Source organism: Miniopterus schreibersii, assembly GCF_964146895.1.
Source record: "Miniopterus schreibersii genome assembly, chromosome: 7".
In the NCBI taxonomy this organism is placed as follows: Eukaryota; Metazoa; Chordata; class Mammalia; order Chiroptera; family Miniopteridae; genus Miniopterus; species Miniopterus schreibersii.
Genome location: NC_138108.1, coordinates 68,816,012 through 68,929,774, shown reverse-complemented (window position 1 = coordinate 68,929,774; position 113,763 = coordinate 68,816,012). Strand labels below are relative to the sequence as shown.

The window sequence follows — 113,763 nt, the reverse complement described above, 5'->3', positions numbered from 1 at the left end:
CCTATGGGTGCTCCCTTGTAGATAACTAATTGCTTTTCTCTTGCTGCTCTTAAGGTTCTCTCTTTGTCTTTAACCTTTGGCATTTTAATTATGATGTGTCTTGCTGTGGGCCTCTTTGGGTTCCTCTTGTTTGGGACCCTCTGTGCTTCCTGGACTTGTAAGTCTATTTCTTTCCCCAGGTAGGGGAAGTTTTCTGTAATTATTTTTTCAAATAGGTTTTCATTTCTTGGTCTCTTTTTCCCCCTCTGGCACCCCAATAATATGAATGTTGGGCCTCTTGAAGTTGTCCCAGAGGCTCCTTATACTATTTTCATATTTCTGGATTCTTTTTTCTTTTAGCTCTTCTGGTTGGGTGTTTTTTGTTTCTTCATGTTCCAAATTGCTGATTTGATTCTCAGCGTCCTCTGCTCTCCTGTTGATTCCCTGTAAATTATTCTTCATTTCAGTTCCTGTAGCCTTCATTTCAAATTGGTACTTTATTATGTTATTGATTTTCTCAGTTATTTCCCTAATAGTCTGCTTAAACATCCTTATAAACAAAATTCTGAACTCCATATCTGTTAGCTTGCTTGGATCTCTTTCATTTAGTTCCTTTTCTAGAGATTTCTTCTGTTCTTTCCTTTGTGAGATGTTTCTTTGCCTCCGCATTTTGGCTGCGTCCAGGTGTTTGTTTCTATGTATTAGGTAGAGCTTCTATGTCTCCTGGAATTTGTAGAGTGGCTTTGTATAGAAAGTGTCCTGTAGGGTCCAGTGGCTCAGCCTCCCCAGTCACCTGAGCTGGGCCTTCTAGGTGCTCCCCTTTGTGGGCTGTATGCACTGTCCTGTTGGAGTTGAGCCTTGGTTGCTGTTGGCGTCACTGGGAGGATCTGACCCCCAGGCCAATCAGCTGAGAGGATCAGCTGCAACTACAGCCAAAAAGCTGCTTTGCCGGAGACACCCCTATGGAGCAGGATTGACTTCAGTGGAGCTTTGGTGTTCACCAAGTGCCCCCCTTGAGTGTCACTTGTGGATGTGGTAGGGTTGTAATCCAGCGTGTCGAGTCTGACCACCAGGTGCACTGTCTCTGGGGCCTCCCGGGAGGTGCAAAGTCAGCCTGTGCCAGTGCCTTGCCCAGGGCCACCCAGCATGAGCTACTCAGCAAACTGTAGTTGGCTGCTACTTGGGCTGGGCTTGGCGGTGCCCAGGAGAGGCCAAGCTATGAGTCAATGCAGGCTGCCACTAGTGCCAGGCCTGGGGCCGCTTATCAAGCCATATGGGGCCCGCTGCTGCTTGTTTGAGAGATTTTAGGAAAAGTCCTAAGCATGAGGTTCAAGAGGCCACTTGCATAGAAAAGCCCCCGGAAATGGCCTGGATGAGCTGCAGGTGGGGAAGGGCGGGGCCTCCGGGAATCACGGGGCGGGGCCAAAGGTGTGAGTCAGGTGCTGGCGATTCAAACATGGCGCCTGCCTGCCGGCTATGTGCCGGGAGGGCTCACCAAAGGAGCAGTGGCTTCTGCCAGCCCTTCTGCCTGGGAGGAAGCTGCCCCTCCAGCTCTTGCCCGGATTCCAGGCAGGTCAGTTCCTCCCCGAGTGTCCCAGAATCTCCCTTTCAGGCTGCTGCCCGGCGCTGGGCTCAGAGGGAGCGTCCGAGTGAGTCCGTGTGCGGGCCCTTCATGAGGAGCTGCTGGGGCTCCCGCAGCCTCCGCGACCCTCAGGGACAGTCCCCGCTGGTTTCATAGCCAGGAGTTGTGGGGACGTCTCTTCCCAGCCCTGGAGCCCTGGGCTGGGGGCCTGCTGTGGGGCTGGGACCCCTCACTCCTCTGGGAAACCCCCACCGCCGAGACTCCCTCCCGGGTTATCCGCGGCACCGCCTGTGGGCCCGCAGCGAGTCTCCGATTCAGCACCGACCCGCCCGCGTCTCCGCCCCTCCTCCCGGTCTCGGTGCTTCTTCAGCTCCCTGGTTGTAGGGCTTCTGCTCAGCCAGATTTCAGGAGGCTCTGATGATGGTGGTTCTGTATTTTGGTTGTAATTTTGATGTGGTTGCGGGAGGCGAAGGGTGCAGCTGCTACCTAAGCCGCCATCTTGTTTCTCCTATACCATTTTTTAAGAAAAATTATAAAATATGTATTTATTGATTTCAGAGAGAGGAAGGGAGAGGAAGAGAGAGAGAGAAACATCAATGATGAGAGAGCCATCATTGATCGGCTGCCTCCTGCACCCCCCCCCCCCCCGCCACCAGGGATCGAACCCACAACCCGGGGGTGTGCCCTGACCGGGAATCCAACTTTGATCTCCTGGATCATAGTCGGATGCTCAACTGCTGAGCCACAGCCAGCTAGGCTATACCATTTTATATAAAGGACTTGAGCATCTGTGGATTGGGGTGTCCATGGGAGTCCTGGAACCAACCCCCATGCACACTGAGGAAGTGCAGTTAAGTTTTTGGAGAGTCAAAAGTTATATTCGAATTTTACTGCACAGGGAGGTGAGGGGTAGGTAGGTGGGAGGGGTTGGTGTACTGACTCTGCATTGTTTAAGGGTCAACTCTACTATGTACCAGGCACTTGCTAAGCACTTATAAAGGTCCCTATTTAATCATCACAATAATCCTAAAAGATAAGTTCTATTATTATCCCAATTTAGGAGTGCAGCAACTGAACTGTCAGAGAGGTGAGGAAATGTGCCCAAGGTCAACAGCTAGTTTAAGTGTTGGCTGCTTACAGGAATCAGGCTGACTGAGTTCTTGGGCTTAACTCTTAAACTACTTCCTGCCTTGCTAATGTAGTGATTGCCATTTCTGATCTGTCTTATGCACCTGGATCTATAGGAGAAGCCAGAGAGGAGTGCTATCCTGTCTTTATTTATGAAAATTCAATTGTTGTGAGTGAAGTTTACAACATATTCAAATGTTTCTTCTCTCCTTTTTAAATTTTATATACATCCATAAGCCTCATATAGAATCTAAACTGTTCTCTTACTGGTCAATAGGTAAGTGGTTATACTTTGTATAATCGATGTACTTTTTTACACTTTTCACTCCTTAACTCAAGAGAAAAAAGAGAACAGAGAATATTATTTTTCCTTCACAGGTTATATGTATATAAAATGGCTTTGCAATATGTAAGTCATACAGCCTCCTCTAGTGGTAAACAGGTGCAAATTTCTGTGGAACAAAAAAATGTGGGTTTTTTTCCTTTTCTTTTTTAAAGCACGGTGTACAACTGTATATTTCAAGGTGATATTACCAATCCAGCTTCAGTAAGAAATGCCTTTTTACTTCTTCTTTAAACAATGGTGAAGATTTGGTGAATCGTTCACCTTCTTAGGAACATTGCACTCTATTTGGATGACCAAAGTTAAGAATTCAGTTTGCCCAGCCGGGTGTGGCTCAGCGGTTGAGCATCAACCTAGGATCCAGGAGATCGCGGTTCGATTGCCAGTCAGGGCTCATGCCCAGGTTGCGGGCTCGATCCCCAGTTGGGGGCATGCAGGAGGCAGCTAATCAATGACGACTCTCTCATCATTGATGTTTCTATCTCTCTCTCCTTCTCCCTTCTTCTCTCTGAAATCAATAAAGATTTTTTTTTTTTTTTTTTAAAAGGATTCTGTTTGTGATAGGTTTTTACCTGTGCAAATCGAAATATTGTAGAACCTTAGCAGTGGGGAACCTTTGGCCTCAAGACACTAATAAGCCACTCTATTCACAGAGGAAGCAAGGCATTGTGGGGGATAGAGAGAAGATTAAGTAGAGTTACTGCCTTTCATCTTTTAGAGGAAAGAAGACAGAAACCCAGAAATTAATTAATTAATTAATTAATTAATTAATTAATTTTTTTTCTATTTTATTTCTATTTCTATTTTTTATTTTTTAAAATATATCTTTATGGATTTCAGAGAGTGGAAGGGAGAGGGAGAGAGAGAGAGATAGAAACATCAATGATGAGAGAGTCATTGATCAGCTGCCTCCTGCATGTCCCTCACCAGGGATTGAGCCCACAACCCCGGCATGTGCCCTGACCGGGAATCGAACCTCAATCTCCTGGATCTTAGGTCGATGCTCAAACTCTGAGCCACACCCAGCCGGGCTTCATTTATATTTTTAAATTTATCTTTACTGTTGAAAGTATTACAGATGTCCCATTTTTTCCCCCCATTGATCCCCTCCACCCCACATCCATCCCACCCCCAGTCCTTCCCCATACCAATGTCTGTGTCCATAGGTTATGCATATAAGCATATAAGTTATTTGATTAATCTCTCCCCACCCACTCCCCCACCCCCACCTTCCCTCTGAGATTCCTCAGTCTGTTCCATGCTTCTATGTTTCTGGATCTATTTTGTTCATCACTTTATTTTGTTTATTGTATTCCACGTATGAGTGAGATCATGTGATATTTGTCTTTTTCTGACTGACTTATTTCACTTAGCATAATACTCTCCAATTCCATCCATGCTGTCCCAAAGAGTAAAAGATCCTTCTTTTTTATAGCTGCATAGTATTCCATGGTGTAAATATACCACAGCTTTTTATCAGAAACTCAGAAATTTAATTAACTGTATAAAATAAAGAGTTCACAGGATAAAATAACCATGAGAAAGTGCACTTCCTCCAGTGGTGCCACACTACCTGACCAACTGTCGTTCAGGTTCTTATGTGGATGGTGCTACTGAGTACATTGGTGAAACACCAGCCAATATTGTTTGTGCACTTATGTTTTTCTCATGCCAACTAAATGTGTACAAGGCTGGCAAACTCAATTACTTGATACTGCCCAAGAGTAAATAAAGTGAAGGTTAGAAGTGGGAGGGGCTGTGACAAACTGGAGTGTAGGCATGATTTTTCTAAAACATCGTCCAGGCCCAAAAAGAAGAGCAGGAGACCAGCCAGAGTCCATGGGCTCTAGCACAAATACGGGACTGAGATATCCGAGGGTCCCATATTGCCAAAGCCCAAAGAGAGCTAGAGGTCCTGTCCTGGGTAAAAAACTGCAGGATCTCTGTTGATTAAACCTGAAGCAGCACGTAGTGATAGTCACAGAAGAGAACTGATAGAGTTTGTGAAGGGGAGACAAGAGGATACATGGTCAATCAAATGGGATGGTTCCTCTTCTCAGCCCAGAACCACTGCGAATAACTTGTGTATGTGTGTGTTTTAATTGAATTTATGGGGCTGACATTGGTTAATAAAATTATATAGGTTTCAGGTATATAATTCTACAATACATCATCTGTATATTGTGTGTTCACCACCCCAAGTTAAGTCTCCTTTCGTTAGAGAAATGAGTGAGTTGTCTTTTCCCATTGCGAGAGGGAGTGGGATTCTTGGGATGCCATTGAATAAGTATTTCTGGAGACCCCCACAGAGTCTCTATTTCATGTTGCAGCCAGGTCTAGTTCAGCATCAGGCTAGTTGCAGTCCATTAGTCCACTGTGTGTGGGGAGAGCCCCGCAAGCCGGGAGTCAACCAAGAGAGCGAGCTTCTTTTTTTTTTTTAAATATATCTTTATTGATTTCAGAGAGAGGAAAGGAGAGGGAGAGAGAGAGATAGAAACATCAATGATGAGAGAGTCATTGATCAAGCCCCCAACCAGGCATGTGCCCTGACCGGGAATCGAACCCTGATCGCCTGGATCCTAGGTCGATGCTCAACCGCTGAGCCACGCCCTGCCAGGCAGAGAGAGCAAGCTTCTTTGTCCAGGGAATTTAGTATCCCGAATCTTCCGGCGCTTGCAGTGGCCACGTCCATTCTGGCCATGGACCTGTTCCCAGGTGTGACTGACAGGTAAGTACCTTCCCAATGTCACCCCAACTTTACTGGGCAGGCACCTATCCTCCTTCTGGTCCGGTCCCTTCCCCAGCGATCTTCAGAGAATAGAATGGTGGCTCCCTGGGGAGTGTGAAGCTGCCCACATGCCACGCCTGTAATGTTTGGCATCCCCCTTTGCTCCTTTTCTGTTATTAATAACTGGTTAATTACAACAGTATCACTTCCATCACCATTTCTCTCTCCTTCGCCACCTTCTACCAGCCCCCCACCCCTACCCTCTGGGAATCACCGTACTGTTGTCTGTGGCCATGATTCTTTTTTTCCTTTGATGACAAGAAGCCAAACTTACTGAAGTCACAGTAGGGTCAAGCAGGTGGGTTGAGCCATTGTGATGGGGATTCTTCCAATGGTCAGAGATAAACCAGCTGAAAACTGACCTTTTCACTGCCGCTAGATCTGGTAACAGGCCTAATCCTAAGATCCTTCAAAGAAGAGCTCGTTGCAATGCAGCCACTCTGTTGTATCAAAGAAGCCCATAGAGCCTTGGAGCCCAGCTCATGGGAAGTCTTTCATCTCTAGAACTGATGGGTGGTATCAAGAAAGAAAGGAACTGAGGTGGTATCAAGAAAGAGAGGAACAGGAAATAACTCATTTCATAGTGTGCCTGCAGCACCCCAATAAACAAACTTTAAGGATCTGATTGTAAAATGGAGTTCAACTTTTCATCAGTGATTCAGGTCCATTTGGAAAATAGGATTGATGCCCGGGCGGTGTGACGCAGTGGTTGAACCTGGAGGTCATGGTTCGATTCCCCGCCAGGGCCCAAGCTTGGGTTGCCAGCTCGATCCCCACTAGGGAGCTTGCAGGAGGCAGCTGATCGATGATTCCTTCTCATCACTGATGTTTCTATCTCTCTCTCCTTTTCCCCTCCCCTCTCTGAAACCAATAAAAACATATTAAAATAAAAAGTAAAAAAGAAATAAAATGATAGTATTTTTACCAGGGAGGCGACAAGACCTCGGTTCTTCTTGAGGGAAAGATTTCAATCAAGAAAAGCAAGAATTTATTTACAGAAGCAAAAATATATTTAGGACAGTGAAACAAGGAAGGGCACAGAAGTAACACGAGAGCCTACGCTGGGCTGCCTTGGCTCACTGGGAAGTCAGAGAAAAGGGGAAGAAGGGGGCCTTGGAGACAGGTCCAGGGCATTAGCCCAGGAGGAACTGCCACTTCCCGTTGCTCCTCTGGTTGCAAGTCTCATGGGGTCCCTCAGAGGTTAGGGGACACATGCCTGTGGGAGAAGGAGAGGAGGGAGGGGATGGCACAGGCGTGTTCCCTGGAGGGAGAGCACATTGGGATGTTCATTTTCAGGGGTCTTAAAGGCTGGGTGTTTAGGGGAAATCTTAGGGGAGAAGCAATAGAATATTCATCAACTTTATGCTAATATATTAAAATGAGATTTATTCTTAGTCTGTCCTTGGGTGTGGTTGGCAAATGGCGCTAATTGGATTTCTGTTATCTGTCTCCCTGGGTAGGGTGTTGTAAGCTATTTACCCTCGGATTGGGGAGAAGTGCAAACCATTTACTCTTAAGTGTCCTTGGTTTAGGGAAGATAGGATTTACTAGATGGCTGCAAACTGCTGTTTAACTATTAGTTTCCCTATTCCGCTTGTCCTGGGATTTCCTACTTTTACTATGTTACAACAGGATTAATGCCACTTCCTCCAGGAGGCCGTCCCTGTCCCTCCTTCCTCTCTGCCATTCCCTGTACATGGGGCTTTCATATTACCCAAGCCAATACTGTATATAATTGTCTCTCCCTCTGACAAGACTGTAAGCTTTTTGAGGACAAAAATAGTATCAATCAACTAACATAAAGGTTTTTCCCAGCTTCTGATCTACTAAATATTTACACTTGATCTTAGCCAAAAGGCAGAGAAGCGATGATCTACTAAATATTTATTGAAAGGAGAGAATGCCATGCAAGAGGCAAGGTGTGAACAAAAATAGAGATGATGAGGAATATGGTGTGGACAGTGAATAAATTAATCTGGTTTGCCTTGTGGACGAAAAGTGGCCACATGCTAACCTGACAAGCTCAGGGAAGGCCTTTGTGGCGGCCTTGGCCTTGCAAACTCAGAGACCTGAACTAACCACATAGGATGGTCTGAAATTAAAACTTTTTACCTAAAAGCCATTTATGGCAGGTAGTCACTGTTCTGGGGTGACCCGAGACAGACGACCACCAGAGTTTGTGTTTGAATTTTGGAGCCTTTATTAGCTGGCCAGCGGCTACAGTTGCAGCGTCTCACCCATGTAAGAGCCCTGACCCTCAGTTCTTCTCTTACTTTTTGCTCAGTAACCACAAAGGCATTGCAGTAAAGGGGTTTCCAATAATTTGTCAGGCTGTCAGCTTTTGGTACAGGAAACAAGGGGACCTTTAGCAACACAAAAGGAACGATTTAAACACAATGTCTTACAATGAGTAATGGGGTTATGCTGGGCTGGAGTGTGACTGGTTTCTTCTTTCTACGGGAACTTAAGGGGAGCGGCGATTATTGGGCTAGCTTGTCAGGCCTTGTCCTGTACAGTAGGGATCTTGCTCTACCTTTACTGTTAGTTCCTTAGGTATATTCTTCTGGCCATTGTGGCCAGAACAGTCACATCCTAGGCTAGACTTTTCCCTGACAAAAGTCAGTCTGTACCTTAACTGAGCCAGTCCATTGTCTTTTGCATGTGTGATAATATACCTTTGGAATGTCAGGGCAGCTTCTCCTTTTCCTGACCCTTCAGGGCACAATCAAGGTGTAGACCATAAACCCTTTCATTGTTATTTTTATTTTGTTGTTAACTATTAACTATCCTATACCCACCTATATAAAAGATATATTTTACTTTTTATCTAATCCCAAGAGGTTCCTCCCTTTTGCTTTTTCCAGGCTCCCTAATCTCTCACCAGTGAATTTCCTGTAACCCACTTTTGGCCCCTCTTTTGATTATAATGTTTAAAATAATGTGCAAAACTGCCACTCTCTGGAGCATTGTTTCAGTGTGTTGAGATTTGACTTCCTGGCAATTGTCAATTTGGTTCAAATAAACTCGCAAAAATTCTTTACAGATTGGAGTATTTCTTATGTTGACAGTCTGGAGATCTCAGGTGGAGAAGTAGAAGAAATGAATGTTGTCGAAAAGTAGCCCAATTGTAGAGGCTATTGAATGTTGGGCTACACAGTTTTTTTATTTTTTGGAGGCATTACAGAGCCAGTAAAGGTTTTTAAGAAGGAACTAACACGCTAAAAATAATTTGGGGGAAAGATGGATATGACATTTTGTGGGATGGGCTAAAAGAAGGCAGAAAGAGTAGTTAGGAAACTTGTATGAATCTTTCAAGTGATTAGGGTTCTGTCTCATTTGGGTTCACAGAACAGACTGAGAGAAAATCTGCTGCAGGAAGTTTATTAGGGAGTGAACGCTGTTGCTAACAACATTGGTAAAATGCAGTTGTAACAGAGGCCTAGGATGACCCCACAAGAGGGGCTGGAGATAGGCCCTTCTGAGGCCAAAATGAGGCAGGGGACCCAGGCCTTTGTGCCCTAGGCTGATTGCAATTCTCAGAGAAGCACACAGCTTTGCGCCTTTAGCCACTGACCCTGCAGCAGCTGGGGGAGTGAGTACCTCAGTTCTGAAGCAGGGCTCTGGGTGGGGCACCATGGTATCCACTACGTTGAAATTAAAAGGATTTAAGATAACACAAAAGAGCCCTAGTTGGGTAGCTCAGTTGGCTATATGACTGATACTCCATGGGTTGTGGGTTCTTTCCCAAATCGATGTCTCTCTCCCTTCATCTCTCTAAAATCAATCAATAAAAAATTTTTAAAAAGATAACATAGCCCTAGTCGGTTTGGCTCAGTGGTTAGAGTGTTGGCCCTCAGACTGAAGGGTCCCGGGTTCAATTCTGGCCAAGGGCACGTATCTTGGTTGCAGGCTCGATCCCCAGCCCCGGTCAGGGCACATGCAAGAGGCAACCAATCGATGTGTCTCTCTGACAGATATTTCTCTCTCTCCCTTTCATTCTCTCTGAAAAGCAATGAAAAATATCCTCGGTGAGAATTAAAAACACACACACACACACACACACACACACACACAAAAGAATCAAAAGGTTGCTGTGGCTGGTTGCACACAGAATAAAGAGAAGAGACTGGTTTTGTTGTAGGAGTGGGGGAGTGAGCACTGGGCGTTAGACCCATGGGGTCAGAACAGACCTGGGTTCAGCAACTGCAGTACTTGAGTTCTGGCTAGGAAATAATTCAGAGCCAAGACGCAAACTGTAAGAGAACATTTATTTGGAAAATAACAGAAGTAGAAGAAGTAATTTGTAGAAGAAATGGGCTTAGGAAACAAGTGATAGAGGTAAAGGAAGGGCCCTTGGGGCTTTTCCAGTGAGGAAGGAAATGGTAATACATTGAGGGGGGGAGGGAGAAGGGAAAGGGAAAGGCACTGGCAGGCATGCTCCCAGGAAGGAGAGCCAATGAGCTGGGTCCTCTATCCTAGGGATTTTAAGGTTGGAGATTTTAGCCTGGCCGGCATGGCTCAGCAGTTGAGCATCGACCTAGGATCCAAGAGATTGAGGTTCGATTCCCAGTCAGGGCACATGCCTGGGTTGCAGGCTCGGTCCCCAAAAGGGGGTGTGCAGGAGGCAGCCAATCAATGACTCTCATTATTGATGTTTCTCTCTCTCTCTGTCTTTCTGAAATCAATAAAGATATATTTTTTAAAAAAAAGGGGTGTGTGGAAATTTTAGGGGAGGTCGCAGGGGAAGATCTTAATAGTCAACAGCTTTTCAGGTGTGTCCTTTCAGGTCTAGGTCTCCACTGATTGATTGGTAGGCTCCAGGGCATCTCCAGGACTCCAATGCAGCTGGTCCTGGGGCCAGCTGTCGGGGTGCTGGTCTAGTTTTGCTGCTTTTCTGGGCCTGGAGCTGGAATACAACTGAGGCTTAGATGTTATCTCTAGGGAGAAAAGGTCGGGGGTCCAAACCACAGCACCATGGATATGCTAGGGGAGAGAAGTAACCCTGGAGGCAAAGATACACCCTACAATTGTCCTTTGCTAAGCACCCAGGACTTTTCGGCCTGGTGATCTTTTGTACCTGGCCCATCATCGTTGCTCTGCTCAACTGCTCACCACGGTTTCACTCTGAAGGAAGAAAGACAGGTGTGTTGATTCAGGAAGAATATGTTCTGACTACTGGATTTGTAGTTTTGGACTTTAAAACTCAAGAATCTCAAAGAAATCAGAAATTTCTGCCTGGCTGGTGTGGCTCAGTGGTTGAGCATTGACCTATGAACCTGGCGTGTTTCTGGGTTGTGGGCTCAAGGGGGTGTGCGGGAAGCAGCTGATTGATGATTCTATATCACTGATATTTGTCTCTCCCTCTGCCTTCCTCTTTCTGAAATCAATAAAAACTATCATAAAAAATTTCCATAATTCCTGATTCCTGCCCCCCACCCTCAGAAATTTAACTTTAAAAAAATATAGCCCGGTTGGGTGTGGCTCAGCGGTTGAGCGTTGACCTAGGATACAGGCGAGAGGGGTTCGATTCCTGGTCAGGGCACATGCCCGGGTTGTGCGCTGGACCCCCAGTCGGGGGCGTGCAAGAGGCGGCCGATCAATGACTCTCTCATCATTGATGTTTCTCTCTCCCTCCCTCTCCTTTCCTCTCTCTGAAATCAATAAAGATATATTAAAAAAAAATTATTAAAAAATATATATCTTTATTGATTTCAGAGAAAGGAAAGGAGAGGGAGAGAGAGAGAGAGAGAGAAACATCAATGATGAGAGAGTCATTGACTGGCTTCCTACTGGGGATCGAGCCTACAACTCGGGCATGTGCCCTGACTGGGAATCAAACTGTGATGTCCTGGATTCTAGGTCGATGCTCAACTGCTGAGCCATGCCTGGCAGGGCAACTTTTTTTATTTTTAATCCTCACCTGAGGGTATTTTTTTCCATTGCTTTTCAGAGAGAGTGGAAGGGGGAGAGAGAGAGAGGAAGACTGAGGGAGGGAGGGAGAGAGAAACCACCACCGATTGGTTGCCTTTCGCTTGCAGGGATCAGCCTGTAACCAAGGTACGTGCCCTTGGCCCGAATCCAACCTAGGACCCTTTAGTCCGAGGGTCCACGCTCTAACCACTGAGCAAAAACGGCTAAGGCTGAAATTTAACATTTTGAAATCCCATGCTGCTGACCAGTCTCCTGCCTGCTCCTGCCCTCCAGGCCATTGCCTCCCCTCTACTCTTTTTTCCCCCCTCCATTGTCCCACTTGTCTCCCATTCAGTTTAGTTCATGTCTCACCACATTGCTCACTTTTGCTCATCTCCTAAACTCCCTTGTTCCTTCATTCTTTCTCGCACTGTCTAGCAGCCACAGCCCTGGATAAATCCATGTCACCACTTTCTCAGTGCCTGTGCCCCAGGGATTGACTGACTACTGGAGAAATCACACTAGGCAAATACAGGACACCAATTTCACCTGGCCCTCAGCACTGCCTGGCACACTACATTCCCACTCACTCCCCTCTCCACCCTCCATCCTTTCCTTCCAACACTCACCTACATTATTTCAGACCTTGTCCCCTATCCTCAAGGTACCAATATCCTTACTTCCCTCCCCTGTCACCCTCAGCAAATGACCTCTCCTTCATAGGGAGAAGTTCAGCCTTTAGATGAAAACTTGTTTTCTTATTGTCAACCTAATGTCCTGAAACTTTTAAACTTCTGTCCAAAATTATTTTTCCTTTCTTGTTCCTGTTGAAATGGAAAGGGTGTCTCTTCTCTCTCCCTAAGCTCTGGATTGCATTCCAGCTTGTTTAGAATACTGGTGGTTACATGACACAATATCCAACTTACAGTAGCCTAGCCAATGAGGACAGTTATTATCTCACTAGACAAGACTTGTGTCATAGGCACAAGTGCCTTCCACATTCTGATCTACCGTTCTCAGAGTGTTGGCAATGTCGCTCCTCATGGCCACACAAGATAGCTGCAGCAGTACCGGGCATCATGTGCACAACCACATCCGGCAAAGGTGGTTTATACTTTCCTCCATGTGACTCTTTTTATTAGGAAATCTTATCCTAGAAGTGGCCACCCCTACTTCCCACAGGTCCTACTGGCTAAGAGGGGAGGCTAAAAAAAGCATCTAGCAGTTTCCCCTTTCTGCCAGTAAGGAATAATGCGGAGGTGCTTAAAAAAATATTGTTGAGTGGGCTGTTTGCACAATATGCCATCAATCTCATCTTCCCTCCCATCGTCACAGGGGCCTCCCTTTTTCTTGTGTGTTCAGTCTCTCCATGACTAGCTCCTTTCTATCAGCATTTAATTGTGCACAAGTTTCTTTTTTTTTTATATACTCTTTTTTTAAATATATCTTTATTGATTTCAGAGAGAGGAAGGGAGAGGGAGAGAGAGAAACATCAATGATGAGAGTGTCATTGATCAGCCACCTTCTGCACGCCCCCAACTTGGGATCGAGCCCGTAACCCGGGCATGTGCCCTGACCAGGAATTGAACCTTGATCTCCTGGATCCTAGGATGATGCTCAATTGCTGAACGACGACCAGCCGGGCTGTGCACATGTTTCTTCGCTCTTTATAAAAGGCCGTCTTTCCCAACCCAAATCCCTGTCCAGCTAGTATCCTTTCTTTCTCCTTCCCTTCACACTTACTGACACCTCTCCCTTATCTCCCCTCATTCAACCCATTGCCATCTGGATTCCACACAGAAGAAACCACTAAAACCCCTCTTGCTAAGCTGAAAATCACCTCTATGTTGCTAAAAACAATGGACATTTAAGATTTTTAAAAACTGGTTTTTAGAGAGAGGGGAAGGGAGAGGGAGAGAGAGACATCAATTGTCATGCCCCCTACTGGACAGTGAGCATGCAACCCGGGCGTGTGCCCTGACTGGGAATCGAACAGAACCAGCAACCTTTGGGTGCACAGGTCAACATCCAACCAACTGAGCCACACTGGCCAGGGCTAAAAGCAATGGACATTTAAAAATCTTATTTAAGTTGACCCTGCAGCAGCATTCAGCATAGCTGTTTCTCATCCATTCTTCTCAAACTTCTCTACCCTTGGCTACTTCTGTATCCCACTCTCCCATTTTCCTCCACATACACTTTCCCCCCCTCCCCACCCGCCCACTACCTTTCCTGAATTTCCTTTCCTGGTTTATACTTTTCTGTACAACCCTGTACATGTTGGAGGTTTTAAGACCTCAGTCATACACTCTTATCTCCTCACTTTGCACACTCTATGATAACATCCTCCAGAGCCTCAATTATCACCTGCATGGAGACAAATCTCAAATTCTTATCTCTAGGTAAGAAGTGTTTTCTGAGTCCAAGTCTCTTACCTATCTGCCTAGTAACTTAACACCTCCACTTTAATGTCTCTTCAGCACTGTAAACACGTGTCTAATACTGAGCTCACATCTTCACGCACTCCTCCCCACCAACCTGCTCTTCCTCTCCTGTTCCCTACCTCACTGCCATCTTCTACACTGTTTCCAAAGACAGAAACTCAAGATCTCTTCTTGACTACTCCTTCCTCAACTTCCATACCTAGTCAACAACAATGCCTGTTGGGTCTGCTTCCAAAATATTAAAAGGATCTACTTCTCCATCTCCCTTATACACGGACAACAGCCTCTTAACCAGGCTCATTCACCCATTCCACTTCCAATCCAATCCATTTAAATTACAGCGCAGCTGCATATTAAAAACACAAGTTTTATAGGTAACTCCTGTTTAAAATTCCATGGGTTTTTAGAAAAATGTCTGCAACCCTTAACATGACTTCCAAGGCCCGTCTGATCTAATCCTTGCTTACCTTTCCAGGATTATGTGCCCTTCACTCCCCCTTTCTATGTTCTAGCTGCACTGGATATTCTTCAGTTTTTCAAGGGTACTGTTCTCACTTCCTCCGCAGCCTTTACATTGTTGTTTCCTCCACCTGGAACAGTCTTCTCCTTTTCCTACCTAGATTTCTCCTGACATGTCATTTTCTCAGAAAGGCCTTTTCTGACCCCACTCTCCATGTTTGGTCACATCATCACACCTCTGGAGCGCTCACAATGACCCCTCTCACCATCACTTGTTCCCTGTCTGCCTTCCTCTTGAGAACAGCCCGAAGTCACAAAAGCAGGGCCTTTGTCTGACTGCCCCGCCTCCTCATTAATGCCAAGTACAATGCCTACCTCACAGTAGGAGAGCAATAAACATCTGATGAATGAATGAAAGGCTATGAATGACTCCTATAATATTTAATTCTAACACTAGGAATAATTAAAATCATGGCTCTACTGAAAGAATTTTTAGGTTGGTAGAATTTTAAGAAATCCACTTACAAAGTTGGTGTTGAGGACCAACTCCAATTCTTCTTGAGGAAAGGTGTCCTATATAAGCGGCAACTGTCTATAATCAGTGCTATGTTTCAGTTTATAATAATGCTATATGCAAGTCCTGATTGGAAAAAAGGAAATAAAAATTGGAATGCGATCCGTTAGCTATTTTTAGGTTATTCATTTGCAGGAAAAGGCGTATTTTCAGATGGAGCATCTCCTTAATCCTACAAAGATTATGGAATGGTTTGTACTGCTGGAGGAGAAATTTAATTGATGCAGACCGTATAATGTGACAGCATATGCAACTTTAAATAAACCAATCAAGTCTTTAGTAGTTTGGCCGCGCGATTTCATGAAAATATTAAATATGGATCAGGTTTCACTTTAAGGGCAACCAGTCACAGAGTGCCATGTCTTGATTATAAAACCTTCTTACATGAAACTGTCAACAAAATCATTCCCTAGTCTTCTCTTTCCTATTACCATGTACAGTAGCTGGAAAATAAATCATGATCTGTTCTCCGCATTTGAGCTGCTTTAGCGAGCAGCCGGAGCAGCACAGCCAGGCGTCGTTAGGTTTCCTAACGCTCTCTAGTCAATTACTAAAAAGCTGCTCAGGCCTACATGCTGCTACCTCCCCTCAGGTGCACGGGTTTACGGTGTTACACAGGTGCCTGTCGTGGCTTTTATCCTGTTTTTCTTCAAGGGTGGGCTGATAAAGTAAGTTCAATAGAAATCAAAGCCTTTCACTAAGTCCCTACAGAGCCTATTTAGCTCCGCGCTGAGAGACAGCCAGTCCAAACACACACCGGCCACTAATCCTAGCAGAGAATTACCTCGTGCCCTACCAAGCAGGGCTCCCCTCGGAGTGGGGGCGACTTCCTTCACATTCAAGGTCTCAAGGGGCTAGAGCCCGGCCCCTCCGGGTCACCGAGCGCCCCTTCCTCTCCTTCCCTTTATGGAGTGTGAAGCGGCTCTCATCGCACCCCCTTAGCGGTGCCCGGAAATCACAGTCACCTTTCCCCCCGGTACGAATAGTAGCCTATGAAGACTACAATTCCCGTCATGCCTCACGCAGGCTCCGCCGACGCGCCGTAACGGTTTAGTCACCCTTTCCACGGCTTCCTTCCACTTCCGGGGCTGCGGGACCTGAGGCCTAGCGGGCGCGCGCACGCACCAACTTGCCGACGGGACCGGGCTATGGGGCGCCGTGCGGACTGCGACGTGCAGCCTCACGTGACGCGGCGCGCTCCTTGCCCGCTGGTTTGTGCGCGTCCCTAGAGCCCGCTGATGAGTTTGCGCGTCCGTGCCGAGCCGGAGGCGGTGGGCGGGCCAGCTGGGGCTGCCCGGGCCGCGGGGTCCGACGAAGGGGAGGGCGGGGCCAGCTGCCGGACCGCGACGACAACACTTCGAGCGAGCACCTAGACCTGCGGGGAGCGATGCTGTGGTTCCAGGGCGCCATTCCCGCCGCCATCGCGTCGGCCAAGAGCAGCGGCGCGGTCTTCGTGGTATTCGTGGCAGGTGAAGAGGGCGGGGGCCCGAGACATGGCCGGACACCCTCTCCGGCCTACCTCCAACCCCAGGGCCCCACAGCCTTTGCTCCGGGCTGCCCGTCCCTGGCATTTCAGTGGCTCCCGCGTCCGTTAGGGTTACAGAGGGCCTGGCTCCTACCGCCCGAGCGGGAGGCGCTGTCACAGCCTCAGCCCCGGAGCCCTGAGCCCCGCCGGCCCCTCGCTGCCTGAGGCGCGGAGACGCGGCGAGCAGGCCGCCCGGCCCCACCGCCCAGCCTCTCACCCGCCTTCGGGGGAGTCGGCGCCACAGACCCCCTTGCCCCTCCCGGGCGCCCCCTTAGAGCTCTCTGCGCCCGAGGACCCACTTCGGATGCCTTAACGCCCGAGTGTAGTTCCTGGCGTGTAGGTGGGGGTAGGCCAGGCCATTAAGCAGGCAGTCGGGTTGGTAATTAGTTGTGGGCTGTCAGGAAGAAAGCTGTGTCATCGGTAAGCAACAAAGAGACACCTCCTGATGTTCACGGCTGCCGGCGTTCATCTGTTCCTGCAGCGCAAACTGTTGAGCTTTATATAGGTTGGATTTTTAAAATGATAGTGGGGAGGTTCTAATGTGAAATAATTGCTTTGTTGCAAGTTGATTTAAATTTTTGTTTTTCCATTTGTTTGTTCAGTCCTTGGTTCTTCTTATCGTCTTCCTGCTCTAATATCTACAATTTCTAGAGCGTGTATTAGCTCATTTACCCCGGGTTGCTCTGGGTTAATGTGCTCCGTGTTTTATTACTCCCCTATTTTATTACTGAAATCTTCTAGCCTTACAGTAAACCTATGCCTCTATGGAATTGCGCATTCTTGTTACATGAACCAAATCAGTGTTCGTGAGTAGTGTTAATTTGAGGTGTATTATTTCAACTATTTGTGTTTAATAACGGTTTACTCATTACTAACTCATGACTCTTGGGAGGCTGCATAATAGCTCTATCATTTTATGCACTGCAGTGAGAACAGGTTGCTGAAATAGGAGTTTTGGTTAACATTAAATTTGAAACTTATGATAGTTTTGTTGTGTTAAATTTATAGGTAAATTTCTAATGCTGTTAATTTAGAAGAGTTTAAGTAGTTCATATTCTCTTATGCTGTTTTACAGTTTATATTTCACATAAAATTGCTGTAATCCCGTAAGAGAAAAAAGTAGATTTAAAAGGAAAAATGAAATAATAGCCACTATGCTTATGAAGAGCACTATAATAGTTTTATGGCATTTTAAGTTGTGTTCTTCACATAAAATCTCTTGATTCTTGTGGTAGGTAGAACAGGTTTTATCATCTCCATTTTATAGATGAGGAAACTTATGTCCTCGGTGGCTAAGTGACACGCACCAGGGTCACAAAAAGGATTTACATATTGTCTTGACAATTTTTTTTAGCAGCTTTAAAAGAAGTGGGATTTTTTTTGTTTGTTTGGTTGTTTCTTAAGAAAAAACAATTGTAAACTTTATGTGATTATTGAAATTGGTATACAAATCAGAAAATCTAGGATTATGGTAGTCATGTTTTTTAAACAAAAAAACACAATTGATGGTGTCCAAATCTTCCTAGAAGGCACTTTTGGGTTAATCAGTTAATTTGAAAGACGAAATGCCCAATTTAATTAACAAACATTTGGAAATTTATTTGGAAACAGTAGTGTTAATGATTACAGTAGTAACATAAAGTTGTAGGTCTTTAGGGCTTTGTGTGTATATATATACCTTCTTCAGTTTTTACTGATGAGCATGTGTTCTGTTTTTAGAATATCAATGACTGTTGAATGTTTGCAGGAAGACCATTAGCAATGTCAGAGTCTGACCCTTGACCCTTTCAGAATACTGTTGGCTTTTCTAGCGTTTTGGGAAGTGAATATCCAAGACTAGCTAAGATTAGTGTCACTCTAGGAATTTATAGACAGTAGCATCATGAAACTGCAACACTTGCAGGTTGCCTACCTTTGTGCATAACTGAAGCATACAGCCAGAACTCATGAGTGTCTTAGTTCTGAGACCTCAACAATAATATGCTAACTCAGTAGGAAATTAAAAAGGTACCCTTATAGCTGGAAGAAGTGGTCTTAAGGGTAACTTTGATTCATATAACTACTCAAGTAGGGAACATTTTTAGGCAAGTTGTTTATATTTAGTGAACTTTTCATGGATGAATTAAAGAATATTATAGGATTGATGTTAGGAGACTGTAGAGATTACTACTAGTTCAGCCAACAAATTAACAAGGATTTTCAAAGTATGATAGCTGTGTAAGTTGAAAGAAAGAAAATGGCCCTGGCTGGGTAGCTCAGTTGGTTAGAGTCTCATTGTAATATGCCAAGGTTTCGGTTCAATCTCCTGTCAGGGCACATACAAGAATCAACCAGTGAATGCATAAATAAGTGGAACAACAAATCGATGTCTCTCTCCCCATCCTGCCTTTCTTCCTCCTCTCCTCCCTCCCTCCCTCTCTCTCTCTCTCAAATCAATAAAATTAAAAGTGAAAAAGATTTTTATTCTGTTCTTGGGAAGGTAGAATAATCTGACAAGGACCCTGAAGCTAAGGTGTCAGTTCATTGACTAGTGTTACCAGTGGGCTAAAATTTCCTTGACAGACACTGTTTTTTGGTTAAACTAGATGGAGGTTTTCTAAGTTGGAATTGCTGGCTCTACTAGGGTCTGCAGTTCTTACTTCTGAGTTTGTACTGTTCTCTTTAAGTACCTTTACTTTGAATACTGCTGATACTACCAAGGAGACAATGTTTTCTCCTAAAATCTTAGCCCACCCACTCCATGGCATAGTTCATAATGGGATTAAAACGAAGGAACTAAAGATACTGAAGTTGGCAATTAATAATTCCACTCAGTAGTGTTAAGATAGCTTTCACCCAGTTAAATAATTCTATTCAATGTTATACCTCTTGACCAAGCAGCTGCTGCTGCTACTAGGCTGAGTCATGGACAAACATTGTTCCTGGGGATGTGACATCTGGTACAACGTAGGAGAGGGAGTGCAAAGCATCAACCTCAGAAGTGGCAGATCCATGCTACCTACTTGACGTCCCCAGTTGGATGTCTCACAGCATTCTCAAGCCTAAAAGTATATTTACTGCCTGCACCTGTGTTTTTCCCCCCAGTGTGCTACATCTAAGTAAATGGCACCACCTGACGTCCATTTGGAGAAACCTTAAGTGTGGGAGTAATCTTTGACTCTTAACTCTTCAGTCTTACCTTGTCTTACGCTCCCTTACACTTAAATTCCTTCTGCTTAGTGAACTCCTCTGGCCCTTGGCATGGCTCAGCTCCTTCATCCTTTAAGTCTCTCTTGTTGTTAATCCTCACCTGAGGATATTTTTTCCATTGCTTTTCAGAGAGTGAGTATGGAATGGGGAGACTGGGCGGGGGAGAGAAAACATTGATGTGAGAGAGGCACATCAATTGGTTGCACCTGGACTGTAATCGAACCTGCAGCCCAAGTTATATGCCCTTGATCAGGAATCAAACTTGGAACCCTTCGGTGTTCAGGCCAATGTTCTAACCACTGAGCCATACTGGCTAGGGCAAGTCTTACCTTAAGTGTTACCACAGAGAGAGCTTCCCTGACCGACCTGAGGTGGTCTCATTATTTTCTCTCATCGTTGTGTTCTTTTTCCACAGCATTTATTACTATAGTTATTTATAGTTGTTTACTAAAGTACTTTTTTGTACCATTAGATTTTAATCTTCACTGAGGGCAGACAGTGTCTCGTTTGTTTATATTTAGTTTATAGCCCAATGCCTAGCACAAAGTAAATGTGGACTGAAATTGTGGGTGTATGAAAGGAAGAATGAATAAAAAGGATCCCTCATGCTTCACAGTCTTATATAAGAAGTGTTTGAAGTAAGAATGTCCCGTACAGCTATTTGACATGAAATTTTACATCTCTCTGCAGCCCATAGTGCTTGAGGTGTTCAGAATAATGTCATTGCAAATGAAAGTTTCCCCCATCTGCTGCTTTTTAAAAAAAAATTTATTTCTTAAATATGCCTGTTTATTTCAGAGAGAGGAAGGGAGAGGGGGAGAGAGAGATAGAAACGTCAATTATGGGAGAGTCAGTGATTGGCTGACTCCTGCACATCCCCAACTGGTGGTCGAGCCCGCAACTGGGGCATGTGCCCTGACCGGAAATCAAACCACGATCTCCCGGATCCTAGGTTGATGCTCAACTGCTGAGCCATGCCAGCCGGGTGCCATCTGCTTCTTCAACATCTAGGAGTCTGCTGATGGGCATTCATTTTAGTCTTGGTCTGTGGATACAGTAAAGTCTCTGTTTATTTTTCCGTGGCCAGATTTCTCAAGCCCCTATTCCTAGTATTCCTGGATCTCTTGTCACACAAAATATACTCATATGTGCAGCATTAGTCAAGTATTGTAATCATGCCAAGAGACTTACTATACCAAAAACTTAGCTATTTATTCCACAAAATAGTTAATAAGAGCTTGCTATATACCACCTACTTATCACATGCCAGGTTTTGTGTAGGCATTTGAGTTATTACCTATCAGCAAGTAAAAAGGAAACCAGTTCTTGCCCTTGTGGAGCCTGGATTCTAGTGGAAAATACAATTAACAGTAAACATAATAAGTAAAAAACATACTCTATTAAAAGTGATATTACCGGGGGGGGGGGAGCAGGAAATAAGGAAACTTTGGGAATATCTGAAGAGTGTATAATATCTGAAGAGGTGGTTAGGGAAGGCTTTATTGAGAAGATAATATTTGAGCAAGGACTTGTGGTAGTTGAGAGTTAACCATGTAGATACTGGGGGAAGAAAATTCAAGGCAGAGGAAACAACTAGTACAAAGACCTTAAAATAAGAGTGTCTTTCATAATTTGAGGAATAGAAAGGAAAGGAATAGTAAGGAAGAAAATGGAAATGAGGACAGAGAGGTACCTGGACTTCTCTGAGGACTTTAGCTTTTACTTTGAGGGAAAATGGGGAGCCTTTGTAGGATTTTGAACAGAGGGTTGATGTGATGTGAAAGTTTAAGAAAAGTTGATGTGTTAAGCATAGCCTGAGGAGAGAAATCAGTTGGGAAGCTATTGTAACCATCTAGGTGAGATGTGGTAGCATAAATCAGGGTGGTAGCAGTGAAAGTAGTAAGAGATAGTTACATTCTGGATATGTGGTTGACCCTTGAACAGCATGGATCCCTTCATAGGTGGATTTTTGATGGTATGGGGTGTGGGGAGTGGTGGTGCCCCTAACCCCTGTGTTGTTCAAGGGTCAACTGTATTTTGGAGAACTGAAGTCAAGGGTAACTAAAGTTTTTGGCCTGAGAACTGAAAGAATGGATGTACCATGAACAAGTAACTGATATGGGGAAGGCTAAGTATGGATTAAATTTGTGCTTGTGTGTGTGTGTGTGTGTGTATGTATGTGAAAGCAGTTTACAAAAGAGCAGGTATAGAATAATCTCATTTTTATAAAATGAAAAATATGACCTGAAAACATTTTTTATCCGTAAATTGGCAAAGATTGCTCACCTTTGAGAAAGTGCTTAGCTCTGCTAACCTCAAATATTTTTCAGTGATTTACTCAGGTTAAGTTTCCCTCTGTCCATCAGTAAGTGGTCATGCCAAAATATAGACATTATAGGTCTAAAATGGAAATAATCTCTTGCTAGGTATAACTTTGAAAAATGTTGTCATTGAAGTACGACATACTACGTGAACTATAATAAGTGAAACAACTCGATGAATTTTTACATGTGAATACAACTGTGTAACTGTCATCCAGATAAGATATAAACATTTCCAGCAGCCCGGGAGATTTTTTTCATGCTCTTTCCCAATTGTTAGCACCTCCACCAAGGTAGATACTATGCTGAATTCTGTCACCATAAATTAGTTTTGGGTCAGCATAACTTTTATGATTAGCATACCTATGAGAAAAAGCAAGTCCAAGTCTGCAAACAGAATTGCACCTGCCTCTGTCCACCTTGGAGGGATTCTGGAGGACATTGAACTCAACAGAAAGATGCTACATAAATGAGGAATATTATACATCATGTTGAAAAGCCAAAATAGTCACTGTACATTTCTATCCATGGCTTATAATTATTGTGGATACTATTTGGATGTCTTCTTTTAGAAAATGCTTTGTATAACTAAATGGCAATATTTTGTTTTTTATTTCTTTTTTTTAGCAATGCATATAGTCATACTTTTCATTTTATGGAAAAATTCAGTTTTCAGATTCGGTACAAAATAGTATTTGTTGGATTATTATTTATTTGCATTTCCAGATTTCTAGGGAAAAGAATCAGCAGATACTGGCCTTATGTAATAAAAATCCTTGAAATGTTTTATAGGTGATGATGAGCAGTCTACACAGATGGCTGCAAGTTGGGAAGATGAGAAAGTTACAGAAGCATCTTCAAACAATTTTGTTGCTATTAAAATCGATACCAAAAGGTTTGCTTAATGTTTTAATCCTTCATTTAAAAAAAACATTTTAACTTTAGTCTTTGTTGTGATTTATGGTGATACTTTTAGACTATAAGAATATTGATTTTTATCTAAGGCATATTGCGGTCTTAAATTCTGATTGCTGTTTTCCAAATTCTTAATTATATCTTGCTGAAAAACTTAAGTTCTCCTAGCCTATCAAGCAGGAATACAAAAGAATTGTGATCCTTAGCTTCTAAGAACTTGGAAGTAACTGTAAATCACATATTGACTATCTCTGAAAGGTTGACCACTCTTTTGGATCTTATTTTTGGGAATGGAATTGTTTAATAGGAATAAGGACATTTATAGGTCCCTCATAGTACCTGCTACCCACAAGTCTGTTTATTTATTTATTTAAAATATATCTTTATTGATTTCAGAGAGAGGAGGGGAGAGAGAGAGAGAAATATCAGTGATGAGAGAGTCGTCATTGATTGGCTGCCTCCTGCATGCCCCTGACTGAGGATCGAGCCCACAACCCAGGCATATGCTCTGACTGGGAATCGAACCCCATTCTGCTGGATCCTAAGTTGATGCTCAGCCGCTGAGCCACGCTCGGCCAGGCCAAGTCTGTTTTATTTAATTCATCCCTTCTCCCCCACCTCAAAAAATTTTTTATTATTGAAAATTTCAAATATATAAAAAGTAACTGAAGAGTATAATAAACCCCTTGTACTTGTCAACCACTCCAATAAATTATCAACTCATGGTCAGTCTTGTTTTATTTATACCCCTTCCCATTTCTACTCATCCCATATAATTTGAAACAAATCTGTTATATCATTTCATCTATAAATATTTTAGTATGTCTCTGAAAGATAAAGATTCTTAATTTTTTAACATAACTGGAATACTTCAAAATAATAATTCCTTGATATCAGACATCCACCCATCATTAAAATTTTCAATTATCTCATCAGTCATAGTTTTTTTTGGTCTTTTTTTAAGGCCTCACTCCTAGATACAGAAGATAATTGCCAGTTATAAAGAGAGTAAAAACATTTTTTAGTGTATAAAGTCAATATTTTTGTATCAGCAGACTTTGTTGAAATAAAATAGTAAGAGTAGTGATGATGTAATTCCAAAGGCAACAAAAAAAGGCATTTTCAGTATGAAGCCTAGATAAAAGTGATATAGGTACAGTAATAATTTGTCAATTTATCTTAAATGACATCAAAGGAAAAGATGCCCCATCAAATAGATTTAAGTATTCGTTGTGGGCCAGGGTCATAGTTTTATTATTAATTTAATTTGTTTCAGCTTGTTTGGTTCAGGATCTATCAAGTTTCGCACATTGTGATGTATTGATGTTTCTTAAGTCTCTTTTAGTCTACAGGCTTCCCGTCTATATTTCTTTCTGTCTTTTTCTTTGCAATTTATTCTTTGAAGATGCCTTAGTTTCCTGTAGTATGGATTTTGTTGATTGCAGCCCTGTTATGTCATTTAGTTTGTTCCTCTGCCCTCTATTCCTCTGACAGTTGGATTCAGATTGGATTTTTATTTTTCTCTTCAAGACTACTTCATAGATGGTGGTATGTCTTCCATTAGAAACAGCTTACAAAAAGAGCATAGTGCCTGGTTGTTTCTCTTTATGATGATAGCAGCAGCCATCAATGATCAATTCCTAGAAACATTAATTCATTACTAATTGCAAAGTGCTTTTGCAGTCCTTTTGATATTAATAATATCAGAATGAATAATGTTTGACAATTACTGTCAAGAAATTGACAGTAGTATTCAGAAATTTACCTGTAAGTTTAGAAACTTTATTTAAAAATTTCAATGTTAACAGAAACTGTGTAAAGCAAATTATTGTGCAGTCTGTTTCACAATAGTTACTGAACTATATATTGAGCTGTAATCGCTTTTTTAAAAGAATCTTATCACTTTATGTGTATTGTATCATTTATGTTGGCCATTACCTTTCAGAAGCACCTTTTAGTGTCAATAATGGCATGAGGAATGTAGGGCTTCATTGGAAATGTGGGAGAAGTAAGAGTTTTAGAATTCTTGAGCATATATACAGACTTTTTATCTAGCTTTTGTTTTGTTTTTTAAACATATCTTTATTGATTTCAGAGAGAGGAAAGGAGAGGAAGAGAGAGAGAAACATCAATGATGAGAGAGTCATTGATCGGCTGCCTAGCCCACAACCCGGGCATGTGCCCCGACCGGGAATCGAACCCCAATCTCCTGGATCCTAGGTCGATGCTCAGCCGCTGAGCCACACCCGGCCGGGCTATCTAGCATTTTAAAAAATAAGTTTCTATTAGTGGATGCAGGGATGGCTACGTGTAGTGATGGTTTATGTTTGTTTCACTCTGGATTGCCTGCTAATAGAATCTAGAGTATCTTTTAAATTATGAAAAGTAAATTCTATTTATTATATAATAAAATTACCTAATGTAGGAACATTTTAGTGTGTATTTATTTATGGAGATAGCCTCCATTGAAAATAAATTGGTAGGACATGCATCAGAAGTTTACAGTGGTTACTTCTGAGAAGATAGGATTCTTGGTATTTATTTATTTATTTAAAGATTTTTTATTGATTTTTAGAGGGAGGGAGGTTGAGAGAGAGAGAAGCATAGATTGGCTGCCTCCTACACGTTGCAGATCGGGGGTTGAGCCCTCTACCCTGGCATGTGCCCTGACCCAGAATTGAACTGGTGACTTTTCCGTGCATGGGACTATGCTCAACCAACTGTCACACTGGCCAGGGCTCCCATCCTTGTCTTTAACCACCCAGTTCCCTTCTTTGGAGGCAGCCAAATCAAGAAAATACATATTTCCTTCCCTTTTATACAAAAAGGCATTTTTTAATTTTTATTAAATTTATTGGGGTCACACTGGTTAACAAAATTATAAAAAGGTTTCAGGTGCGCAATTCTACAACATCACCTACCTGTACACTATTGTGTGTTCACCACCCCAAGTCAAGTCTTCGTCCATCACCATTTATTTCACCCTATACCCTTTGAAATACTTTTTTTGTACCTTTTTTTTTTTTTTATGATTGCATAATTAATCAGTTTTTTTGGGTGGATATTTAGGTTGTTTTCAGTCCTTTGTTATTATAGGTGTGGTATTATCTCTTGCATAAGTAAGTCATAGGCATCAATATCTTCTTATTACAAAGTATTGTATTCAGGTATACTTGCTGCTAAGGAAGCAACATGACAGATACTAACTTGAGTTTAGCAACCAGATTCAGCCACCAGTTTGTGGGTAGCAAGAGTAACTTCTTTAATCTGAAAATTATGAAACAGAAAAGATCTGTGAAATAAGAATTATATTTTCCTCCTTCAGCTAATGGCTATGAAATGAACTAGTAGTAGTTTCAGAAAAATGCTTTTAATTGGTATAGTAAATTTTTATAAAAACAACTCAGTATTTGGGAAACACTTGTATTCTCTTAATGATTTTCTGTTTAATTTTGTTTTTGTTTCCTTTTACAGTGAAGCCTGCCTACAATTTTCACAAATCTGTATCCTTTCACCGAAGAATCAGTTTTACATATATTTTGCTTGAGTATTTACCTTTCTTTTGGTTAATTCATGACATTTAGAAGTTACTTATTTTTATTTACAAACTGCCATAGTAAATTTAGGTTCTTATCTGTTAATTAATTCAATGTGTTTTCTCACTAGATGCACTCATTAAAAGGTGAAACATCAGTGGTAAATGGCAGCCAGTCGGAAAATTCAGTCTCTACTCCATCCACCTCATTTGAACCTAATATACTTGAGTGATTTCTTATTTCCCCTTCTCTTTTCTTCCCTCACCTAACCACATAATGTGCATCGCTCTTTGTTGCAAGAGAGTTCCTGTCACATTAAGATACCTAATGGAATACTGCTTGACATGTTTTAAGGACCTTACTCAATTTCTCATTTGCATCCATGCCTTCTTGTTTATGGGAACTTTATATTACTGTTCCTTTGAGACAGTCCATTGTAGCAAATGGAATCATAGGGAGTTTATTGTGAGCATCTAGATAGTAGTATGGAGCAATTTGGTTGGCATGTTAGAAGTAGCTGACAAGAGGCAATATAGATGTGAAAGTTATGATGGGGGGATGTAGGTGTTCTCCATTCAGATATGCAATACAAACCATAAATCCCCATGTCACATGCAGTAATTGAAGTTATTTGTAAACATGGTACCTGATTTTGTGAAATTCACAAAGATGATTTTGTTTTGCTTTGTTATCAGTAGTGTTTCATAAAATTATTCCCTTGATTCCCATGAATTGTTAGACTTAATTTAACTGTGCAGATCCTGTAGTGTGTGTTCCATCCAGTTTCTTTATTGGAGACAGTGGAATTCCCTTGGAAGTAATAGCAGGAAGTGTTTCCGCAGATGAACTTGTTACCAGAATTCACAAAGTCCGGCAGGTGAGAAGGAACAGAATTATTCTTTGTATAAACATGGGAAAATGATTAGCCAGGAACCTCGACATTGGAGTATTTTTGGAACTACTCTGTATATTCAGGAACCTGCCATGCCATTAAGTTGGAAAGGTAGTAAATACTGTCTTCCTGGACTGGTTTTAGAAATAGCATGAAGTTAGAGGTGCCTGTACCTAATACTTGAGTGATTTATTTCCCCTTCTCTTTTCTTCCCTCACCTAACCACATAATGTATATCACTCTTTGTTGCAAGAGAGTTCCTGTCACATTAAGATACCTAATGGAATATTGCTTGACATGTTTTAAGGACCTTACTCAATTTCTCATTTGCATCCACTTTGGGAAAATTACTGATATAGCTTGTAACTTTTCCCCTTGAATTATAATTTGAATGAAAAGCAACATCGTACTTTTAAAATCTTCTATGCTCTTGTAAGTTTACAGTAGAATTCCATAACATGATTATGTCATGTTTAGAATTATATATTTTAGATCTCTCTGCTTAGAAAGTATATGCTTTGATTTACTCATATTTTGGTCTCATCTGCCATGGTAAATTTAGGTTCTTATCTGTTAATTAATTCAATGTGTTTTCTCACTAGATGCACTCATTAAAAGGTGAAACATCAGTGGTAAATGGCAGCCAGTCAGAAAATTCAGTCTCTACTCCATCCACCTCATTTGAACCTAACAACACTTCTGAAAACTCTCAGCCCAGAAATGTAGAGCTTTGTGAGACAACACCCACTTCTGATACAAAATCAGATTCTGCAACAGGTAATATTCAGTGTACCCTTTGGGTACAATAGAAGTGCTCCTTCATTTTAAAGGTCATGGATTAACATCCTTAAAAAATAAAAATACTGTCTTTTTTCCCCTCACATTCATTTAACTTAAAACTTAAAGGTCGTCTTAAATACATATGTGTGTCCTTTAGTGGCAGAAGAGGATAGTGTCAGTGGATACTCCCTAAAACCCACGGGGCAACCGTCCAGAACAGCTGATTCGTAACTGCTGCTGCTGTGCTGCGGTTCAGGGACTGTCATCATGATACTCAGCTGTTTTATAAATTTCTTCCCAGCCAGAGGATTTTCAAAGTTCGAAATGAACTAATATATTTGGAATTGTTTTTATAACGGATAAAATAGCGTACACATTTAAGAGAATAATATTTGTATTTTTAAAATTAGAATTAAAAGATAACTAAAATAGAGCTTGCAGAAATAAGAGGTATGACTGAAGAGGGGTTGATAGAAAAGGCAAACGAAATCTTATACTATGTATTAGGGATCATGGTTAGAGTTGTTTGGTATAATTCAGCTTTGTATTAGTCAATGTAGGGTTAGATAAGCCAAGAAGTTAGAATATTAATATTGTAAAAGATGATCCCACTCCATCATCCTGGATAATCATCAGCCTCTATTTGAATACATTTAATGGCAGGAAGCTCATTACCTTGTCTAGGAAGCCTATTCTATTGTTGAAGCCCTAGTTTTTATTGATTTTATTTTTCAATTCTCACCTGAGGATATGTTTATTAATTTTAGAGAGAGGAAGGGAGCGAGAGAGAGAAGTATCAATGTGAGAGGGAAACATCGATCAGTTGCCTCCAGCACGTATCCCGAATAGGGATGGAACCTGAAACCTGGGTATGTGCCCTGACCAGAAATTGAACCTGTGACCTTTTGGTGTATGGGATGACGCTCCAACCAACAGAGTCATACCAGCCAGGGCGAAGCCCTAGTTTTTAGAGGAATTCTTCCTTATGTTGAGCTGAAATTTGATGCCATATAGTTTTTCATTAACTTTAGCGCTACTTATGGAGTTACACATAACAGATTTTTGAATAGTTGAACAACTATCAGGTCCCTTCTTAGGAGTCTCATTTTAAGGTTCTACATACATAGATCACTCAAATTCTGGATGCAGATAGGATTGGAGGATGCTATTATGAATGTAGTCCATTTACATGTACAGCAGAATAGTTATCTTTTACATTTACCTGGATATTTATCATTTCCAAAAGTTTTCATTCCCTTTTGAATACAAATGCTCATTGACTTACAATGGAGTTGTGTCCCAGTAAACCCAGAACTTGAAAATATAAGTTAAAAATATGCTTAATATGTAAAACCTACCAAACAACATAACATAGCATAGCCTACCTTGAATGTGCTCAGAACACAATATCAAAAAAACACTGGCAACAGTACATTATAGAGTATTGGTTGTTTACCTGTGTGGTTGCATGGCTAACTGGGAGCTGCAGCTAGCAGCTGCTGCCCAGAATGGTGAGAGAGTATCTTACCACACACAGCTAGCCCAGGAAAAATACCAAAATTCAAAATTCTAAGTGCTGTTTCTGCTGAATGTGTATCGCTTTTGCACCATCATAAAGTCTAAAAATTATAAGTTAAACCATTGTGTGTGTTTAGTAGGAAATTAATAACTTTTCTTTAGTAAGTAAAATGAATGTCAAAGATATTCATAACTTTATAACAGCAAATTAACGAAATTTTTTTTAAAACAATTTTTTAATATGATTTTATTGATTTCAGAAGGAGAGAGGGAGAGGGAGAGAAAGATAGAAACATCAATGATGAGAGAGAGTCATGATCGGCTGCCTACTGGGGATCTAGCCCCCAGCCTGGGCATGTGCCCTGACCAGGAATCAAACCGCAATCTCCTGGATAATAGCTTGATGCTCAACCACTGAGCCACACCAGCTGGGCAATTAAACAAAACTTTTAAAGATAACTTGTGGACAAGCTGAAAAAAGAGTGCTGTATAATAATGTAGTTAGGTGGATTTATGACCCAGAAAAATAAATAAGTGTCACATAGTGGAGACTTTCTAATGGTGTGCCACAGAGTTTTCTGTCTTTGGCATTTTATAAATGATTTGAAAATGTAGAATATACACATAACTTTATGGATGAAATAGCTTATTATCCAACAGTTGCATTCAGCAGGGTGCTGTTAAATTTTTAACAAAATGCCTTTGGGAAAAAAATGGCCTTTGGGAGAAAAAGTCCTTATTTGTAGTGTTTGCTAATTTCCAAGGTGCTAAATACACCTTCTGTGGCTGATTTCAGTTGCCTAGGTGAATGCAGAGGTAGGAAGAGATGTACACCATCGGCTCTACGTAGTAATTCTAGTATTTCCACTATGGTTGTTATAACTAAAACACTGTGTTCCAGTGTGAGTAAAAGTCTAAGCATATTACTGATTTTAACACATTGTCCCCATTTTACAGAGATGAGGCAAAGAGAGATTAGATAATTTACTGAAGTGACAGGATAGGACTTGAACCCAGACTTTGTTGCTCTATAGTCCTTGCTTTTGCAGAGATTAAAAATGAGAGAAGTTATCAAGTTGGTGAAAATGGCAGAGATTCTAAAAAGAAGTGCCAGACTCTAGGTATCCGAGAATAGGCCAGGACAGAATTTTGTCCTTCAGGAAATTCTTAAAAGAAAACTAGTGTAGAACCCTAACCTGTTTGGCTCAGTGGATAGAGCGTTGAAGGGTCCTGGGTTCAGTTCCAGTTAAGGGCATGTACTTCAGTTGCAGGCTCTATCCCCCTGCCTGTCCCGGTCGGGGGGTGTGCAGGAGACAACCAATCGATGTGTCTCTCACATTGATGTTTCTCTCCCTTTTTTCCTCTCTTTCTCTCTCTCCCCCTCTCCCTTCTACTCTCCCTGAAAAGCAATGGAAAAAATATCCTCGGGTGAGAATTAAAAAACAAAGACTACTACTGTAGAGACATGAAAAGCTTCTCTAAGGAATCATTTTGGTATACAGAAGCATCCATGGACCAGTGTAAATCTAGAGCAATACCCAGGATCAAACCCAGCCTTTAAAGTGTCACTGTTGAATACCGTAGGCACAGCCACATGTGGCTGTTTTAATTAAAATTAAATACAAGTAAAAATTTACACCCTCACTTGCATTAGCCTTATTTTACGTGCTCATTAACTAGTGGCTGCTATACTGGACACCATAGATACTTGGCAATATTGCTCTAGAGTAAAGCCTACTTACCTATGTCTAAGCATGCTTATTCTACTTTTATTATATCTCCTCCTGCCAGATTAATATTAATGTTTTACTTCTGACTCTTACCTCAACTGGGTAACTGCCTTATTTCCTATTTATGTACTATTGTATCCAGATCCAAACTTCAGAATTAGTAGTAGCTCATTTCTTATCTCCTCCATTCTTAGGGAAAATATGTAATGTTTAAGAAACAAGATTAACAAGTGTTGTAACCCAAAAGAGTTATACCTTTTAAAAAAGGACATTAAATGCAACAGTTTTCTTATTTCTTTATTTTTAACAAATAAGGAGGAGAGGGGTCAGATCATGCCACTTCGTCTCAGGAGCCTAGTGGATGTTCAGATCAGAGACCTGCGGAGGACCTCACTGTCAGAGTGGAAAGGTTTGCTCTTATTTTTGCAAATAGTATTTTAGTAAAAATACATTGGTTTTCAGTTATTTTATTAATTTGAGTAAAAGTAAAAATTGTACAAATGAAGTTTCAGAATTCTGGATTGAAATTTTTTTATTACCTAACCTACTTGTTTGTATTCATAAAGATTAATTCTAGAAGTAAAGTTCTTCTGTATCTCTGAAATCATCAATCAGCTTTAGGTCTCATCATTCTAAGAATCTTTTTTCACTGGCATTTTGTAACATAAGTGTTTCCATCTGTCACTTCTGCTTTTATTTTGCTATGCCATAGGATAATAAGTTCCAGATGGGCAAGAATTTCTGTTAATTTTATGACTATACTGAACCTGGGTTCTACATAACTGGGTGTCTATTAAATGTCATATGTTTTTAGTTGGTCTGATAATCATACAAATTTCTAATTTTTTGTGGTTTCTAGTTTAATACTTTAATGATTTAGTAAATAGTAAGTCATAGTCTTTTATACAATGATTCTTAAAAGTTATATGAATTAATGGTAAATGGATAAGTAGGAATTTTTTAAAATTCTAACTTAAAATCACTTAGTGTTTATATGAACTTTAAGAAAAATTCTTGCCCTGGACAGTTTTGCTAGTGGTTAGAGCATCGGCTTGGGTACTGGGTACTGAAGGATCCTGGGTTTGATTCTGGCCAAGGGCACGTACATTGGTTGCAGGCTCCACCCCAGCTATGATTGTGGTGAGTGCAAGAGGCAACCAATTGATGTCTTTCTCACATCGATGTTTCTCTTTCTCTCTCTGTCTCCCTTCCACTCTCTGAAAAGCAATGGAAAAAATATCCTTGGGTGAGGATTAAAAAAAAAAAAAAAAAAAAGAAAGAAAAATTCCTTAGAAAGACTTGACATTTTCTTGTTCACATAGTTGCTATGGTGAAACAAGGTTCAAAATGATTGCTGACATTGGCTATTTGGCTTTATTCATGATTGTAAAAATCAGCTTCATTTTAGCAAAACCTAGATTCTGATTGTTTTTTGAAGGAGTTGGGCATGGCCAGGATCTTGATGTGAAAAGCAGGATAGATTCTCTTGCAACGATGAGAAATGGGGTAAGGCTGGAGGAGCAGCAGGGAATCAAAGTTCCCAGGGCTCATCCTCTTTTGTTTCCTTCTGTTTTGCTAACACCAAACCCACCACTGGACACCCTTACTTGCACCACCTTGGGGTGAAGTGAAAATCAAAAATTAGAAAAGGATTTGGAGACTTGGTGGGAGTGAGAAGAAATATGACAGGTAGCCCTTTATTGTGGGACTGGGTCAGGAGCTATTTAATTCGGTGGGAAATGGGAGTGTTTTGTTTTTTTAAAATTTATTTTAAAATTATAGTTGACATACAATATTGTATTAGTTTTAGATGTGCAACATATACTTTATATCCTCATGACTATTTTTATAACTGGCAGTTTGTATTTCTTAATCCCTTTCACCGTTTTCATCCATCCCCTTAACTCCTGTTGTGTTTTTTTTAATCCTCACCCTAGGCTCAGAGAGAGAGGAAGGGGGGAGGAGAGAGAGAGAAACATCAATGTGAGAAAGACACATTGATTGGTTGCCTCCTGCATGTGCCCTGGGGCATGTGTCCTTGGCCAAAATTGAACCCGGGACTCTTCAGTCCTTGGGCCGATGTTCTAACCACTGAGCCAAACTGGCTAGGGCCCTATTGTTTAATATCTTCCATTCTCATGTAAGGGAATGTCTGCCTGTATAGTTCTACAAATACAATATAATATATTATTCTAATTTTAAAAAGTTACATGTACATGCACTGGTGTTTATATGATATATAGTATAGTGAATGAAAGATACTTTAAGATACATAACAAAATGTTTATATTAATATTTTTGAAGGAGGAATTAAGGGGGTTTTTTTCTTTGCTTCTGAGGTGGCTAAATTTTCTTCATGGAGCATTATTACTTTTCAAATTAGCATATCAGGCTAGAGTGGGCCTGCAGTTGTTTGAGATTCCTTAAATGAAAAAACATTTAAAGTGCTCTTGGAGATATACATATGCATTTTTTTAAAACACATATGCTGCCCTGGCTGGTGTGATTCAGATGGTTGGAGCATCATATCGTACACCAAAGTGTTGTGGGTTTGATTCCTGGGGCAAATACCTAGGTTGTGAGTTTGGTCCCCTGATGGGATACAACTGATCACGGGAAGCAACCTATCGATGTTTCTTCCCCCCCGCCCCCCTTCCCTTCTCTCTCTCAAAATCAGTGAAGAATCTCCTCGGGGTGTTAAAAAAGAAAAATGTCCTCAGGTGAGGATTTAAAAAAAGGATACTAATATTGAAATTGGATGAAATGTTAAGAAACTCTTCATAATGAAACAGTTTTCATTAAGAAGTAACTATTTGCTGCTTAGACAACTTTTGGTTGTATAATTAAAATCATGTAAGTACTTCAAATTGTTGCTCAGATTAATTGATCAGATTCAACCAATAAAACGTAGGTCCTGATACTAATTAATAATTCACAGACTGAGGTACTGCATTTTATTCATCTGAGTTACACCTAATTAGGAATTTTGTTCCTTTTGTAGAATCTGATTCATAGACAATGACAATAACTAAAAACACCAACCTATATAATATTCCTATCCCAAGTGTCCTTGTAGCTCATCATTTCTATACCCTTAAGGGTATACGTAATAAAAACATTGGCTGAGGTTCTTTTGGCTCTGAGCGGGGGCTCCAGCCTAGGTTGGAGCCTGGGATATATACCCCCCGACCCATGCCCTACCCTGCCCTGCCCTTCAGGCCAATAAAAAAAACCAATTGAGTAGTAGATGCCCAGATCTAAAAATGATGAAACAGTTGATTTGTCATTGAGCAAGATGCAGTGGGCTTTTCAACCAAATTAGAACAAAATTGCACCTGTTTTTCTTAGAAGAGAATTCTGCAGGTGATATATAATTAAAGAATAAAGACATTTTCAGATATTAGTACAGTACCATTATCACACTAAAGAAATTGTAAATTGTAAGATTATCTGATATTTGATCATATGCATATTTCTTCAGTTATCCTAATATCCTTTATAACTTTTTTTCTCTATTCAAGATCCGTTCAAGATCATTCTTTGAATTTTGTTTAGTCTCTTTTAATCCAAAACATTTCCGTTGTTTTGTTTTTTTGTTTGTTTTCATTTTTTATGACTTGGGCATTTTTTGAGTCTAGGGTAGTTCTAGAGTGTCATTTGTCACTGTTTTGTCCTCCCCTTTACATTAATAGGCAACTAATGTCAGATGTATGCATTATTTTTTTGTAATCCTCACCTGAGGATATTTTTTCCACTGCTTTTCAGAGAGAGTGGAGGGGGCGAGGGAGGAAGAGAGAGAGAGAAACATTGATGTGAAAGAGACACATCTATTTGTTGCTCCCCACATGCACCCTGACCAGGCCAGGGATCAAGTCTGCAACCGAGGTAAGTGCCCTTGGCAGGAATCCAACCCGGGACCCTTCAGTCTGCGGGCGACGCTCTAACCGTATAGCCAACCGGCCAGGGCAGATGTGTGCATTATTGGTGATGGTAAGTTTAGTCATTGGTTAAGATGGTGTCTGTTGGATTTTTCGATTATAAAAATACCCTGTTCCATTTAATAAGTTATCTCCGGGGTGATTTGTTGAAACAGTGAATATGCTATTCCTCAAAAACTTACATCCAGCCCGGCTGGGTGTGGCTCAGCGGTTGAGCGTCGACCTAGGATCCAGGCGATCGGGGTTCAATTCCTGGTCAGGGCATATGCCCAGGTTGTGGGCTCAATCAGTGACTCACTCATCACTGATGTTTCTCTCCCTCTCCTTTCCTCTCTCTGAAATCAATAAAGATATATTTAAAAAACAACAACAAAATTTCATCCAGTGCTTTTGGCATCCATTGATTTTTGTTTGGATCAGTTATTTCATTGGTAGTTAAAAATGGTGATTTCCCCCTCAGATTTTATTCCGTTTACGTTTTGTTTTTTAGAGAAGTGCTTTCCTTGATTCTCCTCTCCCTAATCCCCCCCTTTTTTCAGTCAACTTCTTATTGGGCAGTAGCACCCAGATGAAGAAATAGAAAATTACCAGTGCACTGTATGCACTGGAGGCCTAATGCCCTCTTCTTAACTCCTGCTTCCCTCCTAAAGATAACCACTATCCTGAATCTAATGGAACCAATGCCACATGTCCTCCTTGTGTCTGCTCTCCTTTGCTGAGCATTGTGTTTGTGAGGCTTTTCTGTGTTGTTGCTTGTGGCAATAGTTGGTGCGTTCGCATTGCTGTGTGGCATTCTATTACTTGACTATTGTACAATTTATCTATTCTGTTGATGGATGTTTGAATTCTTTGGGGCTGTTGTGAATAGGGCACTATGAACATTCTTGTACATGTCTTGGTGAATGTATCTTCTGGATGAATTTGTAGGAGTGGGAATTTCTGGGCCGTAGGTGTTGGCCAGTTTTCTAAAGTGGTTTTACTAATTTATAACTCCCCTCAGCAGTAAGATATTTCATGAATTCTTTTTTCTCTCTAATGTATTATAGTTCATTTCTCTTATTTTTGGTGCATAGATTGTCCCAGATTTGACTAGAGGATCCCCTTCATGCTGGGTCTTCTCTGCTTTGGACATAATGTCTCATCATTCTTTGATCACTCCCTTTGATTTCTGGAATAAGTTGTTCAGCTGAGTTTTAGCAACTACATATACCTGGGTAACCTAAATCCCTCTCAGAGAAAGTTCCATTTTTAAAATTAAGATATAATTCACATACTATAAAATTCAAAATACAGCTCAGTGAGTTTTAATATATTAACAAGGTTGTACAACCATTACCACTGTCTGCTTTCAGAATTATTAGTTGTTTTTGTTGTTGTTTTAAAATATATCTTTATTGATTTCAGAGAAACGAAGGGAGAGGGAGAGAGAGAAATAAAAACATCAGTGATAAGAGAGTCGTCATTGATCGGCTGCCTCCTGCATGCACCTGACTAGGGATCGAGCCTGCAACCTGGGCATGTGCCCTGACCGGGAATCGAACCACTATCTCCTGGATCCTAGGTCGATGCTCAGCTACTGAGCCATGCCCGGCTGGGCAGAATTACTAGTTTTTAATTGATGAATTTATTACAGTTGGAACTCAATTTTCTTATTAGTTTTTATAAATGCTAGCCTTTAGTTTTTTGCTTTTATTTTTAACAATTTTGTACCATATTGCTGTTTACTTCTAAGGGGCAAAACATTTGTAAGTTATTGATTTATATATTTGAAGATTATGTGTATATTTTTAAAATCAATATCAAATAAATCGGGCATAAAAAGGGAACTAATGTTAAGTAGATAAGGCACTTAGAGCTGGAACAAGGTTACCCACTGGGCTTCCAACTGACTCATCAAGGATTTCTCTAGTAGCTAGAAAATTTGTTGCTTTGTCTTCAGGAGCTTTTTTGTTTGTTTGTTTCTACATTTCCCCAGTTTTTAGCTAAATAAATCTCCTAAGTGTATTTTATATTAATATGATGTGTCTCAGTTAATGTAATTTTTAAAAACTTTTATAATACAGACTAACGAAAAAACTTGAAGAAAGGAGAGAAGAGAAGAGGAAAGAGGAAGAACAGGTAAAGTTTGTGCACTGAGCATTGTTTTACTCTTTAAGTGAGGGAACATTCGATTCCCTATTCAGTCGGCAGACCAAGGATGGCTTCCTGCTTATAGTTCAGTGTTGCAGAACAGTGAAGGGAATTACCTGTCTTCTGCAGTGGAATCATGGTGTACACTGTTTTTGTATTCTTTTTATAAATTGCTAGGAGTAAATTGGTTCGTCATTTCACCCTCTGCTGTGAGTCTTTTACACTAAGAATAAAGGGACTTGAACTAAAATATTTTGCTTTGATGCAGATCAAAATTTTCCTTTTTGTGAAAAAAAAAAAAAAAAAAAATTGTAGACATTTTGCTGAATTCTACCTGTGGTGTTGCTGCATTCTACTTTTCTCACCATGTGCACCTAATCATCATTTCTTTGGGGTTTTTATATAGGAAGGTTATTTCTTTAAGCCAAATAAATCACTACCTTATTGTCCTCAAAGTTTAACATATTCACCTTAGAAACCAAAGACCTGTAATTCTCTTTGTTTTCAAGTTTCCTTGACCACATCATAATCTTAATAGAACCATTGGCAAAGATATATAAATTGATAGACATTTGGCCATTATCCCTCCCATGCTGATAATAAATTCTACTGCCTCTTACATTTTATGAAGTTGTTTATTCCTTTAGCTGTACCTACAACCAGCTTTCCCTGCATACAGAATAATATCTAGGGCAGATTATTAAATTATGTTTTAGGCTCATAAAACTTTATCTTTAATTCAGAGAGAGATTAAGAAAGAAATTGAGAGGAGAAAAACTGGAAAAGAAATGTTGGATTATAAAAGAAAGCAAGAAGAGGAATTAACGAAAAGAATGTTAGAGGAAAGAAACAGAGAAAAGGCAGAAGATAAGGCAGCGCGAGAGCGTATTAAACAGCAGATTGCACTGGTGAGTATTAAGTTTATGTTTAATGCTTGCCTGTAGAACATTTGTGAAATTGTTTTTCCATGCACAATGGTTTTAGTTTATTACTAGATAATGTACACAGAAATAGTAGATTTTAGTGACTCAAAAAGTACCAATTTTTAGCTTCCTTTTACAGAAAGTGTACATTGAATTAAAATATAGTTAATATTAAAATTGAGATGATTATTTTTCAAACTAATTTTTCTTCATGTTACATTATGAATTTTATCAGTAGTCAAAAGGTAGTTTCCAAAGGTTCCCTAGAAAAGAAACTAAGACTTGGTTACCTAGCAGTTTCTCCTAGCCACAAGCATTCTTTTTTGGGACATTCAAAGGATTTAGAAAATCAAGTAGAAGCTTAGGATGGTTTTGCAACAGTGGCTTTTACTATTCAGCAGTTGTCATACATATGAAAACCATGCCTACCTTAATATTGTTTGTTCATTTATTCAACAAATACTTATCTACTGTGTGCCAGACCTTGTTCCAGGCTCTGTGATACAATCAGGTTCGTGTTTGTTTAATAACAGCTCCCTGACAGTTGATAAAACTAAAAAATACCAGATCCAGAGTGATAAAGTTAACGTGTATGGCTTTAAGGAATTTCATGCATGTGTGTGTTTATTCTTGTGTTTGGAAATCTGTTGAGTACAGAATCTGGCAGTGAAAGATACTTATCGTCTTAACTATTTTAAAGGATCGTGCAGAGAGAGCTGCTCGTTTTGCAAGGACAAAGGAAGAAGTAGAAGCTGCTAAAGCTGCTGCCTTGTTGGCTAAACAGGCAGAAATGGAAGTTAAGAAGGAGGCTTCTGCAAGACAAAGGAGGTACTTTATTTTCTACTTAAATGTCTTTGTTTATGTAGCAGCTGAGAAGAACCGTGGTTGTGAGCTGCTTTTTAACACTGATGTGTGCTGTGGCTATAATAAGTAGTTCCAGAAGGACATATTCACCAGTTTGGCAGCTGCCAGTGATATTTGTTATTGAATGTGAGTGTTCAATATAATAGTACTAAATACAGACAGTCCCTAACTTGGTTAGGGACTTGGGTTGGTTCAACTTAGGATTTTTCAGTTTTTACAATGGTGTGAAAGCTATAAGCATTCAGTAGAAACCGTACATCAGATTTTGAATTTTAATCTTTTTCTGGTCTAGTGGTGTGTGATATATTCTCTCCTAATGCTGGGAAGCATCTCAGTCAGGCACATTATCACAAGGTTAAACAACCATTACTCTACAATGTATTCATTGTATTAGGTGATTTTGCCCAACTGTAGGCTTATGTAAGTGTTCTGAGCATGTTTAAGGTAGTCTAGGCTAAGCTATACTATTTGGTAGGTAAATTTTCAATTTACAATGAACTTTATTGGGACATAACCCCATTGTAAGGTGAGGAACGTCAGTAAATGACTTTTAAAAAAAAATACATGTTTTTATTGATTTCAGAGAGAGGAAAGGAGAACGGGGGGAGAGAGAGAGAAACATCAGTGATGAGAGAGAGAGTCATTGACCAGCTGCCTTCTGCAGGCCATCTACTTGGGATCGACCCCACAACCCGGGCATGTGCCCTGACCGGAATCAAACCGTGACTTTTTGGTTCATAGGTTGATTGATGCTCAACCACTGAGTCATGCCAGCTGGGCAGTAAATGACTTTCAAAAGAGGGCTCAAGAGCTCTGGCTAGTGTGGCTCAGTTGGTTGGGCACCGTCCTGTGTACCAAAAGGTTGCCAGTTCAATTCCTGGTCAGGGCACATGCCCGGGTTGTGGGCTAGATCCCCAGTAGGGAGCTTGCAGAAAGCAGCTGATCGATGTTTGTTCTACTCTCACACTGATGTCTCTCTCTCTCCCTCTACCCCCCCCCCTCTAAAAATCAATGAAAACACTTCAAAAAAAAAGAGGGCTCAAGAAATCTTTATAAATGACAGGAAGCATATACATCCAAATGAGTATACTGATTATCTTGTGTATTAGGAGTCTTTAGTTGTCAGAATCTCAAGTCAAATAGGATAAAGCAAAAGAAGGGCATCCATTGTTCTGCATTTGTGAGTTCCAGTGACAGATTTGGTTAGGCACAGCTAGATCCAGGGATCTCAAGGATATCAGTAGAACTTTCTCTCTTTTTAATCTCTTGATTTCTTCTGTTTAGTTTCATTCTCAGAGAAACTTCTTAGGTGGTGTTAAGAGAGCCTCATAGCACCTTCAGGATCTTGAGTTCCTGAACCAGGAGAGGAGAGATGAACCCTCTCTCCCAAAGCCCATATCATTCATTCACTGAAGAGAATTCTGATTGACCCTGCTTGGATGATGTGGCCACCTCCATATCTATCACTATGTCTGCTTGTGTGGCTCTCTGTTTAGGGTAGTTGGTAAGCCCACCCCTGTGGTGAAATGTTATTGATAATCATACCAGAATGAGTGACGTATAGCAGGGATAAGGTAGTTCCCAAAACAAAAATATGTTGTGAAGACAAAAATTCAGATTTTCAGTACATCCTGTTAGTTGGATTATGGTCAATATTTATTTTCTTCTCTGTACTTTTTAATATTTTACATATTAGAAAATTAATAATAATAACTTTTGTAACCATAAAAATTGCTTTAAAAAACTATATATATTTTAAATTTTTTAAAATTTATCTTTATTGTTGAAAGTATTACAGGTGTCCTATTACCCCCCACCAATTGGCTCTTCCACCTCGCTCCCACCCCCTCCCCAGGCCTTCACCCTGTCATTGTCTGTGTCTAAGGGTTATGCATATATGCGTATAATTTCTTTTGTTAATCTCTTCCCACCCTCCACCCCCCTTTCCTCTTCTCTCTGAAATATGATTGTCTGTTACATGCTTCAATGTCTCTGGATCTATTTAGTTCATCAGATTCTTTTGTTCATTAGCTGCTTCTTAAAGAAGACCCTTCAACATTTCCTGTAGTGCTGGTTTGGTGGTGATGAACTCCTTTAGCTTTTCCTTGTCTGAGAAGCTCTTTATCTGACTTTCAATTCTAAATGATAGCTTTGCTGGGTAGAGTAATCTTGGTTGTAGTTCCATGTTTTTCATCACTTTGAATATTTCTTGCCACTCACTTCTGGCCTGCAAAGTTTCTGTTGAGAAATCAGCTGACAGTCGTATGGGTGCTCCCTTGTAGGTAACTAATTGCTTTTCTCTTGCTGCTTTTAAGATTCTCTCTTTGTTTTTAACCTTTGGCATTTTAATTATGATGTGTCTTCCTGTGGGCCGCTTTGGATTCCTCTTGTTTGGGACCCTCTGTGCTTCCTGGACTTGTAAGTCTATTTCTTTCCCCAGGTAGGGGACGTTTTCTGTAATTATTTCTTCAAATAGGTTTTCAATTTCTTGGTCTCTTTCTTCCCCTTCTGGCACCCCAATAATACGAATGTTGGGCCTCTTGAAGTTGTCCCAGAGGCTCCTTATGCTATCTTCATATTTCTGGATTCTTTTATCTTTTTCCTCTTCTGGTTGGGTGTTTTTTGTTTCTTCATGTTCCAAATTGCTGATTTGATTCTCAGCGTCCTCTGCTCTCCTGTTGATTCCCTGTAAATTATTCTTCATTTCAGTTCGTGTAGTCTTCATTTCAAATTGGTCCTTTATTATTTCATCGATTTTCTCAATTATTTTTGTCATACTCTTACTAATATCCTTGAGCATCCTTATAACCATTATTCTGAACTCTGTATCTGTTAGCTTGCTTGGATCTCTTTCATTTAGTTCCTTTTCTAGAGATTTCTTCTGTTCTTTCCTTTGTGACATGTTTCTTTGCCTCCACATTTGGCTGCTTCCAGGTGTTTGTTTCTATGTATTAGGTAGAGCTGCTATGTCTCCTGGAATTTGTAGAGCGGCTTTGTGTAGAAGGTGTCCTGTAGGGTCCAGTGGCTCAGCCTCCCCAGTCACCTGAGCTGGGCCTTCTAGGTGCTCCCCTGTGTGGGCTGTGTGCACTGTCCTGTTGTAGTTGAGCCTTGGTTGCTGTTGATGTCCCTGGGAGGATCTGACCCCCAGACTAATCAGCTGTGAGTACCAGCTGCAACTACGGCCAGAGAGCTGCTGTGCTGGAAACACCCCTATGGAGCAGGATTTACTTCAGTGGAACTTTGATGTTCATCAAGTGCGCCCGTTGAGTGTGTCACTCCTGGATGTGGCAGGGTTGTAATCCAGCGTGGTCGAGTCTGACCACCAGGTGCACTGTCTCTGAGGCCCCCTGGGAGGTACAAAGTCAGCCTGTGCCAGTGCCTTGCCCAGGGCCACCCAGCCTGAGCTACACAGCAAACCGTAGATGGCTGCTACTTGGGCTGGGCTTGGAGGTGTCCAGGAGAGGCCAAGCTGTGAGCCAATGCAGGCTGCCGCTAATGCCAGGCCTAGGGCCATGTATCAAGCTGTATGGGGCACACTGCTGCCTGTTTGAGAGATTTTAGGAAAGTCCTAAGCATAAGGCTTGAGAGGCCACTTGCAGAGAAAATTCCCTGGAAATGGCCTGGATGAGCTTGCAGGTAGGGAGGGGCGGGGCCAAAGGTGTGAGTCAGGTGCTGGCGATTCAAATATGGCGCCTGCCTGCCGGCTGTGTGTGGGGAGGACTCACCAAAGGGGCAGTGGCCTCTGCCAGCCCTTCTGCCTGGGAGAAAGCTTCCCCTTCAGCTCTTTCCGGGATTTCAGGCAGATTAGTTCCTCCCTGAGTGTCCCAGGTTCCTTTCAGGCTGCTGCCCGGCGCTGGGCTCAGAGGGAGCGCGTCCTAGTGAGTCGCTGCGCGTGCCCTTTAAGCAGAGCCTCTGGGACCCTCAGAGACAATCCCTACTCGTTTCACAGCCTGGAGTTGTGGGGATGTCTCTTCCTGGCCCTGGAGGCCTGGGCTGGGGGCCTGTTGTGGGGCTGGGACCCCTCTCTCCTCCGGGAAACCCCCACCGCCGAGGTTCCCTCCGGGGTTTCAACCGCGGCACCAGGTGTGGGCTCTCGGCTGCATCTCCGGGATCCAGCCCGAATCCGCCCGCGTCACCGCCCCTCCTGCCGGTCTCGATGCTCCTTTAGTTCCCTGGTTGTAGAGCTTCTGTTCAGCCAGATCTCAGTAGGCTCTGAGTGATGTAGTTCTGTATTTTAGTTGTCATTTTGATGTGGTTGTGGGAGACAGCGGGTGCAGCTGTTACCTATGCCACCATCTTGTTTCTCCCAAGAACTATTTCTAAAAGTAATAAAATACTTATGAATATACCTAACAGTATTTTTAGTTTTATAAGAGAAAGTTTATTTAGAAAGTCACAGAGGTAGAAGAAATGAATGGTAGAAGAAATGGGCTTAGGAAACAAGTTACAGAAGCAGAAGAAGGGCTGTTGGAGCTTAGGAGAAAGAGAGAGACTAGAAAATCTCCTCTGGGGGAAGAAAAGGGAGGGGAGGAGAAAGGTCCCATTGTGTTACCAAAGGGAGAGTGATACACTTAACAATTATATTTAGGTTTTAATTGTTTCAACAATGTTTCTAGTTTTCATTGTACAAGTCTTGGACTTTTGTTAAGATGGCAGTACTTCTTCCCATACTGATTTGCAGATTCTATACAGTCCCTATCAAAATCCCAGATTTTTTGGTCAAGATTTTTTCAGGAATCTGATCCTGAAATTCATATGGAAATGCAAGGGATTCAGAATTGTCAAAACAATCTGGAAAAAGAACAAAGTTGGAAGACTCAGTCTTTCTGGCTTTAGTAACCAAGACAATGTGGAATTGGCATAAGGATGGATCATGTAATAGAATTGAGTCTCTAGAAATAAACCTGTGCATTTATGATGAATGTATTTTTGAAAAAGGTACCATGACCGTTCAGTGGGGAAAGAATAGTCTTTTCAACCAATGGTACTTGGACAAGTGGATATCCACATGTAAAAGAATGAATTTGGACTCTTACCTCACACTAAAAAACAAAAACAAATACAAATTAACTCAGAATGGATCATCTACCTAAATGTAAAAGTTAAAAGTATATAAAATCTTAGTGGGGGAAAAAAGGTAATGTTGTGATCTTGGAATAGGCAGTGGATTCTTAGACAGGATATTAAAAACACAAGCAACAGCCCTGCTGGTGTGGCTCAGAAATTGAGCATCAACCTATGATCCAGGAGATCTCAGTTCGATTCCTAGTCAGGGCACATGCCCAGGTTGGGGCTCGATCCCCAGCAGCGGGACGTGCAGGAGACCACCAATCATTGACTCTCATCATTAATGTTTTTCTCTCTCTCCCTCTCCTTTCCTGTCTCTGAAATCTATAAAGATATATTTTTTAAAAACACACAAAAAAACAGAAAACAAAAACAACAGAAGAAAGCAATAGATAGGTTGCACTTAATCAAAATTTAAAAATTTTGTGCTTTGCCCGGCCAGGCATGGCTCAGCGGTTGAGCATCGACCTAGGATCCAGGAGATCATGGTTCGATTCCTGGTCAGGGCATATGTCTGAGTTGGGGGCTTGATCCCCATCAGGGGATGTGCAGGAGGCAGCCGATTGTGACTGTAATCACTGATGTTTCTCTCCCTCTCTCCCCCACTCTCTGAAATCAATAAAAAATATATTTTAAAAAAATGTCCAAAGTAGGCAAAACTTACAGATTCAGAAAATAGATTAGTGTTGCCAGAGTTAGGTGAGAGAGGAATACAATGCATTTGGGGTTTCTTTTTGGGGTGGTAAAAATGTGCTGGAACTAGAGATTGGTGATGATTGCACAACTCTGACTATATTAAAAATGTCTGCCTGGCTGGGTGTGGCTCAACGGTTGAGCGTCAACCTGGGATCTAGGAGATCTTGGTTCAGTTCCCGGTCAGGGCACATGCCTGGGTTGCAGGCTTGATCCCCATTCGGGGGCGTGTAGGAGGCAGCTGATCAATGATGACTCTCTTACAGTTGTTGTTTCAACTCACTCCCTCTCCCTTCTTCTCTCTGAAATCAGTAAAGATATATTTTTTAAAAAACTGAATTGTATGCTTTGAGAGGGTGAACTTTATGTGAATTATATCTCAGTAAAGCTGTTCTTAAAAAATATAAACAAAAAGATTAACATTGTGAAATAAAAACTATTTTCATTGCGTTTTCACTTCCATTTTCTCTAACTTTTGATGATGTTTGAGAATATGTAGTGGTAAAGATGCTGATTTAAATTTTTTTTTTTCACAGCACCGTTGCAAGAATTCAGTTTCGTCTTCCTGATGGTTCTTCCTTTACAAATCAGTTCCCTTCTGATGCACCTCTAGAAGAGGCAAGGCAGTTTGCTGCACAGGTAAATTTGTCTTGAGTTGTAGTAAAGGTAGATGAATAGGTTATTAAAATGTAAGAGGAGAACATTTTCAAGTAGGATTTGAAGAATGTGAATAAGTCATGACTTGTCCCCAGGAGGGAGGCACAGGACAACTCTGGGATGTTGTGGAGCTTCTATCATGTAATAGTGCCACATGGGAATAGCATATCTGCTTGTCGTACAAAAAATAGGAATTTGCTGATGTTGTACAATAAGCTCTGAAAACTTTTTTCACTGCTTAGTCCACTCAGCTGAAGGAGTGAAAATCAAATGATTTTCCAGAGATCTATTCTGAGGGAGTTGTCCCTGGTAGAGAGGATGCAGTATTTCTTGGTCCTCTCCACGTTTTCTGCAGGTTGTTTAGAATGCTTTTGAGCTGGCCATTTTCCCACCATCTGCCAGTTGTCCAAGCTTAAAGACCAATAATCTTTATTTGGCAGCAAGTATCTTTAGGAATTTACTTCCAGAACGTGGTTTTACTGTATAATCGACATGGGTGTGAAATTTGATAACTTAGAAAGTAAGATATGAGTAACTTCCAATTAGTTTTTATTTTCTGATTGATTTCTTACTCAATTGATTTTAGACATCAGGTGTCCTATAGGATCTGGGCTCATATGTACTAGTATTTGTCTCATGCATCATCAGTGTTAAAATTAGAGTTCAGATCTTTCCACTAGATCTCTTCTCTGCATTTAGCCTGCTATCTCACTTATGGGTCCCAAGAGGGGGATACCTGCTGTCTGCCTTCCTCCACTGGTGAGCTGGGCTGGACAATATAAAAATTATTTTAAGAACTCTTTTTCCCTAAGCTTTATAGTAGAACTAACCCAAATAGCCGCTTTCATTCTTCTTTTGCCTTGGAACCCCACCTGGGGCCTTCCAAGAAGGAGTGCCCCTGACCTGAGTCTTACTGCTTCTGCCACAGGTAAGTGAAGAAGGGGGAGCCACATGAGGGGGAAAAAAAAGATCTTTGATTGCATCCGTCCTATTGGAACTTCTCCCCAGTAGGATAACTTGATTTTGTGTTGGTGTATGTTCTTATATTAGAGTGAGAACAATGAGAGGTATGTATTTGACCTACAGTGGAAAATTACAAAAAAACAGAAGTGTTAGTCTTTTTCTTTGGAATCTTCTAGATAAACAGTTGTCTTAAGATTTAACAAGTATGAGCGGCTTAAAATGATGAGGGTGGCTCTGTGATGCTGCTGAATGTAATTTCCTGGGTCTAGGATTGTATGTATGGTGTGGGTTGATTATGGACCATTTATTCTTTGAGAGGAGGAGGCAAAAACTCCTAATGTTATATATATGAGGGAAATTCTTGTCTGTTCCAGATTTTTAATAGGGTATACCTATAATCCAGTGTATTCGTGAGGTACTAGTAAAAGTATAAGGAGAGTGAAAACTCTCATGGCAAACTGCAGCCATACTTAAAAAGAGACAGCTGATTGTTCATTTTTATTTGGTTTGTTAAAAAGAGATATCTAATTGTTCATTTTTATTCAGTTTTTTACAAAGAGATATCTAATTCATTTTTATTCATTTTTATTCAGTTTGTTCATATGGTTTTAGGAACTATATTCTTACTATTTTATGGTCATTTTTGAGTTATAAAAGCTTTTAAGTACTATTTGGATTTGACAACTTTCAGCTACACCCAGTTTTTAGAAATGTTTTTTGAGTTTACATTTACATGAACTTTTAAAATCAAGGCAATTTTATTTAAAGCAGTCGTTTTAGATGTATATGAGTGTATAATATCTTTTTAAAAGGCACCATTTTAATGTTTTTAAACTTATTGTTATGTTACAGACTGTTGGCAACACTTATGGTAATTTTTCATTAGCAACCATGTTTCCCAGGAGAGAATTTACCAAAGAAGATTATAAAAAGAAATTATTGGATTTGGAACTTGCCCCAAGTGCTTCAGTGGTTCTGTTGCCCGTATGTATATACATATATATTTATTCTATTCTTACAGTGCTGTTTGTTCTACTCTTGATTGTTTCTTATAATTAGAGGAAGGGAAGGTGAATGGTGTATTGTGGATAATTAAAATCCACATTATCCAAAAATGTTAGATCAGTTTATTGTTCCATTATCCTGTGCTTTATGTATTTTTATTGCTAGTGAGGCACTAGTTTAATTTTCAACTTTCCCCCCCGCCTATTTTCATGGACAAAAATGACCAATAGGAGAAGAAAATAAGAAATGCAGAATATCCAATCTACAGACTTAGTGTTTTTATTTGTGTACTACTTTTATTTTTACCAAGTTTTTAAAAAACATTTCAACATGAAAATAACATTAATCTTTAACATATTAATTCCATTTGATCCTTACAACAGTATTTTAATCTCTGATGAGGAAAAGAGACTCAGAAAGCTTAAATGACTTTGCTGAAGTGCCAGAGCTGGGATGAGAGCTGGGTCTTCTGTGTCTGGGTTAGTATAGTTTTCCCTGCTCTGAGCTAGAGGCCCACACCTGAAAAAGTTGGCCCGCCAGTAGCTAGGATTAATTGTATTCACTGAGGCTTGAAACGTTCTCCCTTTTTTTTTCATAATTAAGAAAGAACTTTGTTATCAAAGTTACTAATTTAAATACAAAAGTTTAGTTCTCTTAAAAATAATTGGTTCATTTTACCAAAAACTACTTTCTGGTTTCTGTGTTGTGATTACTCCGTTAAAAGTAGAGTTCCAGGGGTTCCCAGAAGTTTATATACACCTGGAAAACAGCAAAGTTGGTAATTTCCCTTCTTGCAGTAAACTAAAATTAGTAGGACTTTTTCAGATAAAAGATTCACCTAGAACTTCAAGTGTGATGTCATTGGGCTGATGTAGTCTTTATCTAGGTTTATTTCTTAATTTTTAGGCAGGAAGACCAACTACATCTATGGTACATTCTTCCAGTGGAGACTTTTGGACACTGTTGGGGACAGTACTTTACCCATTCCTTGCCATCTGGAGATTGATCAGCAACTTCTTATTTAGTAATCCTCCTCCTGCACAGACCTCAGTGAGAGCAGCATCTCCAGAATCCTCAAATATTGCATCATCTAGCAATTCAGAAAACAGGTATGTGTTTGTGTTTTGCTCATTTGCAAAATGTTAGTAATGCCAGTACCTTATTCAAAATGAAAAATTTTGTCAAAGGTCCTTTGTCTTCTTTCTGTATATGGGAAAACCCCCAAATGTTCTGAAGGTTTATTGTATCATCTCTCCAGGGAAGTTCATTTACCTGAGTTTCCTCAGCCGTCTTTCTAAAATCTAGTCCAGCCCGGCTGGCATGGCTCAGCGGTTGAGCACCAACCTATGATCCAGGAGATCACTATTCCATTCCCAGTCAGAGCACATGCCCGGGTTTCAGGCTCTATCCCCAGGAAGGGGCGTGCAGGAGGCAGTCCATCAATGACTTTCTCTCACCATTGATGTTTCTGTCTCTCCCTCTCCCTTCCTCTCTGAAATCAATTAAACAAACTATGAAAAAAGTTCCTAGATTTATTGAATTTCAAGTCTTGCCTGCTGTTGCTTTTGCAGGGCCACACCAAGTGAATTTGGCCCATGGGCTGGATGTTCCCCACCCCTGCTCTAGATGAAGATTTGTATAAATATTGTCATTGGGCTTATTTAGCTTTTATTTTATTTCTTCCTTAACTATTAGGCAGGAGGACCAATTATAGCCTTAGTACATTACTCAAATGGGACAGAGGAAAATTCTCTAGTCTTAGAACAGCATTTAAACTAGGCCCTGTAAATGCTGAACTTTAGAACTCTTACTGAGCAATGAGTGGAAGCATTTAATCCGGAGTTACTGTAGTATCAGATACCTTGCTGTGTGGGTTTTTAAAACATTTTTCAAATAAAGGAACAGGACTTGTGCTGGGGCAAAGGATGGGTTGAATGCATATATGAGAGGCAAAACTTTGTGTTCCACTATTGGTTTTCCTGTTTTCTTTTTGCTCTCTTCCCCTCTGGTGTTGGAGAATGAATTACCTTAAATTTCACCCATTTCCTTCCCATTTTTAGATGAAGAAGTCCTGTTCTTAATTGTATAAATTATTAAACATTATAAAAAAAGATAAAAAATTGCAAATTGACCATTTCTGTAAGTTAGGCTATGATTGGAGCCTTGGATACCTTCTAGGATACTGTGTAAGTTATAAATATTTTAGTAAATATATCATCTTGCATAAATTGTAAAGGAAAGATTAGTTGGCAGATAGTCCCTGCTCTTCTAAAGCTTAGTAACTCATCAAGAAATACATGGAACCAGGCCGGCTGTGGCTCAGTGGTTGAGCATTGACCCAGGATCCAGGAGGTCACGGTTTGATTCTTGGTCAGGGCACATACCTGGATTATGGGCTTGATCCCCAGTCGGGGCGTGCAGGAGGCAGCTGATCAGTGACGACTCTCTCATAGATGTTTCTCTCTCTCTCTCTACCCCCCCCCCCCCCGAAATCAATAAAGATATATTGAAAAAAAATACATGGAAATAGAAAATATGATTTAGCTGGTTTGTCTTGGAGAACAGATGAAGTTAAATTGCCAAAAACATTTAAAGCCTAGTATTGTAGTAGTAGATATCATTATCTCCCATGAGCTTTCCTTGAAATATCATTGCCTGTAGTAATGGAATTGTAAAGGAAACAGGTTTGTGTTACTGCTGTTTTCATTTTATGTCATCTTCTCTTTTCTCCCTCTTTTGTTATACCAGGGAACCTGTCAGAAAAAGAGTGCTGGAGAAACGGGGGGAAGACTTTAAAAAGGAGGGGAAGATCTATAGATTGAGGACTCAAGATGATGGTGAAGATGAAAACAACACTTGGAATGGAAATTCTACTCAACAGATGTAGTGTGACAAGTACATTATGTGCAATAATCATTGTGTCTCTTATGATTTAATTCAACTAAAATTCTCCTGGAGAGGTGGGACTATTTTATGTTTTCTAACTGATGTATAAAGTGTCTCTATTCCTGCTTAGTGGGTTAAAGTTGTTTAACTCAGACACGTCAAGAGATAAAATAACTCACTGCTAGGTCCTCGCATATGGTAACCAACTACTAGAAGCCTAAAAGAATCAAAAGGTCTGCCACAACCTCTGTTTATCAGCTTTCTTATTCAGCATTTCAGATGCCCTTTAGCCCTGTGCTCTCAGATGATACGTTTTTTTCAGAGCTATTCTGCTCTAGAACTCCTAAGCCCACACAAAGTAACTGTACAGTCACTGAGTAATTTGACTCTGAGTCAGAGCATTTTAACTAGCCAATCAGATGATAATTTATGTTTCTTTTTTCTTTTTCTGCTCATCAGCTGCAAGCAAAATCTTGTAGTTTTTAATCTTAAACACTGAATAAAAAATCTTTTCCAAAAATCAGAATGATCTTATTTTTAAGTTTTGTTATCCTAGCATCTTTTTGTTGCACAGGGCTCTTTTGAGGTCATGTGTCTGGATTTACCCCCAGTATTGCCCTGGAGGAAGAAATTTTCTGACACACATTGATGCTATGTCAGTGAGGCATCACTGCGTAATGGTAATGATTTTTGTTCTTATTAGATGTAAAACAATAACTAATCTACAACTAGTCCTCTCACCTTTATACTGAAGTTTTGTCGTCAGTAATCACACTTCAAAGACCTGAAGCACTTGTAGTGTAGGACAAGAAGAAAGGAATAAAGATATGCCTTTTGCTCATTTAGTTATTCTTAAGAACTTTAAAGAGATTCTTAGACTGACTTACATGCTACTTTATCCATGTTTTTGGTAGTGGAATCCACTAAACTAATAATGTTTGAAAAAGGGAGTAAACTTGACAGTTCATCTTTTAACCTGTCTTTAGGTTGGAAGATACCACTCTTGAGTGAACATTTAGAAGGACTTAATTTTGTAATGGGAGGGAGAAATTTTCTCAGCAAACTTTCTGTTTTTCACCTATGAAATGACATTTTAAAATGGTAATAGTAATTGTTGGCGAGGAAACTGAGACAGGCTATGCTGGTGGTAGAAGTAAAAGCTGGTATAACCTTTTTGAAAAACATTATCAGAAACAAATATTTCTTGTTCTTTGATCCCATATATTTTCCAAAGGAACGATCATAAATGCAGAAAAAGTTTAGGTATAAATATATTTGTTGTTATTTATTTTACCTAAGAACTAGGAACCAACTAATGCCTTGTGCAGAAAAAACTTTTGATGAGGAGAAATGGTACAATAGTAATTCAACAATTCAATTTTAATACATTTATTGAGTACCTGATATATATTGAGGGGTGGGGAGCAGGATACAGAGCTGTAGGTACAGTATGAACTTAGCTTTGTAAACACATTTTAAATATAAACACTACTATGCATTAACATAATGCAAAGAAAAAAGAAAACTCACCAAACGTTAACAGTGGTAAGAGGTTATATGTAATTTTAGTTCTGTTTTTTGCACCCTTATATTTTCTCTCGATTTTCTGCAATGATCATATTACTTCCATAATTTAAAAAGTGAGCTTGAAAAAGAAAAATCCAGCAAGCATTCCATTTAAGTAAACATTTGTCATCTTTAAAAATACAGCAATGTGTGATTTAAACATAAACAAAAAAACCTGTCAATTGGGTGTGACTCTACTATTAACTATTAGAAATATATTTGCAAAAACTTGGAGAACCTCAAGTCAGTTTGCCTTGAAAAAAATCAGGTACAGATCTTAGAGAAATGTACTTAAAAGAATGGTTCACAATCTCTAGGAGAATCCCTCCTCAACTTTATATTTTAAAAAGTATATGTGGTAAAAGAAAAACTCAGAACAGTATAGGAGGCTACAAAATGAAAATGAAATCTTCCTCTTTGCATCTCACCCCCCAGTTTTATTTCCCAGAAGTAACCTTAATCTATCAACAGTTTCTTTTGTAATCTTCAGAAAGTTTTTATGCATAAAAAGCAAATATGTAATCTTTATATTTTAAATAAATGGGATCGTATATATACTACTCTGCAACTTGCTTTTTACTTATAGTCTTGAAGATCTTTCCCTATCAGTACATAGTTATCTCATCCTATTAATGGTTGTATAGCATTTTACTTGATAAATGTACCCCAACTTATTATTCATGCTCTGGTGCCATTCATTGGTTATTACAATTTTTTTGCTTGTTTTTGTTTTTCTGTTGCAAGCATTGGTCCAGTGAAGGTATCTTCTTAGGTGTGAAAATATACCTATAGGTTTGTATAACTTACCGAGTCAAAGGGTGTTTGCAGTTTGGATTAAAAAATGCTGTCAGCTGGCTGGGCGTGGCTCAGCAGTTGTGCATCGACCAGGATCCAGGAGATTGTGGTTCAATTCCCGGTCAGGGCACATGCCTGGGTTGCGGGCTCAATCCCCATTTGAGGGCCTGCAGGAGGCAGCCGATCAATGACTCTCTCATCATTGATGTTTCTCTCTCTCCCCCTCTCCCTTTCTCTCTGAAATCAGTGAAGATATCTTTTTTTAAAAAAGAAAAATGCTGCCAAATTTCCTCCTTTTATCGCTCTTTGAATTTACACACCCCACCATATACTTGCCAACGTTATACCTTTTCGTCTTTTTAAACATGATAGATGAAAAATTGTCTGTATTTTTATGCATTGTGTTGATCATGAATGAAGCTGAGTATCTTTTAATATTATTAGTCATTTTGATTTATTTTCTGAGAACTACCTGTTTGTTCTTTGCCAGTTTTTATTTTGTGTTTTCCATCTTTTTCATACTGATTTTATAAGAATTCTATGTATATTAAGAAAATCAGCCCTTTGTCTTGCATATGATATAAATTATTTTCTCCCTGTTTATCTTTTGATAAATATATTGATGGTAATTTTTGCCACAATATTTATGATATTTATCATTGTTTTTCTTTATGGCCTCTGGGGCTTAAGTCTTGCTTATAAATACCTTTCCCACTTCAAACAATAATTTTTTAAAATATGTTTTTATTTTAGAGAGGGAGAGGAAGGGAGAGGGAGAGAGAGAAAATCAATGAGAAACATCTGTCAGCTGCTCCCTGCACACTCCCTATCGGGGATCAAGTTCCACAACCTGGACTTGGGCCCTGACCGGGAATTGAACAGAGGACCTCTTGGCTCACAGGATGATGCACAACCAATTGAGCCACACTGGCCAGGGTAAAAAATAATTTTTAAAAATTCATCCTTCTAGTATTCGCATGGTTTTGTTTTTTTACATTTAAATCTGATATCCCAGGAAGGGCTCTGGCTTCTGTCCCTATGCCTGTGTCTGACATCCTCAGTATCTAACCTGTTGATCTACCATGATTTGTGGAATAATCCATCTTTCCCACTGATTTGGCATGTCACCTTTCTATTCTCTCTCTGCTACCAAATTACTTTTTATAACTAGTTATATAATGTTTTAATATTCTCTTCCTCCCCTGATTTATCCTGGCTCTTCTTAGAAGTTTATTTAATGTGAGACTTTATATTTTGTCCATATTCCTCCCCCTAAAAAAGGATATTACATTTTGAGGTTAATTTAGGTATAACTTACAGCTTATAATACTGTCTTTCTACCCAAGAAATATCTTTAATATCAGTTTAGAATTCCCTTCACCCCCATCTAATAAATATTTCTTTTTTTCCCCCCTGAAAGATGTCAGCTTTATTTTTTTAATATGCTTTCATTGATTTCAGAGAGAGGAAGAGAGAGAGAGAAACATCAGTGAGGAGCGTGAGTCATTGATGGGCTGCCTCCTGCACGCCCCCTGCTGGGGATCGAGTGAAACCCAGGCATGTACCCTGACCGGGAATTGAATCACAATCTCCTAGATCCTAGGTCGATGCTCAACCGCTGAGCCACGTCCAGCTGGGCCTCTGCTCTTTTTTTTTTTTTTTTTTTAAATATATCTTTATTGATTTCAGAGAGAGGAAGGGAGAGGGAGAGACAGAGATAGAAACATCAATGATGAGAGAGTCATTGATCGAGCCCGCAACCCGGGCATGTGCCCTGACCGGGAATCGAACCACGATCTCCTAGATCCTAGGTCGATACTCAACCACTGAGCCACGTCCAGCTGGGCCTCTGCTCATTTCTTAATTGGATTGTTTATTTTATTGGTGTTGAGTTGTCTTGAGTTCTTTAAATATTATTTTGGATATTAACCCCTTATCAGATGTATTATCGGTAAATATTTTCTTCCTTTCAGTATGTTGTCTTGCTTTGTTGATGGTTTCCTTTGCTTTGCAAAAACTTTTTAGTTTGATGTAGTCCCATTTGTTTATTTTTTTCTTTTTTTCCCCTTGCCTGAGGAGACATATAAAACAATACTGCCAAGAATGATGTAAAAAAAATTGACTGCTGTATTTTCTTCTAGGAGTTTTATAGTTTCAGGTCCATTTAGAGTTTATTCTTAGATTTGGTCTTTAATCCGTTTAGAGTTTATTATTGGATTTGGTGTAAGAAAGTGGTCTAGTTTTTTTTGGCATGTATCTGTCTAGTGTTCACAACACTATTTATTGAAGAGATTATTTCCCCCCCTTGTATATTCTTGCCTTCTTTGTCATAGATTAATTGACCATATAGGCATGGGTTTATTTCTGGGCAATTCTGTTCTGTTGATCTGTATGTTTTGTTTTTATGTTGGTACCATGCTTTTTATTTATTTATTATGATAGCCTTGTATTATAGTATAGTTTGATATTGGGTAGTGTGATACCCCCAACTTTGTTCTTTCTCAAGATTGCCTTGCCTCTTTAGGGTTTTTTTTGGTGGTTCCATATAAATTTTAGGATTATTTTTTCTAGTTCTGTGAACGGTGCCATTAGTATTTTGATATAAATTGCATTGAATTTGTAGATTGCTTTGGGTCATATGGACATTTGGCTTTACCTGTGAGATTTTTTCCTTATAATTGGATTCTAGTTTCATACCATTGTGATCAAAGAAGATGCTTGATATGATTTCAGTCTTAAATTTATTGATCCTTTTTTGTGGCCTAATAGGTGGTCTATCTTGGAAAATATTCCCTGTACACTTGAAAAGAATGTATATTCTGTTGCTTTTGGGTGAAATGTTCTAAAAATATTAATTAAATCCAGCTGGTCTAATGTGTCATTTAAGGCTACTGTTTCCTTGTTGATTTTCTGTGTGAGTGGTCTATCCATTGATGTCAATGGGATGTTAAAGTCCCCTATTATGATTGTAATATATTTAGGTGCTCCTACATTGGGTGCATAAATGTTTACAAGTTATATCCTCTTGTTGAATTGATCCCTTTATCATTATAAAATGCCCTTCTTTGTCTTGTTACAGCCTTTAATTTAAAGTCTATTTTGTCTGATAAAAGTGTTGTTGCTCCACCCGTTTTTCTGCTTTCAATTGCATGAAATATTGTTTTTCTGCTTTCATTTGCATGAAATATTTTTTCCTCAGTCTGTGTGTGTCTTTTGATCTGAGGTGGGTCTCTTGTAGGCAGCGTATGTACAGGTTTTGCTTTTATATCCATTCAGTCACATTGTCTTTTTTTTTGTTGACATAGGACAATAAACACCTTTGTTGCATGAGCTAAGATAGGAGGGAGGAAGATTTATTATCATTTCTGGGCCTTGTCTTCAGCTACAACTCCAGCTCCTTGGCCATCTGCTTGGCCACACTGGTCTGATCTTGTAGCAGTGCATGCAAGAAGCTTGCCCTGCTGGAACTGCTCCTTGAAAAGACTGCTGATTTGGGCATTCTTTTTCCTTTCATCAGATTTCCTCTGAATTTTCTTTGATCATTTTTTTGTTTAAACAGTCTCTTCCTCCTCAGGAGTCACCTTGGCCTCCTTCTTGCAGTCCAGGGGCAGTGCATAGTGGGACTCATACTGCTGTAGGTAGGGTGTGCTGTCAATGAGCACCATACAGTTCTTTACTAGGACATTGGTGTGGACTAGCTCATAGTTGGATGCATTGTAGACAACGTCAATAATCCTTGTTTCATCCAAGCCCCAGGAGAAGTTGCCCACGTCCAGCCTCAAGGCATGGTATTTCTTGTTGCCTCTCTGCATGTGGACTGTATGTGGCACAGGCCAGTCTCAGTGTTGGCAGCAGCATGTCGTAGCTCATATTTTTGTTTCTTGCAGTAGGGCTTTCTCTTGCCCTGAATCTTGGGGCCCTTGTCCCAGTTGTCCCTCAAGATTCCCATGGCTCAGCGCAGCTGGAAAGAGCCACGTTATGTCTTTTTATTGAAGCATTTTGTTCATTTACATTTAAGGAAATTATTGATAGGTATGTAGTTGTTGCCATTTTATTGTTTTATGATTGTTTTTGTAGTTCTCTGTTCCTTATTTTCTCTCTTCTCGTATATTGATAACTTTCTATAATTTTGTGTTTGGATTCCTTTTCATTTTTCCTCTTGTAGACTATTGGTTTGTGGCTATCATGTGCTTCATATATATACCAAGCTATGTTTGTAACAATCTATTTTTTTAAAGGCTTTTTAAAAAACTTATTTTTAGAGAGAGAGGAAGGGAGAGGGAGAAAGAGTTTAGAGGAACATCGATGTAAGAGTGAAACATTGATCGACTGCCTCCTGTATGCCTCCTACTGGGGATCGAGCCTGCAACCTGGGCATGTGCCCTGACTGGGTTTCTAACCCACAACCTTCCTGTACACAGGATGATGCCCAACCAGCTGAGCCACTGGCGAGGGCAGTAACAGTCTATTTTATGTTGATGGTCACATAAGTCCCAACATACCCTAAAATCACTTACCCCTCCCCATTTATGTTTTTACCATTTTTTTTTTTTACTGTGTGTGTGTTTGTATCCCTTAATTTATTGTTGTAATTACACATTATCTTCCTACTTTTGTCGTTTAACCTTTGTACTAGCTTTATAGTTGGGTCTACTGTGTTTATCAAGTGTTTGCCTTTATTAGTGAGAAGTTTTTTCCTTCCTATATGTTTTTTTGTTTTTAATATATATCTTTATTGATTTTAGATAGAGGAAGGGAGAGGGGGAGAGAGAGAGAAACATCAATGATGAGAGTCACTGATAGGCTGCCTCCTGCACGTTCCCTAGTGGGTTTCGAACCTGCAACCTGGGCATGTGCCCTGACCGGGAATCGAACTTCAATCTCCTGGATCCTAGGTCGATGTTCAACCCGAGCCACGCCTGGCCAGGCTCCTATATTTTCTTCATGTTTTTTACCTTTTCTTAAATAAGCCTTTTTAACTTTTCTCATAATACTGGTTTAGTGTTGATGAACTACTTTAGCTTTTTGTTGTCTGGAAAGTTATTAATCTTTCCTTCAATTCTAAATGATAGATTTGCTGGGTAGAGTAATCTTGGTTGTAGGTCCTTGCTTTTCATTACTTTGACTATTTCATGCCAATCCCTTCTGGCCTGCAAAGTTTCTGTTGAGAAATCAGCTGACAATCTTATGGGAACTCCTTTGTAGGCAACTAACTGCTTTTCTTTTTCAGCTTTCAAGATTCTGTCTTTAAACTTTGGCATTTGAATTATGATGTGTCTTGGTGTAGGCCTCTGGGTTCATCTTGTTTTGGATTCTGCACTTCCTGAGTTTGTGTGTCTATTTCCTTTGCCAGGTTAGGGAAGTTTCAGTCATTATTTCTTCAAATAAGTTTTCAGTCCCTTGCTCTCTGTTCTCTTTATGGTATGCCTATAATGCAGATGTTAGAATGTTTGAAGTTGTCCCAGAGGTCTTTAACCTATCCTCATTTTTTAAAACTTTTTTGTTTTTTGTTGCTGTTTTGATTGGGTGTTTTTTGCTACCCTTCCAGGTAGCTGAGTTGATCCTCTTTTCATCCCATCTGCTGTTGATTCTATCTAATGTAGTCTTCATTCAAGTGCCTGTATTACTTACTCATTTCTGACTAGTTCTTTTTAATGTTTTCTGTGTCTTTGTTGAAATTCTTACTGAGCTTTCCTATTTCTCTCCCTAAACTCATTGAGCATCCTTATAACCAGTGTTTTTAACTGTTAGATTGCTTGCCTCCATTTCATATAGTTTTGTTTTTTCCCCCATGGAGTTTTGTCCTGTTCTTTCATTTGGAATGTGTTATCTCATTTTGGCTGCGTCCCTGTGTTTGTTTCTATGTATTAGGTAGAACTGCCATGTGTCCTGGTCTTGGAAGAGTGGCTTTATGTAGTAGGTGTGCTGTGGGGCCTAGTGGTGCAGTTTTCCATTTCACCTGAGCCAGTTGCTCCATGGGTGTCCCTTGTTTGGGTTGTGTGTGTCCATCTGTTGTTGTTGAGCCTTGATTGGTGTTGGCACATTAGTGGGTGGGGTTGACCGTCAGGCTGACTGGCTGCGACTACAACAGACGAGCTTTTGTGTGTGGGCTGACACCACAGAGCAGGAGTCACTTTAGCAGGACTCTGGTGCCAGCAAGTCTGCCCTTCGGGTGTGTTATTTGTGGAGCTTGTTGGGTGGTGCTCTGGTGTGGTCTGAAGCTGGCTACCACGTGTGTTGGTTCTGGAACCTCAAGGTAAGCTACCACTTGTCCAGGCTTGGGACCACTGAGTTGAAGCTTTGTTCTAGGCCAAGACTGGCTGCTGTATGTGCTCGGCTTGGGACCACCCAGTAGGAATTGCAGTGCAAGTTGAGACTGGCTGTTGCTTGTGCTGGGCTTGGGGCCACTTAGCAGGAGCTACAAGGCACACCGAGGCCAGCCACTTCTTGTTTGGGGTTTGTGGACCTTTGAGAGATTTGGGGAAAGTCTTCAGTGCGAACCAAGGGCACTGAAAAAAACCCCTCTGGAAGAGACTTGGTCAGGGTGCGTGAGTTGGGTGGGGCAGATCTTAGGGAATCACCTGGGTGGCATGAACAGCATTAGCCTGGTTAATGGAGAGCACAGATTTGGTGCCTGAGGGAACCTGTTTTGACCCTCTGTCCCTTCAGCCCTTTCTCTGAAGTTAGTCGATTTAGTTCCTCTCAGATGTACTTGGTACTTTTTGAGCTGCTGCCCCTGCACTGGGACCCAGATTGTTTGTGTGTGGGTAAGTCTGTACATCTCCCCCCACTCCCCCAAGAGGAGCACCTAAGTCTCCAGAAGCCCTCTGTCTCTCTCGGACGTGATCCCCACTGGTTTTTACAGCCAGGTGTTATAGGGATTCCTTTTCCTGGTACTGGTCCCCAGGCTGGGGAGACTTGTGTGCGGCTGGGACCCCTCACTCCTCAGGTGGGACCTCCACAGTCAAGATATCCCTCCCTGTTCTTAATCACCACACAGTCGGTATGGGACTTGCCTGTTCCATGTCTCTGTCCCTCCTACTAGTCTCCACGTGGCTGCTTTATATCCTCACTTATAGGACTTTTGTTCAGCTAATTTTCAGGTGGTTCTCAATGATGGTGGTTCAATAATTTAGTTGTAATTTTGATGTGGTTGTGCGCAGAGGCGAGCACAGCATTTACGCTGCCATGTTGACCAGAAGTCCTGAAAATCACTTTACTTCATTTTACTTTTTTTTTTTTAAAAAAAGTCTCACAGATATCTCGAAAAGATATAGAGACCCAGTAAGTGTCCTGACACTGTCTCATTAGCACATTCTAGGGGAATCGATAAGGCCACATCTTTTTGGCTCCCACCACTACTCTGGGTGTGTTCTGTAAATAAACACAAAGGAGCAGGTGTGCTTTCCATGCCCTGTCTCCACAATGTGCTTGCTAGAGACAGTGACACGTGGTCCTTTGACCCCCATAAGCTGCTAGCAGGGAAATTTGTAATTCCGGTAAAATGTGGTCGCAAGATGTTTACAAGCAAAGTAGAAGGAGTGTCTGCCTGGGGAATTGAGGGCAGCTATCCAGAGAGGAAAGTACATATTTGAGCTGAGACCTGAAGGCATTTTCAGAAGAAAGGGCATCCTAGGCAGAAGAATATTTGCAAGGAGAGGCAAGGACTTACATGCAGTTTAGGACTACCACCAGTTGAGAGAGGAAAAAGGGAAACGGGCCGAATGAACCAAGGTGAGATCCCATGGGCCTTGAAGGCCACACTTGGGGCCTTAAAAGTCTGCCTGTACATAGGGGAGGGGTAGGAAGGACATAAAAGGTGGCTGTGGTGGGAATAAAGGGTCATTCACAGGTCATCTCTTTTTGTATGTCGGTGTTTCTCTGCCCCAGGGAATATACTTGGTCTGGTAGGGAAGCTTAGACGTCCAAATTGCTTTATGACTTCATAAATTCTGTGGAACCTACTTTCTCAAGGAGAATCACTCATAGGGGATAGGACACAGGTCACAGTACCATTTTTATTTTCTGAGAACAAGGTATGAGGCTGGGAGGGAGCTTGAAGAGAGGGCAGGAGATGCTGCTGCGATCCGTCTACATAATGAAGTTGATTTCTTACAAAAAGGATTGCTATAATTTTACTTCTGTTTCTCTTTAAAATCTCTTAAACTTGGAACTGCCCAATTAAGTGGCTCACAGAACCACTGGATGAGTTCACTATCCGTGCACTTCTGTAAGAGCTAGTTGCAGGGTCTTCTAATCCCCAAATGAGTTCCTGACACTGGGGCAAGATGCAGATACTCCCATTTTAATCAGGGACTTGAAATCCTTGAAGATTAGTCTCTGACGGTGCAGAAGGCCTTATGAAGAAGTCTGGTATGGGCAGAATTAAGCTCCTAAGGAGTTTTATGGGCGGCAAAGGTGTACAAAGAAAGGCTTATTTTGCAGAATTGGAGGAGGTGGTCACATGTGCTCAGAATGAAGAAACAAGGCTCAATCCCTGTTGGCCAGGTTGTGCTGTCCCCTGCTTGGAGCGCTTACAGCACTTGTATGACAGGAATGCCACAGCACAGGCTCCAAGAAGCACGAGAGCAAAGAGCGTGTACAACGCTGTCTGGGCTTCCACTGCGCCCAGTGCTAGGCCCAGGAACTGAACTTCCTCTTCTCTCTTGGGACTGACAGTGGGTCCAGCATCTAGGAGGACAACAGAGGGCAGTTTACACACAGCACAGATGTAGTTATTGGACTGTGTTAACCTATATTAAGCCCAAGCTAGATCCTTGGCATAGAGAAGTTACACATAGGTACCCAGAGTGAGCGCACTGCTGAGGGCACATCCCTTCCACTCACTCAGGAGCTTCTGAATGAAGTTAAGTAGTTTTATTTTTTAAACATCTCTATCAGCAACTAGAGTTTAATCTAAACTGTTTCTTACATTTGTATAGTAATTTTTATTTTTTCAGTCTTTCAGCAAATACTGGCATCTTACGTCGTGTCAGGCACTGTTTTCCATCATTGTGTTTGATCCTCGCATCGGCCCAGAACATTTGCCTGTTTCCTGTCTAATGTCACACAGCAGGTTAGTGGTGGGGCTGGGATGAGATTCTAGACCTGCTACTCCCAGACCAGGGCCTAGCTTCTAGATGTAACATTAACCCTAAGCTAGTTGCTCTGTTCCATCCTAAGAACATTTCAATGAAAATACATATTGGTTGAATGAGTGAAGGGAATGGAGAGGCCGAGAGGAGGGAAATAAACTAGAAGAAAATAGGTTGAAAAAGGTCCCTCTCGCCCCTCACTCTTTGGCTTTAGTCTCTCCCAGAGCTGCATCTCACCTTCTGGCTGGAGACAAGGATGTGGGCCTGCCGCTGGGTCAGGGAAGCCATTGCACCGGGTTATGGAGGCATAGAGCTTGGCCGACGCTTTGGGAATCCTTGGCAGAGAAGGGTCAGTGTAGTTCACAAAGTGTAGACCAAACCTCTCTGCGAAGCCTGTGGCCCACTCAAAGTTGTCCATCACACTCCAAACAGTGTATCCTCGGAGGTCCACCTTATCCCGCACAGCTGTCCAAACAGAGGACCGGCGTGAGCTTCCCACATAAGGCACCTTCCCTCCGGGCCTGCCCAGGCCCTGCCTGCCCGCCCGCCTGCCTGCCCAGAGCGCTCCCTCAGTTCCCACCAGCAGGTGAAGGTGAGCTTTATTTTAGCTCTTTGAGGAAGCCCATCCATTGCATGCAGAATTGTTATCTGGTCCTCTGTGGATGGAGCTGCAGAGCCATCCACATTTTTCTAGAAAGGCTCAGCCCTTGAATAGGGGTCAGGAGCAAGGGTAGACAGTGCTCCTCTTTATAGGAAATAGGTGGCCCTTGGAAAAGATTTGAGCTGGAATAGGATTTTCTAGTCATTTGGTTTTGTTGCTGGTTGCTCATTCTCTTAACAGTATTACTGTTTCCTTGTCATAGTCTTATCCCAAGTTCTGCTGAGCTGAGCATCTCAAAGTTTTGCTTGGGGAATAAAAGACCCTACAGACACCCCCACCCCCCCCCAAGCCTGTTCCTCTTGGCCCTGCCCAGACCACCCTCAGGAGGGGACTGCTCTTCAGGGGCATCAGACATCAGTGAGGATCAGGAAAAGCAAGTGACTCAGGCCAGGAACTCGGGTCCACCTGCTGAGCTTAAATCTAGAAAGGGGTTCGTAGCTGCAATACCACCCTAAGTGCAGACGTGAGCAGGTGTTTCTACAGTGCAAGGTGCGCGTGGAGGAATGGGGGCCTATCATACCTTTGAGAGCCTCGTTGATGTAGCTGCGGAGGTAGTAGATCCTGGCAGTGTCGTTGAGGCTTATTTCTCCCCGTTGGGACACTCCGTTCTCTGTGACGTAAATCGGAGGGTTGTTGTACTCCTCCTTCAACCAGTTCAGGATCCTCCTGAAGCCAAACGGTGTCATCTTTAGCCAGAAGGAGCCAGAGTCTGGCCAAGAGCGATCTGTGATGGAGGCAACTCCCCTGCCAGTTCAAACACAAGATTAGGTCTTGTTCCATAAATCCCTAGAGGCCCTTTGCACAAAAGACAAAGCAGGATTTATACTAGGAAAAGCCTCAGGTTTCATCTAGTCATGAGAGTCCTAAGTAAACCCAGAATAAAGTCCTGGTTGCACCGCGTAGTGCTGGTGTAACTGGACAAGCCACCTTAGCGCTCTGTCCTAGCTCTCCGTGTGTGCAGGGGAATGGCCTCACTCACGGACCTAACCCTCCATGGGCTCTGCAGACACCTCACACTGGATGTGAAAGGGCTCTGGGTTTCCCTGGCCATGTCTGTAATGGGATGTGAATGCTGTGTCTTCAGAGAACCGGCTTCCCTGAGTCACCTTTGTATGGTCAGTGCCACAGGCACCAAACCCCTTTCTGTGAGGACAGGAAGCAGTGGCTGGGTCCTGCTTCAAGTGCCCAAGACCCTGCCTCTCTCTCCACTGAGAGACAAGAGGGCAATGGCTTGTGCCAAAGGAGCACCTGTTGGGGGAGGTGCAGAAGCTCAACTGTCTTGAGAGTCATACGTTTCAAATACAGCTATTTAGATACTTCTTACATCCATGTTCTTAAAAACCCCCAACCATTTAGTTTTACTAATAACTGGATTTATCTTGCTCAGCTGAACTGAATGTGGGCTGTTTCAAAAACTGAGCACAGGTCACCAGGGAGGCAGCGAGAATCTAGTGGGTGCCCAAATGAGGAACAGCAGGGGTCTTCTCAGCCTCCCTTGCCAAGCCTGACTCGGGTGGTTTAGGCATTTGTTTTAAAAGAAAAAGCCTTGAGAAGAGTCACACTAATGAGACGGAAAGATGCTTGATAGAAAAGGAAGAAAATAGCCCTGGCCAGTTAGAGCATCGTCTTGATATGCCAAGGTTGCGGGTTCGGTCCCCAGTCAGGGCACATACAAGAAGCAACCAAGGAATGCATAAATAAGTGGAACAACAAATCGATCTCTTTCCCGTCCTCGCTCTAAATTTAATAAAAGAAACAAAATAGTGTGTATACATGTAATCCGTTTTTTTGGTAATAACTGTATGTATAAAATGTACTATATAAACTATATATAGTCTGAATACACACACACTCTTCTGAAGTGACATACAGAAGCATTTTCTATCCTTGCTTTCTAACGTTTCCACTGTGAACATGTATTATTTGTGTAATACAAAAATAACAGTTTGACCTTTACCCTGAAAAGGAAAAAAAACCCCACCTTATTATTATTTTAACTGAATTTGACAAAGGGAAGGGAAGAGAGTGATTTTTCTCGAACGTTATTTGAAAACTCTAGGCCTGTCTATCTCGATGGAAAGCATCTTGGAAATCCCAGCTGTATTACTGCTGCACTGAGTGGGTTTGATTAGGAGTCTCGGGACAGGGATCACCTCAGAAACCCCCAGGACGTGCGGTGTCAGGAGGCGGTTCTCTGAGGCCGTGCAGGCCTCGGAGTAAGAGGTGGGCAAAGGGGCAACTTGCCTGCCTTTGGCCCTCTGGCCGTCTTACCTGTCCGCATCAAAGGAAGAGATCCGAGAGTCATAGTTGAGGTTGTAGGCCAGGACCGTGGTGTAGTGATTGAACCCAAAATAGTCGTAGGTGCCACTGATCCTCCTCTTCTCACTCTCTGTGAACTCTGGGAGCCTGGGTGGAAGGAGCCAGTAAGAGGGTGGGGCTGCAGGAACTGTCATGCTCTGGGAGGAGAGTGTCCTGGGGCAGGGTCGGGGGAGTGCTGTTAACTACAGGTGACCACGGTGGTGACGGATGCAGCTGACAAGGAGCAAGGAGAGGCCCTTCCACTGCTGCTGAAAGTACCCGAGGTGCCCCTACCAGACCATAACCTCACTGCCCTCCACTGTTACCAGATCCCCTCTCTTCCTGTTGCCAAAATGAAACAACAAGCTACTCTTGTATAAACCTCCCCTTCAGAGACACACATGCAGATACATGTATTTTTTATTTCCTTCAAAAATTAACATGCAGCCCGGCCAGGCGTGGCTCAGTGGTTGAGCACAGACCTAAGATCCAGGAGATGAGAGTTTGATTCCCAGTCAGGGCACATGCTCTGGTTTCAGGCTTGATCCCCAGCAGGGGGCGTGCAGGAGGCAGCCGATCAATGATTCTCATCATTGGTGTTTCTCTCTCTCTCTCTCCCTCTTCTCTCTCTGAAATTAATAAAGATATATTAAAAACAAACAAACATGCAACTTCTGGTATTTACCATCTAGAGTAGGTTTTGAAATCAAGAACGTGTCTGAGGCACATGCCTCAAGACTAATCCTTAAGGTTATATCTTCTGTCATTTGTATTTTCCCAAGCTGCCCTTTGTAAGTTACTCTGCTTTGCTGTGGTTTGCTTAGGCTCGCCTCTTTTCTCCAAAGTCTATCCTTAGTAGGGGAAATATTTTTACAGATTAAATTGATTGAACTCTTGAGATTAGAACTTTTCTGCTCACATGATTTCACTATGCTTTTGTAAAACAAGCACTTGCTGGAGCATTTTTCATGTTCTCTGAGACTTTCCTATAAAACGTGACTAACAGGCACTTGCTTACAGCACGTACAGGTTCCTCTCAGCCCAATCCGACTATGTCCGCCTCTGACAAGGAGCCCCTGGTGCTTGCTGGTTGAGGGCTGCCTAGGGATTGCCCTGCTTCCCTAAGGTCTGACGCCTTCATCCTGACCTTCCTGCTACCAGTTATCAAAACCCTCCTTCCCTGCGGTCTCTGAGATTGCTGGGAAAACACTAGAGCCCTGTCCTGTCATGCCCCTCGCTCCCCTGCTCAGGCTCCTCAGGGCCCACCCATCAAAGCTGAGCCCTGCTACCCGGCCTCCAGCCCCTCACCACATGGCCTTGGCCCCTCCACTGTCGCCAGGCCAGTCCCCCTACTGTCAGCTGCACATGCCCCACTCATTCCTAGCTAAGCTGGTGCTCATGTCCTTCCCTTTGGATGGAATGTCCTCTGTTCTCCCAAATGCTAGTCATTGTTAAGGCTGGTGTCCTGCCTTGTCATGAAGTCCCCTGGGTCTACCCAGCCCACCCTGATCTCATCTTCTGAGCTTTCTCTGAATAACGAAATTAGAGAATAGAATTCCCTGGAGTGATGAGGGTTACCGGCTTCCCAGCTGGTGTGTCGGCAGCTTGAGGAGCCCAGCTTGGAAGCTCCTCTTTACATGGACTCTGACCTGGGCCAGGCCGGGCCGGGCCCGGATCTGACCTGGACACAAAGCACAGTTGTGTCGATGGACAGGATGCTCACTAGCTTGTTGGAGACCAGACTGGCTGGTCAGACCTTTCGGCACAGCCTGCTCAGCAGGACCTGCCCTAACCAGGCCAGAGGTGTGCTGTAAGGGTGGGGACTAGACTGCTGACAGCTGGGCTATGTGGGGTAGTCTGAGGCCTTTTGAGCTACACTACATGTGCTACCTTGGGGCTTATGGGTCATCCACACCCCATACCTCATCCCAGCTGGGTGGCTCACCCAGTGTGGGCCCTGGAATCAGACAGCCTGGTTTCCTATCCCAGCTCCATCATTTAGCTGGATGATCTTGCTCTAATATTTGTGCCTCATCTTCATATACGAACAGAAGTACCAATAGAAGATGGATACGTTAGCTGTTGATGTTGCTATTTTGCCACCTACCGGCCAAATGTCAAAAAGCACACGCAGGCCATCACCCGTTGCTCTTCGCATTCACTCAGAAGGCTATGGGATGGGATAGGATGCGCTGGGAAATTTGTCCTTGGAGGGAGTAGTGAGGTTGATAAGAAGTGGGTGCCCTTGGAGATATATTTCCTGGCCGTTCTGAAGGATAATAACTAATAGCAACTGCATTTTGTCAAGCACATAGCAGTGCCAGGGCCTGGGCCAAGAACTTCACATACATAATCATGTTTAATATTCCCAGCAAGCAAGGGAGCTCAGACATATAGCAACTTGCCTCAGACACACCTCTCTGACCCCACCAGCCAGGCTCTCCCCACTGTGCTGTCTACCCAGGGGCCTCAGTTTGGCCCCACAGACCAGACTCCCTCCCTGCCTCCTGGCTGAGTGTGGGGGCACCAGGACCTACCTGGACCTGTTGAGGCCTGCAGCCAAGCTTCTGTCACGGATCCGGGTCTTCATCACTTCGTTGTAATCTCCATTCTTGAAAATAGGATGTGCAAACCAGCCTCCCATGAACTGCAGGGGGGGTAGGGGGACAGTCAGCCTCAGCATTAACAGGTAGGTGTACCTGGAGACTTCCCTACTCTTCCTGACCTCAGACCACCCCACCCCACCCCTCATATCTTCCCAAATCCCATTGCTTTTTTCCCCCTCCTTTGGGGTATTTAGTAGTTGCCATTTTATTTATATTAAAAAATATTTTAAAGTTACAGTTGATGTACAACCCTATGATTAGACATTTATGTAACCTATAAAGTGATCACCTTGATAAATCTAGTACCATGCATAGTTATTACAATGTTACTATTCTGTAACTACCAATTTGTACTTTTTAATCCCTTCTCTTTTTTCACCCTGCCCCTCAACTCCTCTCCCATCTGGCAACCATCAAAATGTTCTTTGTAGCCCGGCTGGCATGGCTCAGCGGTTGAGCGTCGACCTATGATCCAGGAGATCGCCGTGTGACTCCCAGTCAGGGCACATGCCCAGGTTTCAGCCTTGATCCCCAGTAGGGAGCGTGCAGGAGGCAGCTGATCAATGACTCATCACTGATGTTTCTCTCTCTCTCCCTGTCCCTTCCTCTCTCTGAAATCAATAAAGACACAATTTTTTAAATGATTTTATCTGAGTCTGTTTCTGTTCTGCTTGTTTGTTCCAAATCCCATTCTTAAACTCTCATCTCTGCAACTGTTTGCGTGTTGCAGCTCAAGGGCCCAAAGATCTTTCCAGCCATCTTGTTTGTTAGCTGCCATCCCGCTGAGGGCAGCTGGTGGGGAGAGGCACTGAGCTGCCCTTAGAAAGTCCCACGGAAGGGGGGGGCACTACCAGCTTCCAGGCTGCGGGTCCCTCTCTCACCACAGAGCAGGTCCCTCCCCGTCGTCATGCCTAAGGATCTCCCAGAATTTTCTGAGGACGGCTGAGCTGCAAGGCTGTCCTGGCGCCCAGGCGTAGGATGGTGTTTCATGGCATTGGATGCACAGTCCTAAACTGGGTGCTTTGCTATCTATTTTCTTGAATGAGGCCTAGATGCTGGGTCCTGGGAGGCTTCTCTGTCTCTCCACATCGTCCCCTCGCCTGCAAGCTGATGCCCGCATTGTGGGGCATCAGTCAGAGATGAAGCTTGGAACACGCTTTGGTAGGAGAGGTTCCCACGTTCTGAGGTCACATCAGGCCCTTCCTAGAGGCTGATTTTACCAGAGGATGTGTGTGTCCCAGTCCTGGGCTGCAGTTTCACGGTTCACCAGCAGGTGTCTCAATCTAATGAGACTACAGCCTAACATTTCCTGAGGTTTGGGTTTTGATTTCAGAAAACAAATGATTGCTCTAATTCAATATATTCTGTGAGTCTGACATGAGGGATGCGTTAATTTTGCTCTAAGATTTTTTTTCCCCCAGCTGGCTGGCAAACAGGAAAATTTAGTTTCTATTTTCATTTATTAATTTGACTCCCTTTGTCAAGTTTTCTTTTGAAGAGTTTGGCAAACCAAAGCCCTTGGTGTCCCCTCTGAAAGCTGCAGTCTGCAAGCTCCTCCAGAGCCAAAAATGGGGACCGGTTTGGAGAGATTCTTGCTTTGCTTCCTGAGACTGAAACCTGGGAGACGGTGCTTTTTAATCCCTTCAAAGACATTCACAGGAGCCAGAGAAAAACTGTGCCATGAGGGCCATTCTTTTCTCTCTCGTCAGGGCCCTGGCTAAAATAGGGGGGGATCTTGTTGTTGGCACCTGCTTACTAGTGTCTCTACTTCCTAGGAGCAAAATTCCACAGCCAAAAGATTCATGTTCTTATCTTAAACTCATGGAATTGGGGGCACCCATGAATTTCAGTCTAAAATTCCCAATTTGAGGAATTCTTAGCCTGAGGAAATAAAATTAGATGGTGACACCTAGAGATTGTGTGCAACACTGCAGCCCAGCCTTCCTAGCTACTGTAGTCAAGCCAGACACTGAAGGGATAGAATTTCTATTTGTTAGCTTCAAGCTGATGTTACACCCAGCACGGACTACATGTACAAATAATTTTTTAAGACTTAAAAGATAATCCCAAAATATGAGGTAGGTGGGTCATCTCCACTTCACAGAGAAGAAAACTAAGGTCCAACAAGGTTAGGTGATATTATCCAGTTCACACAATCAGATAATAGCAACACAGGGCCTAGATCCTACACCTTTGTTTTGCTATCTAATTCTGTTTCCATGAGGTCGTGACAGGAGGGGGAGATGGAAGAGTAAAAACAGTGCCCGGAGGGAAAACAGACCTGGACGTATCTCCTGGCTGCTTCCACGTCCTCCTGGTTGGAGGGGTCTCTGGGCTCCGCCCAGTCACTGCTGATGGTGATGGAAATCGTGCCGCCTTGCTTGGCGCGGTACACGTCGTTGTACAGGTGCCAGGCCTCGGCGTGAGCCTTTATGAGGTTGTGGCCAGCAATGTAGGGTGCAGTGCCAGGCCTGAAGGAGATGCCTGCAAACATACACATGGGTGTCAGCGAAGAATGAACGTGGCCGGGAGTGTCACTCTGCCTGGAGACGTCCACCATGTGTCTGGGAGGAAGAATGCAGATTTCGGTGTTAGCAAGAATGGAATTTAAACCCTCGCTCCACTTCTTACTAGCGGGCCATGTAACTCTGGGCAAGGATTCCAGCCTTTCAGTTTCTTCCTCTGCAAAATGAGCGACTGGGAGTTGTTGGGAGAAGGAAATGAAATAGTGTATGCGGAGCACCCAGCAGCACTGTGTCTGCAAAGACAAGGTACTTGATAAATGTTGGTTTCCGTGCCCCTCCCCCAAAGAGCGGCCCATATGCTTCAAGCAAAGCACCCAGAAGAGTCACCTCGGGAGCTGACATCCTGGCACCCGCTGAGAAAGCAGAGGTTGGGGAATACAGCCGATGGAAGCAGCTGACAGAGTCCTCAAGAGCCGACGGTATGAGGCCACCTCCCATGTGTTGGAGGAATGGTAACCCAGAGTGCCAACCGAGGACCCGTGGGAGATGCATCTGGCAATGACTCCAGGATCTCCCTGTGACTCCCCAGCTTTTATGACACGGAATCACACAGATGATCACAAATTTACTCCTAAGCTCAGAACTGGAGAAAAGGCAAACGGGGTGTTTTGAAGGGACAGGCCCACAAACCCCTCATTCAAAGTTTTTAGGGTCAACTATGTTTTGGAACAAAAAGGGTTTTGTGTCTCATAAAAGTAATAAATCTCATATAATGTATTTACGTGTAGCCCCAGCAGGGCACAGAGCAGCCCTCGGTAACCAGGGGCACCTACACGTCTGCGCAGAACTGAAGTGGGAGAAAGACCATGAGCAGCCTGATGCTGGTTCAGGTCAGGTCAGCAAATCAGTTATGCAACGCGTCAGGATTTGGGAGTTGCAGAAAACGCTGTGGACCCATACAGCCCGATGAATAGTCCTTTCCTCCATCAGCCCACATCCCTGACTCAGGGAGCTTCCCATCTGAGGCATGTCAGAGTCTCAGGGCAAAGAAATGAAGCCGTTGGGAGGCACTGACATTGGAAATTCATGTTTAGCAAAAATGGTGTCAGAGGGGAAACTGAGCTGCCCGTCAGGCAACCCTGAGTGGGAGGCGGGTTCTGAGGTACCTCCATGGGGCTCTCCTGGCCCCTCCTCCAATGACACCTGGTTTCATGTCTTATAGGTGCTGAGAATGCCACACTCCAAGGAGCTGACAGGTGGGGCCTGGACCTTTACCTGGAGCTGCTGTCCCATAGCCATAGCCCTGGAGCGCAATGACGAAGGGCTCGTTCAGCGTGATCCAGAACTTCACCTTGTCCCCCAGCCTCTGGAAGAGCACATTGGCATAGTCCCTGAAGCGCTGGACAATGGTCTCGTTCTCCCAGCCGCCAACGTCCTGCAGGGCCTGGGGCAGGTCCCAGTGGTAAATGGTCACCTGTGGGAGCAAGAGCATCAGTCCCATCAACCTGCTTTGCATGGGGAGCCACTGGAGCTATACACACACCAGCACGTTTGCTGCTAAGGCTGAGAATGAGCGATCGACCAAAAAGGCTCACAGGTGCTTCGGTCGCAGGGGGAGGGCAGCAGAGTTGAAGAGGGAGAAATTCACGTCTGGGTGGAGAAGCCTGGGGTTGAGTCCCGGCTGTGCACCCACCATTCTGGGCTCAGCACTGAGCCCTCCACTTCATGGAACCATTGTGAGGTACTCGGATCAGAACCTGCCTGGACAGACTGCTGAGAGTCTGAGGGCCCAGCAGGATGGAAGAGCATTTTAATGTAAAGGGACACCCCAAGGTCATCATCCACTGTGTCCAAGTGTCTCCCTGTGGCTCAGGGGACCCTTGGCCAGGGAGGAACAGCTCTGGCCATGTTTAGGAGGTGGCCTTTCTTTCTCTTGGCCTTCCCCTCAATGCCTCTGATACACCCCATCTTGGCCACGCTGTGGTCTCATCTCAGTCTGCACTGGGCCACAATCCACCGTCAGCTCAGGCCCAAGTCCTTCCCTCTGCCTGAAAAGCCCTCCCTTGCACGCCCACCCATCCAAATGCTCCCCTTTGAGACCCACACCTCCCTGAAGCTCCTCGGCCTTGCACCGCCCCCCGCTGCGGTGTCTCAGTGCCCTCAAGGGGAACAGAATCGTGCGGCTCTGAGTTGTGTGCTCTCTGATCTTGTTCTGAATTGTTGTACGTGATGAATCTCGTTGTCCACTCAGATCAGGGGGTCCTGTAGGACAGCTGCTTGGCTACTTTCTCCCTGTCATGCTCAGCACTCACCATAACAAATGATCCATAGCTGGTTTCTTCCTGCAGTGCTATCAGTGTGGGGAGATGTCATACCAGAAAAAGTAGGCTGGGAAGAAGGGGCTGTGATGTGGGAACTGTGCTCGGGCCGTGTGCAGTCTCCACGGCAACGGAGGACACGCCTGGGTTCATAGAACAGGTGCTCTCCAGCGCGTTGCCATAAATGGCCCGGGGCAAAAGAAACGTGTTCTTAGGTTCTCAAGCAAAGTTTTAAAATTTTGGTGATAGCAAAGGAAGCGCACAACTGAGCTTCTGCATTGTTCATAAATCACGGCTTAGGAATACACACACTTTTGCTCCAGCAGTCCTGCCCCTGGGACCAGATCCTGCTGATAAACTACCCATGTGGGTGGCTGTATGTCTAAGGTTACTCACCAGAGCATTGGTTATAAGGGCAAAAGAGCGGAAACGCCACAGGGGAGAGTGCCCATTGATGGGGAGTAATTAGAGAGGAAAAATGAGGAAACTCTGTGGATATGAAAATACCTATAAGAGACATTGTTAAGTAAAAGCAAGTATCTTACATTATGAAAAGAGGGAAGAGAAATATACACACACAGATGCATCTACCAGCTTCCTCACGCACAGAAGGACATGCGAACCTAGCAAACTTGGGCCCACAGGAAGGGAACTGGATGGCCGGGGTCAGGATGGAAGGAAAATCTACTCTGCAGACTCCTTTATGCTTTTTGACCTCTTCTCCATTTGAATTTAACAACTAAAAAATTAGATTTGAAAACAGCTTTTGTTTACACGATAAATGTGCTCCCCGGCCCAGCTGGCTCCCCGACCTGGACAGGCCCGGCCAAGCCCAACCTCACCTGGGGCTTGATGTTGGCGGCCAGCAGCGCGTCGATAAGCCGCACATAGTAGCTCAGGCCCGCTTCATTGATGTACTTAGTGGTTCCATCGGGGAGGACACGAGGCCAGGAGATGGAGAAGCGATAGTGGGACACACCCAGGTTCCTCAAGGCGGTCACATCCTCGGGAATCTTGTGATAGCTGTCACAGGCCACGTCTCCGGTGTCATCATTCCCCACCTTCATCGGTGTGTGAGAAAACGTGTCCCAAATGCTGAGTCCTTTGCCATCTTCTCTCCATGCACCTTCGATCTCAAGATGACAAGACATGGCCTAATTAAGTCCTGCAGTCACACCCTCACAAGCTCCTTTCTGTCGGCAGGAATGTCTGGAGGTGAGTCAGCATCACCTCCGTTAGGAGCCTTCGATGGGCTCCCTCCAATTTCTAAACTCCTACGGCTTCCCAGACATACTTTCTGTACATCACGGCACTGTCCCCTGCATTCCTGCAGACTGTATGGTCCAGGAATTGTCTTTCATCTTTGTGTCTTAGTAGTTACTATAACAGTGTCTGCTGTATAGTGGGTGCTCACTAAAAGTTTGAATGAACCATTCTACGTGCCACAACCCCAATCATGGCCAAAAAATCCCAGTGGTGCTGGCTGTGGGGGCAGAATTTCTGATCAGGATGCATGTCACTGTTTCTCGCTTCCTTTTGTTCCTCCCACCTAAGGGGAAACTTACCGTAAGCCACTGGGCAAACGACTACCTACAGGCTTAGGTAGTCTGACAGGTCCAATTTCTGTAATCTACTTTAAAACACTTCAGCATATATAGTATGATATTATGTGACTAGAAGCAGCTAAGGTAGTGTGGCATTTTAACCAAGAACATGACCTGCAGAGCCCCTATGAGGGTGGCAGGAATGCACCTGTGTGGGCTATATGGGTGGAGGAGGTAGCTTCCGTACTTGGGAGATCAGTGAATGCAGGGGAACTGAGCAAATAAGTGACTATGTTGACGATATCAGGAGCTAGGTTTCTCACTATTGGGGAAAGGAGTACAAATATGGAAAATGGGAAAGCTAGCACTAACCCTGTGGAAGTGGGTTGGAGCTGAACTCATGGTTTTTAATGGTCATAGAGATGTAGGTGGATGCAGAAGCATGTATAAGTGCACATGCACGTGTGTACACGTGTGTGTGTGTGTGAACACGCACATGGACTTCGTAGCTCTGTCCACGGAGGGACTGGAAGTAATGATGCCCAGCAGCAGTGAGCACCTCTAGTGCCCACACCTTGGTTTCTAGGTGCCCTTATCTAATAAAAGGAACCAGGATTCATTAGAGAAATGGCTAATGACAGGGTGGGGGCAGATAAGGTGCAAGATGAACCTGGGATACCTTGTGCTGGAAAGAATTTGGGAAGTGCTCAGAGAATGATGGGCCATGTAAAAAAGACACAGGGTCCAGCTCAAAGGCACTGTGCCTGGCAAAAATGTGGGATGATTAGAGCATCTAAACACACAATGACAGTGAAAGTCCCACCCGCTGAATAAAACAGGACTCCATAAGACCAAACTGATGCCATATATCAACACATATTTATATATAAATAAAATATAAATAAATAGGAGAAAAACCAAGCTCGAATTTTCTGTTGAATGCCACATAATCCTGTAAAGGAGTAAGGGAATTAGAAAAATCACCATTTGTCAACTATCATAGTAATAGCTGATTCAGGCAAAGATTATCAACAGTTGCTAACACTAGTGGGTGAAATTTGATGAGAAACAGGATCTTTATATAGTCTCTAAGGAGCTCCCCATAAATTACTTATAGCTACAAAATACTTCTTAATTTTATGGTAGAGAAATTTTTGTTCAGGTGATAAAGTCAGTTTCATATATATATAAAGTGTGTATACACACACACAATTATGCACATACACAGAGAGAAAATAAGGTAAATGGTAAAACGTTAACAGTTGAGGAGTATGGGAAAAGGGTATATGGGAGCCCTCTACTATTTCTGCAACTTTTCTCTATGTTTAAAAAGATTTCAAAATAAAAGGTTTTAAAAAGAGAATACACAGTAAGATGGCATCTAATCAGGGAGCCTACACTATAGGCAAATCTCACCCATTCTCGATTCACACCCCACACCTTGCTAATTAGAATACTCATCGTGACAAATGGCGAGAACCATGCCTGCTGACTGCCGTGATGAATCGGAATGGGCGCTCACCGACTCCAATTCAATCGTTCAAGATGTGGGCGACTGAAATGTTTTCAAGACTCTCCTGCCCTTGCACAGATGGGGTTTCAGAATCCAGCAAGGCCTGCAGCCTGGGCCCTACAATCAACCTACCCCTTCCCGTGTCCAGCTGTAAACCTGTGGAGCCGTGGCTCTCACCCAGCGGCTCTTTTGTCCCTAATGCCTGGAGCCATTTTTGGTTGTTGCAACTGGGGGAGAAGTCTACTGGCATCTATGGGTAGAGCCCAGCGATGCTGCTAAACATCCCACAGCGCACAGGACAGCCCACAACAGAAAACAGTCCATCCAAAACATCAATCAGGCCGAGCTGGGGAAACCTGCCACAGAGAATTGTTTGCCTGAAATAAGAACAACAGAAGCGCGTCTCAGAAGTCTCGGCATTTCCTCAAGGGAACCTTTCATGTGAAGAGTTGGCCAGAGCACCTAACAGGGCCAAGAACAGGGTTTCCTCTAGTCCACACAATAGGAACATGAATGGCTTTTGTGTGTTTAGCTAATAAATGTCTGTATGTGGCAGCATTTGGCCTGAGACTCCATTATAACCTGGCAGTGTGGTCACCCGGGGGTAGTGAACGCTTGTCTACCTCAAACATACTTTCGGCAGCTACTGTCATCTGGAAAAACCAGAGGGCTGAGCATACCCAGCCAAGCCAGCTCTTATCCCTGTCCCTGCCCAGGCCCCACCCTGAAGATACAGAGCCCCCTCCTGTAGCGAAGAAAATAAATGGAGGCAGGAGATGTAAAGCAGGGACCCACAACTAAAGGCCTGAGCAAGTCACTCTTTGCTTGTTATCTGGTTTTTCTGGGGGGAAAAATAAAAGCGTCATAGTTTCTGTATTAGTAAATTTCATTTTGCAAAAAATAAGGTGATAGTATGACGTTAGGACATCATAAAAAACCCAGGCCCCCTTGCTAGCCATGTTGAGCAAATTGCCTGTTTGGAGGAGACCAGGTAGAAATAAAGGCACCCAGCAGAGAACCTTCCTATTTGCATGTCTTCGTCTAAGTGTTTCTGTCCAGGCTCCACCTGCTCCTTCTGGCCCGTGAGCACCCACCCCAGCGTAGCCCTGAAACCATGTGGGTCTGCCTGAACGGGGAGTGTGAAGCAGGGCTGCCTGGGAAGAGGTCCCCTGGAACACCCCCGATGGCATCCTGCACTTCCCTCCCACAGTCTATGGAAATCCCCTGCTCACCCTGCCCTCTGAGCCCAGAGCCTGGTGCACAGTAGGTATGCAACAGATGGGACCAAACAGCCCTGAATGCCTCACCTGATAGGCAGCAGAAGCTGCACTCCAGATAAAGCCCTTGGGAAACTGACCATAGAGAAACTCGTCTTCCCGAGGCAGTGGCATGCCGTTGTTGGTGATGACCTCTGTGTAGTACCTGGCGGAGGCTCTTGCTGTGCGAGGCCTGTTGGTGTTGTTGAAATCCACATGGTACAGTCCAAACCTGACTGTGTAACCATTCAGCCACTCAAAGTTGTCCATCAGAGACCATGCAACATACCCTCGAAGGTCTACACCATCGAGCCTGTAGGCTGGGAACATTCCAAGGGAAAGAGAAGAGCTTTACCTCAGTTGGGCAGGGACCCCAAGAAGCCCAACCAAGTACTGGCTCAATTCAAGACATTAGCCCTAAACCATCAACTTGTACATATAGGCCACATATCCCTGACAGACAGATCATCCTGTGTGTCTTTGTTTTTTGCTGGCACTGATGCCCCCGGACAAGTATTAATGACTGAACTTTGTAAAATCAAATTCTTTTGTTGGGGTAAAGGGATATGTTTCAAATTCAAGAGTCTCAGCTCACTTAGAAGTTAAACACAAATGTGAATTATAGAACAGTTCCTTGCTCTGGGTTTGCATGGAATCCATCAGAATATAAGCTCCATGTCAGCAGAAAGTTCTGTTTTGTTCACTGCTGTTCTCCCATCATTTAGAATAAAACTTGTCACACAGTAGTTGTTCAATAATAGATGAATGGAGCCATGAAAATATTCTTGTGGGGACTGTGTGTGTGTACATTTGGGGAGGCTACATAGCATTTTCCAGATTTCCACAGGGAAAGGTAACCCCAGACAGGGAAAGAATTATGGAGTTGGTACATAAGAGAGAGACTTGTTGATGGTTTGCAGTCCATTCTGCCAAGTCATTTCAGGCACATGGCATATGGATGTTGGAAGATTTTGTAAGGGCGCATGAACCCGCACATACCTTTCAAAGCCTCATTGATGTAGGTTTTGTGGTAAAATATTCTATCGGTATCTTCCACCTCTGGATTTGTAAGCCCTGCTCCGTTTTCGGTGATGTAAATAGGGATGTCACCATACTCTTCTTTGATCCAGTTGAGCAGCCTTCGCATCCCCCAGGGTGCAGCTCTGTTCATTGCTGTGGGTGGCCATGAAGGGTCCTCCTCCTCAGCAGTCTCCTCGTCATCTTTGTAGGAGGGTGGGTTTAACCTGGGTGTTATATACCGCACGATTCTGGAGGAGTAGGTGTTGAGGCAGAACACGTCGGCTGTAGCCCTGATGTACCTCTTCTCTTCCTCAGTGAAACTTGGCAGACGGGATGTGGTCAGGTGTTGCAGTTCACTCCTGTTCCCCACTTTCCACTTCATGGCATCAGGATAGTCTCCATTTCGGAAAATTGGGTGGGCGAACCAGCCCAGTGAGAACTGCAGCATTCGGTCAGCTGCCTCCACATCCCTTGGGACCTCCGGTGACTTGGGCTCTGCCCAGTGTGCACTGAGGCTCAAAGAGATGACGCCCTTCTGCTCTTGTCTGTATTTCTCATTGTAAGTGTGATAGACTCTGGCATGAGCTTTGATGAGTGCATGGCCAATCCTGTAAGGTCCCCAGCCTGGATCCTTCACATTTGGGGGAAATTCCCCTGAGCCATAACCCAACCATGTCTGGTAGGTGGGCTCATTAAAGGTCATCCAGAACTTGACTCTGTTACCAAAAGTCTGGAAACAAAAGTCTGCATAGCTGTTAAACAACTCAATCAAGGAAGAATTGTCCCAGCCTCCAATATCTTGCAGAGCCTGGGGCAGGTCCCAGTGGAACAGTGTCACCATGGGAACGATGCTGCTTTCCACCAAGCCATCGATGAGCCTGTTGTAATAATCAACACCATGACTGTTGATAGAAGTATTTCTCCCAGTTGGGAAAATCCGAGACCAGGAGATAGAGAAGCGATAGGCCTTCACCTTCAGAGCTCGAAGCATATTCAGATCGGCATTCAGTTGGTTATAGCTGTCACAGGCTATGTCTCCAGTGGCATTGCCTTTCACATTGCTGCCTGGCGTGTGGGTGAAGTTATCCCAGATGCTGGGGCCTTTGCCGTCAGCATCCCAAGCTCCTTCGATCTGATAGGCAGATGAGGACACGCCCCACAGAAAGTCATCCCGGAACGTGCCATGGTAGAACAAGTCTCTTTCAAACTTGGGTTGGTTGGAGAACTTTTTCCAAACTATTTTAGCTTTGGAGGGCACCTCAGATGGAAAAGTGAAGGCTCTGCTTTTAGGGGGGAAGTTTACTGTACTGGGTGGTGGCAGTCTTTTCACTCCTTTGGTGACGAAGCCATTCTTTTCAATGATGCTGGTGAGAAAATAGGCAGATTTCCTGGGAGTCCTTGGCTTGCTGCTGTCGTTGAAGTTGACGTGGTGCAGCCCAAACCTCTGGCTGTAGCCTGAGGGCCCTTCGAAGCCGTCGATGAAGGAACGAGCAATGTAAGAGCGAACATCCACTGAGTCCTCCTTGACAGCTGTGGGGAGAAACAAAAACAGGATTATTTTAAAGTCTCTGTTAGTTTGCTTATTGAGGGTTTTCCTTTTGACATGAAAGCTTTGGAGGTGACTTGGGTTACTCCAAAAACATTAACCCCTTTTCTTCCTCAGAATAAGGAAACCTCACAAGACCCAAGACAACATCAGGCCACATCCATGGCCATCACTCAATCCAAAGGAGCATCCTTGTCTTAAAATGAATAGTGGAGAGAATGTGCCCATCTGCTAGATCAGGACACCTTGGTTTTCTATAGAGCACATAAATAATTTAACCTTTTAAAATGTGCTTTTGTTCTTTGTGGTTTATGTTTAGCAATCTTGACAAAAAATGATCACACATGTTTAAAAAAAGAGGGAGAGAGATAAAGCCTAAAGAAATATAGTCCTTGGTGCAGTGGGTTGAATGGTGGTCCCCAAAAGGATATGTCCAAGTCCTAACCCTTGGTACCAATGAGTGTAACCTTACTTGGAAAAGGGTCTTTGTAGATGTAATCAAGTTAAGGATCTCAAAATGAGATCATCCTGGACTAACCAGGTAGGTCCTAAATCCAATGAGGCAGAGATGGGAGTGATATAGCCACACACCGAGGAATGTCTGGAGCCACCAGAAGATGGAAGGGGCCAGGAAGGACACCCCCTGGAACCTCTGGAGGGAGAACATTTCTATTGACATCTTGATTTCAGACTTCTGGACTCCAGAACTGTGAGAAAATAAAGATGGTCTAGCAAGTCAATCAAGAACCAGAGCCAAAGTAAGGCAGTGGCTGGGGGCTCCAACTGGAAGTCCGCAAAGTATTAAGCCTCATTTCTATCAGATCGCACAGCCTCTCGACAAACACTAACTGTGTAAGAGGCAGGAAAAGTTGCTTACTCATTCAATAAGTAATTCAGCAAGCTCCTATTTTGTCTCCAGGCTGTGCCAGGGTCTGGGAACATAAAGATGAACAAAAGCTTCATAGGTTAGCGGGTAGAGTGAAGACCTGAGCCAGAAATAGAAAGGCCTGTGGTTCCACTCACAGGATGTTTGGGGACACCATTTAATATCTCAGAGCGTCAGTTTTCATAGCTGTCCTGAGAGGAAAATGTCTGTCCCTTTTGACTGCATATTGCTGTGTCAAGGTCACTTGAGGTAATGTCTTTTTCTTTTTTTAAAAATATATCCTCATTGATTTCAGAGAGAGGAAAGGAGAGGGAGAGAGAGAGAGAGAGAAACATCAATGATGAGAGAGTCACTGAGTGGCTGCCTCCTGCACGCCCCCGACTGGGGATTGAGCCCGCAACCTGGGCATGTGTCCTGACTGGGAATCAAACCCTGATCACCTGGATCCTAAGTCGACGCTCAACCACTGAGCCACGCCCGGCCAGGCAATAGGTAATGTCTTAAATGGATTCCAAGATTACGAAAATTATACAGATCTTGTAACATAGAAACTCACACCTTAAACCTGTATGTTCATATTAACCATTGTCACCCCAATAAATTAAATAAAAAAAGGAAGAAAAAAAAAAGATCATGAAGATTACAGAATTGTAACCTTGACGCTGAGAAGAGTACGAGTGAAGAGTATAGAGGGTCTGACCTCTCTCAGTGGGATGTGTGTCTATCCCTCTGTGACCTGGGCAAGTATTGGTTATCAACTCTTTCTCTTTGAATCTAGACAAGGCCTTGAAATCTTCTCATCGTAGCTCCTCTAGTCAGACGACTAGCCACTCTCGACTGACTAGGACTGACATGTGAGATGAAACCTACTTGCCATTCCTTTTTTCTTGGAATAAAAAGACATGAAACAGTATATTATGTCAGAATGAGACTGTAGATATGGATTAATTGGATCAAAGTAAATAATACGAGATGTATGTTTTTATAGCCAGTTAAAGGAGATGAAGATCAATGTGACCGAAGCAATGAAGGAAGAATTAATGGATTGGAGTCCCATCTTTTTAAAATTTATTTTTTAATTATATATTTTTATTGATTTCAGAGAGAGGAAGGGAGAGGAGAGAGAGAGAGAGAAACATCAATGATGAGAGAGTCACAGATCAGCTGCCTCCTGCACGCCCCACACTGGGGATCAAGCCTGCAACCCGGGCATGTGCCCTGACTGGGAATCGAACAGTGATCTCCTGGATCCTAGGTCGATGCTCAACTGCTGAGCCACACCTAGCTGGGCTGGAGTCCCATCTGAAGTGTCCTCCTGCCATCTGTAATACCATTATCACCCTATGTTGCAATTTTCTGTTTCCCTCTGTAGCCTGTGAATACCTATGGGAAGACAATTTTTCTCAGTAGTGTACCCCTACTGTCTTACACAATGTCTGGTACACAATATGCAGTTAATAAATACTTGTTAAATAAATGCAATAAAAGATGAAGCTTGCCCGGCTAGCATGGCTCAGCAGTTGAGCATCCACCCACGATCCAGGAGATCACGGTTCGATTCCCGGTGAGGGCACATGCCCGGGTTGTGGGCTCGATCCCCATAGGGGGCCTGCAGCAGGCAGCCGATCAATGACTCTCTCATCATTGATGCTTCTCTCTCTCCCTCCCTCTCCATCCCTCTCCCTGAGATCAATAAAAACATATTAAAAAAAAAAGGTGAGGAGGCTTAGTGAATGGATAGGACTCAGATGGGCAGAATTTAGAAGGGAGGTTTCTAGGGTATAAGAATATAGGAGCAAAGACTTGAGTCCTAGGAGGCTGATGTGAAGGACTCATGCTCTTCAACACTACTTTTTGGCTTCATTTACTTGGGAGACTGTCTTTTCCCCATAAAACAAAACCATGAAGACCTGAAGAAGTACCACCCACCTTCCAATCACCAGCATATCCACGTTCTTACCCTTGAGCACCTCGTTGATATATTGATTGAAGTAGTCTACTCTCAAGGAATCATCAAGGAGATTTTCACTTTCCCCTATGGGCATGCCATTCCCAGCCAGGTAGATTGGAACTTTTCCTCTTGTGTATTCCAACGATATAAACCGCAACAGCCTCCTTATACCCCAGGGCACCACACGAATCCAAGGGGATGAGGTCTGGGGCCAAGTAGGGTCCACGTGTTGTGAGATGCCTCCAATAGTATCGTAGCTGGGGATGCAGGTGTCTTGTTGGGTTTTGCTGATGAGGCGGGAAGTGTAATGGGACAGACCCAGGAAATCAGCAGAGCCTTTCAGGAGCTGCTTCTCTGCTTGGGTGAATTCAGGCAGTTGGGCCACAGGACTGGGGCACTGTTTGTTTATCTGTTGAATCTGGGCCCTCAGGGCAGCTGGGTAGTCTCCATCCACAAAGATAGGGTGTGCAAACCAGCCCAGCATGAAGTGCAAGAAGCGCTCAGCGGCTCTCAGGTCCTCAGGCCTCTCTGGGGATAGGGGTTCTGCCCAGTCTGAGTTGAGCACGATGCCCACTTGCCCCTGCTGCTGTGGGCGATGGTAGCTGTTGTAGAGGTGCCAAGCTCTGGCATGAGCCTTGAGGACCAAGTGAGCAACCTTGTGAAGAAGAAAGGAGATACAGTTGCTTAGTAGCAACAACAGCACTAACAAGCCAACAGCAAGTCAACAACAATGTCAACAAATTAACACCAATGTCAATAATATCAGCAAGTTAATAACAACAGTGACACTGAACATGTCAACATCAATAACATCAACACTAATGTCAACACTGTCATTAAATTGACAAGTTAACACCGATGTCAAAACATCAACAAGAAGTTAAGACTGATGCTGACAATGTCAACAAGTCAACAATATGGACAGTGCTGACATCAACAACATCAACGCCAGTGCCCCCAATAGCAACAATGTGAAGAATGTCAACAAGTCAGCACTACCACCAAAAGTTAATAGCAACAGCATCAATAACCATATTAACAATAACAGTTGTTAATGAATTCACTCATGTAATCCTCACAACTACTCTGTGGCTAGTACAGTTATTATTACTGCTATACAGGTGAGGAAAACAAGATCCAGAGAGGGTATAATGCTGGCAATCTGACTCCAGGCCTGGATTGTCACCCACAATGTTATTCTGCCTCCTTTCTCAATAAGTACTTATTGATTAATTAGTCAACAACTAATGGGGAGTGGAGATCATTTTAGTTAATCCACAAAAGAGGGGACAATCCTTTCTACTTAAAATTACCAGTTCTTTCTATTTAATAAAATCTAAGAAGAAACATCATGACCAGGAATCTTTTTTTTAATCCTCACCTGAGGATATTTTTTCCATTGATTTTTTTTGGAGACAGTGGAAGGGAAGGGGAGAGAGAGAAACATCGATGTGAGAGACACACATCAACTGGCTGCCTCCTGCACTCACCCTGACCCCAGCAGAGGATCGAACATGCCCTTAACGGGGAATTGAACCCAGAACCCTTCAGTCTGTGAGCTGACACTCTAACCACTGAGCAAAATCGGCCAGGGCACAACCAGGAATCTCTTTGTAGACATAACTGGTAGTCTTACAAAAATCAACAGCTTTCCTAGGAGCACCATGAGAAAACAGACAAAAGCAGGGTGTCCGGACTATGACAAGGCTAGATTTAAATCCTGACTCTGTCACTAACTTGCTTATTTTTTTAAAAAAATATATCTTTATTGATTTCAGAGAGAGGAAGTGGGGGGAGAGAGGGAGAGAAACATAAATGATGAGTCATTGATTGAACCCACAACCCGGGCATGTGCCCTGACGGAGAATCGAACCGCAATCTCCCGGATCCTAGGTCAATGCTCAACTGCTGAGCAACGCCCAGCCAGGCACTAACTTGCTCATTAAACTCAAACAATCTTCTCTGTCAACTTCAGCTTCCTAGTCTGCAAGAAGCGAGTACTTAGGGATCCACAGAGGAGGGTTAAATGAGATTGTACATATAAAGCACAAGCAGAACCTTGGGTGTGCAGAGGAGAGCTTGCTACTGCTCAGCTCCCTTTCCTTATTACCTGAAGATGATGACACTTACTTTTGAAGAATTTCAGATCAAAATATGCCTTAGGAAGTGAAACTCCTAAATGCTTCTCATGTCCCAAATGTTAGTCCTCAACAGGGTCCTAAACTCCAGCAGTAAACTGATGCTTCCCAAAAAGCAGGAATGCTTCCCTTCTATACTAGTCAGTGTCAGGCAGGGTGTGCAGTGGAATATTAGACAACCATCAAAAACAGTCACTGTGACTGTGTAGTAACATGGAAAAGTGTTAACATGTCAAGTGAAAAATGGGCACTAGGGTGATTATGATGTGTCAATATATATTCATCAATTGTAACAAATGCTATGTTGATTATGGGAGAGGCTATGCATGTATGGGGTTAGCAGGTATATGAGATACCTTTGTACTTTCCATTCAATTTTGCTGTGAACCTAAAACTACTCTAAAAATAAAATCTACTTTTAAAAACGGGTGCTAAATTATACTATGCACACTGTGATTATACTATGAATGCAAGGAAGCCCAGCCTGGAAGACTTATGAGAAAAACCTTTTCTTTTAAATTTGTCTTTAATGGTATTATAATGTTCTAACTAATATATAAAAGAATGACTGCAGGAGAAAAGTGAGGTGGACTTTCTCACTGAAGTCTCTGTAGAAAAATCTCAGGACCCACAGTTGGAGGGATAAGAAGTCGAAGGAGTACCCAACAAAGCTGTCATTTAGAATCGAAGGAGAGATAAAGAGCTTCCCAGGCAAGAGAAGGCTAACGGACTTCATCACCACCAAACCAGTACGACAAGAAATGTTAAAGGGACTTCTTTAAGAAGAAGAAGAAAAAGATAAAATATATAAATAACAAAGTGGCAATAACTACATACCTATCAATAATTACTTTAAATGTAAATGGGTTAAATGTTCCAATCAAAAGACACAGGGTAGCTGAATGGACAAGAAAACAAGATCCAAGTGTCCATCAACAGTTGGTTGGATAATAAGATGTGCCACGTATAGACAATAAAATATTACTCAGCCATAAAAAAGAATGAAGCCTTACCATTTGTGACAACATAGATGTTACCTAGAAGGTATTATGCTAAGTGACGTAAGTCAGATAAAGACAAATACCATATGATTTCACTTACATGTGGAATCTAAAACAAAAAAACAGAAATAAGCTCATAGATGCAGAGGAGAAACTGACGGTTGCCAGGTAGGATGGGTGTTGGGGGTCTGGGTAAAGACGGTGAAGAGGTTTAAGAAGAACAAATTGGCCCTGGCTGGTAGCTCAGCTGGTTAGAGGGTTGTCCCCGATACACCAAGGTTGCAAGCTAGACTCCCAGTGAGAGCACACAGAAGAACCCACCAATGATGCATAAATAAGTGGAACTACAAATCGATGTTTCTCTCTCTCTCTCTCTCTCTCCTTCCTCTCTCAAAATCAATAAATACAATTTTTTAAAAAACATTAAAAAAAAGGACAAATTGGCAGTTATAAAATAGTCATGGGGATGTAAAGTACAGCACAGGAAATATAGTCAATAACATTGTAATAATATGTATGGGGTACCTGACACCGAGAGGATCACTTATAAGTTATATAAACGTCCAACCACTATGCTGTACCTCTGAAAATAATATAAGACAGAATGTCAACTGCAATTAAAATTTTTTTTTTTAATTTAAAAGAGACAGCTCCGGTGTGGGAACGTGTGTTTGGGGTGTGTGTGGAGGGATTGAGCAAAAAAGAAAAATAAAAGAGAGAGCTCATGGACAACACTGTGGTGATTGTGGGAGGTGGTGGGGTGGTGGGGGTGGAAGGGCACAGGGGATAAATGGTGATGGAAAAATAAAAGTTTACTTGTGACGTGTGTGTGTGTGTGCGTATGTATATATATGCCTAAGGAGAAAAGGTTTGGGTGAGTTTCACAAGAACAAAAACAGAAAGATCCAAACCTCTCATTTTCAGAAGTGTCGTCTCTCTTCCTGGTGAACTCACTTGCTGAACAAGAGCAGAATGGAAACTTTGATTTAAGTGCTATGATTTGGGGCATTATATCGAGTCATTTACTCAGCGTTCCAGCTCACCCTACTTGTGGACATTTTGAGATGTTTCCCCAGTTTTCTTATGTGTGTTAGTATCGTCTTCTCCGAAAGATTTTAACATCTCGAGGGCATGGGCTGGTATCCTCCTTAACACCTAGCATGGGGCGCAGTCAACACTCACTTCAGAACAAAACCCGAAGTGTGGCAGGGGAAAGCCAGACTAACACATCTGTCCCGAAGAATGTTGCCAGGGAAAGCTGGTGGTTTTCCTGGGAGATTTTGGGAATAAAAGGAAAATGGTGGAAGGAAGCCATATTAAGCCATTTCATATTTTATCTCCATTCTACACATCTTCTCTTGAAATGATATCCTGATTGCTCTCTGGAAATCCAACCCATTCCCCTTCCACCTCCTTGCCTCTCAACCAGTGTGTTGAGGGGTAGAGCTGGGACCTGGACCCAAACTAGTCAGTGCCCCACAGCCCCTCGTCTAGACCAGTGATTGGTCCAGGGGTGACTGTGACCCACACAGAGACCAGGAGTCACAGGGAGACTTGCTGGGAATGACAGAACAGAGGCGAGCTTTCTTTCCTACTGGTCTTGATAGATGAGAGCAGGCTGCTGCCATCTGGCTGCCAGGTAGCCCAAGAAAAAAGCTAACAAGGGGAGCAAGAGAAGAAGAGAAACTGGGTCCTGGTAGCATCGCTGTGGTCTGATGACCTAAAACCAAGACTTTCCAGTTTCCTGAACTCATAAATCCCCTACCTGCTTGATTAAAGCTGGGTTGGGTTTTCTGTCCCTTGCAACTAAGAGTCCTGGGCAACACAGAAAACTTGCTTCTGAGTCAAGTAGCCTTGGGCTCAAATTCTGGCTTCAAACTAACACACTAGTGATGTCATCATGACCAAATTGTTTCTCCTCCTGAGCCCCAATTTTCTCACCCATCAGTGTTGTTCTGAGGATATAATGACTATATTTAAAGTGCCAGCACAATGTTTGGACAAAATAAGGTGATTAACAATTTATGGTTCCTTGTCTCCCTCCGATTTCCTTTAAAAAACAAAAAACACTTGCTGATGAGAAGATAAAATGACTTCTTCCACTAACTGTCCTATCTCTTCTAATGAGTAGGAGCTGCAGAGATGTACCTTGAAAGAGGCCACCCCTGGGTCAGAGATGCCTGGGGCGTGTTGGCCAGTGCCGTAGCCTGCATAGCTCATCACCCACGGCTCGTGGAAGGTCACCCACAGCTTCACGCGGTCCCCAAACGTGGAGAAGCAGAAGGCTGCGTAGTCCAGGAAGGCATCCACCACGCTCTCGTTCTGCCAACCGCCTCGATCCTGCAGGGCCTGCGGCAGGTCCCAGTGGAACAGCGTGGCCATGGGCTGGATGTGCGAGTCCAGTAGGCTGTCGATCAGCTTGTTGTAGTAGGCGACGCCCCGGAGGTTGGGGCTGTGCCCGTGCCCAGAGGGGAAGATGCGGGACCAGGAGATGGAGAACTTGTAGACCTGAGCCCGGAGGCCACGGAGCAGCGAGACGTCAATGTCCACCTTGTGGTAACTGTCACTGGCCACGCCCGGTGTTGCTTGGCCCTTGGCAGCCTTATGGGGTCCGAGTTGGTCCCAGACACTTGCCCCTCTTCCGTCCTCAGCCCAGCCTCCTTCCACGTTAAAAGCTCCAGTGGAGACGCCCCAGAGGAAGCCTTCAGGGAAAACATCCTGCAGGAAAGCATCCCTTTCTGCCCTGGACTGGTTAGCAAATGCCTCCCAGACTCTCTGATAGGCAGAGCTGGGTGGTGGGGAGCCCACTGCAGTCTCCAAGTCCCACTGCTGGGCAGCCTGGAGTGTCAGGCTGTCAGTCAGAGAACATGATCTGCTACAAGATTGAAGTGACATAAAAAAACATAGTAAGTAATGACTCTGAGTTGCAAATGCCCCCCAAACTGATGAACAGAGACAATGTGTTTAATCAGTAAAGATTCCAGCAACACTGAGTGGAAAGCCATGTCCACAAAGTCACGGGCAGGAAGTGACTGGTAGGAAGGAAAATTATTATTATCACCCCTTTTTAGTTGAGTTATTATTGCTTCTGGTAAATACTTTACCAATGCTACTGTTCTCTGTATTAACTCACCCCTGAGTACTGTCTTTGGTTTTGATGCCATACCTTTTTCTTCTTATATTTATTGTTTATAAAGCATAGCTAATAACAATGTTGACTTCAATTTCCTGAGCTTTGATTCTGTGCTGGCCACTGTGATAAAAATGTATGTATATTGTCTCATTTAATTTTCACAATACATTTATGACCTAGCTTCTATAATTATTTATCTCCATCCTACAGAGAAGGAAACCGAGACTTAAAGGATGAGTAACTTGGCATCAGGGGCCAGCAGCTATTTTGTAGTTGGTACAAAAGTGTTTCAGTAATTGCACTACTGGTACAGCTCTGTATGTGGACCAGTTAAATACCAGCCCTGGCTGCAGCCTCCTCTCTCCTTCCTGCTGCCTGGATTATGAACATGATGTCAGGACCTCAAGTATCCAGGCTGGACCATGAGGTAGAAGTCTTGTTAAGGATGAAAAGCAACAAGATAGGAGCCTGGATTCCTGGCAATTATATCCACTCTAGACTGTCCATCTTCAGACTTTAATTATGTAAATAAACTAATATTTTTTAAAAAAATGAAAACTTCTCCTTGATCATACAGCTTAATCAAGGTAGAACACAGAATCTGTACTTTTAAACACATATCACTATGTGTGTGTATAGATGTATAGACATTTATGTCCATATACATTTTGTTTTACTTTATTTCAGAAATAAATGTATCTGAAATAAAACATAAAGATGCTCTTGTTATGTGCAATGAAGTCTGATTCTTTCCTTCCATTTTTTTTTTTTAAAACGTTTGCTTTTTAAAGTTTTAAATCAAACCTTTAAATTGATTTCCCAATCTATGGGTCATGTTCTGCAGGCTGGAAAGCACCGCTTGTAGCCTGCATAGTTCCACCAGCAGAGGGCGACCTTGAAGAAAGGTGAGTATAAGGGGGTGCATTCTATCTGGAGAACACACTTGGAGAAAATGGGGTGAAGCGCAAGAGCATCTCCTATCTGCGGTTCATCATGTGGAGAGGGGATGACACTCTTACTAGGTTGGCCCAGAGTGAAGAACTGGTAGAAGTGACAGGGGCGCTGTGGAGGGACTTCCTGCCCATGAAGGGAAGCCTGGGCCTTCCCAACCTAAGCACCTCCTGTTTTATGAAGCATCAACTCATCCACATTTGCTAGGAAAGTGGTGAGGGGAAATGATGAGCTATAATTGTGAATTATCCAAAACATATGCATGACTCTGGAACACAACAGGGACACCGGTGACACCCACTTCATGCACAGCCTCTGTTGTTCTGACCCTGACTGTCCTAGTTGGATGGAAAGAGGTCTTAAAGAAGCAAACAAACTGCCCCTGGATAAAACAACTGGGAGTTCCGGGTTTGCCTAACATGGGAAGAGATTTAGCATGCAAAGCCTCAATCTCTGCCCAGCCCCTCCAGCTGTCCCTCCTTCAGCTGACCCTCCCCCTGCTCCAAGCCACCTCATAGCACCCTTGATAAGACTCTTTTCTCTCTCCTCTGGGGAGCAGTACTGTGTTTCATGCCGCACTCTTGTGGTAGAGTCATTGATGGGCCTCTCTGTCTCACCTCTGAGGTCTAAAATTCTCAAGTAAGAAAACAATGTTAGTCCTCTTGGAACCCCCTCCACTTGCCCTGCACCCAGCAGGCTCTCCATCAACATCACCTGGCTGAGGGCCTCCCACTGGTGGTTTAACATCAGCCAATGTTGCCTTCATTTCAGGCAAAGTCCTAAGAGATCAAGGGGTTAGAGAATTCTGGAAATGGTATAATGCATCATCTTGTGGTTTCATAATCATCAAGCTCTCAAGGCACCCCTTTTATTATGACCTCTTGAGTTTTGCTTCTGAGAAGACGTAGCCCAGCACTCCTCAGCTGAGTAAGTGTGGTCAGGGAGCAGTTCCGACCTATTTGCTCATCGCACTGCTCATACTCCCAGCACAAAGCCTGACCCGTGGCAGCTGCTCAGAGTCTGTTGATCTGAACTGCTGATTGGAAACGAGTTGACAGGACTAAACAACAGAAAGAGATAGAGCACAGGACAGCCAAGAGCTGGGAGAGGAAAAGTACAAAGAGGTGTTGGCGAAAGCCATGCTAGAAACATCTGACGTGAACGGCAAAGAAAACTCTAGCTGAAGGTCTGGGCAGCTGAGTGATGGCCTTTGTCCTTCCTTACTGCACAGTGCATGGAGCTTTCCTGTGTGACACCCCCTTCCCTGTGGAGTGCTGAGGGTTCTGGGGAGCTCCCAAGGCTGGTTCCCACACCATCCTTTTCTCACCCAAGAAGCATATCGGCATATAAATGCACAAAGTCCTATAATTTGGGGGATAACCTCAAATCTGCTCTATTTTTTTAAGAGGCCATTTACAAATTTCAGTACTTTAGTCATTTGTTACGAAATTATTTGCAACCCCACCATAAATTAAAACCTCTGTCCTGAGAGCACCCCTGAGTCAGGATCCTGCAGGCTGCCACAGCTGGCTTCCTATCTCAGCAGTCTCCTTGTGGGGAAGGCGGCTCACCTTGTGCATGAGGGAGCGAATGCAGAGGACGCACCTCACTTACTCAGATCATAGCTTCAGTGGGATGGTCGGATCTGTCTTTAACCCAGCCTGCTCTGCCACAAACTCCAGGATCCTAAACTAGAAGGCAGGGGTGCAAGTCCCAGCTCTGCCAGTGTGTGCACTGTGTGAACTGCGAGGTGGCCCAGTGACAGGTGAGAATGACAGAACCATGTCAGGCCCAGAGTTAGCAATCAGTGAGAGATGGGTTCTCCCTACTTCCCCTCTGCACCTTCATCTCACTTCTCTAGAATGTCCACAATTAATTCACTGGCCTGAGAGGCAGATGACAACAGTTGCATGAGATTATACACGTGAAAGAACAGCAGAGTATTCTGCAAACATAAGTTACGGATGGTTGGGCAGGAAATCTATATTACCTTTCCTTGGCATTTGATGTACAGTTCAAGAACATATTCATGTCAGACCCAATGGTGAGCGCTTGGCCTTGATTGATGGCTGTAAGAGAAGAAGTTCAATGAACTCTGCCTGAAGCCCAACAATGTGCACAATGCAATAGTTTTCCTCACTCATACAACAAACCCAACCTCCAAGCAATGGTTCCAAGCCCCTCTGGAAAATTCCATGGGCTGAGGATTGAAGGAGGTCAGAAGTGGTTTCTACCTGCTTGTGACCTAGAACAGTTCTCAAACTCTGTGTGCATCAGCATCACCTGCCGAGCTTATTAAACACACATAGCTGGACCCTCTCCAGAGTTTCTGATAGGCTTCTGATCAGATGTGGGCTCGGGACTGGGAACGTCCAGCAAGTTCCCAGGTGATGCTGATGCTCCCGGTCTGGAGACCACACATGGAGAACAAATGATTTGGAAAAAGTCGAATATCAGGAAGGGGTGGGCTTTAAAAACAAAACTGTAGTCAACTATACATTAAACATAAAATCAACCATTTTAACCATTAAGAAAGGGATGGAACGTAAGAATAGCAATTGCTATGCCATGAAAGGTGAGTTAGGTAAGGGTTATTAAGTGGTATCTATGGATAAGTCTCATGAGGCCTGTGAAGCCAGCACTGGTTACAAGTGGTGGGAAGGACACTACTGATTTGTCCCATAGTCTGACCTTACAGAGTGACTGGGCTGAATACCGGGGAACAGGGAATGTGCCCCTTGACCCCTTCCTAAAGTGTCTAGTGGCCCTCAGCCCCTGATGCCTTAATAGACCCCACTTTTCCCTTGACCTGATTGGACCAGGAGCAATCTCCTGAACCACTCCAACCAATCGGATTCATTCTCAAGAATCTGAGATATTTAGGAGGTAGTCCATGAGCTGCAGGTCCTAGACCTAAAGTCTGTGGTCAGGTACCCACCAAGGCCAAGTGCAAGTTGACATAATGGGGAAATGAACAAGGGCAAGCAGAGGGGGCTGTCTGGGGGCAGAGAGGCAGCCCTGCCAAGGGGTGCAGAGGTGAGAAACCTTGGAGGGAGGGAGACAGGCACAGATCAGTTCCCATGCTTATACCTGACACCTGAGGCCTGATGGTCTTTATTTCCATAAGACCAAGGTGTCCTTGGCATCCCTGAATAGAACCTGTCATCTTTCCTGGGTCAGTGGGAGCTAAGGGACCAACAACAGGAAGGCAAGGGACACTAAACCCATTAGAATGGGCTCTCAGACCAACTCTCCTTGGGTCCCTCCTCCTACTGGAACCCCAGACTTTCAAGACTGCTACCCCCCAAATCAGTGCACCAAATGTCACTCAAAGCCTCTCCAGCGATGGGCCACTCACCTTCAAAGAGGCTGAAGAGAAGCCCAGCTCGGTCCTTCCTGGTGGAGGGGCAGTCCTGGAGTTTTAGATTGAAGATGAACACTTTCACTTTTGGCTCAATAGTCTGAAAAAGATAAAGGCCAGTAAGTGAATGGAAACTGCCTAGAATCAGTCTTTTGATAACAGGGACAGATATTTCAAGATGAGAAGCTACGACTACTCAATCTGGTTTTGGAAATTACCTCTAGCCATCTCAGCTAATAAAGGGAGCTGACTCTAGGCTCTGCAGGAGAAAGAGGTACACTTTTCTTTCTTTTTAAAAAAATCCTCACCAGAGGATATTTTTTCCATTGCTTTTCAGAGAGAGTGGAAGGGAGAGAGAGAGAGAAACATTGATGTGAGAGAAACACATAGATTGGTTGTCTCCCACATGTGGCCCGGGTGCTGGGATCAAGCCTGCATCCGAGGTACATGCCCCTGACTGGAGCCAAACCTGAGACCCTTCAGTCCATGGGCTGACGCTCTAACCACTGAGCCAAACCTGCTAGGGCAAGAAGTACGCTTTTCAATAGCATAGGCCACCCTCCCCACTGACCCATCTGTGCCTTCATCTCAGGCTTCCGAGGCACCTCCTGGAACGAGGTGCTGTGTCAGGACCAGGACGAGGCAGTGCACTCTGATCAGGGGCTGTTACTACAAGAAGCTTAGTCAGGCGCCACCATCACAGTATTTATGGATGTTTGGGCTTTGCTTCAAGACAATCTGGTTTGGGAGGGGGAGGTAGGGTACAGAAGAAACCAGATCAACCACAATATGATAGGTTTTGAAACTGGGGATGGGTTCATTATACGTTTCTTTCCACTTTTGGTAAGTTTGCCATTTACCATAGCAAGAAGACAAAAGGAGCTGTCTTCATTAAAAATGGAGCAGGTATAATTTTTTCTCCCATTTCTAGCCATTTCGATATCAAAGGAAACATCTCTAGGATGACGCGTTGACTTCACTTTAAATTCCTTGTGGGAGGTTGGGTTTGGTCATTTTTCTCACGCTAATTTTTTCCTCCTGAGTTGTTAAAGGCCACTGAGAGATACCAACAGCAGCTACTTAAAAAGGAGCCACGCACATCCTTTATTTTCTCAGGGAATCTTTATTTTCCCTAGGAATGTCCCTTCCTCACAGGTGAAATGCCTTCAGCGCTGAGAGCCGGTAACTTGACAAAAACCACAGTTAGTGGAGCAGCGACTCACACAGCCTTGGGTCAACGTAGGGCAGCTACACACTAAGGGAGCCCAGCCATTCTCCTTCCTGAAAGGTCTGCACAGTGGGGCGGCTGTCCTGCCATCACAGGAATGGAGGAATCGTCTGCTGAGTGAGGAACTCCCTTGGCGAGCAGAGCCTTTTCTGATAAGTGGATGTGGGCTCCTCTCGGGTACCCCCCGCAGAACCTGTGGACATGCTGTGGCTCTTCAGCATTGTGCTGGCCCTGAAGATGTCCTCTGGCCCTAAGACACCTGCATGCTGGTGGCAGGAGAGGCAGCTGAGGGTTCCTGGGGCACACAGAGAGGCATGCAGGTGCTCTGGGGAAAGTGGGAGAACCTGGGAATGGGTGGGAGCTCCTGCTCCTTCCTGCCCTGACTTCATCTCCTCCCTTGCAGCCCATGGGAAGAGGCCTCTTCAAGAGCAGAGTGCGGGACCTGGGATGAGGAGAGAGGGCAGGTCAGGAGAAAGTGGCGGGCAGCACAATTCAGGTTCCTGTGGACACAAGTCAGCCCCTCTTCGTGGGGAGAACTTGGCTATTCTTCCTGTCCTGGGCGTGGTAACTGTGGGAAATGCTACCAGGCATGTAACTAACACCCCAGAGGGGACAGTCTCCTCTCCAGCTTAGTCCTCTCCTCACCACTGAGTGATCAGAGTGGTCATCCTGCACCTTTGGGGCGTTTTCTGAGCTGCAAGGGCAACATCTGGAGTTTAATTCCTACCTAAGGAAACAAAAGGAGTGAAGAACCTTTGCGGGAGTGATCAGTGGCCGCTGTTTGTCCAGGGGAGGTTTTACTATTGGCTGGTGGGCCATGAACTGGGGGTTCACAGCTTTGTCCAGGCACTGGTGGGAGCAGGGCCTCTTGAGAGGGTTGTGATGTAAAAAGGGAAACTGTAACCCACATTCTCCAGCAGAAACGAAGCCAGAGCTGTGTGAGTGCCCTACCTGCATAACCCTGGTGTTTCCAAATGTCCCCGAGCCTCAACCCCATGGGCTCTGGTGGATCCTTGATGGGGGCCAGAGACAGAGTTACTCACCACAGGTGTGCAGGCCTCAAAGGCCCCACAGTGCTGCCTGAGGCCCAGAAACCCGGCAGCCAGCACACAGCGTGGGCCTGTGCTCTGGAGAGGTGTTTACAAAATCAAAGGAATCAAAAGTGCCACCCTAATGAGAATATTCCCAACACCTTGGGCTTATTAAGTTGTTGCTGTTAACCCTCACCTGAGGATATTTTTCCCATTGATTTTTAGAGAGTGGGAGGGGGGAAAAGAGAGAGAGAGAAACATTGATGTGAGAGAGTCACACCAATTCGTTGCCTCCCGCATGCACCCCAGATGGAACCTGCAGCCTAGGTACGTGTCCTTGACCCGGAATCAAACCTGCAACCATTTGGTGCACAGGCCGATGCTCTAACCACTGAGCCACACTGGCCAGGGTACCTTGGGCTTATTTTTGTTTTAGAGAGGTGGTGTAGTGTTATGAGAAAGCCCAGGCCCAATTTCAGTGTGGATGTTCACTACCCAGTGTCTGACGTTAGTTCAGTGTCTCAGTCTCAGGTGTGCTGAGAGGGGTGGAGATAATGTGAGGATAAAGTGCCCACCCAGTGCCTGGGGTACAGCAGGCACTAAAATCCTGGCAGCTAGTACTCCAATGTCATGAGAAGACATCTGCTACCTTTAATGAGATCATCATCTTATTTGTAGATAAAAAAAGCAACAGCATTTACACGGCCAGCTGGAAACACAGGGATGTGGGGATAGGACCGATGTAGATTTGCCCATGTCCAGCTCCTGCCTCAGGAAAAGCGGAGACCCTGCCTAGCTGTAGCCCTGAGGGCTTGAGGTTACTGAGCTTGGCGTTTAAAGGAGTAACTCCTCTGACAATCCATCCTCCTTGGTGGTGGACGTGGTGGAATCAAAACCAGGAGGCTCAGGACTGAAAGCAGAGGCCAGTGGCTTTGTGCGAGAACCTGAGAGGCTGGAATAAGGCCTGGGTGAGCACTGGTGGCATCTGCGGACAGGCCGGCAAGAGAGCGGCTCTTCAGGGGTAAGTATGGGCATCCTGCTAGGACTCGGGAGGTCCAGAGAGAAACTGCTGGGCATATAATCAGTTATACCATCAGGAGATAGGGGAGCAGTTGGGACTTCAGGGAATTCAGCAAGGAAGTTGCACAGCAGTGACCAAGCATAGGAGAGACAGCTAAGAGTTGGGTAGGAGACGCCTAACATATTTTCTCTAAGGTGTCAGAACCGTTAGACTTGAGAAAAACACTAAGTACAGGAAGAAGGGGCCTGAGGTTATAGGAAAGTCCCGATTGCTGGTATCTGATTTAGTAGACCTGGCTGTGAACTCTTTCAAAAAAATTTGTGGTAAAATACACATAACACAAAATTTACCACCTTAACCATTTTTAAGTGTACAGTTCAGAGGCATTAAGTACATTTATACTGTTGTGCAACCATGAGCCAAATCCATGAAATAGCCTATTTAATCCAGAATTTTTATTCTCAGTGGATTTCTACACAAGAGAGCAGGAGATGCATGTAAACACTTACAGTAACAAGCCGATTCCCACTATCCTCCCCAGGGAAGACCGCCCAACCTCTCGATTTTCTCTAGCGATGCTCTCAGTGGGAATCTCCCAGACACAGCTCCACAGGTCTGCTGACTGGGGGGCAGTTCAGTTTACATGACAGCCCAAGCGTGAGATGCCTAATGCGCTCCAGGAACTGTTGCCTCTCATCTTCAGTATGGGAAAGGGCTCAGCTTACCTGCAGTTCCCTCAGCTGCTGCAGCAAACTCGCCCCGCTTTGGCATTCATAAGACAAATCGAGAGAAAGGAAATCGACTGCGTCCTAGAAATAAGGAAAAAGGGGGTATCTGAGAAAAGCAATTTCAAGACGAAGAACTTCTCAGGGGGCAGAAACAAGATGGTGGTGTAGGTAACAGCTGCACCCGCAGCCTCCCGCAACCACATCAAAATTACAACTAAAATAAGGAACCACCATCACTCAGAACCTGCTGAGATCTGGCTGAACAGAACCCCCACAACCAGGGAACTGAAGAAGCACCGAGACTGGGAGGAGGGGCGGAGACGCTGGAGGATCGGGACTGAATTGGAGACTCGCCGCAGGCCCACACCCAGTGCCGCCGGTTAAACCCAGGAGGGAATCTCGGTGGTGGAGGTTTCCCGGAGGAGCAAGTGCCCCCAGCCCAGGGCTCCAGGACTGGGAAGAGACGTCCCCACAACTTTGGGCTGTGAAACCAGCAAGGACTGTCGCTGAGGGTGGCGAAGGCTGCGGGAGCCCCAGCAGCTCCTCTTAAAGGGCCCGGCACAGACTCACTAAGACACGATCCCTGAGCCCAGCGCCGGGCAGCAGCTTGAAAGGACCCGGGACACTCGGGGAGGAACTAACCTGCCTGAAACTGGGGCGAGAGGTGAAGGGGCAGCTTCCTCCCAGGCAGAAGGGCTGGCAGAGGCCATGGCTCCTTTGGGGAGTCCTCCCTGCACACAGCCCGCAGGCAGGCACCATATTTGAATCGCCAGCACCTGACTCACACCTTTGGCCCCTCCCCGTGATTCCCGGAGGCCCCGCCCCTCCCTACCTGCAGCTCATCCAGGCCATTTCCAGGGGCTTTTCTGTGCAAGTGGCCTCTCCAGCCTCATGCTTAGGACTTCCCTAAAATCTCTCAAACAAGCAGCAGCGGGCCCCATACAGCTTGGTAAGTGGCCCCAGGCCTGGCACTAGCAACAGCCTGCATTGGTTCATAGCTTAGCTTCTCCTGGACAACGCCAAGCCCAGCCCAAGTAGCAGCCAACTACGGTTTGCTGAGTAGCTCAGGCTGGGTGGCCCTGGGCAAGGCACTGGCAGAGGCCCACTTTGCACCTCCCTGGAGGCCCCAGACAGTGCACCTGGTGGTCAGACTCTACCACGCTGGATTACAACCCTACCACATCCAGGAGTGACACTCAAGGGGGGCACTTGGTGAACGCCAAAGCTCCACCGAAGTAAATCCTGATCCCTAGGGGTGTCTCCAGCACAGCAGCTCTTTGGCTGTAGTTGCAGCTGGTCCTCACAGCTGACTGGTCTGGGAGTCAATTCCTCCCAGGGACGCCAACAGCAACAAGGCTCAACTACAATAGGACAGTGCACACAGCCCACACAGGGGAGCACCTAGAAGGCCCAGCTCAGGTAACTGGGGAGGCTGAGCCACTGGACCCTTCAGGAAACCTACTACACAAAGCCACTCTACAGATTCCAGGAGACATAGCAGCTCTACCTAATACATAGAAACAAACACCTGGACGCAGCCAAAATGTGGAGGCAAAGAAATATGTCACAAAGGAAAGAACAGAAGAAATCTCTAGAAGAGGAACTAAATGAAATAGATCCAAGCAAGCTAACAGATACAGAGTTCAGAATTTTGTTTATAAGGATTTTTAAACAGACTATTAGGGAAATAACTGAGAAAATTGGTAACATAATATTAAGTACCAATTTGAAATGAAGGCTACATGAATTGAAATGAAGAATAATTTACATGGAATCAACAGTAGAGTAGAGGACGCTGAGAATCAAATCAGCAATTTGGAACATGAGGAAACAAAAAACATCAACCAGAAGAGCAAAAAGAAAAATTAATCCAGAAATATGAAAATAGTATAAGGAGCCTCTGGGACAACTTCAAGAGGCCCAACATTCGTGTTATTGGGGTGCCATAAGGGGAAGAAAGAGACCAAGAAATTGAAAACCTATTTGAAAAAATAATTACAGAAAACTTCCCCTACCTGGGGAAAGACATAGACTTACAAGTCCAGGAAGCACAGAGGGTCCCAAACAAGAGGAACCCAAAGAGGCCCACAGCAAGACACATCATAATTAAAATGCCAAAGGTTAAAGACAAAGAGAGAATCTTAAAAGCAGCAAGAGAAAAGCAGTTAATTACCTACAAGGGAGCACCCATATGACTGTCAGCTGATTTCTCAACAGAAACTTTGTAGGCCAGAAGGGAGTGGCAAGAAATATTCAAAGTGATGAAAAACATGGAACTACAACCAAGATTGCTCTACCCAGCAAAGCTATCGTTTAAAATAGAGGGTCAGATAAAGAGCTTCACAGACAAGGGAAAGCTAAAGGAGTTCATCACCACCAAACCAGCACTACAGGAAAAGTTGAAGGGTCTTCTTTAAGAAGAAGCTAATGAACAAAAGAATCTGATGAACTAAACAGATCCAGAGACACTGACACATGTAACAGAAGATCATATTTCAGAGGAAAGGGGGAAGGAGGGTGGAGGGAGGGAAGAGATTAACCAAAGAAGTTATATGCATATATGTGTAACCCATGGACACAGTTAATAATGGGGTGAAGGCCTGGGGAGGGGGTGAGTGAAGTGGAGGGGCGTCAATTGGGGGGGAAAATGGGACACCTGTAATACTCTCAACAATAAAGATAAATTAAAAAAAAAAAAAAAAAAGAACTTCTCAGAAGTGTTCTTTTTGTTTGTCCCCCATCACTGAACTGAATACTCCAAAGCAGGGTTTTTCAATGAAAGAGCAGGTGAAGGAGAAGCTGGGGATGGAGTGAGAATGTGTATGTCTCTGTGTGTTGTTGGGGATGGAGTGAGAATGTGTGTGTGTCTCTCTGTGTTGCTGGGGATACATCATCTATGTACTCAGCAAAGTGCTTGGCACACAGTAAATGCTCAATAACTGCATATGAGTAAACAAACAAGTGAATGAATGAAGTGCTGTGCGCCACACAAGGTGGATTCTCACCAAGCAGGTAAGCTCTAAGGAGGGAGTCAGAAGTCAGGGCTGCCCTGGGCAGCACCCTCCCCAGAGTGGCTCCCACTTTGCCAGGGTGGAGGCAGTGCAGCCCTCTGCCATCACCCACAGGCTCGCCAGTGATCTTTGCAGACCCTCCTGGGGTACTGAGTTTTGTTTTCATTGTGGGCTATAGCCACTGACCACTCTCAGACCACAGTTTAAAGTCCACCCCAGGTGGCTCTAGCCTGGCCCATACTATTATCTGAAAGCACAGCTCCCATGGCCCTGGTCTTCAACATCCCCACCCATGCTCCAGTGAAGGACATACCCTACCCTCGGCCCTGTCTCTGGCCTGCATGCACTCTAAGACTCCAGATTCACAGTCTAAACACATAAACAGGCCACTGTGATTCCCTCCCCACCCTTCTCAGCACCAGTTTCTAGTCATGACTAGATCATTGCCTGTCTTCTTCCCCTCATGGATGATAGGTTCTTTCAGAACAAAGACTGTGGTAATGGCCCTGAGGACAATCGTGTGTACTGTGGACTTGGATAACTGACTCACACTGGAGCCCTATGGTTTCCCAGTCAAGTTCTCATCTGTGTTTACTAACGTCCCACAAGCTGGCTCCACTTCAGCGGGACCACTCCAATCTCCCGCTCCCTGCCCACTCAGCTCCTGTTCTGTCAACTCCACACAACACACAGCCATTGAGTTTCTACCCTGAAATCACTGTGCTGGGTACAGTGGGTGGGGATTCATGTTCAAAGATGAATAAGATCCACAGAAGCTGACAACTTTTCATAGAGAGTGTTAGTAAATGCACCAGTTACATGGAGAAAAGGCAGAAACTGAGCAGTGCTATAAGGCAAGTCCACACAGGGGTCCTCAGACCCTGGAGGGGGTTACATTCACCTGGGAACTGGGGGCACCTGTGAAGCCCAAGGCTGTCCTCAGCCTCTGTGAGCTTTACTAGCCCTCCAGGTGATTCTGATAAACACCAGAACCTGGGAACTGCTGTCCAAACAAATGGCTACGGGCTTTTTTCCGGTGGGGAGAGACCACAGCAGGGTGAGCGAGGGAGAGATATTGAACGAGGCCTCCTGATGAAGCCCACCTCCACACAGACCTGAAGGATAGGCAGGGTTTTGTTGGGAGAGATTTTTTAGGAAGGCTGGCAGGATGAGCAGGGAGACAGGAGAGCAGGCAGGAAGCAGAGCACACGCTAGGAAAGAGGTGAGGTCAGAGAGGGAGCAGAGGGCCTGCCTGAGCGGCACTGGCAGGCCCTGTGGAGTTTGCACCAATTCAGGGGATTGTAACTTCCCAGCGGGGAACTGGGAAAAACTGTGCTTTTGGAAGATAATTCAGAAGCACGACATGGCATGGATTAGGGAGGGGCAGCCAGTGCAAAGGCTATTGCTCTACCAGCTCTTTCCAGGTCAGCACTTTGGTCTCCGAGTTCATGAGTGATAGCCGTTATTGCCCCTTGTAAATCAATTCAGATGGCATTCTGGCTGCACACGCAGCCTTGGCGCATGTTATTTACAGCTTATCGTGTCTGGATTGTGAGTTTCTGAGCAGGTAAATCTGAAGGCCAGCCGCTGACAGGTGGGGCCTCCATCCTATTGCAGATACAAGCCGGTGTCTGTCACAGGCAGCTCGGTTCTGTGCACGCCCTGCCGAACTACAGAATCAGCTCTTTTTCCTGATGACTTTCATTTCCACACTGCCCAGCAGCCAGACCTACAAGGGCCAATGCTTCTTAATTCTCAGGTGTTTTAACTTTCCTTATTATAATCACAGTTTAAAAGTTATATTAGAGGAGGTAGAAACCAGGATGGGTACTTGAGGGAGCACAATATTTATAAAAACAAACCGTGACCCTAGCACCTGTTTTGCTATAAACTGACCTCTCTTCTAATACGCTATTTTGGACACTTTTAATAAAATAATCAGAGCAAGAGGCGGCAAAAGCTGACATGTGGCCAAATAAGAGCTGAGGCCCCAGCAAAGGAGATTTTTGTTTTAAAGTCATTGTGAATCTACAGAACGTATACCACCCAGAAGACACTTATACAAATGTCAATCAAGCCAAAGGACAAAAACAGCTCTTTTCTAAAATGAAAATGGCAGCTTTCCTCAGATGTTGCAGATGCTGTTTCTTGGGCTGTCCTCACCTTGGCAAGGGAAGAAGTGGACGCTTCTAGCAGGAGCTCGGAGACCGCTTCCGCTCGCAGGACCACAGACAGCTTTCTGCCTGAAACCAACCAGGGGAGGAGACACAGGTGAGCGAGGCAGGAGGCTGCGGCCACGGAGGCCGCGTCAGGACTCATTTCCTACCGGACTTTCTATTCCATGGCTCCTGATATAAAAAGGGTTGCTGAAGAAATCACTCACATGGCTTAACCCTAGCGGAAAGACTTTAGAAAATAAGGCGGCTTACAAAATGTCCTTTAGAGAATGTTTCACATGGACCGGGACTCTGAAATGCAGGAACTTCTCCAAGGCAGGGGCTCTGGGGAGCTGCTGTGACCTGTCTCTATTCTCTGTATGAACATCAATTCAGCCTCTACTGTGCACTGAGGGGAAAACGATGAAATATAAACATACACAGCTCAAACCCACTTGCTTTGGCATTTGATCACCTAACAGTGCTGCTCGAATCTGTGTGCATCAGAGCCACCTGCCTGCTTGTCAGCAGATGGGTGGGCCCAGGAACCGGTGCGTTTAACAAGCTCCCGGGGTGCGTCCAATGCAGCGGTCCTCGGACCGCACTCAGAGCGCGCAGCTGTGGGCTTGGATCCTCAGTGTTTGCACTGCTCTCTAAGGCTTTGATGCACTTCAGTCTTTCTCACTGGAGTGTGTGTTCCACGAGTAGCAAAACGTAAATGTGTGTTTAGTCCCTCCAAACATCAAGCTTAGGGACTGGGTGCATGGCAGGTGCTCAGACCTGTAATTTGAAAACACTAAACAAAAATTGAACAGAACCTCAGTTTGAGACTATGTGCCCTGACTTCTCTCTTTCATCCAAATTCTTTACAGGACAGAGATCTTCCAGTCAATGAAACCACCACTATCAACCACTGCCAACTACAAAGTGCTTATTTTGATAAGTGTAATGGGACTTTGAAATCCTTTGAGCAGGGACTATCACCCAGACACATTTATTTCTCATTCTGATAAGATAACGCTGTTCCCAGTAATTTATTGATTGTGCCAATGGCTCCATTTTACCTTTCACTGATTTCCATGCTTGTCTATCATCACAGCAGCACACAGAGAACATTTGTTCTCAGTTTGTGCCTAACATTTAAAAATGTACAATTTAGCCCGGCTGGCGTGGCTCAGTGGTTGAGCGTCGACCCATGAACCGGGAGGTCAGGGTTCGATTCCGTCAGGGCGCGTGCCCAGGTTGCGGGTCCGATCCCCAGTGTGTGGGGGGTGGCGTGCAGGAGGCACCCGATCAATGACTCTCTCATCATTGGTGTTTCTATCCCTCTCCCTTCCTCTCTCTGAAATCAATGAAAACATTTTTTTAAAAAATGTACAATTTAGTACCATCTCTAGACCAATGAAACGAAACAAGGGTACAGTTAATCCCTAAGCACAATTAACCCACAAATAATTTCTGTTTGACTTTACAAACTGTTTTTAGAATTTAGACTAAACAAATGTACCTAAAGTTCCAGAAATTCTCATATCATACCAGATGATGAAACTTCCCCGATATGGCTTATGCTTGCACCTGTTCCCATTCTTAAAGAAGTGTAAAATGCAGATTACTCAAAGCTAGGCTCTCACTCTAGGCTTGCAGTTCATGTTTTCTGTGGCACTGAAAGGGGGTTCATTACTCAGGTTTAAGATAATTTATCTTGCAGTTATGTGGTTAAAATAGGTATTCATGTCTACAGGACTCAAAATCAGTATTTGTTTTAAGTTGAGAATTAGCTGTTTTAAGCCTGGGTAGAAAATCACTGCATAGCACTGTGTAAATTCCTGTCCCTCAGAGGCATTACTAGACCTCACTAAAGGATCAGCTCATTTCTGTTTCCACGGTAAAGGGAAGATATTCCCCCCAAAACCATTGCAACCTTCCACACAAAATAGCCCGTTTCCATTTGCTCCGTTCCCTTTTGGCCCAGATGCTTCAATAAAAGGAACCTGGTCAATACTGAACTGCCAATATCAATGCTTCCAGCCACTACGGCCAGGGGCGGGTGGGGTAACTGTTACCCCGATTGTGTCTCAGAGTTGTGCAGGTGGAGGACGCCGTGTGCTAGTCTACTCTTCCAGTGAGAGAAGAGCTCTCCTTCCAGCTCTGCCCAAATCCTCTCTTTGTAGGCTTCTCTGTGCTGGCACACTGAACACATCAATATGGGGTTTATAAGGCATATAGGAATATTAGAAAATAACTTTTCAAAAACTGTGGTAAAATATAAACATAAAATTTACCATTAAAAATTTTTTTTAAGTGTACAGTTCAGTGGCATTAAGTACATTCACACTGTTCTGCAACCATCACCACCATCCATCTCCAAAATTTCCCACCCCAAACTAAAACTCTGTATCCACTGAACAGTAATTCCCTGTTTTCCCTCCTTCCAGCTTCTGTTCTTCTTCTGTTCTTCTGTCCTACCCACTGTTCTTCTTTTTGTCCCTGTGAACTCGATTATTCTTAGTCCCTCACGTAGGTGGAATCATATAATACTTATATTTTGTGGCTGGCTTATTTCACTTAGCATAATGTCTTCTGGGTTCATCCCTGTTGTAGCACATGCCAGAATTTCATTTCTTTTTAAGGTTGAATAATATTTCGTTATTTGTATAGCCCACATTTTGTGTACTTATTCACCCATCCATGGGCATTTGGGTTTTCCCCACCTTTTGGCTGCTGTGAATAATGCTGCTATGAAAATGGGTATACGAATATCTGTTCAAGTCCCTGCTTTCAATTTTTGGGGGGTATATACCCCAAAGCGCTAGATCATATGGCAATTCTATGTTTAATTTCTTAAGGAACTGGAACACTGTTTTCTACAGTGGCGACATCATTTTACATTCCTGCCAACAGTGCACAAGGGTTACAGTTTCTCTATACCCTCACCAGCACTTGTGATTTTCTTTTCTCTTATTAGTAGCCATCCAAAGGGTGTGAAGTGGTATCTTATTGTGGTGGTGGTTTTTTTGTTTGTTTTTTGTTTGTTTGTTTTTTAATCTTGTTGTGGTTGTGACTTGCACTTCTCAGCGCATCTTTTCATGTACTTGTTGGCCATTGGCATGATTTCTTTGGAAAAAATATCAGTTCAAGTCCTTTGCTCATTTTTAAATGCAGCTGTTCGTTTTGTTGTTGAGTTAGAAGTTTTTAAAATATATTCTGGATATTAATCTCTTAACAAATATATGATTTGCAAATATTTTCTCCCATTCTGTGGGTTGCTTTTTCCCTCTGTTAATAGTGTCCCTGGATGCACAAAAGTTTTTAATTTTGATGAAGTCTAATTTATCTACTTTATTTTTTGTTGCCTGCACTTTTAGTGTCATAGCTAAAAAATCAGCACCACATCCAATGCCATAAAGTTTTTGTCCCAATGTTTTCTCCTAAGAGTTTTATAGTTTTAGTTCTTATGTTTGGGTCTTTGATCCATTTTGGGTTAGTTTTTGTACATGGGGTAAGGTAAGGATCCAACCTCATTCTTTTGCACGTGCATATGCAGCTTTCCCAGCACCATTTGTTGAAAAGACTGTCCCCCCTCCCCTGCCGAGGGGTCTTGACACCCTTGTTGAAAATCATTTGACCATATAGGTGAGAGTTTTTTTCTGGGCTCTCTATTCTATCCATTTGTCTATATGTCCATCCAGCCTTATGCCAGTACTATACTGTTTTGATTACTGTAGCTTTGTAGTACATTTTGGAATCAGGAAATGTTAGTCCTTCAACTTTGTTTTTTTTTTCAAAATTGTTTTGGCTATTTGGGGTCTCTTGAGATTCCATATGTATTTAAGGATGGATTTTTCTATCATTGGGATTTTTTTTTTAGTTTATATATTTTTATTTTTTTAATTCTCACCCAAGGATAATTTTTTCCATTGCTTTCAGAGAGAGTGGAAGAGAGAGAGAGAGAGAAAGAGAAAGAGAGAGAAAGAGAGAGAGAAACATCGATGTGAGAGAGACAACATTGATTGGTTACTTTTAGAGTCCAACTGGGGCCGGGGATCGAGCCTACAGCCAAGGTACGTGCATTTGGCCAGAATCAAACCCAGGACCTTTCAGTCCATGGGCTGATGCTCTAACCATTGGGCAAAACCAGCGAGGACTCTATCATTGGGATTTTGTTAGGGATTTCATTGCACCTGTAGATCACTTTGGGTAGTACTGACATTTTAACAATATTATGTCTTCCAGTCCATGAACAAGGAATGTGTTTCCATTTATTTTTATTTTATTTAATTTCTTTCAGCAATGTATTATAGTTTTCAGTGTACAAGTCTTTTACCTTCTTGGTTAAGTTTAGAAAAGAACTTTCAAAAAGTATTTATAAGAGGGAGCAGAACTCCCCACTCCTTAAGTGTGGGCTGTGTACAGTGACTTCCTTCCAAAGAGCACAGTGGAGATATCTGGCAAATGCTACCTCAGCCAGGTGATCAAGATTAACATCAATAGCCATATATCATGTTGATAGTATGTACGTTTTTTTTTGTAATCCTCACCCAAGGATATTTTTCCACTGCTTTTCAGAGAGAGTGGAGGAGGGAGAGAAAGAGAGAGAGAGGGAGAGAGGGAGAAACATCGATGTGAGAGACACACGTCGATTGGCTGCCTCCCGCTTGAGCACCAACCAGGGCTGGGGACTGAGCCTGCAACTGAGGTACGTGCCCTTGGCAGGAATAGAACCCATGACCCTTCAGTCTGTGAACGAATGCTCTAACCACTGAGCCAAACTGGCTAGGGCAATAGTATGTACCTTTGATATGATGTGATAAAAATGGCACTTTATTCTGTGATCTTCCTCCCCCAAACCCGTAATTCCAGTCTATCCTTGAGGAAAACATCAGACAAATCCCAATAGATACAATCACAAAAGACCACATATTATTCCATTCATGTGAAATGTTCAGAACAGGGAAATCTATAGAGACAGTTAATTAGTGGTTGGGATAGGGGAAGGAAATGCGGGGGTAGGAATGTGATAGCTGAAGGTTACAAGATTTATTTTTGAGGTGATAAAAATGTTCTAAAATTGACCATGGTGATGGTTGCACATATCTGTGAATATACTAAAAACCATATTAAAATATACCAAAGACTTTAAATGGGTGAATTGCATGGTATATGAATTACATCTCAAGAAAGCTATTTTTAAAAACAGGTATCCTATAAAATACCTGGCCAGGACTCCTTGAAACCGTCAATAAAAACATATCCTCGGGTGAGGATTAAAAAAAGATGTGATAGGGAGGAATATTCAAGTAGATGTAATTGTGCTTTGTTTTGTTTTGTTTTATAAACCTTCAACCCTCCCATTTATTTATTTTTTACACTTTTAAAATTAAGATATTCATATAGCATAAAATTCACCCCTCCTGAAAATAACATAAAATAATATTTAATGTCAACTTTAACTGAAAAAAAATCACCCCTTTAAAGTATACAACTCAGTGGTTTTTAATATATTCACAAAACTATGCAACTATCTCCACTATTCCAAAACATTTTAATCACCCAAAGAGATTCTGTGCCCAGAAGCGGTCACTCCCATTTTCTTTTAGCCCTAGATTTTGCTAATCTACTTTAGTATCTCATAGAGCTGCTTAGTCTGGACATTTAATCTAAAGGATATCATGTAATGTGTGGTTTTTGTGGCTGAGGCTCATCACGCTGCGGCATGTATCAGTACTTCACTCCTTTTAAGGCTGAATAACATCCCACTGTATGCATATGCCTCATTTTGTTCATCCGTCAGTTGATGGACATTAGGGTTATTTCCACTTTTGGTTATTACAAATAATGCTGCTATAAATGTTGGTAACACATTTTTGCCTTGACATTTGTTTTCATTACTCTTGGATGTATACCCAGGAGAGGAGTTGTTGAGTCATATGGTGACTCTAAAGTTTAACTTGAGGAACTGCCAGACTGTTTTGCAGAGCGGCTGCACCATCAGTCATTCCCACCGGCCGTGGGAGGGGGCAGAGAGAGGGGAGGGAGGGGGGAGAGAGGGGGTTGGGAGGGGAACGGGAGACCACCTTTTGATACAGCAAAGAGATGGAAGAGAGAATTTCTTTTGCTTCCTGCACTACACTGGGGCGGACAGCCCAGGGACGGTGAAGAGGGAGAAGATGGAGAGCGGGGAGAAGGAGCGCTAGCAGAAAAGAAGGAAATGAGGAATTTAAAAAAGAAAGAAAAAGAGACACAGCCTCCAGTAACCTGATGGAAATTAAAAATGAGCTATGCAGCCCGGCTGGGTGTGGCTCAGTGGTTAAGTGTCGACCTAGGATCCAGGCGATCAGGGTTCGATTGCCGGTCAGGGCACATGCCCGGGTTGCGGGCTGCAGCCGATCAATGACTCTCTCATCATTGATGTTTCTAGCTCTCTCTCTCCCTCTCCTTTCCTCTCTCTGAAATCAATAAAGATATATTTAAAAAAATAATAAAATAAAATAAAGTGAGCTACGCAAAACATCTTCATAAACATGTGTGTATAGTTTTATAATTTAAGTAGTTCTGTGGAATCTGGCCTCGGGATAAGACACGCTCCTTTGCCTGAGAGGAGGCAGGCTCAGCGCCGCCTTCTCCAGAGCTCACTTTAAGCAGTGTCCTCAGCAGAATCACTGCAGGCAAACTTACTTGCTCATCCACCCCAAGGTCTGCGTTCCGAAGAATCCAGTTTCAAATCCGGCATCTCCTCACGTCCACCCTCTGCTCCCAGTTCGCTAAACTGACGGCGGCCGCTGGTCGCCCCACCGGGGCCCCAGGCTCTCCAGGTCTCCGGCCAGCTCCGGCCTTGCCCTCCGGGGGCTCCCCAGCTGGCCCCAGTCTGCCTTCCTCTCAGCCCTGCCAGAAGCAGCCCCTTCCACACTCACACTCCTTTCATCTTCCGCATAGAAAAAACAAGTTTAACCTCTCTATAATCAAATACATGCAAGCGGAGAATATAAGGAGATCATCGTTTTTAGCTGCCAAATTACCAATGATAAAAATAACGACATCATTGAACCCAGGCTGAAGAACAATTTTATAAACCATTATAACTCTTCTGGAAGACAATTTAGCAACATGCTTTAACGTCTTAAAGCATGCACATCTCTTGACCCAGTAATTTCAATTCTAAGACTCTATCAGAAGAATTTGTCAGAAGCTAGGCAAGCATTTATATATAGGCACGTTTATAATCTGTAATGGTAAAAATTAAGTAAACATATATGAAAATGAGGGCGGGATTTTAAACTTTACGATCCATTCCTATTATTGGAACCTATATGACCGTTGAAACTCATGCTTTCAAAGAGATTTTGATAAAATGAGAATATACTCACCAAGTAGAATATGCAGGTATGCACATCTTATATGCTATGCGTGTAGCATAAAAACAAGAGAGCACGTATAATCCCCAACCGGTTCTCAACATTGGTGTACCTCAGATTCTCCTAGAGAGTTTATGAAAAATCACAAATGTCCTGGTTCCGCCCAGATCTGCTGAATCAGAACCTCAAGCTAGTTGGGAAGCAAGAATACGGACAACTGAAATTACGCTCTTCGCACCACCATCAGTATTGCATTATTTTCTCTCTGTCTGTCTGTCCCCGCTGGAACGCAAGCTTCAGCCTGAATCTGCAAGTTGCTTCGCATAAGCAAAGGGGAGGCCGAGGGGGGCGGGGGGGCCGAGGGGGGCGGGGGGGGCTGAGCCTCGCGGGGGTCGCGCGGGCGGGCGGGGCTGCGGCGGCCGGGCCTCGGGGGCGGCGCGGGCTCCGGCCCGGCCGGGGCGCGTGCGGGGGACTCCCCAGGGAGAGCGCGCGCTGTGCCCGGGAGGCCGCCCCTCCTGTCGGCCCGGGGGATCCCCGGTATTAACATGGGGTTAGTTCCTCGCGACTGAGAGACCCGACGGCGCTGCTGCGGAAGAGCGCGGAGATGCCGAGCCCCGCGGTGAGGAGGCGGGGACGGGGCGAGCGCGGCCGCCGCGGGGGGGGCCTCCAGGGCCAGGCGAACTCACCTGGGGAAGCGTACTTTTCGTGGAAAATCTCATAGGCTCTCCTGTGGGCGTCCGCGAGGGTCTGGAGACGCGAAGATCTTGATTTCTGGTGGGGAAGTTCCCTTATCGCCGCCTCCAAGTCGCTGAAAGTGAACCAGGTTTCAACCAGGTCCCCGAAGGCGCGGAAGGCGAACGCGGCGTAGTCGGCAAAGCGGCCGGCGAAGGCTTCGCTCCCGCGGCCGGGGCGCGCGCGGGCGGGGGCGCGGGCGGGGGCGGGGAGGCCCGCGCGGTGCAGGACGCCCAGCGGCCGCAGCCCCGCCGCCCTCACGGCCCCCAGCAGGCGCCGGTAGCAGCGCACGGCGTCCTCGTCGGGCTCCTGGGAGCTTCCCGCGGGGAGAAGCTGCGCCCACGACAGGAACACTTTATAATGGGTGACCCGGACGCCGCGGACTCCGCGGAAGTACCCGGGCAGGAGCGCGGGCAGGGGCTGGCGGCACGCGGACACGCCGGCGGCCGCGGGCGCGGGGCGGGCACCCGGGCTTCCCCGCGCGCCGCTGGGGTCGCGCAGCACGCGGCCGGGCAGAGGCCCGGCGGCCCAGAGGAAGCTTCCGTCGGGCTCCCAGGCCAGCCCCCAGCACGGAAAGCTTAGGAAAACCGCCAGGACTGAGTTCCAAGTCGGCTCCATTTCCGAGGACCTGTTCGGGGGAGCGTGGAATCCTTGCTTTATAACCACGGCCGCGGGTGAGAGACGCTGATCATTAGCACTTAATATTTAACTGGGTTATCGAGGCTAGTGCAGTCAGTGCGCCGGGCACCGGTGTGATAGCAGAAGGCTGCAGGACCATAGGGAATAGCAGAGCCGCGAATGTCTCCCACGGTTTAAGCCGAGGAGCCTGGAAAACGCCCGGAGGAAAACAAGTTCTCCACGTTTTTGTCTTTCTTAAAGATTATGTTAACATTTGTTTATATAACAGAACAAAAATGAGTCCCTTTGCCAAACTCTTTTCCCCCTTTAAAAATATATAAGTAAATGATGAAACATTTTGTCAAAGATTCGAACAATAAGGAAACATCTGCAGAACCTGTACATTTCCTTCCCTCACCCGTCTCCTTCCGAGCAGCACTTTCTGCGCCGCTGCCTCCCCGGTTTCTCTTTGTGCAGTTTAATGGTCGTTCGGGAGTTTGAAAGCTGGGTTTAAATCTCGTCTGGAGAAGGTGACTTAATTTCTCCGTGCCTGTTTCTTCATCTGTAGAATGGAAGTGGACAGGTAGTGAGGATTAAATGAGGTCATTATTTAGGAAGTTTAGAACAACGCAACTCAGTGTTATTGCATATATACAATGCAAACATAGGCAGGTGTGTAACATTTTAAATGTGTAATATAGTTTAACATGTATGGGATTATGGTTGTTACTTAGCTGTCTTTTCACTTAATAGCTGTTGGAGCTCTGTCTATATTAGAATATAGGGTGTATATTCTAAAATTATCCACTAGATGTATATACACTTTGAATGATTATAAAGTCAGTGTTTATTAACATAAAGTTCGTTTTCAAAATTTAAAAGAATACAGAAATGAGTATTTTTTTTTTTTGTCAATGCCTGTTGTCAAACTGGTAACTGTTCTGGTCCAGACACTGCTGATAATGTGAAGCAATGGAGTTGCAAACATCAAGAATCATTTCATTCGGTATTTGTGTGCCCTCAATTCATTGATTATTGCCGATTTTGTACCGTAAACTTTATCTTTTATGTATACTCATAAAAAAGTCTAGTGGATAAATTTTCTTTGTTGAAAGCTTAGTCTGGCTTCACCCATTAGTTCAAATCAGTTAAACCTGAAAAGGAGTGAAAATTAAGTCAATTACCAGCTGTTAAAGTGTGTATACATTTTGGGGACACCCTGTGTCCCCAAGTGTGTATAAAAAATGTATACACACTTTCAATAATTAGGCAGTGTTTGTACTTCCACTGTGTTTTCAAACTTCCAGTAGCATTTTAGGACAAATTTCCTTTGTTTAAAGCTTAGTCTGGCTGAAAAGAAAGAAACATCAATTGCACTATCAGCTGTTAAAGTGTTTGCACATGTTTTTGGGACACCCTATATAGAGATCCACCTCTTTTTAACAACACAGCATTCATTCCACAGTAAGGAGGTACCATAATTTAATTTCTTGCATATCGAACTACTGGTTCTATCTTAATTTTAATTGGTTGCAAATTAATATCTGTATCTATACCTTACATATCTTTGTCCACATGTGTGACTATTTCTTTAACTTAGATTCTTAGAAATTAAGTTGCTCACCCAATGACATACCCATTTAGAATTCTGATTGAAATCCAAGTAGTCTTCCAAAACAGGCTTCTTCAAATTTAAATCCTATCTGCAGTTAGAAATATTCTTAAATCTCTCTGCTTTGCTAACACCTGCTATAAAACTTTACATTTTTCACACTTGAAAGAATGAAAATATCTCCTTATTGGTTTCTCAGTTTTCTGCTTAGAGGTGTAGCTCTTCATGTTAACTGGCCACTTGTTTTTCTTCTGAGATTTATATGATTCGTACATTTTTATTATTTTAACTTGTTACTGAAATAGAAACTCTTAGTAGAGTTTGGATATCATGTATTAAAACGTGATAGAAAAAAATGTCCTCCAGTCTTTTCATATGGTTCATGGTGTCTTTTAAGGTACATTCCAGGTACCATAGTGTAAAAGTCTCGTGTCAAACTTGTATTTCCTTATTCTGTTTTCAATCTTTAGGTATTTAGCCCATCTTGAATTCTGACTTTATGTATGTTGTGTGGCATGCCTTATCAATTTCTAACATGTTATTATTAGAATAGTGGGCCATTCTTCTTCCACTATTTGAAATGCCACCTTATCAGAAACGAAATATCTACACAGACGTGGATATTTCGAGACTCTCTACTGCTTGACTATCCATTCCCGTGACAATACCACACAATTTAAGTATCTATACCTGTATAGTACTTTTCACTTTATGATAGGACATAGCCTCTGCTTTCATTCTTTTTCCTGGAATTTTCTTGGTGTGCACTCACACACTCAATCTTTTCCTATTTTTTAAAAAAATAGTAATAATTTTATCTCATATACAGGATTAAAAAAAATATCTGTATTGATTTCAGAGAAAGGGAGAGAGAGAGAAACATCAATGATGAGAGAGTCATTGATCGGCTGCCTCCTGCACGCCCCCAACTGGGGATCGAGCCCGCAACCTGGGCATGTGCCCTGACTGGGAATCACACCTTGATCTCCAGGGTCATAGGTCAATGCTCAATCGCTGAGCCACGCTGGCCGGGTTTACTTACTGGAGTTTTAAAGATGGCCCTGACAGCTTCAAATCTGTAATCACCATTCTGTTGTCTCTATCAGTGAGTCTGGTTTTTGATTGTTGCTTTTCGTGTTATATCCCACAAATGAGTGAAATCATGCGCTTCTTGTCCTTTTGCCTGACTTACTTCACTTGGCATAATACTCTCAAGATCCATGCATGTGGTCAAAAGTGGCAATATTTCAGTTGTTCTGTGGCCGAGTAACACTCTATTGAATATGTGTACCATATCTTTATCCAGTTGTCCATTGAAGGACACTGAAGTTGCTTCCATGTCTTGGCCACTGTGAATAATGCTGCAATGAATGTAGGGGTGCATATATCTTTATGAACAGGTATTTTCAATTCTGGGGGGTTGATATCCAG

The 113,763-nt window shown here is 43.5% G+C and overlaps 2 protein-coding genes, 1 long non-coding RNA gene and 1 pseudogene across 5 annotated transcripts; 1 reads left to right on the top strand and 3 right to left on the bottom strand.

Annotated features, from left to right (window-relative positions):
- Positions 1 to 10,143: 10,143 nt before the first annotated feature.
- On the bottom strand, positions 10,144 to 16,172 carry LOC308559730. Its single transcript, XR_013999200.1, has 3 exons — positions 15,992 to 16,172; positions 10,841 to 10,944; positions 10,144 to 10,726 (listed from the first exon to the last, which is right to left on the bottom strand). It is a non-coding gene; the product is annotated as an uncharacterized lncRNA (long non-coding RNA).
- A 119-nt stretch (positions 16,173 to 16,291) lies between these two features.
- On the top strand, positions 16,292 to 51,159 carry UBXN4 (UBX domain protein 4). 2 transcript variants are annotated; one of them, XM_081141857.1, is made up of 13 exons: positions 16,292 to 16,676; positions 23,035 to 23,137; positions 26,632 to 26,660; positions 27,452 to 27,570; positions 28,188 to 28,362; positions 31,929 to 32,022; positions 37,615 to 37,669; positions 38,425 to 38,589; positions 39,305 to 39,432; positions 45,765 to 45,867; positions 47,701 to 47,832; positions 48,760 to 48,962; positions 50,602 to 51,159. In XM_081141857.1, exons 1-13 carry the CDS (start codon positions 16,595 to 16,597, stop codon positions 50,738 to 50,740), a joined length of 1,527 nt encoding a protein of 508 aa, XP_080997983.1. In that variant the 5' UTR covers positions 16,292 to 16,594; the 3' UTR covers positions 50,741 to 51,159. The 2 variants fall into 2 exon arrangements, with proteins under 2 accessions (XP_080997983.1, XP_080997984.1); XM_081141858.1 differs by having other exon boundaries at positions 16,670 to 17,237.
- Positions 51,160 to 56,459: 5,300 nt separating this feature from the next.
- On the bottom strand, positions 56,460 to 57,049 carry LOC308559425 (small ribosomal subunit protein eS8 pseudogene; annotated as a pseudogene). Its single transcript has one exon. The product of its transcript is annotated as a small ribosomal subunit protein eS8 pseudogene (transcript).
- Positions 57,050 to 61,095: 4,046 nt separating this feature from the next.
- LCT (lactase) lies at positions 61,096 to 110,720 on the bottom strand (the record flags this gene model as incomplete). Its single annotated transcript, XM_081142178.1, has 17 exons — positions 61,096 to 61,791; positions 62,433 to 62,660; positions 63,377 to 63,600; positions 65,128 to 65,262; positions 67,692 to 67,801; positions 70,042 to 70,244; positions 71,501 to 71,699; positions 73,386 to 73,676; positions 76,908 to 77,176; positions 77,856 to 79,406; positions 82,269 to 82,914; positions 87,547 to 88,273; positions 91,473 to 91,551; positions 92,841 to 92,943; positions 96,849 to 96,932; positions 102,026 to 102,105; positions 110,057 to 110,720. The coding sequence occupies 17 exons, from the start codon at positions 110,718 to 110,720 to the stop codon at positions 61,571 to 61,573; spliced, it is 5,814 nt and encodes a 1,937-aa protein (XP_080998304.1). The 3' UTR covers positions 61,096 to 61,570.
- Between the last annotated feature and the right edge of the window lie 3,043 nt (positions 110,721 to 113,763).

Excerpts from the sequence above, each read along its gene's own strand:
- UBXN4 (XM_081141857.1), top strand. The coding sequence starts at position 16,595 with ATGCTGTGGTTCCAGGGCGCCATTCCCGCCGCCATCGCGTCGGCCAAG. Across the intron at positions 16,677-23,034 it reads CTTCGTGGTATTCGTGGCAG|GTGATGATGAGCAGTCTACA; the intron begins GTGAAGAGGGCG and ends AATGTTTTATAG. Across the intron at positions 27,571-28,187 it reads GAATTCACAAAGTCCGGCAG|ATGCACTCATTAAAAGGTGA; the intron begins GTGAGAAGGAAC and ends TTTTCTCACTAG.